The sequence below is a fragment of the Loxodonta africana genome, chromosome 3 (assembly GCF_030014295.1).
Source record: "Loxodonta africana isolate mLoxAfr1 chromosome 3, mLoxAfr1.hap2, whole genome shotgun sequence".
NCBI classification, from domain to species: domain Eukaryota; kingdom Metazoa; phylum Chordata; class Mammalia; order Proboscidea; family Elephantidae; genus Loxodonta; species Loxodonta africana.
Window position 1 is genome coordinate 112643323 of NC_087344.1, and position 144179 is coordinate 112787501.

Below are 144179 nucleotides of genomic sequence, written 5' to 3' on the forward strand. Positions count from 1 at the left end.
ATTAAGACATTTCCAGATAAACACAAGTTTAGGGAATTTGTAAAAACCAAACCAAAACTACAGGAAATACTAAAGGGAATCCTTTGGTTAGAAAATCAATAATATAAGGTATCAACCAAAGGCTAGAACACTGGGCAGAGCAACCAGCAGTCAACCCAGACAGGAAAATCCAAAAAAACAAAGCAAGATTATTTAAAAAAAAAAAAAAGCTCAAAACAGGGTAACAGTGAAGTTATTATACAAAAGAAGACAACATTAAAATAATAAAGAGGGACTAAGAAATGTAATCATACACCTTCCATATGGAGAGAAAGATACAGTAATACAAGGAAATAAAGGGTTTAAGTTTAGAAAAATAGGGGTAAATAATAAGGTAACCAAAAAGGAGACAAACTATCCTACTCATTAAAATAAAATACAAGAAAAAAAATACAGACTCAGCAGAAACAAAATCAACAACAACAAATATGAGGAAAGGACAATATACAAAGATAATCTACCCAGCACATAAAATTAAGTGGGAAAAAGAAACTGTCAACAACACACAAAAAAAGACATCAAAATGATAGCAGTAAATTCGTACCTATCCATAATTACCCTGAATGGACTAAAGGTACCAATAAAGAGACGGAGAGTGGCAGAATGGATTAAAAAACAAGATCCATCTATATGCTACCAACAGAGACACACCTTAGACTTAGAGACACAAACAAACTCAAAGGATGGAAAAAATATATAAAGCAAACAACAATCAAAAAAGAGCAAGAGTGGCAATATTAATTTCCGACAAAACAGACTTTAAAGTTAAATCCATTATAAAGGATAAGGAAAGACACTATATAATGATTAGAGGGATAATATTCCAAGAAGATATAACCATATTAAATATTTATGCACCAAAGACAGGGCTGCAAGGTACAGAAAACAAACTTTATCAGCATTGAAAAGTGAGATAGACAGCTCCACGATAATACTAGGAGACTTCAACACACCGCTTTTGGTGAAGGACAGGACATCCAGAAAGAAACTCAATAAAGACACAGAAGATCTAAATGCCACAATCAAACAACTTGACCTCATAGACATATACAGAACACTGCACCCGAGAGGAACCAAGTATACTTTCTTTTCTAGTGCATATGGAACATTCTCTAGAATAGACCACATATTAGGTCATAAAGCAAGCCTTGGCAGAATCCAAAACATTGAAATATTACAAAGCATCTTCTCTGACCATAAGGCCATAAAAGTGGAGATCAATAACAGAAAAAGCAGGGGAAACAAATCAAACACTTGGAAACTGAACAATACCCTGCTCAAAAAAGACTGGATTATAGAAGACATTAAGGATGAAATAAAGAAACTCAGAGAATCCAATGAGAATGAAAACACTTCCCATCAGAACCTTTGGGACACAGCAAAAGCGGTGCTCAGAGGCCAATTTATATCAATAAATGCACACATCCAAAAAGAAGAAAGGGCCACAATCAAAGAATTACTGCTACAACTTGAGCAAACAGAAAGAGAGAAACAAAAGAAAGCCACAGGCACCGGAAGAAAACAATAAAAATTAGAGCTGAACTAAATGAAATACAAAACAGAAAAACATTGAAAGAATTAACAAGACCAAAAGCTGGTTTTTTGAAAAAATCAACAAAATTGATAAACCACAGGCCGAACTGACAAAAGAAAAGCAGGAGAGGAAGCAAATAGAAATGAGATGGGCAATATTACAACAGACACAACTGAAATGAAAAGAATCATATCAGATTACTATAAAACTGTACTCAAACAAATTTGAAAACCTAGAAGAAATGGATGAATTCCTAGAAACACAATACCTACCTAAACTAACACAAACAGAGGTAGAACAACTCAATAGACCAATAACAAAAGAAGAGATTGAAAAGGTAATCAAAAAACTCCCAACAAAAAAATCTCTGGTCTGGACAGCTTCACTGCAGAGTTTTACCAAGCTTTCAGAGAAGAGTTAACACCACCACCGCTGAAGGTATTTCAGAGCATAGAAAAGGATGGAATACTAGCAAACTCATTCTACGAAGCCACCATATCCCTGACACCAAAACCAGGTAAAGATGCCACAAGAGAAGAAAACTACAGACCTACATCCCTCATGAACATAGATGCAAAAATCAACAAAATTACAGCCAAAACAATTCAACAACATATCAAAAAAATAACTCACCATGGCCAAGTGGGACTCATACCAGGTATGCAGGGATGGTTTGACATTAGAAAAACAATTCATGTAATCCACCACATAAATAAAACAAAAGACAAGAATCATGTGATTTTATCAATTGATGCAGAAAAGGCATTTGACAAAGTTCAACACCCATTCTTGATAAAAACTCTCATCAAAATAGGAATAGAAGGAAAATTCTTCAACATAATAAGGGGCATTTATACAAAGCCAACAGCCAACATCACCCTAAATGGAGAGAGCCTGAAAGCTTTCCCACTGAGATCAAGAACCAGACAAGGATGCCCTTTATCACCGCTCTTACTCAGCATTGTGTTGGAGGTCCTAGCCAGAACAATTAGGCTACATAAAGAAATAAGGGGCATCCAGATTGGCAAGGAAGAAATAAAAGTATCTCTTTTTGCAGATGACATGATCTTACACACAGAAAACCCGAATGAATCCTCAAGAAAACTACTGAAACTAATAGAAGAGTTCAGCAGAGTATTGGGATACAAGATAAACATACAAAAATCAGTTAGATTCTTCTACACCAACAAAAACAGCATCAAAGAGGAAATCACCAAATCAATGCCATTTACAGTAGCCCCCAAGCAGATAAAATACTTAGGAATAAATCTTATCAGAGATGTAAAAGACTTGTACAAAGAAAACTACAGTACACTTCTGGAAGAAACCAAAAGAGACTTACATAAGTGGAAAAACATACCTAGCTCATGGATAGGAAGACTTAACATTATAAAAATGCCTATTCTACCAAAAGCGATCTATACATTTAATGCAGTTCTGATCCAAATCCCAAGGACATTCTTTAATGAGATGGAGAATCAAATCACCAGTTTCATATGGAAGGGAAAGAGGCCCTGGATAAATAAAGCATTACTGAAAAAGAAGAACAAATTGGGAGGACTTAACTTTACCTGATTTTAGAACCTATTATACTGCCACAGTAGTCAAAACAGGCTGGTACTGGTACAACAACAGATACATAGGCTAATGGAACAGAATTGAGAATCCAGACATAAATCCATCCACATTTGAGCAGCTGATATTTGGCAAACCCCCCAAAACAGTTAAATGGAGGAAAAGGCAGTCTTTTTAACAAATGGTGCTGGCATAACTGGATATCCATCTACAAAAAATGAAACAAGGCCCATACCTCACTCCATGCACAAAAATGAGCTCAAAATGGATCAAAGACCTAAATATAAAATCTAAAACGATAAAGATCATGGAGTAAAAAATAGGGACAATGTTAGCAGCCATAATACATGGCAAAAACAGTATACAAAACATTATTAAGAATGCAGAAGAAAAACTAGATAACTGGGAGCTCCTAAAAATCAAACACCTATGCTCATCCAAAAAAAAAAAAAATGACTTCACCAAAAGAGTAAAAAGACTGCCTACAGGCTGGGAAAAAGTTTTTAGCTATGACATTTCTGATCAGTGCCTGATCTCTAAAATCTACATGTTACTGCAAAAACTCAACTGTAAAGAGACAAATAACCCAATTAAAAAATGGGCAAAATATATGAACAGACACTTCACTAAAGAAGACATTCAGGTAGCTAACAGATACATGAGGAAATGTTCACAATCATTAGCCATTAGAAAAATGCAGATCAAAACTACAATGAGATTTCATCTCACTCCAACAAGGCTGGCATTAATCCAAAAAGCACAAAATAATAAATGTTGGAGAGGTTGTGGAGAGACTGGAACACTTCTACACTGCTGGTGGGAATGTCAAATGGTACAACTACTTTGGAAATCGATTTGGTATTTCCTTAAAAAGCTAGAAATAGAACTACCATACTTTCTAGCAATCCTACTCCTTGGAATATATCCTAGAGAAATAAGAGCCTTTACATGAACAGATACATGCACACCCATGTTTATTGCAGCACTGTTTACAATAGCAAAAAGATGGAAGCAACCAAGGTGCCCATCAACAGATGAATGGATAAAGAAATTATGGTATATTCACACAATGGAATACTATGCATCAATAATGAACAGTGAGGAATCTGTGAAACATTTCATAACATGGAGGGACCTGGAAGGCATTATGCTCAGTGAAATTAGTCAGTTGCCAAAGGACAAATATTGTATAAGACCACTATTATAAGAACTTGAGAAATAGTTTAAACTGAGAAGAAAACATTCTTTTGTGGTTATGAGAGGAGGGAAGGAGGGAGGGTGGGAGAGGGACATTCACTAATTAGATAGTAGATAAGAACTACTTTAGGTGAAGGGAAAGGCAGCACACAATACAGGGGAGGTCAGCACAACTGGTCTAAGCCAAAAGCAAAGAAGTTTCCTGAATAAACTGAATGCTTCAAAGGCTAGTGTAGCAGGGGCAGGGGTTTGGGGACCATGGTTTCAGGGGGCATCTAAGTCAATTGGCATAATAAAATCTATTAAGAAAACACTCTGCATCCCACTTTGAAGATTGGCATCTGGGGTCTTAAACGCTAGCAAGCAGTCATCTAAGATGCATCAATTGGTCTCAACCCACCTGGATCAAAGGAGAATGAAGAACACCAAGGACATAAGGCAATTACAAGCCCAAGAGACAGAAAGGGGCACATGAACCAGAGACTACATCATCCTGAGACCAGAAGAACTAGATAGTGCCTGGCTACGACCAATGACTGCCCTGACAGGGAACACAACAGAAAACCCCTGAGGGACCAGGAGAGCAGTGGGATGCAGACCCCAAATTCTCGTAAAAAGACTAGGCTTAATGTCTGACTAAGACTAGAAAGACCCCGGTGGTCATGGCCCCCAGGCCTTCTGTTGGCCCAGGGCAGGAACCATTCCCGAGGCCAACTCTTCAGACATGGATTAGACTATACAGTGGGTTGGATAGGGATGTTGGTGAGGAGTGAGCTTCTTGGATCAGGTGGACACTTGAGACTATGTTGGCATCTCCTGCCTGGAGGGGAGATGAGAGAGTGGAGGGGGTTAGAAGCTGGCGAAATGGACAGGAAAAGAGAGTGGAGGGAGAAAGTGGTCTGTCTCATTAGGGGGAGAGTAATTGGGAGTGTGTACGAAGGTGTATATAAGTTTCTGTGTGGGAGACTGACTTGATTTGTAAACTTTCACTTAAAGCTCAATAAAAATTATTAAAAGAAAACGATTTTCAGCCTTGGAAACCCTATGGGGCAGTTCTACTCAGTCCTATAGGGCCATTATGAGTTGGAATCGACTCAATGGCAATGGTTTTTGTTTGTTTGTTTGTTCAAATCTTTAAAAAAAATACAGTCTTTGGAGTTTTCTTTTCATAAATGCCCAACCCATCATTTTAATATTTAGTTATTTAGTTTTTGGAAACACCGAACGTAGCTTATGGGCCCCTAAGGATCTGTGAACTTAGGTTTGTTACTATTGCTTGCAGGTTATTTCCTGTAAAATTTGTGTCTCTGATTTGCTCTGGTTGGGACAAAGCCACTGTGTGGCTAGTAATTGCTACCTCTAAGGCTCTATCCTCTTATTTTGCTTTATAGCACATATTGCCACCTGGACTTATATATTATGTTTTTGTTTATTGTCTCTTTCCCCAACTGGAATCTAAGTTTCACAGCAATGGCTGTATTTTTCATACTGCTCTAGCCCTGTAACCTAGAACAGTGCCTGCTATACGGTAGGTACTGTATACCTGCTTATTGAATGAAGGGGCTGATGAACGATTGCCTCCTTTTAATACCTTCTTTCTCCTTTACAGGTGCAACAGCAGAAATAGGTCATTTCTATGAAAGTTTATCCGCAAGACAGGAGCAAGGTACAGGGAATGGATTCTTTCTTTTGGATAGAAATGCAGGTGTGAGCCCTAACCTTTTCATGTATTCCCTGGACACATATGCCAGTTAATTTCTCAGAGCCTTGGTTTTTGGGTCTGTGGAAAGGGGATAATAATGCTGCCCTCAGAGATTTCCAGTAAGGATCAGACATCATAATATCTATCTTATTGTTTTGTGGGCTGCAAATCTTAGTTGTTATTAGCATGGTATGACTGGAAAAGTGAAACACTTGGAATGTCATATAAATAGCTGTACTCAGCCTCTAAAAGCTATATGAGCTTGGGGAAAATCTCTTAACTTTTTTGGATCTCGATTTCTTCACCTGGAAAGGGCATTGTTATTAATGATCCTGAACATCCCATCCAAATAGAAAATTCCATGCCTCTATGGACTGTATTTTTCTTTTCAGGTCCCTTCCCAGGGTTAGGGATTATGTAAGTGCTCCTCTAATTTCTATGAACACACCATAAAAGAGATTTAATGTTAGGTGTTTTCTTCATTTTCTTTATCACCATTAGGCACTGTCCTAGTTAGAATGACAAATTCACTGTCTAACCATGCTTAAGTTTTTAGTATCTTTTACAAAGACAACCCAGAGTAGCTACAAAGAACACCTTTTCCCACACAATTACTACTGTTGACATGAGACTCAGCACATTTGACAGAGGTAGTTTGCTGTGGTGGCAGGAAGGGTGCTGAGTTATACTGAGTTCAGCCTTTCACCTTCACATTAATTCTGCCTTTGGAAGAATGTCCTCCATCCCCCAACTAAAGTGAGAAAGAAAATGTCGTTGCCTATACAGACACTCTGTTTGCACAGACTCTGAGAAAAGTATGATAGCCATGGGTTGGATTTATGGTGAGCTGTGCTGATCAGGTTACAAGGTCTTATCTTAGGCTCGAATCCACTGTTCGTGAAGCCCAGGCCTTCTCCTAGGAGACAGAAACAGAGGCCAGGGAGGCTGCTGTGGCCTTACGGGCAGCAGGACAAGGCAATGGTAGATAATGGCAGAGCTCGACTGGGAGTGATGGCATAGCAGCAGTGGGGTGGCTGCACAAGCAGCAAGAGTACAGCAGCAGAGGTAGTAACAGCAGCTATGGAAACAGCAGAGGTGATAACAGCAGCTATGGAAACAGCAGAGGCAGTGGAAGACAAAGTCCAGCTGAGATAGTGGATGGTGGTGGAGGGAGTGGTCCAAGGAAGGGAGGCTGGAGTCTCCACTTTTGCAGAATCAAGGCCTGATAGGCAACACCAAGGAATAACAAGTTGTTGGCCAGTAGGGAGTGGTCACCACGTTGATGAGATGAAGGAGAGAGTTGTCTAAGCACTAAGTAGGATTGTGGTGGGAAGCATGGTACATATTACTTTCTCTGTGTCAGTAGATGAGTAGCAAAATGAGAAACAGATATGGGGGGCTTGAATGCTACAGGACTTGTTTATTCTTCAAAGCAAAGATTTTAGTCCTGCTTAAGGAGGGACTATCATAGAATCACAATTTTTCTTTGCATTAGAGTCATAAGAGTATGGCAACTCTGAGTGTTTTTTTCTTTTTTTTTCCCCCCTCCCCCATTCTATTTTGTTACCCATGAATCAAAATTTAAATGTAAATTGAACAAACATGAAAATGAGCCCTGAAGGTCTTTAGGTTACATAGTTTATGTCCATTCCAAGTGAACTGCTGCCTTTCATTTCTGTACCAAGGTCGTTTTCTAGCTGGATGGGATGTTCGGGATCAGGAATAGGTGTGAATTCCAATTCCACTAATAATTAGCCAAGTACGTGACATCTTCTAAACTCCAGTTTCCTCAGCGCAAAATTGGAACGACCAAATTACTTATCTCATTTTGCTATTTCGAGGAGTAAATTGCATAATTCCATGTAAAGAGCCCAGCATAGAACATGATATATACTAGGTACTCAATAAATGTTGGCTTTATCAACATTACCTTCACTGGCTTTGCTTCCTGTGGCTCAGGCTGTCCTGTTAACACCTGCCAAGTAGATGTTTCACGCTTACTTCTCCTCAAACACTTCCCTTCCCCATCTTTCTTAAAGGCCTTCGGGAGGGAGGATAATCCTTATTAATTTCCGTTAGGGTCACTGTCTCATTTCTCTTTCCCCTCCATCCTAATGTCATTATCTTTCCTACTTCCTGTACTAGTCAGTATTCTTTCCAGCATTTTCTAAATTTATTTTACTCTTTAACCAATATGTTGACCTCTTTCCTCAGGAAATCTTACGTAATTTATATCCTAATTATGTTTAACCATAGCATTACAAATTCATTAATAAAAGAGCTACATTTCTTTACTGATGTCATGAATGATATAATTTGGGCATTTTTTTGTGTATTTCTTTCCCAAAAGTTGGCACAACCTTTCAGTGATGCTGTTTCACATGCTTCATATAAGTGCATTCAAAGTCATTTGCTTAGATATTTTTTTCTTGAAAGTTTCCTAATCATTCTTAATTTTAGATGTAAACAAAATAAGACATCATTTCTGTTTAAAGAAATATTATTTACCACAAAAGTAGAGCATGCAACAGCTGGTTGAAAAGAACTGAAAATGAAGAATGATAATATCACGAACAGAAAGATTAATTTTCTTAATAACTTGTTTTTGTTTTTGAAGCTAGTTTGCATTTCTTCCAAGAGTTGATTTTGGGAGAAAAAGGACGTAAGCTATATTAAGTGTGTCATTCTAGTATATTGGAATTATCTATATACATTTTGCATTCTGGTTCTACCACTCCCTAACAGGGTGATCTTTGGTGATTTATTTAACTTCCCTGGGTCTTAGCTTTCTCATCTATAGAATGGGTATAATATAATTGTATCTACCTTGTGAGTTTCTTGTGTTTTTTAAATATTTGAAAAAGACCATACAATGCTTGGCACACAGTAAGCACTTGTAACTCTGGAGTGGTTGTGTCAGCCGGGAGTAAATTTTGCTTATTTTATAATACACCAATAATTTCCCAACACACCAGTAGCCACCTTGGGCTGGCATTCTCTGTAGCTTTGAATTCATTGGAGCCAACCCAGCTATAGCCCTTTGTGAGCTGCGTAGCTGGGACTTCTCCAATTTAAGTGTTTTGCCAGTGCCTGCAGAGCTCCCTGTGAAAACTGGGGAATGTGAAGAGGCTTAGCCATAAACAAAATTATGAAGGAACAAATTCATAGTGTGCAGTGCCTTAGCATTTCCTTTTTCTATATGCATTGTTGAAATCTGTCATGTATCTAGATATGTGCAGCAGCAGCCGTAGTAGATGAAGAGGATGCTGGATCTGGCATGAGATCATTTCATAGACAGCTTTAAGCAGAATATGGTAATTAGAGACCATGGATAGGTGACTGGGGCAGTTCAGGCAAAGAGTTAAGAAGCTCTAACATGGAAACCCTGGTGGCGTAGTGGTTAGGTGCTACAGCTGCTAACCAAGAGGTCAGCAGTTCAAATCCACCAGGAGCTCCTTGGAAACTCTATGGGGCAGTTCTACTCTGTCCTATAGAGTCACTACGAGTTGGAATCGACTCGACGGCAGTGGATTTGGTTTTTTTTTTTTTTTTAACATGGAGCAGTCTTTACTCGTTTATTCATTCAGCGTTTATTGAGGACTGACCTTCTATGTTCTAGGCACTCCTCTAGGTGCTTGTGATATATAAGCTAAAAAAAAACAAAGGCAGAACATCTTGCTTCATAACCTGAAGTTCTGGATGAACAGGGACACAATCAAATAGAACAGATACATAATAAAATAATAAGAGAAGTATAGGGAGATAGAGTGTATAAAGAAGGACCTACCTGAGTCTATGGGTCATAGACAAAACCAGTTGCTGTTTCTGACTCACGTTTGTCTGACTCATGACCCTTATGTGTCAGAATAGAACTGTGCTCTACAGGATTTTCAATGGCTGATTTTTTTGAAAGTAGATCACAGGTATTTCTTCCAAGGTGCCTCTAGATGGACTTGAACCTCCAGTCTTTCTGTTAATAGCCCAGTGCTTTAAACTTTGCACCACTCAGGGACTCCGTGGTCATGGAAGACCCCCTTAAAGGAGTGTTTAAGTGAAATAGGCAATAGCATGAAGGCAGTGAAGCTTGTTGAAATGGGAGGAAACAGCATATGGAAAAGCACAGAGGTGATGGAGCATGGTGAGAATGAGGGCCCGTTGGGCAGGCTAATATTTTGTCACCTCTTAAAATGGATATCTTAAAAACTTTGTTCAACATTCATTTCCTGGAGGCAGGGAGAAATTGATTTTTCTATTAAGAAAAATTGTATGCAAAACACAGTCACTTGGTAATTCACTTCAGCTGGGTCAAAGCAGAGTCGATACTATGGAATTATTCAGGAAAATGTTCCCCATTTTCTTCTCTTTCTTTTGTTTGTGTGTATTTTGAACCAGCGAGCTTCTGGAAAGGTGTATCAAAAATGCAAAATTTAGATAGTAAAATAAAAGACGTATTCTTGATAAATAGCCCTTTGCCACATATTATTGTGTTTTAAAAACAGCTTACTGGCAACTTTCAGTTGTTACTCTAAATGTGTTTTCCCACAGAAATACTTAATAAGTCAGTATGCCTGGAGATGAGGAGAATATTTTTATTTACACTTGAGGTTGCTGACTTCTTTCCCAGGAGCAACACCAGTCTAAATTTTGCCAGTTAAACAACGGGTTGGAGACCCAAGTTAACAAGCCTGACATTTCTGACAAGCCTGGCTCCAATGACGTGAGCACCCCAGCTGGTCCAGCCCCTAATCAATCTCTTAGAGAAGTTCAGGGTAACTGGAGGAAAAAAAAAAAAAACTGCAAGGGGGAGAGTATGCAAGACAAGGCTGGAAAAGTAAGCAGGACCCAGACATACAGGGAGTTTGTGGTTTATCTGCAGAAAAAGGTGAGACAACTGAAGGTCTGTAAGCAGAGAAATGATATGGTCAAGTTTTTGTTTTAAAGAGATCTCTCTTGCCACAGTGTGGGCCCAGACATTGGAGAAGGGCAAGACTTGAAAAAGAGAGAGATCCATCAGCAGGTTGTTCGGATAATCCAGATAAGAATTGATAATAGCTATCACTTCTTGTCGGTGAGGATGGAAGCTAAAGTTTAGAGAGGGTCTTGATACTTGATGCATGGTAACCAGAAGTCTTGGGGCAGGCATTATCAGGTTAACCTCTTGGCAGGAAACAGAGCCCCCATCTCCTAGGCTGGGCTTTAGGGGTGGAACTCCAGTCTATGGAGATAGAATTTGAGTGGAAAATGTGAGATCAGGTTTAAGTATGAGGGGTGTTAACGATTAAAAACCTCCAGATGATTAAAGCAGGTATTTTGGCGATGGAATTGACATACAAGATAGAGACTTCATTTCAGGAGAAAGGTCACGAGAGTAGAAGAGGAGAGATGTACAGTTCAATGAGGATGTGAATATATGAGGGATCTTAGTCTGAGAACTTTAATAATCAAACTCTTGTATCAACAGCTAGCTGGAAAGAATTTGAGAGACTAGAATGCTAAGAGCTGATAATTGCATAATGTTTTACGTATTCAATCTTTGCCTCCCTCTAATTCATTCTCCACATAGGAGGCAGAATTCTTAGAGACCTGATCGTTCATTTCTCTGTTTAAAACACTTCAGATTTTTATGATAAAGACTAGAATCTTTGTTATGGTTTACATGGTCCTGCATATCCTGGCCTCATCTCACCTTCTGGCCTCCCCTTAAGGCACTCTCCCTTCAACCCAGGGTTCAGCCACCGGGGCTCCTTTTCGGTTATTATTATCATTACTTTTTTTTGGAAACAAGATTCTGCCTATTTCTAGGCCTTCAGACATGCTAGTTCCTCTGCTTTAAGACTCTCTTTCCATTCCTTTATCTTACTTTTTAAGTTTTAACCTAAATATTACTTTCTCAGAAAAATTTCCCTGTTACATACTGTCATAGCTACCTGCATTTTCATAGCCATTATAATTGTAATTATAGCTATGAGTCGGAATCGACTCGATGGCACTGGGTTTTTTTTTTTTTTTTAATAATTGTAATTAAATAATTATTTTAGAAATAAGTTTTGTCATGTCTCTGTTCATGACTACTCTGTAAACTTCATGACAGGGGACCATGTTCACTTACTTATTATGGTATATCTTGTGCCAAAGCACAGTACCCGCAACATATAAGGTCATCAAAAATATTTGTTCAATGAATTGTTGAATTTATGGAGTATTTTTATGTACCCTAGTGTATGCCCTAATCCGAAACAGAGGCTTTCTAGCACTAGTGTCAAAGTCATTAGTGACGAGAAACAAGCATATTTGAGTTGGCATTGAACCCTTCCAGTATCCCTTAAATTATATCACTTAGGCAGTTGCCTACTTTATTTAATCAGAATGTTATCTTAGTTGGGCAAAAAGAAAGTAGATAGAACAGAAATGTACCTAAACTAGCATGTTGAGAGTGGGGAGTGTAGGGTAAGGAATTTAGGCAATCTAATTTGAAACCATGAAATCCCTAATGACAGATATTTCTTTTCTTTTACAAATAATATTTTATTGCATTTTTGGTAAGAGTTTACATAGCATATTAAGTTCTCATTTAGCAATTTCTATACATATTGTTCAGTGACATTGGTTATATTTTTCACAATATGTCAACATTCTCGTTATCACCATCCTGGTTGTCTCATTTCCATTAATCTAGCTTTCCTGCCCTCCTTCACCTTCCTGTCTTTGCTTTAGGGTAACCGTTCACCCTTTGGTCTCATATAGATGATTATTTAAAGGAACATAGTACTCACAGGTGCTATAGTTTGTTTTCTGAGCCAATCTGTTATTTAGCTGAAAAGTGAACTCTGGGAGTGGTTTCAGTTAAAAGTTTAGAGTACCTCAGGGCAATAGTCTTGGGAGTTCCTCTAGTCTCTGCTGGTCCAGTAAGTCTGGCCTTGTTTAAGCATATGAGTTTTGTCATACATTTTTCTTTCATCCTGCCAGAGACCATCTGTTGTGACCCTAACCAGAATAGTTGGTAAAAGTAGCCAGGCACTGTCTAGTTCTTTCGGTCTTAGGATAGATGAGGCCATGGTTCATGTAGGCTATTAGTCCTATAGACTAGTTTCTTCTTTGAGTCTTTCGTTTCCTCCTTTCTCTTTTGTTTCAGATGAGTATAGACCAATGGTTGTATCTTACATGGTCACTTGCAAGCTTTTAAGACCCCAAACACTACTCACCAAACTAGGATGTAGAACATAAACTTTATGATCTATGTTATGCTAATTGACTGAGCTGTCACATTAGAGTATGGTCCTAAGCCTTCAAATACAGTAAACCAACCCCTCGAGGTATTTGGTTATATCTAAGAAGTATCTGTAATTTTGCCCCTTACATATTTTATTCCCTCACACGTCTGTCAGTTTGTTGTACTGTGGGGCTTGTGCGTTGCTGTGATGCTGGAACCTACGCCACCAGTATTCAAATACCAGCAGGGTCACCCATCGGGGACAGGTTTCAGCTGAGCTTCCAGACTAAGACAGAATAGGAAGAAGGACCCAACAGTCTACTTCTGAAAAGAATTATCTAGCGAAAACCTTATGAATAGAAGTGGAGCATTGTCTGATATAGTGCTGGAAGATGAGCCCCTCAGGTTGGAAGGTACTCAAAATATGACTGGGGAAGAACTGCCTCCTCAAAGTAGAGTCAACCTTAATGATGTGAATGGAGTCAAGCTTTTGAGACCTTCATTTGCTGAGGTAGCACAACTCAAAATGAGAAGAAACAGCTGCAAACATTCATTAATAATTGGAACCTGGGATGTATGAACTATTAAAGTTGGAAATTGTCAAAAATGAAATGGAATGCATAAACTTCAATATCCTAGGCATTAGTGAAGTCAAACGGACTGGTACTGGTCATTTTGAATTGGACAATCATGTGGTCTACTCTGCCAAGAATGACAACTTGAAGAGGAATGGCATTGCATTTATTGTCAAAAAGAATACTTCAAGATCTATCCTGAAGTACAGTGCTGTCAGTAATTGGATAATATCCATATGCCTACAAGGAAGACCAGTTAATATGACTATTATTCAAATTTATGCACCAACCACTAATGCCAAAGATGAAAAAATTGAAGATTTTTACCAACTTCTGCAGTCTGAAAGTGATCTAACATGCAATCAGCATGCATTGATAATCACTGGTGATTGGATGGACAAGTTGGAAACAAAGAAGAAGGATTGGTAGCTGGAAAACATGGCCTTGGTAACAGAAACAATGCTGGAGACTGCATGATTGAATTTTGCAAGACCAGTAACTTCTTCATTGAAATTATCTTTTTTCACCAACATAAACTGCGACTATACACATGGACCTCACCAGATGGAATACACAGGAATCAAATTGACTACATTTGTGGAAAAAGATGATGGAAAAGCTCAATATCATCAGTCAGAAAACGGCCAGGGGTGGACTGTGGATCAGGTCATCAATTACGTATACGCAGTTTCAAGCTGAAGCTGAGGAAAATTAGAACAAGCCCATGAGAGCCAAAATACGACCTTGAGTATATCTCACCTGAATTCAGAGACCACCTCAGGAATAGATTTGATATACTGAACAGATGAGTTGTGGGTTGACATCAAGGACATCACACATGAAGAAAGCAAGAGGTCATTAAAAAGACAGGAGTGAAAGAAAAGACCTAAATGGATGTCAGAAGAGACTCTGAAACTTGCTCTTGAAAGTCGAGTAACTAAAGCAAAATGAATGATGAAACAAAAGAGCTGAACAGAAGATTTCAAAGGGTGGCTCGAGAAGACAAAGTAAAGTAGTATGATGAAATGCACAAAGACCTGGAGATAGAAAACCAAAACAGAAGAACACACTCAGAATTTCTCAAGCTGAAAGAACTGAAGAAAAAATTCAAGCCTCGAGTTGTAATACTGAAGGATTCTATGAGGAAAATATTAAACGATGCAGGAAGCACCAAAAGAAGATGGAAGGAATACACAGAGTCACTGTACCAAAAAGAATTGGTCTATGTTTCATCATTTCAGGAGGTAACATATGATCAGGAACCTATGGTACTGAAGGAAGAAGTCTAAGCTGCATTGAAGGCATTGGCCAAAAACGAGGCTCCGGGAATTGACAGAATACCAACTGAGATGTTTCAACAAACGGATGCAGTGCTGGAAGTACTTATTTGTCTATGCCAGCTAAGACAGCTACCTGGCCAACCAACTGGAAGAGATCCATATTTATGCCTATTCCAAGAAAGGTGATCCAATTGAATGTGGAAATTATAGAACAATATCATTAATACCACATACAAGCAAAATTTTGCTGAAGATCATTCAAAAGTGGCTGGAGCAGTGTATTGACACAGAACTGCCTGAAATTCAAGATGGATTTACAGGTGACATGGAACCAGGGATATTGTTGCTAATGTCAGATGAACCCTGGCTGAAAGCAGAGAATACCAGAAAGATGCTTAAAAAATAATTTTTTTAAAGATGCTTACCTGTGTTTTATTGACTATACTAAAGTATTCGACTGTGTGGATCATAACAAATTATGGATAACACGGCTGAGAATGGGAATTCCGAAACACTTAACTGTGCTCATGAGGAATCTGTACATGGATCAAGAGGCGGTCATTCGAACAGAAGAAGGGGATACTGCCTGCCTTAAAGTCAGGAAAGGTGTGTGTGAGGGTTGTATCATTTTAGCATACCTATTCAATCTGTATGACCAGATAATCCAAGAAGCTGAATTTCTTGAAGAAGAACAGGGCATCAGGATTGGAGGAAGAATCATTGACAACCTGGGTTATGCAGGTGACCCTAATTGCTTGCTGAAAGTGAAGAGGACTTGAAGCACTTAAGTGATGAAGATCAAAGATCACAGCCTTCAGTATGGATTACGCCTCAACATAAAGAAAACAAAAATCATCACAACTACATCAGTAAGTAGCATCATGATAAACGGAGAAAAGTCTGAGGTTGTCAAGGATTTATTTTACGTGGATCCATGGTCAACACCATGGAGGCAGCAGTCAAGAAATCAAAAGACGCATTGCATTGGGCAAATCTGCTTCAAAAGACCTCTTTAAAGTGTTGAAAAGCAAAGCTGTCACCTTGAGGGCTAAGGTACACCTGACCCAAGCCATGGTGCTTTCTATTGCCTCATATGATTGCAAAAGCTGCACAATTAATAAGGAAGACTGAAGAAGAATTGACACCTTTGAATTGTGGTGTTGGCGAAGAATATTGAATGTACCATGGACAAAAGAATGAATAAATCTGCCCTGGAAGAAGTACAACCAGAATGCTCCTTAGTAGCAAGGATGGTGAGACTACATCTCACGTACTAGGACATGTTATCAGGAAGGATCAGTCCCAGGAGAAGGACATCATGCTTGGTTAAGTAGAGGGTCAGAGAAAAAGAGAAAGACCCTCAACAAGATGGATTGACACAGTGGCTGCAATGAGCTCAAGCATAACAACAATTGTAAGGATGGTGCAGAAGGCAGCAGTGTCTTGTTCTATTGTGCATAGGATCGCTTTGAGTCAGCACTGATGGCACCTAACAATGACAACAATGTGTCTTATTATATAGATGAATATATAAGCACCACATACGTATGTATATATACTTAATGCCTACAGATAGAGATATACATGCACATACGTAGACACAATATACCTTCCTATACATATGCCTGCATATATATCTACCTATGTAACCACTCGATGGCACATATTTTTTGTTGTTGTTGCTATTGTTGCAAAATTGTATATTTTATAGCATTAACAGCAGATATTTCTAAATAGAAGATGCTTGACAGATGTTTTGCTAATATGGAATTTTTTTTTTTTTGAGATACTATGTGAAATCCTGAGATGTGATTTTTTTCTCCTTGAATTTTCCCTTGTTTTATCCTTCATTCAAGCAGGTAACAGTTTCTGTGTTTCCTTGTCATAGGAAAGGTTTTTGGCAGGATTTCCTGGCTTTTGTTTATCCACTGAGGATAAAAGAATTTAAAGAGAGAGAATTGGCATCACTGTGCATAGCCAGGAGAGACAGAAGTTTCCCTAAGGAAAAAAAAAAAAGTTTTTCCCAGATCTGAGGTGGTGAGAGGTATTCTGGTCCTTGAACAGAGTAGGCTTACTTCCCCCATTGGAAGCTCTTCAAGGATGTGTCAGGACTTCAGGGGAAATATCCATGTGCTAAACTAGGTAGATAAGATTCCACGCTTGGTGTCTCAGCCTTGTTAAAGAGAATCATGCCCTAAGCAGGACATGACAATGGCACACTGGTGGACTTGATGGGATCTGGTGGACTGTATCAAAACTAATAGTTACCATAATGGGCAGATACCCAATGATTAATATTCTAATTGAGTAAAACCTCAGAACCTTAGCACAAACCTGGGGCTGAGGGAAAAACTGAGAATAACTGAGGCTGAATATGTTAGCAACCCAATGGTACTAGGTGCTCAGAATCAAAATCAGATTCATTATAGACCAGTGGTGTCAGCTCCATGGACCTCCTACTGTACCAGATCTACAGAATGCTTGTTTATTACAAATTTTATTCATAGAATAATATGTGATAAATATAGCATAAATTGCTTAAATGTAGTATTTGTTAGATTATATGAATACTAAACAAAATTGTTTTGTGAAATCATTCTACATTGAATTACAACATTATTAGTTACAATATTATTAGTAACTTAGTGGAAGCCTTTTTCAATTTTTCTTCTTTTCCTTTAATTATTACTTACTTCTCAAAAAAGGTATTGATATAGGTTTACAAACACTAATTACCACAATATTGTAGCAAAAACACCAGAAAATTTGACAAAATCAAACCAAAAAACCAAGCCCAGGGCTGTCAAGTCGATTCCGACTCATAGTGACCCTATAGGACTGAGTAGAACTGCCACATAGAGTTTCCAAGGAGTACCTGGCAAATCTGAACTGCTGACCCTTTGGTTAGCAGCCGTAGCACTTAGCCACTATGCCACCAGGGTTTCCTTGATAAAATCAGCAACTTTAAAAACACTGGCAGAAACGAAAACAACAGAACGTATTTGTAGTGGGTGAGATGAAACAACATGATTCAAAGCATGATTGTAATTGGGTAATAATTACCGCTTTGACCAGAATGGATTAGAAAGTTCAAAAAACAGATTAGCATAGAGTTTTAGCCTTGTAGGTATACTGATAACTGAAAGCTGGTTTACAAAAAATGTTTTTGTTGTTATAACTATAGGAATATTTTATAAAAATAATAAATTTCTGCTGAAACACTGCACAAAAATTTTTTAGACAGTCATTTTGGTATCACCTCTCTGACGGTGTTATCCAGTGTGGTCTATAACCCCCCACCCTTTAGTGATGTCATTGTTATAGACAATGATGGAATGTGACTTAGCTTGCTCACTTGATTAAGATTCATACATGCTGCACTAAGCAAGTGGATAGCAACAAAAAAGGTATACTAGTCTCTTCCCATTTTGAGGGTATACAAATAGATCATGTTTATTTAACAATTTCTAAAAACTTAGTTGCGTTAAATATTGCAAAATTTTGCAAAGAACACGTCACTAAACTATCTACACTGAACTGACTGATCTTATCATCAGTAGACGGCATTTCATAGCGTCTTGATAATAACAATAATAAATATAAAACATAATTCTAGTCCATTTTGAAAGTTACATCATGCTGAACATGTCTGCAGGGCTGTCCTCTTTATCTTGAAGAAAAAAAAAAAAACATTGAGCACCAGTCTCCTAATAAAGAGTTCATCTATTATCAGCAAAGTGTGATTATCTTTGAAGCACAAAAGTATTACCTTAAACAGAGTAAGACAGTTGAACGTGTGTTCCCCACCATACAAGGAAGAAGATGCAAACATGACAGGTCTACCGTAAGAGCATGTTTATGAAGGAGTAGCAATACTTCCTTAATTTTGGTGGATAATTGATGACAACCAAAGTGAAATTTGGAAATCAGAATGTTGACTACTTATTTATATGATTTAATATTGAATCAAGCTTTCTATATTTAATCATTTTTACTCAATTTATTTACTCATTCATTCAATTTGTTTTTCAGCAAGCATTTACTGAAGGCTTATTATGGGCTAGGCATTATGTTAGGTGCTGTTAGAAATATAGAAATAAATGAGACAAAGGATAAGTCTTCAAGGTAATTTTAACCTGGGAAAGTGATGATACATGACCACAAAGGGCTATAACACAAGGCAGCAAGTGATAAGTTTGCAAAAGAGAGGGAAGAATGATATTCTTTCCTTCCTTTCTTTTTTCCATTCTTCTCTCCTTTTCCCTTTTTCCTTTCCCTTATCTTTCATTTCCTTTCCGTCTACACTTGCATACATAATGTGAAAAATCTTTATAAAAAGGTAGGAAACACCAGGTTGACAACGAAAGCCTTAGCTACCAACACTGGGTATTGAGCTTAAGGAGTAGTAAATAGAGCGGAATCTGTGAATTTATAGGGAATTATGTATCCCAAGGCAAGCAGATGTGACTTTTTTTCAGGTAAAAAGCCATAGAGAAAGACCGAGACAAGGTAAAATGAAAAAATTAGGGCCAGTGGTGGGCTAGAGCCAGCTCACATTTATGAAAGATGTTGTCAATTATTTAGGAATTTTGTGAGCCAGTTTTTAAACTATAGGTAGCATGAAATTGGCCATGGTGGGAGTATTTATACCCCAGAAACAGAAACAGGCAAATTCTACAGGTTACGATTTATTTTTTTAAACAGAAAGTTGTTCTACCAGCTCACCAATAGAAATGACAGCTCCAAGCATTGTTTCCCCGCCTCCCCATCTTCTTAGTGGGCAAAGTTATGGGTATTCTGTGTGTAAGCTTCAAGAGCATTGAAGGGGCTTAATAACATAGTTGAATTTCAGGGTCTGCAAAACTGCCTGTGAGTCCGAAAGGAAAAAGAAGATTGTGAGACGAAAAGAATGGAAAAAGAGTGTAGAAGGACATGCTGATGATACCCAGAAAGCCTATTCTCCGCTTCTTTGATCATCAGGAGCAAGACAAAGGACAATTAAATAACTGGGGAAAGAGAATTTTTACTCTATCTGCCAGCCACTGACAATATTTGCCATGGCGTTTTGTTTTCTAAGTTTCTTCCTGTAGATTTGTGAGAAGGCACAGACAATGATTATTACTACATTATCATGTAATGTCAAGTGGACTTATATAATAAAGAACACTTATGTTTTGTTTTATTTACTTGTTACTACACACTTATACAGATACAGTAATAAACACCTAAACGGCACAGGAAGGTACAAAAACAAAAAATAAATTCTTGCTTTCTAACGTCAATAAGGTGATTCGAGCTCATCCTGAGTTCTGCTGCTCTTGTTAGAGAACCAGTCACACTTCTCAAGGGGCTCTAGTTTCTTTTGTTAAAACATAGTAATAAAGATCAAATCTGGAGGCTGGAAGTAGTGTTTTTATTATTTTATATGAGAATTGTGGATACAGCATGCTAATGAAGCCACTTGAGTAAGAGCAAAAAAATCTTGTTTTTAAGTAAAAGGTAACAATTTATGCTGTTATTTTCAATTTAAACAAGTTTCTGTTTTAACCTTAATATGAGACTATTTAATCTAATTATTCTTTCTTCAGTAGCTTTGATGTTACATACTGTCATACCAAACATTTTGTTTCTCTCATATTTAGAAGTAGTTTTTTTTTTTCTCTCTCTCTCTCTCTGTTTTGTCTTTTTGGCTCAAGCACCCTAGAATTGATTACCAAAAAAATCCCCCTTTCAGCATTTTAGAGGACAAACTGTCTTTCCTAAGGAATTTTAAGGCATGTACAGGCAAAAGACACCTAATATTTCACGTGGAATTCTATACAATTGGAAAACCAAACAAAAGGCCAAACCTGTTGCTGCCAGTTGATTCCTATGCATAGAGACCCTATAGCAGAGAGTAGTACTGCTCCATAGAGTTTCCAAGGCTGTCATCCTTTCAGAAGCAAACTCCACATCTTTCTCCCCTAGAGTGGCCGGTGGGTTCAAACCATTGACCTTTCAATTAGCAGCCGAGCTCTTATGCATTGTGCCACCAGGGCTTTTTACACAAGTAGAAAGCTTTATTGACTCAAGGGCAATGGGGTAGCAACAAAAGGGATGTGTTTTGAGATTTTGCCTAGAACTCATCTTCAACTTTTATTTCAATGAACGCTTTTGTCAGTATTTATCTTTTATCTCAGACAGCTTTGGTACTGAATTACAATGGATATATTTAAATATTTATTAGCTTCATATAATTGCATAAGTTCAATTTTTTGATTACACAATGTCAAAACCAAATCCATTGTTTTTGAGTCCATTCCTACTCATTGCAGCCCTATAGGACAGAGTAGAACTTCCCTATAGGGTTTCCAATGCTGTAATCTTTATGGAAGCAGATTTTCAGATCTTCTCCCTGGGAGCAACTGGTGGGTTTGAACCACTGACCTTTCAGTTAGCAGCCGAGGGCTTAGCCACTGTGCCACCAGGGTCCTAGAATGTCAGATAGTACATCTAAATTAATGTGAAGAACCAGCAGAACTTCTTAAAGGTCCAAGAATGTAAGTGGAACATTTTCTGCAGGTAACATTTCCTGGTTTCACAAGACAATTCAAAATAGACTATAGCTTTTGGATTATAACATATTTCATATTCAGTTTTATGTTTTAATTATATTTAAATATTTTGTAATCCCTTTACTAATAATTCCAGAAACTTTTGATCTATTCCTCATGATTTTCATTTTCACATAAGACAAAAACAGTTTTCCATGTTGATATATGGTTCCTAAAAATATTGGGCTCTAACATATTGTGAGGATGGCACAGGGCCCAGCAATGTTTCGTTCTGTTATACATAAGATTGCTATGAGTCAGAGCTGACTCAATGGCAACTAACAACACAACAACAATACTAAATTTAGTGTTGTCAACATATTTTATCTAAAGAGAATAAATTATTTTTACAGATATAATTTTAAGGAAGATGACCCTTTGGCTTGAAATAAATCCAATGGAGATAAGGGGGAGACTGGCAATACACTTATTTTTTCTAAGTTTACAAATCTTGGGAAAACAGATTTGCTTTTAATTTTTATTCATTTTTTTGAAGATGATTTAGAGTATCATTGGAAGGCTGCCTTTTTTTAATAGGAAGGGGATAGCTGCTTATCCTTTCAATAGAAAGTGAAAAAAAAATGTTATTAAACAGGGGTTGGCAAACTATAGCCCACAGACCAAGTTTGGCCTGTGGCTTGTTTTTATATAGTCTGAAAACTAAGAATGATTTTTACGTTTTTAGAGTTATAAACATACACACACAGAGACACACAGACACAACTAAGAATATGCAACAGAGACCTTTATTTGGCCCTTTACAGAAAAAAGTTTGCCGATCCCTGTTTTGAAATAGCTATAATAATACAATTAAAAAATTTTCTATGTGACAAGTACATAGAATCTCAAAAGAACCTTAAGTGTACTGAGAATTGAAGTATTGTCCCCATTTTGGAGATGAGGAAACAGGTGTGAGAGGTAAATCTGAGAGATAAGATTTATACCAACATACGTGGGGATTAGAGTCTGCCCCTAAAACCTCTATACTATCTATACTGCCTTTGAATATGATATCACTTTGGGGGGGTGCGGGTGGTGGTCATGATGGTAGTGGTGGTGGTGGTGTGCTAATCCCACTTGTGACACCAATCTGTAAGTTGTCCTGACACACAAGACAAAGGATACAAGTTCCTTTAAAGCATGTAAAGGGCACAACTACTACAAAGAAACAAGCTATACAGTGCAGCAATACAGTAACACTACCACTTAAATGAGTAAGGCCCTATTGCTCTCAATTCCCCATAAAATTGCCCAAGTTCTAAAATTATTGCTTGATCTGAGTGATGACACTTCAGGGCACTACCCTTGACATTCTTACAGAGGCTTATACTTTTTTGATCTTTTATGACTACTTCAGAGATTTGGGCTATATGCCTGTCTACCTAACATTTGAAATTACTACAATTGATATTACCCTCAAAATATTCCTGAGTGCTTATTGAAAGACTGGGTAGATTAAAAGTAAAGTAAAGCCTTGCTACACTGTTAGCAGGCTTAGGCTTCAGGTATGCCTAAGGTATATTCCTGCAATACCTCATTTGTTTTTTATTTCTTAAAGATTTCCTTCTTTTATTCCTGATCTCCATACTTATCACTTCAGGGAGACATTTTGGTCTGCCATGAGAATATTTCCTATCTCTACTGCAATTTTCTCTTGTGTGTATTCTGAGTTCCAGCTTCCTTTATTATAATTCATCTATTGATTTTATCTGCTTTTGGTTTTGCACATATCTGTTAAGACTTTTGACTTGCTGATGTACTATCATTGCCTTTATAAATGTATTTGCTTTATATTTTATGCTGTTATTTTCAGTGAGAATATGGGATAACAGGAAAGGTGAAAATATATACTAGTCCCACCATTCTGAACTGTTGTTGTTTTTGCTAGTTGCTGTCAAGTTGATTCCTACTCATGGCAATCCCACGTGTGCAGAGTAGAACGGTACTTCATATGGTTTTTAAGACTGTGAACTTTCACAGACCTAAAGCCTATGTAAATTTGTACGGCAAGAAAAAACATTTGGAGACATACTGATAGGTTTCCTCCCACTTCATGCCTTATTGTATTTCCTCTCCTACTTTCTTGGTGCTTTCCCATTAGTTCTGGAATGATGAAAATAAAAGAATCTAAGCATCAATTCTTACACTTAAGTACAAAAACCTCAGTCCAGGTGTGAAACAGAGATCTGGACAGGTGTATTATTTCTTGGTCCCTACTCTTTTTTACTCTAGATAAGGAGCCCTGTTGGCACAACAGTTAAGTCCTTGGCTGCTAACTGAAAGGTTAGTGGTTCAAACCCACCCATCAGCTCCCCTGGAGAAAGACCTGGCTATTTGCTCCCATAAAGATTACATCCTAGAAAACTCTATGGGGCACTTTACATGGGATTTCTATGAGTCAAAATTGACTTGACAACACTTCACAACAACAACACACTAGATAAGAATTCCGTGCCATGCAAAAGGGGGAGAGAAAAGGGCCCATGTGGATAGAAGTGATGTTACCACAAAGAGAACCAAGCCAGAATCCTCTGTGGCTATTTCCTGGGGGACACTATGAACTAAAGGTGTATCTGGACATCTAGTCTCTATTCAAATGAGTGGCATATAGTGCATAAATTGAATAGCTGTTAGGAGTGCTTTCTGTTCCCATCAGTGAGGATTAGCATTGGCAGCAGTCAACAGAATGCTTGTTGTGCTTCTAGAAGGGTCAGTGTCTTGAGATTTTCTTTAGCTTTAAATGATTCACCCAGCATTTGGTAGCCTGCTCTTCATGGCCTGAGATATTTTTAAGACTAAAATGTAAAGTGTGTGGCTCTGTACACCTAGTGAGGAAATAGTGGAGATATAAATGTCAGTCAGGGGCTGGCAGGAAACAGTTGATACATTTAAACTGGATAATTTTTTTTTAATAATTTTTATTGTGCTTTAAGTGAAAGTTTACAAATCAAGTCAGTCTGTCACACATAAGCCTATATACACCTTACTACACATTCCCATTTGCTCTCCCCCTCATGAGTCAGCCCGCTCCCTCCCTCCAGTCTCTCCTTTCATGACCATTTTGCCGGTTTCTAACCCTCTCTACCCTCCCATCTCCCCTCCAGACAGGAGATGCCAACACAGTCTCAAGTGTCCACCTGATACAAGTAGCTCACTCTTCATCAGCATCTCTCTCCAACCCATTGTCCAGTCCCTTCCATGTCTGATGAGTTGTCTTCGGGAAAGGTTCCTGTCCTGGGCCAACAGAAAGTTTGGAGACCATGACCGCTGGGATTCTTCTAGTCTCAGTCAGACCATTAAGTCTGGTCTTTTTATGAGAATTTGGGGTCTGCATCCCACTGTTCTCCTGCTCTCTCAGGGGTTCTCTGTTGTGCTCCCTGTCAGGGCAGTCATTGGTTGTGGCCAGGTACCATCTAGTTCTTCTGGTCTCAGGATGATGTAAGTCTCTAGTCCATGTGGCCCTTTCTGTCTGTTGGGCTCATAGTTATCGTGTGACCTTGGTGTTCTTCATTCTCCTTTGATCCAGGTGGGTTGAGACCAATTGATGCATCTTAGATGGCCACTTGTTAGCATTTAAGACCCCAGACACCACATTTCAAAGTGGGATGCAGAATGTTTTCATAATAGAATTTATTTTGCCAATTGACTTAGAAGTCACCTTAAGCCATAGTCCCCAAACCCCTGCCCTTGCTCCGCTGACCTTCGAAGCATTCATAAACTGGATAATTTTTGAAGAGTTTAATAAAATTTATAAAAGTTTGGGCAGGCTTAGGAAAATCAATAAGGGGTAGTATAGCATCTCATGGTTAGCAACAGTTGGTCTTTACCATCCTGAGGCTTGAAAGTGCAAGGGGAGAAAGTGGTTCCCAGAACCTAGAAAAGATGGTGGTATGAAAAGGACTTCCTGACAGGAGTTGTGGCTTCAGTAACCTGATCTCACTCTTCTACTCTCAGAATCTCCTAAAGTTGTCTCCCACTGGGATTACTGTCAAAATTTATACTAGTTTATATGCCTATTTGAGAAAATGAAATGTATTTGAGAAAAAGAAACGTCATACAACTCCATAAATTCTTCCTTATGGACTTGAACCTATAATACCCCTTCTCAGACTGTCTGTGGTGAGGGACCAGTTGTGGTTTTCATTTCTAATTCATTCAGAAGCAATATTTTTGTAAAATAAAATAATAACTAGAAAAAAATGAAATAAAATAAGCACATAAAAACAAGCCCAAATTTATATTATTAGATTCATAGACATAGTACTACCCTGTCAAAACATTACAAAACTTTGTACTTACCTCTTGCTGTTTGGAAATGAACAGATCACAGGCTAGCACTATATGCAAATCACATATTCAGTAACACTAACCTAGACAGCTCAACATATGATCTCGATTGTGATATGGAAAATAGTAGACAAAATAGACACAGAAGCAGCTTCACTGAAAATATAATTATAGATCCTTTTGAGAAGGGCTTAACAATGATACAGACCACTCTTGGTTTAATATGGTATAGAATAGCATTTCCCAAAGAGTGTCGGGTGGAATACTAATCCCCAAAGGTGCTCCATTATTTAAGAACTCCAAGCTCAAAAACAATTGGGATATAGTTCCAAGGTTCAAAGAAAATCTTCACATATTAAGCGTTCTGAGAAGTCCAACAAGAAACATTTTTTTTCTAAAACCTAGCATTTCCCAAATTTGATAATCCCTTTTTTTTTTTTTTTTTTATGTAGTACCTATTAACATTCTATGGAACTTTGGGAAATGCTGGTATAGATGTATTCCTGCCTAATGAGGTAAACTACATGATTCCTTTTGACAGTGTTCCTAAACTTATAGCTCTGTGAAAATTTCAGAATCCAATAAGACCAATTTAAAAAACAGCCTTGGCTAAACTTTCAGAGTTGTTAGTCTATGCTTTTGTAGCTGCTCTTTATTAGCAAGTAAGAAAATATATCAGTGATTCTTAATGAAGCTATTTTTTAATTTTATATTATCTTTTGATTTTAGTATTTACCTATGGTCCGCTGGAAATTTGTGGCTTAGGGGAAAACTTACTGTATATTACTAAATGCCTGACTGTTCTTCAGATATGTCAAAATCTTAATATTTATGTAAGCTTCATAAATATCCTTGAAAAACTGTATCATGTAGCACCAGTAAAGAAGGGTAATTCATTTTCATTTCACTGGACATACATCAGTACATAACTGATAGCCATGCAAAAGAAAGTATGTTAAATTCAAGTGGGAACTGAGGATCAAGGTTTTATCTCTTCTGACCTTTGTGATTAGATTCAAAATGAGCTACACAATCTATGGGGAAAAATTCAGAAGCTCTTTTGGTCAAAATTCTGTTAGTTACTTCTTAATATCCAAGTTTTCTATAGGCAGAGGCTAGATTTAGGATACCTCAATATGTCCCTTTTGCCATCTGTAGTCTCAACAAGTTCTATCTTTAGTATTTTCCATTTTGTTTTCTTAAATATTAAATTGCTGCCTTGCTTGGGAAGTCCATTTAAGAGGGATAACACTCTATCACTTCACTGATACTTATTTAGTAAGTGATACTTTTAATGTATTGGGCATCTGGCAGCCTGAGGAAAATGGATTTTGTTCTTTTGCTGTTGGAGTAGGTTAATTTAACTACCTTCTTGTTGTTGTTGTTAGGTGCTACCGAGTGTGTTCTGACTTATAGCTATCCTATGCATAACAGAAAGAAACACTGCCGGTCCTGCGCCATCGTCATAATACTTGCTATGCTTGAGCCCATTGTTGCAGCCACTGTGTCAACCCACCTTGTTGAAGGTCTTCTTTTATGCTAACTCTCCGCTTTGTTCATTCTTCTGGCAGTCTATGATACAGTCAATACTATTTGCCAACACCATAATTCTTCTTCAGTCTTCCTTATTCATTATCCAGCTTTCCCATACATGTGAGACAATTGAAAATATCATGCACTCATGCATACAGGCATTCGACTGTGTGAATCATAAGAAATTATGGATTACTAACTATTCTAGGCCACAACATGTGCTGTGTCTAAGAGGATGAGGAATCCTTAAATAAAGGGCCCTCAGTGATGAGACTGACACTCTGACACATGGATTCCTCTGCAACATTTTCGTAGAGAGAAGTGATCTCTGTTTAAAAGCAGGATGGTAGGGTGGTTAAGAGCAGTAGTTTACTGGTAAATGTTTAACCACCCAGAGAGTGGGGGATCCCTGATTTGAGTGCTGGCTGATTTCTGTGACGTAAATACTCCTGTCATGGTCAATGTCTAGTCAAGAATGCAATGTCACCAGACATGGAGTTAGATAGAGATGTACAGTAGCATGCCATTATATAGTGTTTCTATCATACAGACAAAATAGGCATAAATAACTCCTAGAAGAATGGTAATAGTACCCGTTGCCTTCGAGTTGATTCTGACTCGTGAAATAGTACAATGTAGTTAAATAATTAGGAAGTGATGCAAAGTTCTTAGTATAAGACGTATTTAGCTACAGATTTTTTTAGCTCAATTAGAGTAAAAAATAAACAAACCTAACCCATTGTTGAGTCCATTCCAACTCATAGCGACATTTGTAAGACAGAGTACAACTGCCCCCATAGGGTTTCCAAGGAGCAGCTGGTAGATTCGAACTGCCAACCTCCTCAATTAGAGTAGTCATCTAAAAAGACAATTCTAACGTAATGGAAGGGAAGCATCATGTTGTTGTTAGGTGCCATTGAGTCAGTTCAGCTTTCACATGCATAGGAAGCAACTGAAAACACCATGGCTTGGGTCAGGGGTACCTCAGTCTTCAAGGTGACATCTTTGCTTTTCAACACTTTAAAGAGGTCTTTTGCAGCAGATTTGCCCAGTGCAATGTGTCTTTTGATTTCTTGACTGCTGCTTCCATGGGTAGGGAAGCATCATAGTGGAAGTCAAAAGCAGAAACTGAGATGAAGCAAGCTGGCAGAAATATCAACATTTCAAAAACTCTCTTACTTTATTACAACAGAAACAAAAGTGCCAAGATCATAAAGATGGAAAAAAGAAACAAAATAGCAAGTATATAGATGGTGAAAGTGACATTTCATTAAGAAGACTATGAAAATCAGGACATATCCTCCTAAATATAAATTCAAAATGCAGAAGGAAAATAATACTAAAGAAACATTTAATTTTTATCATCACAAAGATCAGCAGCAGCTTTATCTTGATGAATTCATTGAGTTTAACAAGTATTATGATCTTTCATTATGGTCTACCTCACTGAGAAATAATTTCATTCAACACTGTTTAATGAAAAGAATTTTTTTTTTTGAAATTGTGATTCCAATACATTTAGAGAAAATCAAACCTAACATAAAGTAGGAAGAATGCCAGTAAAGCAGATTCTGTAAAAATAAAACAAAATAAAATGATCATGCATATGAGATCCTGGGTTGGCTATTCCAAGACTAAACATTGTAGCTATTATTTGCTTAAGCTGTTTTCAACAAGATAATCATTACTTACAAGAAACAAGCTTACAGACCGGATGTGTATAATGAGAACCCTTGAAAGTCATGAAGTCTCCACAGAACACAAGAAATCTATACTTACTTGGATTACAAGTAAATCAATTACAAATGCCCTTAGACAAATGTCTTGAATAACAGAAAAGAAAAAGCATTCACTATTATTTTGAAGAACTTAACTAAAGTATTTAGGATTAATTTTAAATGTAACACATTTGGCCTTTAAAGGTCACAATGAAGCTTGGCTTTCTATAAATTACTGAATTTGATACATTTTTACACAGTTGAGAAAATTTCATAAGGAAAAAAATTAACGTGATAGATCCAAATCATTTTTAAAAGAATTAATTGCAATAATGGGAAAATGTATACTACATTGTATGGTCAACTAAATTAAAAAACAAAAACAAATACCCCTCTGTTAATGTAACTTCTATACTGGGCACAAAATACTGATTAGTTAGCGATTACTATGTGCTACGCTTTTAACAAACAACATGATGAGTAATTTTTAACTTTTTTGTCTGTTGAAAACCATCTAGCTATCTGAGACTTTAAATTTTAGAAAATGAAACAAGATACGGAAAATGGTAATTAACTGTTGAAAAACAACAGAAGTAAGTTGTATGACAATGTGCCTGTTATGAAAAGAGAAGACAAAGGGCTGTAAACACTCCTTTAGCTGCCATGGAGTCGATTCCCACTCATAACAGCCTCAAAGGGTTTCCAAGGCTGTAAGTCTCTGTGGAAGCAGACTGCCATATCTTTCTCCCATGAAGCTGCTGCTGGTTTTGAACCATCAACCTTTCCATAAGCTGTTAATTGCTGTAACCACTGCATCACCAGGGCTCTTTACAAACTTTAATAAGTAAGCGGAATACGTGCCATGGCAGCTCATTTCCTTAATCTGTCAGAGAAAAAGCTGCCCTGACACTACCTGCAATTGCTGACTTCTTTAATACTTGCAACGGTTATGCCTTCTTTCCAGATGCATCTCATTGATGGTGCATTTTAAGCAATGGATTATTTTTAATATACATGCAACTTGGATTTTTACTAAAGAATCTAAATGTAACCAACCGGACAATCTGCCTATTAAAAAGTTGATTGAGCCTTGCATAATGGATATAAAGCTATTTTAAGGATCCAAAATAATTTTTCTAAGAGTTAGAATATGGATAAAGTTGATCTAAAAAGTTGACGAAGCTTGAGTATGCCATTTTAACTGCTCTTCTTAAGACATTTTGGAATGCTTCAATTAAACAAGTGAGAAATTCATGGCTCCTGATGTGGAAATATATAAAAAGTACCGTATTTTATCATCTTTAGTTTTTCTTAAGAATTGGGAAAAAATTCGAATGAAAGTGAATGGATTCTGACATAAAAGCAACAAAGTCGAGTAATGAAACTAACCAAAATTATTCTTACATTGAGAAGGAAATAGTAACAAACAATTTTCCAGATGATACCAGAATTCAGTAAGTGGAATAAATGAAGTTCAGGTAAAAATACTGAATAGATTGTTTGATAATACAATTAATGAGGACAAGTAAATTATGTAAGTATATCAGCCAATGATGATTGAAATGAATTATGAGTATAGATGAACACAGCACTCACAGATACCCTACTACACCTAGGACGTAGGCAGCAAGCTGGAAAGTGATGCTGGGATACAAAGAAAGATGGAAAAGCCTTGAAATTCTACAGCTCAAATAGAAAAGAAACGAAATAGAGTATCTACAAAATTTATGGTACTCCTAAAAATTTAGGAGTCTCGAGGTGGGACAAAGAGTTAAACACTCGACTACTAGCCGAAAGGTTGGTGGTTTGATGAGAGCAGAGGCACTTGGGAAGACAGGCATGGCAATTTGCTTCCAAAAGGTCGCAGCCTTGAAAACCCTGTGGAGCAGTTCTACTCTGCACATGTGGGGTTGCCATGAGTCGGAATCAACTTGATGGCAACTAACAACGACAACCTAAAAATTTACATCATGACTGATTTTACTGATAATTTAGAAAAGGTTATTTCAAAAATGACCCTGAAAGAAAATTTCTAACATTAAAATATTGTGATCATTCATGCTAGAAGAAATACCGAATAATCTCCCTATTTTCTCAAAAACTATAGTATTTCAAAAATTTTGTCATATGGAGAGTCAATCAAAAATTGTGCAGCCAACATATATAGGAAGTGGTGTACAGTATTATAAAGGTGTGTCAGGAAGTTAATCAATAAAATGATTATGGTAATTTTTGTAGTCTTTTTTTGCCAGCCTTGTAAAATCTTAATTTGTTGTGATTTCTTATTCTAAATACATGTAACCTTTCATATCTAGTACTGTACTTGTAATTTATATAAATGGAGCCCTGGTGGCACGGTGGTTAAGAGGTTGGTTGCTAACCAAAAGGCTGGCAGTTCAAATCTACCAGCTGCTCCTTGGAAACCCTATGGGGCAGTTCTACTTTGTCCTATAGGGTCGCTGAGCTGGAATCAGCTCGACGGCAATGGGTTTGGTTCATAGATACATTTTTTTTTTTCTTAAAAAGAACCACCCAAATCACTTAAGGTCCAAGGCTAGACCCAGCGAAGCTGTCTCTGCCCTGCTGTGGGCTGGAGCTGAGGACAGTGAAAGAATGGGCTGAGGGGAAAATGACCTGTTGCTCCTACACTTCTTTGCCGGTGCTAACGGAGAGAAGAACTCAGGTTCTGAAGCCAGGCCACTGGAGTTCACGGCTCTCCGCCTAAGGCCTGCGCAGATACGAGTAACCGGCTTTACCACTCCACCAGTGCCACTAGCTGTTGAGTTGATTCTGACTCATGGCAACCTCACTTGCGTCAGAGTAGACCTGTGCTGTGGGGTTTTCAATGGCTCATTTTTCAGAAGTCGATCGCCAAGCCTTTTTACTGACACACCTACGGGTGTATTCAAAGCTCCAACCTTTTGGTTAAGAGCTCAGCATGTAAACTCTTTGCATGTGTTTTTCTTCTGCAAAGGAGGATGATAGTAGTACCTACTTCAGTTATCATGAGGATTTTCTCCTATGGGTGCCAGGATGAGTGACAGTGATAAGTCTTCTCCACTCTCTGAGGAAAGACAGGCATTCCTTTACATCCTCTCAAGGGAAGGAGAAAGCATCGGCCATCAGCCAGAGCCCAGAGGATACCAGGTACCTGTTGGAAATAGAATATGTTGGCTCCAAAATCCCCCCCCCCAAAAAAAAAATACACTAGGAGGATACTAATGAGGGCATATGACTGGCCGCTGCCTTGGCCTGGGCCAATATTAGGCTTTTTGCAGCCCTGTTGCTAGAAAAGCATCCCTCACAATGAATGAACTCACCTCAAGCCACTCCCACCAATAATAATATAAAAAATAACAACCAGCACGTTTGAGCCATGATATTGTGCCAATTAAAGGGTTAACTGTTTAAATGCACTGTCAGCCTCTATACACATTGGGCTCTCCTTTTCTAGAGTATGCGTGAGAAAGTGGAATATTTTATCTGAAGCCTTCCTGAGCTTTTCAGGAGTATCTGCTCCTCTCCAAAACTCCCAATTCTCATGAACTGCAGACAACTAGTTTTGATGTTGCTAACCTTTTTGAAACTTACTGTGTGTCAGGCACTGTTCCAGGTGCTCGAAACACGTCAGTGAACATAACAAAGCTTTGCCAATGGAATTTTGATTTGGTGAACATTTTGGTGGGTGTTTTCTAAGTATACGTTTTAAATATTTGCCAAATTTTTGACTCTCCACATTCACATTCTTTCTACCTTTGGTATGGAACCATGCATTCATGTTAATTCTCATATTTCTTTTAAACTGAAACATTTCTAATCTGCATAGATGTAGTTATAAACAGAAGCAACTTCTGTGTCAGAGATCAGTTTTCAGGAATGGATATGCTTTAATTTTTTCTTAGATTTCATAATCATATCACACAGACTTGCCACACTACAGAATCACCGGAGACCTGTTCTACTTAAGAACCCACAAATGCTACTTGGAAGTATGCAGTGATTCTGGATCTATTATTTCATCCACTGCTCCACTCCTTATCAGCAACCATTATTTTTAGTTAGTGGACCATTGGCCTCCAGGCAAAACATCTTTAAAAATTGCTGGTCTATACATTGCTCTAGGCTCGTACCAGAGAAGCCTAGAAAACTGCTGAAAAAACATATATATAAGCAGAAGTAATACGACTGTAGCTAATTATAAAACTTATACTGCTATTTTTAAAGTCTCCTTTAGAGTTTTAGAAACCACAGCACACATCTGAGAAAAGGAAAAACAGAGGCTGCCATGAAATTAACAAAATAAATGTAATTCTGCAAGTAAGAGGGTCTTGCTAAGTTTCTTGTATTGTGACTGTACCTGAGTGTGAGAATTAATTAGGATCTCATATGTGAAAACTTCTGCAGACTCTTGGAATCCACATGGGAGACCGGCTGCAGAACTATGAGGAAATACCTACACATACCTTGTCTCTTGAATTCAGCAAAGGATTTGAAAAAATGCTTCTGTATTGTTGTCACTAACAGGGAGAAATGTAAGTGGAATGAGGTATAGTTAAGTGAATCTCTACAACTGTATTCATAGAATCTAGTTGACTTATCGATGCTCAATAAATGTTCAACTAAGTTGAAATGAACTGAATCTATGTTAATATGTATGGAGTGCCACAGTGGTGTACAAGGTACCATTGTACATCCTGTCCTATTCAGTATGCTGATCAAAGATCTGTGAAGATTTGCAGGACCTGCTTATCAACTGATGTGACTTCAGGCAAGTCATTTCACTAAATACCTTCTAAAGTTAAACCTAGCAAGACTTTTTCAATCCCGATCTTATTTGCTGTCTCTATGGCATGAAACACAGTAACTATTTGCTTTTAAAAGATTCATTTTCCTTTGGATCCCAAGGTACCTTTCTACTGGTTTTCCTATTATCTCTTTGAATGTTTCTCCCACTTCCCTGATTTCTGTTTAAACTTTAAATATTCATTATGCATCTTCTTCACAATTAAATACTCTCTGAGTGATTCTATTCATGCCGTTGGTGTTAGACACATTTATAATGTAATGACCCTCAAATCTGTATCTTCAGTCTAGATCTCTTTTCTGGTCACCAGAACTGTGTATACATTCCCTTCCTACTCTTGGCTTATTGAGTCTTCTATGAATTGTTGTTGGTGGTGGTGGTTGCCGTTGTGTTTATTCCAAATCATGTAGAATAGAACTGCTCCATAGAGTTTTCAAGGCTGTGACCTTTTGGAAACAGATCACCAGGCTTTACTTATTATTTATTATGATGTAGTCCCTGGGTAATGCAAATGGTTAACACATTTGGCTGCTAACAAAAAGATTGCAGTTTCAAGTTTACCCGGAGGAGCCTGGGAAGAAAGACTACTTCCAAAAAACAGCCATTGAAAAACCCTATGGACTGCAGTCGTGCTATGACACACATGGGGTTGCCACGAGTTGGAGTCAACTCAAGGGAAATTTTTTTTTTGTTTTTGATTCCTTATGATAATCAAAAACACCCCCATAAATTTTCATAATGCCATCTGTGAGAGATAGTGCCTTCTTGGGAGTCACTGGGTAAAGAGTTTAAAGTATCATTCCTAACAAACAAATACGAATTTTGTGGCAGAAATCAATAGAAACAATGTGTTACTCATTTACTCATTTGTTCCACAAATTCCTATTGAGTACCTCCATATGGCAGGCACTGTTCTATTCACAGCAGTGAGCAGGACAGTATCTCCCCTTCTGTCATAGAGCTAATATAAGACAACAGAAGAGATCTTGAGAATGGGTATTGATCATTTAATACTCTTCTTTGCGTCAAAGACAAACATTTTAAAAAGGTAGAATTTACCAGTTACCTGTGCCCTCTTCTGTAACTCCCTGGTCAAGGTTTGATTGAAGTTCATCAGGCGATTTACTATGAGGAATAGGCATGCCTACTAATCAAGCTCTCTCCAAAATACAGCCACAATCTTCCTTTCCAAAATTTTCTTTCTTTCTTTTCCCACGTGATTTTTGTGTTCCAAACAAACTGAAGTACTGGCTATTCTGTGAACCACTCTTAAACTTTTCCACCTCTATGCTCCATTCTCTGTCCTTAGCATAGTGAGTAGGACATACCAGGAGTCTAAAGAACATTTGCTGAAAAAAAGAAAAAAGTCTGCTTTATAATATGATTATCTATGAAGTTGTCTGATCCGTAATTCCTACTTCATCCTGATTTTTAAGCACCTTAAGAGTAGAGCCTCTATCATACTTGTTTTTAAACCCCCCTCAGAGCCAACTACAGTGTCGTGTACTTATTTATTCATTTCTGCTAGAAACTGTATAGACACTGAGGTCAAGGACCTTAGCTCTGAAATCAGAGACTGGATTTAAATGCTAGCCCTCCACTTACTGCCTATGACCTTGGGCACATTACTTAGAATCTAAGGTCTCAGTTTCCTCATTTGTAAATTAATGATGATAATGGTGATGATGATGGCTAATGTACTACGTACTAGGCACTCATTCAGGAATTGGGATCAAGAACTGTGTCTCTGGAGTCAGACTGACCAGGGTTCAAATCCCAGGTCCCTTACCTACTACCGAGGTGACTCTAAACAAATTAGTAATCATCACTAAGCCTCAATTTCAACTTTAAATTAGAGATTAATATCCCAGTGCTTTCTACCTGTTGCCCTCGAGTCAATTCCAACTCATAGTGACCCTGTAGGGCAGAGTACAACTGCCCCATAAGGTTTCCAAGGAGCGACTGGCGGATTCAAAATGCTGGCCTTTTGGTTAGCAGCCAAAAGCTTAACGATTGCACCATCAGGGCTCCACGTGCTTTCTACTGCTCATGAATAAAATTAGAAGAGCTTACAAGAATTCTTACAACTAACAATAATTGTTGCCTTGTAACAACTTACAAGAAAAAACTTACAAGTATTTTTGCCTTGTAACTACTTACTGTGACCTTAAGTCAGACTTCTTCCTACCTATCTAAACTCATTCCACCCTCTTTTTTTTTTTTTTTACTTCAGATACAGTGTTTTGTTTTTCCTTCCAACAAACCAAGTACTTTCCCACTTTAGAACTTGTCCTGTAACAGGATTATTTCCATGTTTACTCAAATGTCGTTTCTCCACAGGAACCTTTACCGACCACCCTATTTATCTCTCCCACGATCTAGTTATTCTCTTTGACCTTATTTATGAGCGCAGATATGTTATTTGTTATAGTTATTTAGTTATTTGGTTTCATTTTTAGTTTGTTTGTTTGCTTGTTTACAGCCTACTTTGTCCACTAGAAAGTAAGCTTCTTCAAGACTGGGCCAGATTATGTGTTTTTTGAGCTCCAGTGTCTGGTACAGTGCCCAACCCAATTAGGTGCTCCAAAAATAGAGCTGTAGGCATAAATGAAAGAATACATACTTCAGAGAATATTGGGAAGATTAATGTATGTTATCTGGCAGAAAATAAGTGATGAATTAGTGTTAGCTATTATTATTTATTATTATTACTAAAAACACTAATATAGAAACAGTTTATGCTTTCTTAAAGTTTACAATCTAGAGAAGAAGGCACAGGTGTGTAACAAGCCAATTATAATAATAATGAGTGCTGCACGACAGGGGCTTTGTTGATATGGGAGCAGGTAGATGTGCGCAGGAAATATCTGTTAAACTGTTGCTTTATTTGAACTTTTTTTAAGAGTGCTACCTGGGAATAAGCACAGCATTAGAATGGAGGGATAAGTCCATGCTACCGTGCTAACCCCATGATGGGTTTTGGATTGGACCTTTGTGATCCATAGGGTTTCCATTTGATGATTTTTCACAAGTCGATTGCCAAGCCTTTCTTCCTAATCTGTCTTAGTCTGGAAGTTCCACTGAAACTTGTTCAACATCTTTGCAATATACAAGCCTCCACTGACAGATGAGTGGTGGTTGTACATGAGGTATATTGGTTGGGAATCGCGCCCCGGCCTCCCTCACGGAGGACAAGAATTCTACCACTGAACTACCAGTACCCCAGGGTTTAGCCCTCTCATAATCTTTCTAAAGCCTCACCAAAACTTTCCCCACACTAACATTAAATCTAAGTAAAGGTCATTTGCTTGCTACGCAATTGCAGTTTCAAGACCCGGCCTTTAGCCTCCCACTTCCAACCTGTTTGGTTCCCTTGCCCATGCCCTGTAATTCCTCTCCCCAATTCTAAGAAGTATACATTTATCCTTATGGGACGTTCTATATCTGCACCCCTCCACCCAACTTTTAATAATTACAGTTTTATTCTTAGGAAATACATTCCCTCCAACTAAAAAAAATCTTCAGACCACAGTGGTGATGAGACTGATCTCTCAAATTTTATGATTAGAACCATAATGTTTCCATGTTGATAATTTACACATAAACTGTTGCCATTGAGTTGATTCTGACTCATAGCAACCCTATAGGACAGAGTAAACCTACTCTGTAGGGTTTCCAAGGAGCAGCTGGTGGATTTGAATTGCCAACCTTTTGATTAGCAGCTGAGCTCTTAATCACTGCACCACCAAAGCTCCAAATCATACATACAGCAAGGTGATTTCTTTTCCCATCAGGCTTCCTGTTTGGACATACTAAAGCTTCCAAACAGTAAAAGAAAGACAAAAGGATAATTTTTTCTTGTTGTTTTCCTACTAGCAGGGTTTGAAATAAGAGTGCTAATTTTATTTTACAATAAGGAAATAGATAAAGCAAGATTTTAGTGTCATATAAAAAATTATATTACTGATGAGGATGGCTCTGGTGAGTCATCTCTGAGTATTTTCAGTTTGTTGATTTTGTAGACACACAAGTTCAGAGATCAAATAATGCCCACCGAGTTTGATGAGACACTAATGACAGTCACCCTTCTGGCAGTACCATCACTGAACTTGTTAATAGTAGCAAAGAATCTGCCACTGAACCTCTCTGAGGGCATAACTAGCCTCTGGTAGGAAAATAGAGAGAGGAGGGGTTGTGTCTGGGCAAATAGATAATGATTACTATTGACTAACTTTTAAAAGGAGCAAGATCGACCACAACACTTGTCTCTTCAGGTTATCAGGCAATAGATTTCCTGTGAGTAACATTTCCAGAGAATCTTTCTGCCCCAGAACTGTAAAAGAAGCTTAAAAGAAAATTCCAGAAAAATAACTGCGTACTGCTAGAAGAAGAAGCCCCAGGGTGCTGGTGGTTGTTGGCTGTTAGTTGCCACCCAGTAGATCCTGACTCATGGCCACCCCATGTGTGCAGAATAGGGTTCTCAAGGCTGTGCGCTTTCAGAAACAGATCACCGGGCTTGACTTCTGAGGCATCTCTGGGTGGGTTTGAGTGGTAATTTTTGTAATAAGTAATAATAATAATAACAATAGTTATAATGGTACATGGGACAAATAACACATAAGTGGCAATATAAAAGCAGACAATAATAGAGAAAATGAAAAGCTAACGATTGTAGCTAAGAATTATTTAGCACCTAGCCCTGAAAACTTGTGGAGCAGTGTTCTATTCTGAAACACACGAGGTTGCCATGAATTGAAATCAACTCAGCAGCAAGTGTTTGGTTTGGTTTTGGTAATGAATATTTTTATGCCATTATTGGATTGATTCATACAATAAACTGAAAGCATAAAAAGCAAAGAGCAGAGTTGAGGTTTGAAAAAAGCCAGTCTTGCTCTGAGGCCCAAGCCCATAAGTACAATTTAATATTACCTTTCCTGCACATTGTATTGTAGCTGTATGTTGTTGGTCTATTCTTATGTGTCCATATTACTCACCTGTTTGCAAACTCCATGAGAGCAGGGACTGGGTTGTCTAGTTTAACACTGAGTCCCCAAAACCTTGCTCAGTGCCAGCCTCATAGGTGTTCAAAAAATATTGAATGGCCGGTGTTAATCAGCAAAATTAGAACAAGTTAAACTCTTTGGGACTTAAAATCAATACTAAAGGAGGGAAGGAGTATAATGCCATCGTATACCTTTGTGACATCTTTCCTTTGAAAAATTTAAATCTCTTTCATTTTTTACTGTTGTACACCGTAACTTGAGAAAGCAAGATCAGCAAGGGCATCGGCAATGACAAGCAGAAGGTGGTGGACTCAGATGAGGAGAAAGAGGGAAAGTTTTCTCAAAGACTTTTATTACATGCCCATTTTTTTTTTTTTTTAAAGCTACCTATGGCAGAAGTTAAAATTGAGAATCTCCCTGAGTTTCCTCAAGAATTCTAAAAATGTGTTCCATTTAATTATAATTTGGTTAATAGGAGTAAAAACAGAGTCAGCTAGACTGAGATATAAATTACAAATTCCTCTTGGACTTCAGTCTCCCATATTCTTCTCCAGTAGGAATGGAAGTTGTATGAACTGGACTGGAACAACAAACCCATGTATTCTACAGACTTCATGTCCCAGGAGAACCCTGTGGGAGGTGTAGGAGAGGTACATGAAAACCAAACATCCCAAATTCTCACCAGCCCAGGGATATGAATGAGGTTAATTAATATTAACACCCTAGATATTCAGTTCTAAGCTTAGGCAGGAGATTGTATACCTTTTAAAGCCCCACTGTCCCACAAATAGTTTTGGAAATCCCGAAAAATTTACTGAAAAAGTTCCTGAGTTAATATAAGTTGTGATTATGTCATTTCATTTGAATTTCTGTCACAGTCACGCAGGCCCCTGGTGATTTGCCCATTTCTGATGCTCCTCACCTTCATGGTGCTATAAAATTTGGCAATTCCACATGAAGACAAAGAAAAATATGTAATGCTCAGTTGAATGGTTCAACTCTCAGATTTTCTCTGCGTCCTGAAATGTTAAGCTATTTAGCAAGAGGGCGCTTTTTGTTCACATCTGTGGTCCTTTGGGGTGTATACTGCCACTAGGGTAGCTGGGGCTGGGAGGGTATTCTGGTATCCTCCGCCTCACTATGTTCTTGCTCCCATCCAACTCTCAAACCCTGTTGTGAAATTGCCATTCCAGATTCCGTTTTCCCTTGGGATGAATTCTTCTTCAGGGACTTTGCCATCTTCTCCTGCTTTCTTTCCCTCTCAATTCAGTCCCAAAAATACGTCTATATTTATAAATCTGAATTTCTCCCACCATGCTGTGAGCCAGCCTCCATGTAAGTCATTAGATACAAATAATGTGTAGGATTCTATCTAACTACACATGATAGCCATGTCTGACTCTGAGCCTTGGTCCAGCTGTGAGCTCATCTTTTAAAAAAAACTGTCATTGATTTGATTGTTACATCCCAAGCAACGTATATCAACAGCCAGGGCTTTCCTGGAGATTGGAAATCCTCACCCATTCGTTAAAATCTCCTCTCTTTTGGCTGCACTGTTTGTTGTCTTGACATCATGTAAAAGATTTCTGAAATCAGATTCTCAGCAGTGAGATGGAGGAAAGAACACACATGGTATTTCTTAAGTAAGATTCCTGAAAGCTTTCACACAACAATTTTCTTACAGTTCATTGGCAAGAGGTTGGTCACATGACAACAGTCAACTGCAAGGGAGGTCAGCTGTGAGTACAGCTTAAGATCAGGAGTTGTGTTACTACAGAAAAAGAGGATAGATATTGAAGAGAGGCTACCAGCAGTCCATAATACTGATTTTAAAGACAAATCTGAAGTCTGAGACTATCCCCCTGAGAAATAGCACATTTTCCTCAATTAGATGAATTTAGCTCTGGCGCAAGGGAATTAACACATTTCAGAAGTTAGAGCAGAACCCAGGTGTTATAAAAGAGACTTCCTATTACTTCATTTTTTCAGCTGAGAGTTCTTCATTCCCCAGCCTCTCACCATGCTCTCAGGTTACAGAAAAAAGGCATTGAACGTAAACATATCTAGCCCTCAAACTATAGAAAACAAACTGGTTTCCTTTATTAAAGGAAGGACTCAGAAAGTCACCTACACTATATAATAGGAAATAGAAAACTTGGGCAAAACTCTTCAAGCAAATAAAAGAAATGACTTGCCATAGCTATGTAAGCAATCTAGAAATTTTTAAAAAGGAATTTAGAATGCAAAAGACAAAGAACCTAACTTTGAAGAAATGAAAATCCCAAAGAAGAGAAGGAAATTCTTCATGAGTTATTCATGCCATGAAAGAACTTAATAAGCATATAATTAGATAAAACAAGTAATCAAAGAGAGATACTACCAGAACAACAGAATAGGTTAAAATGGAGGCTGAATACCACTAGAAACAAAGTGAGTCTCAAAATAGTATTATTTTGGAGCTACCAAAGATGGCAAAGATGCCAGACTAAAACTTAGAAAGTATTATTAATGATAATTAATAAATAATGCTTTCTAAGTTTATAATATTTGTATAACTGTAAAATGATGAATTGAATTCTGGGTTAGACCTTTGATCATATTTCCATTTCAAAACATGACAAGAAAACGTCCTGGGGCTTGTGCATCATATATGTCATTTGATTGAAGAGATTGTTTTTTGTATATTAAATTCTTTCTCTCTCTCTCTTTTTTTTAATCAGCAAAGACTGAAGAAACAAGTGTGGAGTAGGAAAAAAGCATGTAGCATTTGGCATTTTGAAATTTGTTTTTTACTAATTCCATACAAAGAATAGCCTGCTACAAAATGTTGGTCTTCGATTTGGAACACAAACAAAAGCTGAGCCTGGGGAGGTTAATGCCCAGTACAGACTAGACAGTTGGCAATTTACTCAGTTTTCTGGGTAACATTTGTTCCACCCACTCCCTTCCCTGTTGGCATCCTTGAGTTTGCTACAAAAGTCAGGGAAGGCTCACATGTACAGTTGTGAGAAATGGTTAGCTTACCTTTTTCTGCTTGTAGGAACTATTTTTATCCACACTAAAATTTGGCTTGAAAAGGTATTTGTATTATGGCTATGTCTGTTTGTCTACATTTCTTAAATTTATGCAGTATATATTAATTGCTTTTTTAAATGTGAAAATATTTTGACATTGTTTTCCTCCTTTCTTTGCCTTCTTGAATAATTTTATCATGAGGATGGCTCTCAAGCACGTCTACTCTCTGAGCTTCTAACCTTTTATTTAGTAGATACATTCTTTGGTATTGGCACTTAGTCCCTTGTCCCTGGAATCCTAAAAAAATTATAGTAAGTTGGAATATTATTATGGAGATGACTTTAGTCAGTCTGACTTTTGACGGTTAATTCTGGGTAATCACCCTGTGTGAATATTCAAAAAAGTAAAGATTTACATTTAGGCTAATCAAATTTAGACTTCTTCATGTTCCAAGAACAAAGCAAGATACTCAATTTTGAGCAGAGGCATGTCAATCAACAAAATTGGATCCCCCTGACCCGCTCAGAAGCTGTACAATATGTTTATCTGTTACCAAAGGATGATCAAAAAGATGCAATTTTTCTTCATATGAAGGGAAGCATCATGTGAATTTAGAGATAACACTTTTTACTTGCTCATTGCGCTTAAAAATCTACCTGAGAAACGTACACAGGCTGAAGACAGAATTCGTGAACTCAGAAATGGGTTTTTGGGAGGTTTCACCTCTTCCGTCTAATACATTTACAAGCTTTCTCAAATCAAATGCCACAACCTAGATAGTGCCCACCCGTGGAGCTGAGGCCCTTTCCTCACCACCGCCCAGTATACACATCATGTCTCTTATCACGTCTTTTTCTGACAAAGTATCACTCTAATGGGCTGTTTCTGTGAATGACAAAAGATGAACACGTAGTTCGGAAAGGGTCTTGTTGACTAATCACTTTTCCGCACAGTTGATAAATCTCTATGGCTTTTTGAGCTGTTATTCCTGAAACATCTTATTAACAGCATTAGAAAATGCTTACAGGTAAAATGCTGATATTATGCTTGGTTTGATATCTGGCCTATGAGAAATTTAGAAAAAAAATGGAATTGTAGTGCAGGTTTTTCTCAGGGTATGCTGAAGCAGGCTTTGCTATAGCTGTGAGATTTTAAAAAGTATTTTCCAAGACATCTATCTTATACAGACAAAACCATTTTAAATTGGACTCATTAAATCATCTGTTGTCACAGCCAACAGCCGTGTGGAGGCTAGTTAACAAATGAAAAATGAGCCTTTCTAACTTGTTTACTTTATGTGGATGCTTGTTTTATTTCAATTTTTTTTTTTCTTTTCTGGTAGCACATTGACTTGGGGGATCTTGCTATGGTACTGCCTGAGAAAAATTAAAAATGTGAAGGCTGAAAATACTATAGACGTGTTGCTCAAGTTCACCTCAAGTACTGGTGAAAAGGTTCCTACTGATAATGATACATGGGAGTATCTTCTACTTCACGGAAGAGAACTAATTAAAATCTCTTTACTTTGTTGAAAAGTTAATACAGAATCACTTAAGAAGGACCCTTCCCCCCCAAAATGATAATACTAAACTCATCTCTGAATTTTTCCTTCTAGCCCGTCAGCTCAAAATTATTTGCAACAATATAGACTAAAATATCTTTGTTCATTCATTTGTTAATCATTTATTTATTCATTCATCAATTTGCTTCTAAATGTCACAAAGGATGGAACTTGCCCTTTACAAGTTTGTTGACACGTAGTATTTTCTTTGCTAACTCACTGCCGCTGAATTGATTCCTACTCACAGTGACCCTGTAGGACTGAGTAGAACTGCCCCATACGGTTTCCAAGGTTGTATGTCTTTATGGAAGTCGACAGTCACACGTTTCTCCCACAGAGTGGCTGGTGAGTTTGAATTGCTAACCTGTCAGTTAGCAGTTGAGCCGTTAACCACTGCACCACCAAGGCTCCTTTTTTTCTTTGGTACTTGGTATAAATTAATCTTTGCATAATTTCAGTTTAAAAATATTCTCTTCTTGTTGTAGGTCGGTATTTTTGAATTTTTTTCTTATCACTGTTTTCTTAACTATAGCCTAGAAGAACATACATACTTACTTGATTTTTTGTTTTATTGTTCATTTTAGGAGTCCTTTATAAAGGTCCCTTACTTTTGTTTATCTCCTAATAGCTTTCGCTGTATCTGTTGCCAAGTCTTTAGGAAAAGTGGAACAGTTAGCACTGTGCAATTCTGTGCAGCTCCAAACCTGCAAAACGGAAATGTTGCTGATGAAAAAGAACTTTGGAAGTAGGTAGATCAACACTTGCATTGCACTTCCACCAATTTTCTCATTTGTAAAATGGAGATGATAAAACCTTTTAGGAATTAAACAAGATGAATGAAACATACATAAAGTTCCTTGCTCCAATCAGGCACTCAATAAACTGTCTAGGCAGACTTTTTTTTCAACTACTGTTTTGAGTTGTCAAGTGGTGTCTAATCTCCTGCTCATTATCTGCCATTTAGTCCCTTTAGTTCTTCAGCAGCATTCTCCTATTTGGTGAACGACTGTATTCAGCTGAACTTTGTGACAATATTGGTAATTTAAAAAAAGAGTTTAAATCAGTTCCCAAGTTTTTGTTGACTTAGGTTTTTGAGATAATTCATGTTACTTGAAAATTGGGTCCTTACTGATATTTGCAACAAAACTCAATTTAGGATTGTCTATACAGGCAGTCCCTGAGTTACGAACGAGATCCATTCCTAACCATGTCTTTACGTCTTTACGTGAAATTGGTAGGTGGGTCAGAACAGATGCATACAGTTCTTATTTAGCCTTACATGTACTTTAGTGCAAGGAAAGGCTCGAAGTCTTTTCAATGATTTAAAAGCTGCACATGCAGCAAGTGAAAGTGATTGTGATGAAGAATTTGTTGCCAGTAGGGGTTGATCCAAACATTTCTAAGTGAGGACAAATTAATAGGGTAAGTATGAGTTTTCCTTACATTTATAACCTGGGGACTGCCTGTATTTCCATGAATGCAATACACATTTTCTTTTTCAGGTTATTAATGACAGTGTTAAATAAGTACAAACCTCACAGCAACCCTCGAATTAGTACTTAGAACATTCCCTCAATTTAATTTATTCCTATTCATCATTGCTGCGCTGTATGGTCTGGTTGTTACTTTGCTCTGTAGGACGAGATTATAGAAAACAGACTTGAACCAGTTACTTGTTCAAGGTACCAGTTAATGTACTTTCTTCAAATTTCCCATTAATTTGTATAGCCTACATACTATTCATTTAGTAATTTCCCCATCCTTTCAAAATTTTATCATCCCCCAACTTCCTTCCCTGTTTCCCTGGCTTCCCAGTTTGAGCTAGATGTATCTCTAGTCTTGTATGCAGTCAGCCAATAAATATGTGCAAGATGCTTACCAGGTGCTGAGTATTCTTGGTACTGGGGAGAGAGCAATGAATAAAACATAGTCCCTGACCTCTTGGAAGTTACATCCTAGTGGAGAAAGGCTGATAATCATTGTGTAATCAAAGAAATAGAAAACCTCATTTGAGATAGCGATGACTGCTACGGAGAAAATAAAATGGGACGATGAGGTAGTGAATTGGTGGAGTGATGCTGCGAGGTAATTATTTCAACCAAGATGGTCAAGGAAGACTTGTCAGAGAGGTGCGACTTAAATGATGAAGAAAGTACATTACAAGCATAAGAACAGCAGCTTCAAAGGCCTTGAAATGGGAATGGTTTGGCATGTCTGAGGCATGGAATGAAGGTTATTGTGGCTGTGGTGAGTGGATGAGGAGAACATGGTAGGAACTGATGTTGGAGAACTAGGTAGGAATCAGGCATATAGGGCCTGGCAGGGTGTGGTAATGTGTGCAGATTTTTGTTCTATAGGCAATGAAAAGATACTGGAGAGTTTTAAGCAGCAGGGTGGGTTGATTTATAGTTTGAGAGGATTATTTTGGATGAGGGTTGTGAAGCAGGCAAGAGTTGAGGCAAGGAGACTAGTTAATAGACTATTGCAGTAAGTAAAAGTGAGAAATAATGGTGGCTTGGCCTGGAGTTTTAGGAAACCCTGGTGGTGTAGTGGTTAAGAGCTATAGCTGCTAACCAAAAGGTCGATCGTTTGAATCCACCAGGCGCTCTTTGGAAACTCTATGGGGCAGCTCTGCTCTGCCCTATGGGGTTGCTATGACTTGGAATCGACTCAGTGGCAACAGATTGGGTTTTATTTATTTATTTGGCTTTGGACTAGGGTTTTAAAAATGGATTTTTAAGAAATTATCAGTTCTGGGGAAAACTTGCAGGGCAGCACCAATAGGACCTGCTGTAGGTTGGTTGTGAGAGGTGATGGAAAGAGTGACACAGTGTTAGATTTAGCACATTAGATACAGCACCCTAGGTTGACACCCACACAGCAATTGTCATACAGTATTTACTCATTCCTTTCTATCACTTTGCATCCTACTAAAGAGCCTAGAAGCTCTTTGAGCATACTAACCTTTCTTATTTATATTTTCCATCAGTGATATTCTCAACACAATAACCATTTACATACTTATTGCTCCGTATTTATGGAATGAATGGAAGATATTGAGGTGAAACTAAAATTATTCAGTTTGACAGAATATCAGCCACTGTGTTAAAAACCATTTAGAGGGCATGAGGTGAGACATAAGATAAATGGATATGATTTATTGGCAACATACTTTATAGAGTGATACGATTTGCCAGATTCACAGAAGCCTATTTATAGTCTAGAAAGAAACCAGAATGTTTACATGTGAAAAGCAAGTATAAAACACATTTATGGATAAATTATAGATACCTTCCCACCTGAATTCTGAGAAGTTTGGGAAAAGAAAGATACAGATCCCTGAATCTTAATATTTAAAGAAATATCTAACTCCTTTACATCTTAAACTATTATGTGTGACATTGGCAAGTCACTCTCCATCAGTCAGAACACTTTTGGGTACAATTGACCTAAACCCCAACTCAATGCTTTAGGTAGAAAAAAATACTTAGCAGCTCACACAACAGAAAATCCAGGATGAGACCTAACTTGGGAAATAACCCGAACACTGCTTAAATATGTTACCAGGACTTGGTTCCTCTTATCTTTTTGCTTTGTTCTTTACTCTTGTTTTGGCTGTATTTTCAAACAGCTGCAAGATGTTAGCAGCAACTCACGAGACCTCATGTCTTCTGACTTTCGGTGAGGAAAGAGTTTTTCTCTCTACAAAAGTAGAACAAATGTTTTCAGCCTGGCTCTCACTGGCTCATATTGGGTCATTTGCCCAATCCTAAACCAATGGCTGTGGCAGAGAAGTGGTTTTTCACAAAGGAAATTGGGGTAAACTTCAGAAGAAAGAATAGGAAATGGACAAATGTTGATCACAAGAATATTTCCCTGTCAATTTTTGAGCTTGGGGGTGTGGCCTTAATACATCCTTTTTTTTGGAAAAGATTATATTTTGGGGTACATTAGACTTTCAATTCCAAGACCTCAGGAGGCCTCCATTTTACCTGTATTCTCAGAGCTTAACAAAGTGCCTGATATAAAGTAGGTGCTCAATTAATACTTTTTGAACGAATGAGTAAACATGAGATGTCCTTTAATCTTATAGAAATCTTTGTTGGGCTTCTGTATTGATATGTTTGGTAAAGCAAAATAAGAGTTTCTCTATATATGAATAGCTTAGAAGAATTATCCACAGACTACCAAAATAATATAAAGAAGAAATAGTTAGATTCAATTACAGTATCCTGAAAAGGTTTAACAAGTTGAGATTTTGGCCTGCATTTTAAAATTTGGATTATTTTGCTCTCTTTCACCTTTTGAGTATAATATAAACATCATATTTTCTATGGCATTTCAGAGAACTGAACTTGATAATTCTGGCAGTGCTATTTTGCTCTTTCAAGACGTTCAACAGCAAGCACATATGTATCTGACTAAATGTCACTGTGCTTAAGGTTTCTATAATTTGGATTTGGAAGCTGGCAAAGGGAGAAGGCAGAACTTTTTAGTTTCTTATTACTCTGTCCCACTATGTTTCTTTGTTCATTTGATTCTAATGATTCCAACAACAAGAGTTGAAACAAAAGCTGGAGAATTGGCCTACCACGGGTTAATTAGTTAGTGGAAGGGCTATTTCTTAAGTCTGATGGTGGGGAATGGGTCAGAAAAGACTAATTAGACAAGCTTCAAGTTTTAGGGAAATACTTGTAGAACAGGTGAAAATAAACTGGTGATAATTGAGGGGCTAATTATCCTCCACCTAGCAATTGGCCACCAGGTGTTCTGTAGCACATAAAAGAAGGGACTGGCAGAGTAACAGAGGCTGTTTTTGTTCAGAGGAATAAGGAAAGCTGGGGGAAAAAAAAAAAAAAAGGACTTTAAAGCCCACCAAATGGTCTTTCTTATATTTTTCACTTGTTCTTTCCTGCTCCATTGGGTAGGAAGCTGGACCAGGGATGTATGCTGGGGTTTTATTATATTTGTTTGCCTGTTTTTAAAGAACTTGTACCCCTTCTAGACTGGATACAATGAAGAATTTCAGTGTTGAGTATATAGTTATACATGTCTTTTTATAATTGAGTTTATGGTAACAATCTACATGGCATATTTATTAGCTAGAAAGTTTATTGGCATTTAGAGAGTTTAGGATTAATAATAGAACGGGGACCAACCAGTCTGAAATGCCATAAATAAGTTTCATAATTATCGACCTTTCTCTTATTCAGGCTATAGGGGAATCTTTAATAAGAGGGCTTGGAATACCTCTAAGGATTTGAGGGATATTACCAAGATTTCTCATATGGGATCTTTCAAATTTCTTTTAGTCTCCTAATTTGTCATTTTGTTAAAAACCAGCTTTCACAATTCAGTAACTAAACAGGAACATCTTTGAAGCTCTTCCTTCCCCCACTGAAAATCAGAGGATGTTAGGTGAAAAGTTGCTGCTGACATCTTGTAACCGTTTGGGGATAAAGCCAAAGCAAGAGTAAAGAACAAAGCTAAAAGAGGATCTAAGACCTGTGACATCATTTAACCACTTTCAAGCCGTTTCCCAAGCTAGGCCTTACCCTTGACTCTTCTGTCAGTATAATAGGCTTGTGAGGCTTGTTGCTGTCATCAACTCAAATCCAACTCATGGTGACCCCACATGTATCAGAGTAAGACTGCTCCACAGAGTTTTCAATGGCCTTCTTCCAAGGTGCCTTTGGGTGGACTTGAGCCTCCAACCTTTTGGTTGGCAGCTGAGCACTTGAACTGTTTGTACCACCCAGGGATGATGGGTAGCATAAATCATTTGAAAGGGTAAATACCTGGGGTTAATGATTACTGTTAATATAAAAAAATATATATAATAACACATTAATTAATGTCCACAAGCCAGAGAGAACATAACAAGATAGAAAATATACACATATATTTTTTAAATTGGCAAAAAATGAAAAGTAGGTTGCTGGAAGAGCTAACCTCAGGTATATGTGACTCTTAGCTTGTGTCCAGTAGCTCTGATTCTGCAGTCCTCACAATGAACAGGCCCATACTTTGGTGTACAGTGGTGGCAACATGCTCCTTGGGAGGGAGGTACTTTGCTCTGGAGCTAGGACACCTCTCTGAGTGTATTCTTGTTGCTCAGTGGAGGTAAAGTTTTCCTTACGGCACTCCTCCTGCCTAAGACAGCTATGCTGAAGGTTAAATGGGTACTTTCAGTCCTAGAGTTATTTTTTTTTGCTGCTGTTCCTCAGCTCTGCCATTTACCCTTGGTAGGCAGAGAAATTTAATGGTGACTTTGGAACGTGAAACGAATTCTAGTTCTACCACTTACCAGTGTGGTGCTTTTGAGCAAAAAACTTAAATTTGCTGAACCTCAGTTTTTCTCAACTGTAAAATGGAGGTAATGATTCCTTCATTGCAGGCAGCTTGTTAGGATTAAATAAGCTCCTGAAAAAACAAGAAATTTTATTTCTGACCGCTGACTGATACTTATCATAGAGTTCTTAACAGGCTTAGGTTTTTGGTTTCCCCACCTTCAACACACTGTCAAAACTGAGAACACAGAATGGGAGTGAGGAGAATGAGAACAATACAAACATACATGCATCCTTACAGGCAAGCCTAGTCTTGATGGAGAAACATCAAGGAATGGCGATGGAGAGTCAAAATGAGCTAAACTGTGTTCCCCTACTGGAAAGAACATTGTGAATTATTATAATGAATAAAGAAATTTTGAATTATTTTCATCATCTCTATTTGCTTCTTGTTGAGTCAATTCTGACTCATGGTGACCTCGTGTGTTTCAAATTAGAACTGTGCTCCATAGGGCTTTCAATGGCTATCGTCTTACAGGAGTAGATTGCCAGGCCTTTCTTCTACGATGCTGCTGGGTGAATCCAAACTGCCAAACTTTCGGATAGTTGTTGATGTTGTTGGTAGGTTCGAACTGCCGACATTTTGGTTAGCAGCTGAGCTCTTAACCACTGTGTCACCAGGGCAAACCATTTGTGGCACACAGGGACCTATCTTCTAGTAAAGGGGTCTGTATACCTCCTGAGAGATTTAGAACCAAAATATGGTTAAAATGTGACTTATGAAGGAGTATACCTCAGTTATGTGAATAATTAACTACCCAAGGTCACCTTAGCCTTCTTTTATACTATTCAGATGAGGTATTGCTGAGTAGTGATACCTCTTTTCTTTTCCCCCCAGTAAGTCTGCCTACATAGAAACATCAAAGATTCACCTCTTTCTAAAAGCTGAATGAAGGGCCAGATAACATTTGTATTATAAAATAGAGCACTTTTTCATTTTTCTGTGTTTAATATGTATGTAGAAATTAGACATTAGAGATCAGAGAAAGACTACAATCACCTTTTCCTCTTCTTGTTGTGCATGGCCCTGTCTAACCAGTCCCCAGACTTAGAACTACACATTAAGAGAAGCATCGGGGGAGTAGGGAGTCACAGGGATGAAAGGTTAAAGATAAGAGAACTCTGAGTGTGGATTTTAATCCACTGGGGAAGCTGTCAGCAGTATAATTAGAAGAATAAGCTGTGTAGTGATCATGCAGAACGCAGCTGCTAAACCACAGCCTACGACAACTTAGAAAAATCCATCTTTTTAGCCTTAAAAAAAAGCTTTCCTCACATCAAGGACTGTCTGGAGAATATGTCTTCTGTAAACTCTGCATGAAGACTGATTTAGGATTACTGAAAGAGGAATACAGCATATTTCATTGTAGATACATTTCCAAATTAGAATTGCCTCTTTTACAGTGTTCCATCTTGTTAACTCTTCAGTGGTTTGAAGTTCTTGATATTATATTGTTCACGTTTTCCTATTTTTCCAAAAGGTACTTAGCCAAAGTCTAAAATATCTGGGAAAAAGAGTCACCAATGGTTTGATTTAATCATCTCCAATAGCCACCAATTCCTAAGTGAAAAGATATGTAAATAAATCAGCTTAACGCTATATGAACCATTGAGACAGGCCAAATGATCTACCATCCAGAAAACCAGCACTATTGGGTTGGAGAGAATAGTGAGAAAGAGATAATAGATTCAAAGCCAAAGGAGTAAATTTTAGAAATACTATAAGCTTTTGAGGGAACACTTAATGTTTCCATTAGTTAATTTTATTATTGCTGTTTGCAAGTAATAAAAGCTAAGTTAGTGAGACAAAATAATTTATTGAGATCTTAATTTTTTGGTTGTTCTTTAGTTTTTCTGTTTCTTCAATTCAGATAAATAGCCAGGATCTTTATATTTCATATCTTCAGGGTCATTTTCCGGACCTGAAGCAAAAGCTGCTCAAAGGCAATACCTCACCTTTAACTTTTGTTAAAGCCTAAACTCCCTGAAGAGATTATCTATGGGAAGAGATAGATGGGAACACCTTTGAGAAATTTTAGAAGGGGCGGGGGGGTGTCTTGGTTACCTATTGCTGCCATAACAAAAAAAAGTACCACAAGTAGGTGTCTTTAAAGAACATATATTTATGTTCTTACAGTTCTAGATGTTAAAAGTCCAAATCAGGCTCTCAGCCTTGTCAATTCCTACCTTGTCATTAGCTCTGAGTCAGGTGCAGATTTACCAGTAAGCATGTGCTAGCTTGCACTGAGCAAAGTATGTATGGACTTAATTGTATTTACTTGCTGATCTGTGGTGAACAATTTCACATGGTTTTCATCACATCTTTGATGTGGTGGGAGACAGGTGAAACTGTGCACTTTGGATTGGTGGGAAGACACAATTGGGCCCATGAATATGTTGCTTATTGGGTAATCTGTCCCTTCCCTTGGTTCCTTGGCTTGTAGATCATCTCTGTGTGTGTACTTTCCTCTGTTTGTGTGTATGTGTGCATACGTATGTCCATTCTGCTCTTTTTATAACTCAGAAGTGATTAGGTTTAGCACCCTACTCTGTTGTGACTATATTAACATAACAAAAGAAAATCCTATATCCAAAAAACAGGGTCATATTTACAAGTACAGTAGTTAGGATTTCAGCATATATTTTTGTCGAACACAATTCAATCCATAATAGAGGATTGTTGTGGGCACCACTGAATTCTAGACCCAAGGCACAAGTCCCTCCAGCTTCACTAAAAATGTTTCACACACGTAACACTTGGCATTAAAGCAACTGAGCCTCTAAACCCCAAGAGACTCTGAGGACTGGGATAATGTGTGCCTCTGCAAAACCTCTGCTAATCAATGGCTAATTACTGAAGGAGTCTTCCTAAGCCTTAGGTGCTACCAAGACTCTGGGACATTTACTATTTAGGTACATGTGAGAATGGGAGAATTAACACAGGAGATAGAATTCCAGTCTGAGATAGAATCAAGGCTGGAAGATAGATTTAAGTGACTTAAGGAAATAATATGATGTTTTTCACAGTTTACTAATTAAGATTTAGACCCACTATACTTAGAAATCAGTGAGAATTTTTTCATAAGGATAAAATGATATTCTAGCCCTTCCTTTCGTTTTCAAACCGATATCATACCAACACCCCCCTTTCTCTCTGCACTCCTGCTGTGCTGGTTTCTTTCCCACCCTGCCACTCTCCCACATACCTGAGCATCTTTGTACTTTAACTCCCTACTCTCTGAAAAATGGTCCTTCTTTAAATATTTGCATGACTGACTTCTTCATTTTTTCAGGTTTTACCTTAAATGCATTTTCTAGGGCAGGTTATCCATGATCTCTTCTATAAAAGGAGCCCTCTCCCATACCCACTATATGGCAAGCTGGTTATTCTTGATTACCCTGCATTATATTCCTTTCTGGGAGTCATGTTAAACCACAGAAATAGATGATAGATAGATAAAAATATGTACTAATATTAAATAAATAAAAAAGTTGTTTACTCTGTCTTTCCCACCAAAGTGTACATTTTTTTGATAAAGGGTAGCCTGTACATCTCATAGTTATGCCCCAGAGCCTGTCAAATGTCTGACATATAAGGTACCTCCATAATTATTTGTCAAAATTGACACTTGAATCTCCCAGTCCCGACTCCAAATTCATAGAGGATGGTAATGTACCTATGTCTGCTTCCATTAACTATAGCCTGGAAGTTCAATTATATAACTCAAATATGGTATAGTGGGTCCCATAATTTTGTATACTGGGGCTGAGAGGTAAGGGAAATTCCTGTAACAGGAACGTTGGCTGACCACATAAACATTGCTCTTCTGGGTTGCAAGATGGACATGAAAGGTGATTGATAACTTGTTGGGAAAGGTGTTGACAACCAATGGAATCTTCCGTTTAAAGAAACCATTAGAAAAGCTTGTCTTTTAAAGGTATTAAAGATAGTAGTGGTCACAGGCTGAATGAAGGACATGGGACAAAAGGCAGCAAAGTATATTGGGAAGCAATGCAGAAAACTTAGAAGAAAGACAAATTAGGATTCACATATCCATGCCACCACTTGTAGATGTGTCACCCCTGGCAAAGAACTTAACCTCTCTGAGTCTCAATATCCTAATCAGGAAAAATGTGAATAATAATGTTTATCTATAGAGGTTCAGTGAAAAAGAAGACCCGCAATGGAATGGATTGACACACTGGCTGCAACAATGGGCTCAAACATAGCTAAGAGTCAGAACTGACTCTATGGCACCTAACAATAACAACAACATAGGTCCTTGGGAGCCTGGGTGGCACAAGGTTGGCGATTCAAACTCTCCCAGTGGCTCCATGGAAGAAAAGCCTGGTGAATTGCTTCTGTAAAGATTATAGCCACGAAAACCCTATGGAACAGTTCTACTTTGTAACACATGTGGTCACCATGAGTCAGAATTGGTTTGGTTTATAGGTCCCTGGGTGGTGCAAACGGTTTATACTGGACTACTAACTGAAAAGTTGGTGGTTCAAGCCCACCCAGATGTATTACAGAAGAAAGCCTTTAGAGAGAATGACATGTAAGGTGACAGCATGGTGTCTGACAAGTAGTTGTCCTCCGCTAAGTAAGATTTCTATTAATTTTAGTTACACTGGTCTAATTAAAATACCTCCTGCTATTTAACATCAATAATTATGTTTCATTGATTTCAGACATTAGGGTTTACCTTTTAAACTCTAAAGGCTCTGTGGGTAGAAAAACAGTTTGCGCTTGACTACTAACCTAAAGGTTGGCAGTTAGAACCTACCCAGTTGTTCTGCAGAAAAAAGGCCTGGTGATCTGCTTCTGTAAAGATTACAGCCAAGAAAGCTGTATGGAGCAATTCTACTCTGTAACATCTGGGGTTGCCTTGAGTGAAAATTGACTTGATGGCAACAGGTATGGGGCTTTTGGTTTCTTTTAAACTCTAAAACATAACTCTGTTTTGTCAATAGAGCAGTTGTCGATTAGTTCAAAAATTCAGTGACAAACTAATGACATGGGAGTAATAAGGGGAAACTGAATCCCTTGGGAAACAGAGGGTAGACTAATAACCAAACTCATTGCCATTGAGTTGATTTCGACTCATAGTGACCCCATATAGGGTTTCCAAGGCTGTAAATCTTTACAGAGTCACACTCCCACATATTTCTCCTGCAGAGTGGCTGGTGGGTTTGAACTGCTAACCTTTCAGTGAGCAGATGAGCACTTAACCACTGCACGACCAGGACTCCTAGACTACTAACAGATAGCTACATTTCTATATTTAACTTTTTATTTTATGTCATGGTTATGCATATTTGTAATTTAAGCAATCAAATATTAATATAAGGCTTATACCAAAAAATAGTAGTCTTTTACCTCTTTCCTCTCCACACACATTTCTATTTCCTCTTTTAAGTCATTTACCTATTTCTTGTGACATTTGCCTGCCTATTCACATGGTGATTTCAATCACTTCATATACATGTGAAAGCAGTACAATGAATAAGGAAAACCAAAGAAGAATTGACGCATTTGAATTATGGTGTTGGTGAAGAATATTGAATATACCATGGCCTGCCAGAAGAACAAACAAACCTGTCTTGGAAGAAGTATAGTCCGAACGCTTGTTAGAAGTGAGGATGGCAGGACTTCATCTCACATACTTTGGACATGTTATCGGGAGGGATCAGTCCCTGGAGAAGGGCATCATGCTTGGTAAAGGAGAGGGTCAGCAAAAAAAGAGGAAGACTGTTAACGAGATGGTTGACACAGTGGCTGCAACAATGGGCTCACACACAGCAATGATTGTGAAGATGGCTCAGGACTGGGCAATGTTTCGTTCTGTTATACATATGGTCGCTTTGAGTCGAAAACAACTGCACCTAACAACAACAAAATGATTCTTCCTCACTTGTCAAAATTCTTTCCACTTTTCATAGCCCACCTCAAAAACTACCTTTCCTGAGGTTCTTAATTAGATGCGCTGTCTCTCATTTGAACGTAGCACTTACACTGCTTGTATGGCCTTTCTTGACTCTAGTCAAGGGGTGAGTAAACTTGTTTTATCTTTCTTACTGGAGTATAAGCTTCTTAAACACAAAATTCTAGTCAATTTTTAATGACTACCTGACATGACTTCGCATTTAGTAAGAGCTCAGTAATAGCTGTTTATTTGAATTGCACTGCCAAGGCACAGTAACTTTCAGTGACAAATATAAACTCATTTAAATATTAATCTCCACAAAATAATTACGAACCTAAATCTGTTATTATTAGTACTGTTATGAATATCCCTCCCAAATTAAGACACATACCAAAACATTTAAGTCCAAATTCATACCTAATTTTCATATTTCATAGGTCATTGTTTTTTGGATATGAGTTTTTTTTTTTTTTTTTGGCACTTGTTTAATTAGGGCAGTGTCTTAAAAACTGACTACGTGGAATTGTCAGCAACATTTTAGAACAAATTTAACGTAGGTGTAAATACTTGTCAGTCTCCTAAGTGCAAAAGAACCAAGGAATGTCTGGTTATTATTAGAACAACAGAAGATGAAGAAGACATCTGTTTAAAAGATATTCCTTCCAAAGCAGAATTGGGAGCAGAAATCAGTAGCTTAAGAAGGGAACAGAGGAGAACTAAGCAGATGATACATCTAACGGTTTTTCCGAAAGAGCTTTTGAGCATAAAGAAGTGGATTACCAATGTACTAAAAGCCCTTCAGGGAATCAGGAAGCTTCAGTGCATTGATCTATGCCACAGAATAGGATATTCAGAGGAGTGAAGATAGGTCAGGCTTAATAATTTCAGAAGAGTTTGGCTTCCTAGAAACCAACACACATTGCAATGTAACAAACCGGACAATTTTCAAACCTTGCACAACTTCATTTAATGATAACCAGTGGTTTCTTCAACCTGTTTGTTCCATGACTGTGTCATCAGGGACAAAAATAAAGCAAACTTTCTTTTTCTACACACTTTATGCATGATTAAATAGTGGCATATCAAAAAGGAAAATGAGAATACCCACCAAAACCCCATTGCTACCGAGTCGGTTGCGACTCATAGCGACACTATAGGACAGAGTAGAATCGCCCCCATCAAGTTTCCAAGGAGCGCCTGGTGGATTTTAACTGCCGACCTTTTGGTTAACAGCTGTAACACTTAACCACTACGCCACCAGGGTTTTCAGTGAAAATACAGGAGGGCATAGACGCTTGTTTTTAATTAAGCAAAGGGAGTAGCAAAAAGGCCAGTATCTTGACACATTATGAGTAGATAGTAAATATTTGCTGAGCAAATGAGTAATGGGCTAATTAATGCCTCAAGCCTAGTCAGTGACCATTAAGTGGCTATGACACTTGATAATATTATTATTACCAATTATCAACAATAATATTGATAGTAATAAACTGATGTGGAAGAAACAACATGAACTAATCAAAATTCCTTGCTCTACATTGTGCAAGTTGACAAATAAAGCTCCCTGAATAGACCTACAGCATGTTAGAACAGGTTATATCAAATAACTCATAGCTCAACTCCCATTATGCAGAGGAGCCTAGTGCATGGATTATTGGAGTCTTTCATCCAGTTCTCAGAACTAATTAGTGGAAACAGCCAGGACTATTCTAGTATACTGGTTTTTTGGTTCACTTAACATGTTTTTTCTACTGATTCTATTTCCCAAAACAAGCAAAGGTTAGTGAGCAATAGACTCACCAACTATTCTGATAATTTATGAAAAATTACTTTGAAGCCTTAGTTTTTTTATCATGACAATTTTACATAAGTTCTTGGCTACCTTTGTGTATAGTCATGGGCGTTTACCCTCATCTAGAAGGAACGAGTCACAGCATATGCCTTCATTCATTTATTTAACCAACATTTACTACGCATACTGTGTATTAGGCTAGACGATATCTATTGTATCAGTTCATTGACAATCTCCTTAATAATGATGGATGTTTGATGCAAACAAGCAGATTAATGTAGTGTTAGTGAACCAAATAGGCTTTATAAAAGCACATGTCCCTGTCTAAAAATCATTTCATTTGGGAGCTAGCCTTCTTTCTTCTATGGCTACAACCAATTCTTTTAACTTCAGTCAGCCATTTGTAAACTAATGCCCTCAATAATAGAACTATTGAGAGTATGGATGAATCATTGTACAATTAGTCTCTCACGTAGTATGTAACAGACTCATATAATTATGCACAGGGCTACAGGGAAACAGGACCAGTCTATTATTACAAATAAGAGTCTCTGGTTTTTAAGGAATACTATACTAAATATAATCTTACACAAAAGTGAAATAATCTTAATAGCATTTAACTTTCTGGCAGGAATGTGGTCATTGGGTGGGAGTGTATAGTTTTTTGGGGGGACATTTCTGGTGGATTTCTTTTTATAGCTTTCACGATTATTAGACAAAAGCATGTCACAAGAATAGCAAAGCCAGGTCTTTTGCTTTCTGAACGAGTCTCTGTAAGCAATTTAATATGGTTCACCGAGAGAGGGTATGGTAGCTAGTCCATGTTAAGCCTAAACAAACTGCAGTAGAAATTGAAATGGTTGTTCCTGGCTCAATTCATGCCCCTGGATTAAACTGAAATATTACCCATGTCATGTAGGGATATTGAAGAGAGTTGTAATTCTGTTAGTTTCAACTAGGTACTGCCAGTAGTAACTGCCATATGAAAAACCGTGCAAATGCATTTCCTGAAGAATTATTAGCAAAACGTAAAACTCCAACATGGAGCGCAATCCGAAACAGCAATAAAATAAAGAATAAGGAAAATTATTTGCTATCTGTAAGAGTAAAATTATGAAAAGCTGTCATCGGTGAAATTACCGTCCTTGTAGAATAACAACGTTGTTAAGTTTCCTTTCCAGCTTCTGTTGAGTAAGCTGAGTTTACATTGTTTCCAGAGATACAGGTGCTATATTATTTATTTCTATAACTGGTAAAAATTTCTGCATCATAAATAACTTCTTTTCTCACAGCTTATGTGGTTTCATTAAGTGTGTACATATTAATGCCTTACTTTACATTTCTATAGCACATTCAATGAGCACAGCAATAAAACCACGGGCACTTCCGAGACCTTGAGCCTGAACTTCACTCCTTCACCTACAGAATTTTAAAAACACAGACGTGGAGGAAGCATAGGAAAGACGCGTAAGTAATTGTAGATTCAAAGCTTATATTTATCTCTGGGAGTGCTTGCTCCTCAAATGTTGTTAATATTTAAATATATATTTTCTGAAGGAGCCATACACTAATAATGAGAATTCTTGCCACCAACCTAAAATTTCACAGACTGCCGATCTTCTAGTTAGACCACTTGAATGTGCTGGTCTCTATAATAGTAATTACCAGTTTGACAACCTCTTTAATCTCTGAAGCACTTTGCAAACATCAACCAGGAAACCTCACATCACTCCTCTGAGATGTAGTTATCTCCCTTCTTACAGAAGAGGCAAGCAAGTTTAAATGATTCCCCCTAGACCTACAAAGGGAAGAGAGTGTCAAGACTGGGATTAAAATTCTGGAACCCACAACTGCTAAAATAAACAATCTGACATCAACAAAGTCATTTTTGGATTTTGATTCTTAATGAGGAATGGAGCATAGAGACATGAAGATATTAAACACTGCTTAGTTAAGTATATTCATACTTTGCTTCTGCCGTATTTATATTTCCCTGATTTGTAAGGGTGAGATTACAATAGAAACTAACCAGATTTACAAAAATTTTAAATCAATGGTAAGCTTTTGTTATACTGTTACAACGTGGAGTGATCCAAAGCTCGCTGTCACTCAACCCCCAGAAACTAGCGGGAAAGACTCTCTTCTCTAGGATATTAATAAGGCAACATTTCAGGGAAGGGCAATATAGGTTTTGTGGTTTATTTTTTGCTCTTTTATTATCAGATAAGTAGATGTGATATTTTAGTTTCTCCCCACGCTTTTTCTAGTTCTGCTATTACCATACTACTTTAACTAAAAAGTATTCTTTGGGTGGTTAGTTTTATGCCACCTGCTGTTTTAAGGAAAAATGAAATGAGCAATGTGCATTTTTGTAATTATTTATATTCTAAAGAAATAGTTTTTTTTTAATTAATAAAATTCAGTCCAATATTTTTCTATTGTAGATGTAATTTATATTTATAAGACAGTTGGAACTGATATTGCTTAATACTATAAAGGACTGAAAATTGAGGCGTGAGAAGAGGAGAAGGCAGAGGTATAAAAAGAAAAATTAAAAAGATTTACATATGAGGATGAGGATGGAGGGAGAAGAGAGATGAAAACGCAGAAAGCAATGACTAACATTCCGGGCAATTGTTAATGTACTGTTACCTAGAAAACGCTACACTGTAAGACCAGTGAATGTTTTAGACTTAGAAGGGCCGTAAAAAAGATTATCACCTAGTATAATGTCTCCATTTATTACCATACTTCCTTGATTCTAAGATCCACTTTTTTGTTTTTCATATTTTAACATTGGTAAAATTGGTATCTTAAAATCAAAAACATCTCATTATTGTTCTTAGCTCATATTTCCAAAGTTCTAATAGATCTTATTCTTTAGGATTCAGAAAAATTAGGGATTCCCTCAATCATGCTATTCTGTACTTTTCATGATACTTTATGTGTTTTAAATAATACTGAATGACTATAATAATAAAGAGTAAATCATTTTCCTGTGATAGTGTTATATGAAGCGTTTCAGAGGTTTTCTATAAGAAGTTAAGATAACATGCATAGTTTATTTTTTATTATGAACCAATTAATTTTAATAATACATAAAATGATCTCTACTTGATAGAGACATTTCATATAGAAAGCATTTAAGAAACCAAATGAAAATAATTTAAAATATTGAAGTATAATACTAATATTCAATATTTGAAAGTTATTGTTCTTACAATGAAAATCTAAAACACACATAGTTTTAATTGTGCTATCTGATAATCTTGACCTTTGTTTTGTGACAAATATTCTAGATGTCAAATTTTTTTTTTCATTTTGCATTGATCTTGATTGAGGTAAGAGTACTTTCAAAAGCAACTTCAAGTTTGTTGTTAGAGTACTCATTGCTTCATATAAGCTCTTTCTTTTTTTTAACAGTGAAAATGTTTTGTCTGCTTTCCCTGGTTTTTTGTTGTTATTGAATTTAATGTTGTTTTTGGGAATTCATTTTTTTTAGATCGGTTTCCAATTTCATGTCATAGTGTTCTACAATATATGCATCTTCTTTTTGTTGTATTTCTTCAGTTAAAATATTTACAAAGAGCTGTACCCATAGAACGAAACCCTGGTGGAGTAGTGGTTAAGAGCTACACCTGCTAATCAAAGATTGGCAGTTTGAATCCACCAAGTGCTCCTTAGAAATTCTATGGAGCAATTCTACTCTGTCCTACAGGGTTGCTATGAGTCGGAATTGACTCGGCGGCAACGGGTTTGGTACCCATAGAAAACATTCAAACACTACAAAATGCCAGCGAATATTATTGGGTAGTATTTAAATAACGTTTGGACCTCCGAAGTCAGCAGTAATACACAGAATCACATGTCGAAATTACTAATTTAAGGAATTATTTGGCTTCCAAATCTTGTTCATTCTTGGAACATTACTCATAATATTTGTATAAATATACCTTGCTTATAAACATCTTAATAATTATTTGATTTGCAAGAATGACTCCCCATTAGCAACAGAAAGGGCCACACACACACACACATACGACATGGCAAAAATTACAAGCAAGACTGACTCATAAGTAGTGTCTCTAGGTTGGTTGTTAAGCTTTAATTTTCACAAGGGAATTATAATACATTTACTGTTTTCTTTATGGATTTTTCTCAAGATTTTGGATTCATAGAAAGCTATAAATTTGCCAAAGAATTCTACATGGAAACACTACTGTCAGCCAGTCAGCAGTTATGATACAGTTATTCTTACCTGTACATTTGCAAACTTCAAATGCACCAGCATCCAAGTGTCAGCAATTTGGAAGAAATTTCCAGAGGTAATATTTAAAAAAAATAAAAAAATAAAAAAAAATTTTTGTTTAATAGTAGAAAAGCTTTCACCTTTAAACTAAACTAAATGGTTGTGAGGAAAGGGTAGAGGAAAGAATGTATCAAAACAACATTCCTGAAGTATGTGTCACAAGCAAGGTAGTTCTACATAATTGCAAAGCCAGCTTAAACAACCAGCACCAAAGGCTTTTAGTTCTCTTAGAATTTTTTTCTCTTGTACTTACAACAACAATTTTGATGTAAAAGAAATAGTTACAGTGTGGGAAAAAATAGGTATCAAATGGCTCTGAGTTTGAAAAGTGAATCATTCAAAGGGTTGGAGTCTGAATGCAAAGATCTTTTAGGAAGACTTCAACCAATTTATTTTGCTTAAATTATCCTTTTCATTTCGACATGCTATAATAATAAAAAACCATGTATAATTCAGCCTGAGAGAACTCATTTCCTAAGTGTTAAATAAATTTTAAAGTGATAAGAAAGTACTTTCTCATATTTAATTGACAGCATTTTTTTCTTGTTGGTACATAAAATAATAACACATCTTATAATTAATGATACGTTTTTAGAGTTTATAAAAAACAGTAGATTCAGCAACTGAAAGATTAGGTAACTTTCCAGTATATTTGATACTTTGACAAAAGTGCACACATGGTATGATACTATATATACATTTATTTATATTTTATATATGTATACCTATAGATACATAAAAGATATGTATTTAAATTGATTCTACTGATTTTGAGGTCTATTTGGGTGTTTTTTTTTTCTATAATGATACACGTAGATGAATTTCATTAATTTAAATCTTGATTAGTATTCCATCATTCCATCCTGTAAACATTCTTCAATTTACCAGACCTCCTACTAATGGGTATTTCCACTGTTCACTATTAACAATACTTCAATAAACATATATATACTAATTACGTTGTTGTTGTTAGGTGCCATCAAGTCAATTCCGACACATATTGACCCTATGTACAACACAACAGAACACTGCCCTGTCCTGCGCCATCCTCACAATCATTGCTATGTTAGAGGCTATGTTTGGATTGTTGTCAATCCAACTCCTTGAGGGTCTCCCTCTTTTTTTTACTGACCCTCTACTTTACCAACCATGATGTTTGTTGTTGACAGTACATGTTGCTTCATAAAAGCTTTTATTTTTTTCTTTGGTAGCGTTGAAAATGTTAAAATGTTAAATGTTTTGTCTGCTTGCTCTGGCTTTGTTTTGTTTTTGTTTTTGTTGTTGCTGAATTTAGTGCTGTTAAATTCATTAAACTGGTCCCTCCTAATAACATGTCCAAAGTATGTAAGATGAAGTCTCGCCATCCTTCCTTCTAATGAGCATTCTGGCTATCCTTCTTCCAAGATGGATTTGTTCATTCTTCTGGCAGTCCATGGTATATTCAATATTCTTTGCTAATACCATATTTCAAAAGCATCAATTTTTTTTTCAGTCTTCCTCATTCATTGTTCAGCTTTTGCATGTATGTGATGTGACTGAAAACACTATGGCTTGGTCAGGAGCACCTTAGTCCTTAAAGTGACATCTTCGCTTTTTAACACTTTAAAGAGATTTTTCTTCCAGTAAATTTTCCCAGTGCGATGCGTCGTTTGATTTCTTGACTGCAACTTCCATGGGTATTGATTGTGGATCCAAGTAAAATGAAACACTTGACAACATCAGTCTTTTCTCCATTTATCACAATGTTGCTTACTGGTCCAGTTGTTTTCTTTATGTTGAGGTGAAATCCATACTGAAGGTTGTGCTCTTTGATCTTCATCAGTAAGTGCTTCAAGGTAACATTTAAAAAAAAAAACAAAACAAAAACCAAACCCTTTGCCATCAAATCAATTCTGACTCATAGCAACCCTATAGCGACCCTACAACATCAGCTACCCTCAAATGTATATTCCTATTTCTCATACTGACCAAGGCATGTGTTCCTGATTGGTGGGAAGCTCTTCTGTAAGTAGTGATTCAAGGACCCAAGTCTCTTTGTTTTATGGCTCTACCTGTTTCATCATGTGGCTTCCAAAATCTCTGTAATGGTTAACTTCAAGCCAGTGGAAGTGGAAAAAGAGGATTACATGTGGGTGGTTTACATGGGGAAGGACTAGAAGTAGTACATATTACTTCCATTCACCTATAATTTGCTAAAATTCAGTTGGAGGGATGCATATAATGGTAGAGAACTGGGATGGGAAAATTAAGTCCAACTGTGTGCCCAGGAAAAAGAGGAAATAGATTTCATACAATGCTAGACTGTCTCTGTCATGATATCCTTGTGCATGTCTCTTTGTGCCCATGTGTAAGAGCCTATCTAGGGCATATATCTACATGAGGAATTGCTGGGCCTTAAGTAGACATCAGTCACCATGTAACTGTATCACTATCTCTAGATCTTTGCCAACTCTTGTGATGATTAACCTTCTTAATTTTTGTCAATCTGAGGGCTGTGAAATAATATCTGACTTGGCTTTAGTTTCCATTTTCTTGATTAATGGTAATATTGAGGTTCTTTTCATGATTAAGGAAGGGGCTTCTTCTATAAACTCCTTGCTTCTATCTTTTTCTTACCTTTTAAATTGGGTTTTATTCAATTTACACAATATGTAACATGAAAATTTGTTATATATTCTGGAATCTAATCGTTTGATTATATCCTTTGGACAAATCTACTGCAAAAGGCCTCTTTAAAGTGTTAAAAAGTGAAGATGTCACTTTAAGGACTAAGGTGCATCTGGCCCAAACCCCGGTGTTTTCAATTGCCTTATATGCATGTGAAAGCTGGGCAATGAATAAGGAAGACCAAAGAATAATTGATGCCTTTGAATTATGGTGTTGGTGAATAATACTGAATATACTATAGACTGCCAGAAGAACTAACAAATCTGTCTTGGAAAAAGTACAGCCAGAATGCTCTTTAGAAGCAAGGATGATGAGACTTCGTCTCACATACAATGCACATGAGGGACCAATCCTTGGAGAGAGACATCATGCTTGATAAAGTCATTGTTGTTAGGTGCCATCAGGTTGGTTCCAACTCATAGAGACCCTATACACAAGAGAACGAAATACTGCCCAGTCCTGCGCTATCCTCGCAATCATTGTTGTGCTTGTTGCAGTCACTGTGTTTTAATGCCTCCTGCATCACTCAATTTTTTGCCTACAAAATCATTCAATATTGCAACTCAAAGCTTTTTTTTTTCTTTTTTCAGTTCTTTTATCTTGAGAAATGCCAAGTGTGTTCTTCCCGTTTGGTTTTCTAACTCCAGGTGTCTGCACATTCCATTATAACACTTCCACTTGTGTCTTAGGCTGTGCTCTCTAGAGAAGCAAAATCAGTGAAGGGTCTATATATATATATAGGGAGAGAGATTTTATATCAAGGACATGGCTCACATTGTTGTAGAGGCTGGAAAGTCCCACATCTGTGGGTCAGGTTGGATCCTTCTCCTGACTCATATAGCTGCAGGGGCTGGCGAACCCAAGATCAGCAGACCAGATAACAGGCCTCTGGCTCACAGGCTGCAGAGGCTGACAAATCCCAAGATCGGCAGATAAGCTGTCAGGATGGTGGCTCAAAGACTATGGAGGCTGACTAATTCCAAGACCACCAGGTAAGGTGCTAGCTCAAGTTCCAAGAACTGCAGGTCAGTTGAACAGGAGCCAGCTGCAGGGCCTAGAGTGAGCAAAAGCCCATGAACCTTGCCAGAAAGTCCGCCTATGTTGGATGCAGGTCACACCCTCAAGGAAACTACTTTTCAACTGATTGGCTGTTCACAGTGGGTCCCATCATGGAGTGATCACATGATATCAAATCTCATCATGGAAGTGATTACATCATTATACAAAGGCCAAACTACATAGTAACTGCCAAACCACTGAGAATCATGGCCCAGCCAAGTCACATACAACCTTAATGATCACACCTTTTCTTCCCAAACTGCCCTTTGAGACCTTTTGTTCAGCTCTTTTACTTCAACTTTTCTTCCATTCACTTAGCTACTCTATGCTCAAGGACAAGCTTCAGTCTCTTCTGACATCCATTTTGGTCTTTTCTTTATTTTCCATTTTTTAATGACTTCTTTCTTTTTTCATGTATGATGTCCTTGATGTCATCCCACAACTATTTTGGTCTGGTCATCAGTGTTCAGTGCATCAAAGCTATTCTTGAGATGATCTGTAAATTCAGGTGGGATACATTAAAAGTCATGCTTTTACTTTTGTGGACTTGTTTTTTTTTTACAATTTCAACTTTAACTTGGCATATTGAGGTGCAGTGAATTACTTAGTATGGCCCTTCTAGCCATAATCTTTTTATCTTGCACGAAACCACTGAGTGGTACTATTAAAATGAGGTGCTTATGGGCCACTGGAAACCCTAGTTTGGTAGTGGTTAAGTGCTACAGCTGCTAACCAAAAGGTTGGCAGTTCACATCCACCTGGTGATCTTTGGAAACCCCGTGGGGCAGTTCTACTCTCTCCTATAGGGTTGCTATGAGTTGAAATCGGCTTAACGGCAACGGGTTTTGTTGTTGTTGTTGTTGTTATGGCCACTAAGGGGATTGAATAACTTGCTAATAATGTGCATAAGATGCATGGCACCCTTGGGGGGGGTGGGACCATGCAAATAAGGCATATGGAACCCTAACAAGGGGATTGGTCAGTTTTGCCATCCTCCTAGGCTTAAAGGGAGGCAGGGAGAGAGGAGCTATAACATGGAAGACAGTGAGCGGCAGCAGAACCAGGACAGAGAGGGAGAGCTGTAACACTGGAGATGGTGAGAAGCAGTGGAAGAGAAACCGTGGCAGCAGAGACAGCAGAACCAGGAGACTGGTGGGACATGGCGTGGCAGGTGTTCCAACCCATGGGGTGAGACAGTTGAGCGCCTTTGGGCAGGAGGCTTCCTAGAAGAATGGGGTGCCTACTAGCACTTGGTGGAGTTCAGTTCACTGACCCATATAGTGAAAGAGCTGAATGCTTTCAGGCCGAGTCTTACTGGTAGAGTGGGGTGCCTCAGGGCACTTATTGGCAGAGCTAAAAGAGCTTCATAACACTTGCTTGAGCAAGGCAGAGGCCAAGCTGAGGGGTTAAGGGTCATGGAGAGGCCTGCCTGAAGAATGGCTGAGAAGAGGCTGTCTGGATTAAAGAACTGTATCCTGAGCATTCCTAAACCTGAAATGTAACCTATTACTTCTGTAATAAACTCCATAACTGTAAGTATAGTGAGTTCTGTGTGGCTATTGCAATGAATTATCAAACCCAGCAGAGGAGTACAGATTGTGGTGGGAGGGATGGTTGGTGTGAGAATTGATAAAAAGGTTGGAAGATGGAGGCATGTCTGACTTCTGCCTCGTAGGAGTCAGCCTTGGGCTGTTGATCTTGATTCTCCTTTCCCCTTGTGAAGTTAGAGGAGGTCAGACATCTCCACCCCACCATTTTCACACATATGAGCAATTGATGTTCTGTTCCACAGTTGGTCCCTGGCCTTGTCCTAACTGATGATATTGAGCTTCCCTATCACTTCTTTCCACAGATACAGTCGATCTGATTACTGTATACTCCATATGGGGAGGTCCATATGTGTAGTTGTCATTTGTGTTCAAAAAAAGTATTCCAGTGAATAAGTCATTGGTCTTGCAGAATTCTATTGTGTGCTTTCCAGTGTCATTTCTATCACCAATGCTGTTTTCCAACTACTGATCATTCTTTGCTTCCAATTTTTGCATTACAATCACCAGTAATTATCAATGCATCTTGATTGCATATATAATCAATTTCAGACTGCAGCAGTTCGTAAAAATCTTTAATTTCTCCATCTTTGGCATTGGTAGTTGCATAAATTTAAATAATAGTCTAATTAACTTGTCTTCTTTGTAGGCATATGGGTATTATTCTATACTGACAGTGTTGTTCTTCAGGATACATCTTAAAAAGTTTCTTTTGACAATGAATACAATGCCATTCCTCTTCAATTTGTCATTACCAGCATAGTAGACCATATGATTTTCTCATTCAAAAAGTCCAATACCAGCACATTTCAGATCACCAATGCCTAGAATATTAATCTTGATCCATTCCATTTCATTTTTGAAGACTTCCAGTTTTCCTAGATTCATACTTTGTACATTCCACTTTCTGATTACTAATGGATGTTTGCGGCTGTTACCTCTCATTTTGAGTTGTGCTGCATCAGCAAATGAAGGTCCCCAAAATTTTATTCCACCCATATCATTAAGGTTGACTCTGCTTTGAGGAGGCACATCTTCCTCCCTCACATTTTGAGTGCCTTCCAACCTGATGTGTTCATCTTTCAGCACAATTAAAATTGTTAATTACAACTTATCAATTTTTAATTGTGTATTTTCTCATAATTTTTTAAATTATTCTTTACACTAGATTTGTTTTCTTCATGCTTCTCTTTCTCCATATTTCTCTTTATCCTCTTTCTTTAACTTGTCTCTTTTTTCTTCTTCTCCTCCATTACATAGTCTCCCCCTTCAGGTAACACAGATTAAGAACTTACTGTGTAGTCTTCCTTATTTTTCTATATGTTCATAGAATCATATACACATGTGCACATATCCTTAAAAGAAGTTTTTTGTTATTTTTAAATTAGGTTTAGATCATATTATGCAACTTTTCTTTGTCTCACCCTTCTCACTTTAAAATCCCAAGTGAAAATTTCTCTAAGTCAACCACTATAGCACTAATTCAATATCTTTGATGGCTGCATAATAGGTCCTGGTGTGAATGCAGTATATTTTATGAAACTATTTTTATGTTGATGAGAATTCCTTTTTTTTAAAAAATTATAATCTCAAAAAATAATGCTGAATATATGATTATACATATAATTGTACGTACTAACATTGTCCCCATCCCATTGAAGTGGCATTTCTGGATCATATGGTAAATAAAAAATGAATTAAAAAATTACTAGATTTTTGCAGACTTCTTCCCAGAAAAACTGTTACAGCTGGCATTTTTACCAGCTTTGTATGTCAATACTCTTCCCTCCCTCCTCCCCATTATACTCAGCAATTCATATCATTCTTTTCTGAATATTTGGCAGTCAGATGCATGTAAAGTGATATTATGCTTTGCATTCCCCTGACTGCTAATAAGTTTGGTTATCTTGTCATTTAAAAAAATATTTATAACTGCATATTCATTTTCTAATTGTTTTGTGGATTGTTGTCATTTTTTTTTGTCATTCTGAATCTTTTTTGCTGTACAATATTTTTAATTTGAATATAGTGCTTACCTTTTTTCTTGAGTAAAAAATCAACCTATCCAAAATTATATGTGCTGTTTCTTAGATTTCCTTATGTTTGTTTCTTTTCTTTTCTTTTTTTTTTTTAGTATTTAAGTCTTTCATACATCTGAACTTTCAGATATAAGACAGGAATCCAGTTTCATTTTTCCCTATATGGATATTAATGTTGACCACAGTTATTAAATTGTTCTTTGTTTTTCCACTCAGTGAAACTATTGTTGTTAATTGCTGTTGACTCAGCTCCAACTCATGAAAACCTTTTGTGTAATGGCACAAAGTGTTACCCAGTCCTGTACCATTTTCAAGATTAGTATGTTTGAGTCACTTGTTGGGGCTATTGTGTCAATCCATTTCACAGAAGATTTTCCTCACTTTTGCTGACCTTACACTTTACCAAACAAGATTTCTTTTCTAGCAATTGGTCTTTCCTGATGACATGTCCAAACTAAGCCAAAGTCTCACCATTTCACTTCTAGGGAGCATCCGGTTTTATTTCTTCCAAGACTGATTTGTTCATTCTTTTGGCAGTTCACATTATATTTCCTATTCTTCCCCAACACCACAATTTAAATGTGTCAATTCTTCTTCCTTTTTTATTGTCCAGCTTTTCCTCGCATATGAGAAATTTGAAAAGACCATGGTTTGGGTCAAGTTCACCTTAGTAATTAAAGTGACATATTTGCTTTTTAAAACTTTAAAGAGTCTTTTGCAGGAGATTTGTTCAATGCTACTCCCATGGACATAGGTTATTGATCTAAGTAGAATGAAATCATTGACAACCTCAATTTCTTATTAATTCATCATGATGTAGTTTATCATTCCAGTTGTGAGATTTTTTTTTTTTTTTAATGTTCAGGTGTAATCCATTACTGAAGGCTCATCTATGTCAAGAAATTAGAAAGAACTACCTGGTCAATTGATTGGAAGAGATCTGTATTCATGCCTATTCCAAAAAAAAAAAAAAAAAAAATCATGTGGGACATAGAAATTATTGGACAATATCATTAATATTACATGCTAGTAAAATTTTGCTTAAGATAAATTAAAAACAACTGCATCTGTACTTTGACAGGGAACTGCCAGAATTTAAAGATGGATTCAGAAGAGGATGTGAAACAAGAAATATCATTGCTAATGTCAGATGAATCTTGGGCGAATGCAGAGAATACCAGAAAGATGTTTACCAGTGTTTTATCAATTACTCAAAGGCATTCTACTGTATGGATCACAGCAAATTATATATAATATTATGAAGCATTCCAGAACACTCAGTCATGCTAATGCAGAAACTGTATGTGTCAAGAGGCAGTTGTTTGAACAGAACAATGGAATACTTCATGATTCCTAATTAGAAAAGTCATATGGCAGGATTGTATTTTTTCACTTTACTTATTCAATCTGTATGCCAAACAAAAAAATCCAAAAAACTGGCCTATATGAAGAGGAACATAGCATCAGGACTGGAGGAAGACCCATTAACAACCTGCAATATGCAGATGACACAAACTTGCTTGCTGAAAATGAAGACAACATGAAGCTTTATTGATGAAAGTCAAAGACTACAGACTAGAACTGTAATCTTTGTAATAAAATTTCTTACAGTCTGTGTAGAATTTTCTTATCTATTATATAATACTTATCTACTAATATATTTCTGTTCTTATACCATAATAATTTATATATAAAAATCCATTGCTGTTGTGTTGATTCCAGCTCACAGTGACTCAATCAGACAGAGTAGAACTACCCTGTAGGGTTTCCTAGGCTGTAATCTTTATGGACACACATTGCCACACCTTTCTTTTTCAGAGTGGCTGATGGGCCTGAAGTTGCCAAGCACTTAAGCACTGCTCCACCAGAACTCCTTCAATTTGTATATATCCATTGCCGTCAAGTTGATTCTGACCTGTAGCGAACCTATAGTACAGAGTAGAACTGCCCCATAGAGTTCCCAAGGAGTGCCTGGTGGATTTGAACTGCCGACCCTTTGGTTAGCAGCCATAGCACTTAAACACTATGCCACCAGGGTTTCCAATTTGTATATAGTTGTTTTAAAAATGTGCTGACAAATACAGAGCAAGTTTCCCCTCATTATTCTTCTTTTCCATAACCTTCTTGGCTATTTGTGACCATTTATGCTTTTAGGTAAAGTTTGAAAGATTTTATTCAATTTCTTCCAAAGTTTATTAAAATTCTATTTTAAATTGACTTAAGTTTATGTATTTTTTTAAGTTTATATATTAATTTTGTTAGATTGATTTTTTTTATATTAAAGTTTCTCAGTTAATAACATCGTGTAACTTTCCATTTGTTTAAACCTGGCTTTCTCTTGTAAAATTTGTTTCTAAGTATTTTAGAATATCTTTCATTATTGTAAATGAACTATTTTCCCATTTCCATTTCACATTGTTTATTGCCAGAATAGAGAATAGCTATTCATTTTTGTATATTTATCTTATATCTTTTCACTGCACCAAATTTCTTATTAATTTCTTTAAATGAAACTCTTTTAGGTTTTCTAGGTAGAAAATTATGACATAGAATATATAGTTTTAGCTTTTTATTTCTGTTATGTTAAATAGTCAGGTCTTCTCATTTGTTTTCTCCAGAATGTTCAAGCGTTAAGTGATAGAGGACATTCCTATATTTTCCTGATTTTAATTGGGCCAAGCAGTGTTTCATACTGTTGTATATAGGTTCGCTGTGAATCAGAACCTACCTGAAGGCACCTAACAACAATATTTTTAAAAGTTCCTGTTGAGTTGATTCTAACTCATGTCAACCTTACGTATGTGCGTCAGAGCAGAACCGTGCTCCACAGGGTTTTCAATAGCTGATTTCTCAGGAGTTGATCAGAACTTTCTCCTGAAGAACCTCTGGGTAGACTCAGATCTGTTGCCTTTCAGTTAGCAGCGGAGTGCTTAAGCATTGTACCTCCAGGGTACAATGCTTAAGAGTATGTTTAAGAGTAACATGTTTAAGAGTATGTGCCTGAACTTGGTTTATGCACCTTTGAGATACTGCATAAACCAAGCAAAAACCAAACTCATTGCCATGAAGTCAATTCCAACTCATCGTGACCCTATAGGACAGAGGAGAACTGCCCCATAGAGTTTCCAAGGAGCAACTGTTGGACTCAAGTTGCTAACCTTTTAGTTAGCAGCTGAGCTCTTAATCACTGGGCCACCAGGAATTCATACTACATTAAAAAAAAAAAAAACCTTGCCGTTGAGTGGATTCCAATTCATAGTGACCCTATAGAACAGAGTAGAACTGCCCCATAGAGTTTCCAAGGAGCATCTGGTGGTTTTGAACTGCTGATCTTTTGGTTAGCAGCCAAACCCTTAACCACTATACCACCAAGGGTTCCCCATACTACATAGGACTCCTTAAAAACATCGAGAATAATTTTGCTGAGAGAAGTTGGGTAAAAGAAATGACGAGTTTTTTTTTTTTTTGTCATAGAAAGTATATGGAAGGGTTCATCAGGTATGGAGAGTGGAATGTACAGAGTTACCAAATCAGGAAGCATGGAGTGCTTGGGGAATGGCAGGTAGTATAGTGTAATAAATTATGGAAGGAACAAAGCTCAGAGAAAGGATCAGGTGGGGAGGCAGAACATGAGACTAAAACATCTGGTTACTGCCATTTGGGGAAAGTATTTTTTGCCTTGCTCAGGAGTTTGGACTTTATCCAGTAGCCAATGTGAATCTTTGGAAGAACAGCACTTCTATTGAGTGTATGCGTGTGTGTGTGTGGTGAATGTCTTAGGCAGATATTAGGCTTTTCTGGTGTTGTTCTAGATTCTGATATTCTTTCAAATCCTTGAATCAGCCCACACCTATGTGGGACCCTTATTTCATGAAGAGAGTGAGCTTTCCAGGTGCTCATGATTTTGGAAAGTCAAGCCTCAAAACAATTGAAGAAGGAATTTCTGTTTTTCTCTGGGTCTCTCCTGGTCTTGAATCTGAATTTTAATTGAGGCTTGATATGCTTGAGCCTACTGCAGAGTCCTGGGTTGTTAGGCAGGGCAGGAAGAAGGCCTCTGACCTTTAGAAGCCGGCTGGAAGACAGGAGAGGGAACAATGATGAGTAAAAAATGAGTAAAAGATGACTAGGAAATCCGATTTTGAATCAATTTCTTTTATGTTATTGCTGAGCTTTAGGGAAATCATGTTTAAGAGTATGTGTCTGAACTGGACTAGAAGTATCTCCCTCGTGTGCCAGCGAGTGGAATTAGGAAACACCCTGCTGGGAGACCTCCAACTACTCTGGACAGGCTGTCTCTTTAACTGTAATAGGATGCTCAGGGACACAAACAAATGTCCAGCCATATTCCCTGATTTGCCTGGGTCTCAGGAGCCCCATAAGAAAGTCTATAAGCTCATCCACAATTAGAGTTCATTACAGACACAGCTGATAGACCCAGGGAGGAAATAGGAGTTCAGGGTGGTGAGAGAAAGAGGGGATAAGCTACTGAACTGCGGGAGGAGTACTCTCTCACAAAGCATGAATGCAGGAAGAATCAACGGGACCCTTGGCAGAAACAACTCACATGTGTAAGCATGAGGTAGACTTAGCAGTAAGGCTAGATGTAGCAGAGGAGCCATAGTTCTCCAGTGGTACAGCAAGAAGTTGTACTAGAACCTCTTCTCCCAACATTGCCCCCCTAGAGGCACATATGCTCCTTGGGAAGGAGAAGGCTAGGTGGTAAGACTGATAGGATCATCACACTAGGGGCCCCTGAAATTCTGTAATAAAACCTTATCAAAAAGAGCTGGACTAGAGAAGAGGTAAATATTGTTCCCAGTTAGAGAGACAAATGTGATCCAGAGATCTGGAGGCAGGGGATGATGGAACTCCACTGGTATGATCAGAGAGATGATCAAATTCTGATCTGTGTTAGAGACATGACAGTGGAGAGTGGGTAAATGTAGGTGGTGGAATTAGTAGGATATTGTGGCTTGAGTGTGGGGGACGAGAAAGAAAGAGGATTTAAATGAGTTTCTCTGGTTACTTACGTTGACAATGACATGACTATTAAGTGAGGGATGCAAGAAAGAGGACCAGAATGAAGGAAAATGCGAAAAATAATAAATTTGCTTTGAGTAAAGTTTTCATACATTAGACTATGGTGCTTGATTCTCTGGTATAGTATTTAGGTGGGGAAAAACACCCGGCAGTTGGGTAAAATGGATCTGGGACTCTTAAGGGAGGTGGTAGATGAAACACTAATATTGGAGAAGTTTTAGAATAAAAGCCTGGAAAACACTGTATTTTAGAGACGGTTACAGGCGGTAGGCTTAGAAAAGGATGCAGAGAGCGCACTGCAAAAAATATGGGGAAAAGGAGAAGATTTAAGAATGAGTATTTTGTGGAAGCTTGAAGGGGTACTGAAATCTCAGAGGTACACAACACATCATAAAGAAGATGTGGTCTAAAACTACTAACTTGTGGTTACACATAGCTGGGGAAAGTCCCTAAGGGCATCAGGGGTATCACAGTGAAGATATTGACCTTGTAGCCATAGCCATGTGGTCTAATGTGTTGTACCATAGATAAAGGATGCTAAAAGTCTGTTTTCAGGGATGTGGACCTAAAAGAAAGTCAAATCCTAAGAAGCAAATGCAATTATTAACAACAACAAAAAAAAATTATTAACAAAAAAAAAAAAAGGAGGGGTAAAATTAGTGCAACCAGTTGGTTATCCCATTCTCTTCCTTTGTCCTTTCTCTACATGAGGCTCATGATCATACCCAAGGGAGGTACATTAGAATCTTGAAGGAGTAGGTGTGACAAAGGGCAGGTATATGTAGTTTTATAAAATACTTATCAGGAGATTTTAACATGAATCCCTGTGATTGTTAAGGTTGTGTCAACTTGGCTGGGCTATGATTCTCAGTGGTTTGGCAGTTATGATGTAGTTTGGTAGTCATATGATAATGTGATTACTTCCACAATGAGATTTGATATAATGTGATCACCTCCATGATGGGATCTTCTATGAGTAGCCAATCTGTTGAAGGGGAGTTTCCTTGGGGGTGTGGCCTGGACTTTCTGGCAAGGCTGGTGGGCTTTCCAGCCTCTACAATCACTTGAGCTATTTTCTTGATATAAATCTCTCTCTGTCTCTCTACATTTTACTGGTTTTGCTTCTCTAAAGAACATAGCCTAAGACAACTCCCCAGTTGAGAAATCTCTGCTTTAGACTATGAATTTCATCCATTTCCTGAAGTTTCAAGTTTAAAAAATTTTATAGCACTTGAAGGACCCAAGTGACTATGCAGTGAAGATTTTAGTAGCTAAGCAGGAACTACATTTAAATAACTATCAATTTCCCACTGTTTAGCAATGCTGGTCAGGCTGCTTTTCCAAATTTTTTTCTTTGATTCAGATGTATTCCTAGTTGAAGAGGAGAATCAATTATCCCTTTTTTTTTTTTTGCCTTTTTCAAGCCATGCCTTGGATGTACCATGCTTTAAGGAAATACTTGGAAATTTCAAATTATGCCTTTGATCTTGCCACCACCAACACCATCCTCCACCCCATGCCTCCTTTTCTGTCTTCCAGAAACTTGAGGTGTTTCACAAAAATACCACCACTGGGTGTAGCACTGAAGAATCACATTTTGCCTCTTTCCAAAGAAGGGTGCATGTTTAATTTTTCTTTACCAACCCATGGCCATCAAGTCGATTCCGACTCATAACGACCCTATAGGAGCAGGTAGAACTGCCCCACAGAATTGGGGGGGAGTTAGCAACTGTAGCTGTCAACCATTATGCAACCAAAATTTCCTCATTTTTCCTTAGAATTTAGGAAATAAACCAATGTCATATTTTCTTGTTTTCTCATGCTCAGGACAATGAGGCAATCAACAATTTACTGAAGAAGAATATGCAAATATTTGCTGTTTCTGGTGCGGAAACTAAGTGAAAGCCGCATAGGCAATTTTGGCTCTTATGGTAGTAATCTCTGAATCAGAGACGTAGCTGCAGAAAATAGCACATATGGCAAGCACTGAAATTGCACCTCTGTGCAAATAACTGACACCCATCTTTTAGATAACTTTACCATGATATCAGCACGAAAATACAAGTCAAGCTCGTTAATCTATACTTAACACGTATGGCACCATATGAAAATTTCCTTATTATAACTGCACTTTCCTTGCTTTCACTGATGGAACTTGGTCCATGATATGCTTGAAATCATTTTTTTCAGTTTGTGGCGTAGTGGTTAAGAGTTCAGCTGCTGACCAATAGGTTGGCATTTTGAATCCACCAGCCCCTCCTTGGAAACGCTATGGGGCAGTTCTACTCCATCCTGTAGGGTCGCCGTGAGTCAGAATCCACTGGATGGAACGGGTTTGGTTTGGTTTTTCTCTTTCTACACTCAGCAGAGCAAGATCACTGTCTGCCTTGACCCATAGAGTCTCTCAAATACAGAAGTATTAGTTTTAACTTGCTGAATGATCTCTCATTGCTGGCGATGGAAACTGAGATGGTTAATGGAAACTATTCAGTGGCACCCCCCCAGGGCACATGCCATACCTACCATACCTCAGATGTGCCTCCGTTCTGAAGAGCATTCACTTTTCTTGTGAATGTTGTTTATATTCGGTTAGGTTTTCAAATTTCACAAAAGCAGAGTTTATTAATATTTCCTCTTTTTTTTTTATTAGGGCTTTGTTTTTAAACACGAATGAGACATCTGTAATATATTAATAACTAAAAATGTAAATACTATTAGCATAAACTTAGCAAAAGTGAAACTCTTTTTATAAAAGGTGTTACTTAAACATGCAAAAGAGCTGCCTGATAAAAACCAATCAAAACAAGTTCAGAAGTATTTCTTCTTCTTGGGAAAAAAATAATGTAATTGGTTATTACAAAGCCAAAATAGAACATAATAGCTACTTTTTAAATAGCCAATAAATTTTCAGTGAGTGTCTCTATTGTGTTTTGAAAAAAAAATGACTAGTAAGTAAAGAGAAGACCTTCTCCTTTAAACAAATTGAATTAGGTAAGATGTTCTCTCATTTATAATCAGGAAAAAAGAAAGAAAACAAACAAAAAAACTCATCCTAATATGAAAAGCCATTCATATTACAAAATAGTTTAAATTAAAAGATTAAACTAAATTCAGTATTTGCAAAGATTTCATGTTTCAGGTAAGTTTTTCTTTCCCAAAGATATTGTATTTTTTTGTATTCAATTAATTAACTTGAAAGCACAATGAAAAGAATTCTTGGAAATTCTCTGGTATGTTTTTTTTTATAATATTAAAAGGCACAACACTCAGTTCAAGTAGCTTTCCTACCACTTCTTTAAATTCATTTATTTTTTCTACAAATACACACTGAGAACCCACAGCGCTCTAGGCACTATGTTTTGAACTTTTAGGGGGAAAAAAATATATATATATAAAAAAAAACACATACACAGAATTTAATGTTGCTTTATGAAAAAAGTTAAAAGTGAAGACATTTTTCCTCTCACAATCAAGCAAGGATATAACTTCCTTTGATCTTTCATGTTAAAGAATTTTTTGGCATAAACATATTTTCACTTTTGACAAAATAAAATAGGTTTAATTCTCACCAATGACAACGAATCTAAAGGCAGCTTTTTAAGTTCTTGTCTTAAGTTTGATTATCATTCGCCTTGCCTTGCAGGGTGTTCAGCAGTAAAAGGGAATATACTTATCTTCATTACCTCTCACTGCCCCTTACACTGTTCCTACTGTTCTCTCTAGGACCTTTGCAAGAACTCTTGCCTGGTTAAATACAAGCAAACAATCTTAATGGCAAACACAAACCCAGAGTCTAATTAAATATGCTAATTTTTTAGGGTCTGTTTGTTAGAAATTGAAAACAGGGCAGAGATCATCTTAACCATGGCCTTCTTGAGCCACTGAAGGCCACCAAAGGTTTATTTCAATTTTGTTTAACTGAAAGAAAAATTAAATTTAATGAACACATTCAGAAGGAAAGTCAACCAACCAAACCAACAAATGAAAGAAACAATTTAAAGGAGGCTCCACCTGAAGAAGGCATCATAGTTGATGAGCACTATGGACCAACTGGACCAATGAGCAGCATCATGATAAACAGAGGAAATACTGAAGTTGTCAAGGATTTCATTTTACTTGGACCCACAGTCAACACCCATGGAAGCAGCAGTCAAGAAATGAAACAATGTATTGCATTGGGCAAATCTGCTGCAAAAGACCTCTTTAAAGTGTTGAAAAGCAAAGATGTCACTCTGAGGACTAAGGTGGGCCTGACCCAAGCCATTGTATTTGCAATCACCTCATATGCATGTGAAAGCTAGACAATTGAATAAGGAAGACTGAAGAAAATTTGATGCCTTGGAATTAAGGTGTTTGTGAAGAATACTGAATATACCAAGGACTGCCAGAAGAAGCACTGGTGGTACAGTGGTGAAGTGCTCAGCTGCTAACAAAACGGTGGGCAGTTCAAACCCAGCAGCTGCTCCTTGGAAAACCTGTGGGGCAGTTCTAGTACGTCCTACAGTGTCACTATGAACCAGAATCAACTCAACAGCAATGGGTTTGGTTTTGGCTAAAAGAATGAACAAATCTGTCTTGGAAGAAGTACAGCCAGAATTCTCCATAGAAGCAAGAATGACAAGACTCCATCTTATGTACTTTGGACATGTCATCAGGAGAAACCAGTCCCTGGAGAAGGACATCGTGCTTAGATGGCTGGCAGAAGAAAGGAAGGCCTTCAACGAGGTGGTTTGACACAGTGGCTGCAGTGATGGGTGGGGGCACAAGCCTAGCAACAATAGTGAGGATGGTGCACTGCTTCATTCTATTGTACACAGGGTTGCTATGAGTTGGAACCGATTTGACGGCACCTAACTACAACAATGGTCTTGCAGAGGGGGTTGGTTGGAGAAGATACCAATTTCTTTCTTGTGACCAGCTTTTCCAGATCAATAGTGAGAAAGAAGCCCTGGCAGCACAGTGGTTAAATGCTCGACTGCTAACCGAAAGGCTGGCGTTGGAACTCAACAGCTGCCCTACAGGAGAAAGATGCGACAGTCTGCTACCATAAAGATTATAGCCTTGGAAACCCTATGGGGCAGCTCTACCCCGTCTTATAGAGTTGTTGTGAGTCAGAATTGACTTGATGGCAACAGGTTTTTCTTTTTTTTATTTTGATTTAGTGAGAAAGTGTTGATAGTTCCTTAATAGATCTGCAAGTGAGTGAAACTGAAATTACATATGACTGGGTATATGTGGTGGTTTGTAGTTCCAGAGATCTTTGTGCTAAACTCATGACACTGATTTCCTCACATCTGTCTCCCTCTATCTACCCTCCTTTCCTTCCTTTCCTCCCATCCTCCTTCCTTTTCTTCCTTCCTTTCTTTCTTCCTTCTTTCCCTCTGTCGTTCTCCTTCTCATTTATTGATACAACAATGTATTCCTGTTTTATGACTATGAAAAACTTCCCTGCCCTGGTCTTTCCTGGGCTTAAACAGATGTTAATAAACTTGTCCTCAAAGGAGTCAAAGAGGTAAGTTTAATGGCTAATAGCACGAGGTTTTGAGTCAGATGGACCTAGGTTCAAGTCTTAATTCTAACACTTACTATTTTTTTCTTGTTGTCTCTAAATCCCTGTTCCCTCCACTGTAAAATAGGGATAATAATAGTATTCACCTTATAGGTTTGTTGTGAGGATTAAATGTTAAAAAGCAGCACTAAACATTTTATGACTTAGATAAATGTATTTTAAATATCTCAAATACAGAGTTATGATACAATGCACAACAGTACTTGAAAAAGTGCCCTAGAAATAAATACTGGGCATATTTAGGAGGGGTTCTTCTACCATTTACTATATGCAGATGTCAGGGTATATGACATATGCATCCTTGCATTCCCAATGCTGAACACTATTTCATTCAGTTGTTGCTCAGTGAATGAGTGAATGAATGAATGGTCTATAATGGCAAATAAATTTTACATTTTATGCCAAATGGTATTAATTGGTAGAATTCAGGGAGAATTATTAGGATACATGTGTTCCTAGTTGGGAAGAATTACCATTAATCCACCATGTCTGTGTAGCCAGAGCACAGAAACTGAGAGCGGCAGCATGAGCACTACTGATGCGTTATTGGAGGCCTAGGCTCTTGATCTAGGAAAAGGAAGAGTTCAGAAGTTGGAATCAAGGAAATGGTATTTCATTCTGGGTCCACATGTTTTTTAATTAGAAGAGAGAGGTAATCTCAGCACATTCACCTTGGAAAAAATGGCCTTAGGGAAAGCTCTGCTGGTCACATCATAAAATCCAGTTGTGTAAAGTATGCACACTACTACTGTTCTCTTCTCATTATTTCTTTTAGACTCAGAGAAACAGATGTTTCTTTCACTTTAATTTCACCTATTATTTATTAGTTCTCATTTCATTCAGATACTGGAAGGGTCTTACATCAGTTTATTTGACAAGTCATATGAAAAAGGGAGGAGTCCCTGGGTGGTACAAATGGTTAAGTGCTCAACTGCTAGTCTGAAGATTGGGGATTCGAACCCACCAGAGACACTTCAGAAGATAGGCCTAGCGATCTGCTTCCAAAAGATCACAGCCTTGAAAACCCTAGGAGCATTTCTACTCTGCAAACATCAGGTCACAATGAGTCAGAATTGACTCGATGGCAACTAACAATAACAACATGAAAAACGAATGCAGAAGAAGAATTGGTGCATTTAAACTACATTTTTGGTGAAGAATATTGACTATACCATGGACTGCCAGAAGAATAAATAGACCAACCTTAGAAGAAATGTAAACAGAATGCTCCTTAGAAGCATGGATAGCAAGATTTCAACTTGCTTACTTTGGACACATCACCAGAAAAGACTAATAGCTACAAAAGGACATCATGGTTGCTGAAGTAGAGGGTCAGCAAAAACTAGGGAAACCTTCAGTGAGATGGACTGACACAGCAGCCACAACAATAGACTCAAACATACCAACAATTTTTAAGATGGCACAGGATTAGGCAACATTTGGTTCTGTTATACCTAAGTTCACTGTGAGCTGGAACTGACTTGATGGCAACTAGCAATAACAACTCTATTAACCTAGATCAGAACTACCAGTGGAAATTCTAAAAAAGTAAAAATGCACAGACTCTGTCACAGGGGCTTTGATTCACAGTTCTGGTATGTTTGTATTTCTATAAAGACTGCAGGTGAATCCGAAGCATTGCTTTAGTGGAAAACGGTTAGTACAACCCGACCCAATGCCTTTGAGTCATTCCTACTCCTAGGGACCCTATATGGCAGAATAGATCTGTGGCTTGGTGGACTCCAGCTGCCGACCTTTTGGTTAGCAGCCTGAGCTCTTAACTACTGTGCCACAAGGGCTTCATTGTTGTTGTTGCTGGTTGCAATTGAGTCGGTTCTGACTCATAGCGACCCTATGTACAACAGAATGAAACACTGCTGGGTCCTGCACTATCCTCACAATCATTCTTATTAACGCCCTTAAAATTATAGTTTCAGATATTCTAACTCATTGATCCTTAGATTTATCATTTTTAAAATGATTATAACATTACGAATTTATCATGAGAATCAGAGAGAAAATATTTAATATCTGGCTGTTGGTAGGTGCTCAGTAAATAATAATTATTAATATTTGCACCACTAAAGAGATGTAAGAAAGATGCCATTCTAAGTCTGAACAGGTTTGATGCATTTGGAAAAATACAATATTATTATTCATATAAACAGTCTTTTAAATTTATAAAATGCTGTAAGTTTACCCAAAATGATCAGGGAATTAGATATTCTAATTAACTTACTTCCCTGGGCTAGCCAGCAAATAAATTTTAATTTAATTCTTATTCCTGAAAATATTCCCAAAATCTAATAGTCTTTTCTGCCTTAAAAAAATCTAGTATAGTGAACATAATTGAATCAATTTTGATAATTCCAGTGTTATCATCCAAAATGTTATCATTTAGAACCAAAAATTTTCATTATACAATAACACAAGCATACTTATTGAGAAAGACTGGGATGAGGTAGTCAGATACTCAGGACCTATCGGAGAAGTTGTTTTAATGCCTTTTGTTTATTGTCAATATAAAGCCATTATTAACTCTATCTCTGGTCTTCTTAGTCATCTTGAGGAGACGCTTTTGTACTTTTTGTTAAGAGGGAAGGGATTTGGAGGAATGGCTCACAGATTCTTCTATCCCAAATGCAAAACATTTGAGAAGCATTGTACTAGCCATGCTATTGTCCTGCTCTAATAGATTGTTTGGTGTCACCTTCTTGAATATTTGAGGTCTTTTAATAATCTTGAAAAATACTAATTTAAATGTTTGGGGTTTATCAATATCATTACAATTACATATTCTCATAATTATTCTTATAGTTCAAGGTGGTTTGGCTGATAATGAGTTCAATGAAACATATTTTCTCAAAACAAACTAGAGGCAGCATGTAAATATTATTCAAATATATTTTAATCTTTTTTCCTCCTGAATCCAACTATTTACAAATGATCCTGCCTTTCCTGTTAAACCAGAAAGAACAAGCGAGGCAGATACCAGATATTACTCCGCAGAAGACAGGGTTTGGGGAGTGTACTGCCCTATCGCTAAAGCCTGCAGTGTTGGGCCCTTTCGTACTGCTTTCAGGTATCTCTGTGCCTGGGTGCATGTCCTGAGAAAGCCAGCTTGTCTGTAGCCCTTTTCTAGTTTGTATTTCTTTTTCACTCCGGAATCCTTGATGAGGCTGCAAGCTGCCTTATCTATTGTCTAGGCTTCGTTTGCATTCCCTGTCCTCTCTCTGGGTGATTCCACCATGACCTGCCACTATGGCCCTGTCTTGCCTTTTCAAAATAACACACACATCTTACCTTCCCATGTCAGATATATCATAGTTCTGGATTTCTGGAGGAACTGAAGTGAAGCAACAACATTCTTCTGTGGACTCAGTTTCTCATTACTGGAAGTATTGAGTCATTTTACTCTTCTTTTTGCTTAATCCAGTCCTGTTAGCTTACCGCTAACTCACCATTCCCCTCTGCCTACTTTCCCTTTGCTTTTTATAATTTTTGTTGTGCTTTAAGTGAAAGTTTACAAATCAAGTCAGTCTCTCACACGAAAACCCATGTACACCTTGCTACATCTCCCAATTACTCTCCCCCTAATGAGACAGCCTGCTCTCTCCCTCCACTCTCTCTTTTTGTGTCCATTTCACCAGCTTCTAACCCCCTCCATCCTCTCATCTCCCCTCCAGGCAGGAGATGCCAACATAGCCTCAAGTGTCCACCTGATCCAAGAAGTTCACTTCTCACCAGCATCCCTCTCCAACCCACTGTTCAGTCCAATCCATGTCTGAAGAGTTGGGTTCAGGAGTGGTTACTCTCCTGGGCCAACAGAAGGTCTAGGGGCCATGACCACCGGGGTCCTTCTAGTCTTAATCAGACCATTAAATCTGGTCTTATGAGAATATGGGGTCTGCATCCCACTGCTCTCCTGTTCCCTCAGGGGTTCTCTGTTGTGTTCCCTGTCAGGGCAGTCATTAGTTGTAGCCGGGCACCATCTAGTTCTTCTGGTCTCAGGATGATATAGTCTCTGGTTAATGTGACCCTTTCTGTCCTTTTGCTTTTGACAACAATGCTCTACCACAATTGGTGTGTGATAAACCAAAAAACCAAAACCACTGCTGTCAAGTACAGTCCAATTTATGGCAACCCCATGCATTACAGAGTAAAACCGAGTTTCACGGGATTTTCTTGGCTGTAATCTTTTTTTTTTTTTTAATTAATTTTTATTAAGCTTCAAGTGAACATTTACCATTCCAGTCTGTCACATGTAGGTTTACATGCATCATACTCCCTTCTCCCACTTGCTCTCCCCCTATTGAGTCAGCCCCCACAGTCTCTCGTTTCGTGCCAATTTTGCCATCTTCCCTCTCTCTCTACCTTCCCATCCCCCCTCCAGTCAAGAGTTGCCAACACACTCTCCAGTGTCCACCTAATTTAATTGGCTCACTTTTCATCAGCATCTCTCTCCCCCTCCGCTGACCAGTCCTTTTCATGCCTGATGAGTTGTCTTCGGGGATGGTTCCTGTCCTGTGCCATCAGAAGTTCTGGGGAGCATTGTCTCTGGGATTCCTCTAGTCGCATTCATATCATTAGGTATGGTCTTTTTATGAGAATTTGGGGTCTGTATCCCATTGGCCTCCTGCTCCCTCAGGAGTTGTCTGTTGTGCTCCCTAGCAGGGCAGACATCGATTGTGGCCGGGCACCAACTAGTTCTTCTGGTCTCAGGATAATGTAGGTCTCTGGTTCATGTGGCCCTTTCTGTCTCTTGGGTTCTTAGTTGTCGTGTGGCCTTGGTGTTCTTCCTTTGCCTTTGCTCCAGGTGGGTTGAGACCAATTGATGTATCTTAGATGGCCGCTTGTTGGCATTTAGGACCCCAGGCGCCACAATTCAAAGTGGGATGCAGAATGTTTTCATAATAGAATTATTTTGCCCGTTGACTTAGAAGTCTCCTCAAACCATGTTCCCCAGACCCCAGCCCCTGCTCCGCTGACCTTTGAAGCTTTCATTTTATCCCTTAAACCTCTTTGCTTTTAGTCCAGTCCAATTAGACTGACCTTCCTTGTATTGTGTGTTGTCTTTCCCTTCACCCAAAGCAGTTCTTATCTACTGATTAATCAATAAAAAACCCTCTCTCTCCCTCCCTGCCTCCCCCTTTTGTAACCACAAAAGTATGTGTTCTTCTCCGTTTTTTCTACTTAACAAGATCTTATAATAGTGGTCTTATACAACATTTGTCCTTTTGCAACTGACTAATTTCGCTCAGCATAATGCCTTCCAGATTCCTCCATGTTATGAAATGTTTCAGAGATTCGTCACTGTTCTTTATCGATGCATAGTATTCCATTGTGTGAATATACCACAATTTATTTACCCATTCGTCCATTGACGGACATCTTGGTTGCTTCCAGCTTTTTGCTATTGTAAACAGAGCTGCAATAAACATGGGTGTGCATATGTCTGTTTGTGTGAAGGCTCTTGTATCTCTAGGGTATATTCCAAGGAGTGGGATTTCTGGGTTGTATGGTAGTTCTATTTCTAACTGTGTAAGGTAATGCCAGATGGATTTCCAAAGTGGTTGTACCATTTTACAATCCCACCAGCAGTGTATGAGAGGTCCAATCTCTCCGCAGCCTCTCCAACATTTATTATTTTGTGTTTTTTGGATTAATGCCAGTCTAGTTGGTGTGAGATGGAATCTCATCGTAGTTTTAATTTGCATTTCTCTAATGGCTAATGATCGGGAGCATTTTCTCATGTATCTGTTGGCTGCCTGAATATCTTCTTTAGTGAAATGTGTGTTCATATCCTTTGCCCACTTCTTGATTGGGTCGTTTGTCTTTTTGTGGTTGAGTTTTGACAGAATCACGTAGATTTTAGAGATCAGGCGCTGGTCTGAGATGTCATAGCTGAATATTCTTTCCCAGTCTGTAGGTGGTCTTTTTACTCTTTTGGTGAAGTCTTTAGATGAGCATAGGTGTTTGATTTTTAGGAGCTCCCAGTTATCTGGTTTCTCTTCATCATTTTTGGTAATGTTTTGTATTCTGTTTATGCCCTGTATTAGGGCTCCTAGGGTTGTCCCTATTTTTTCTTCCATGATCTTTATCGTTTTAGTCTTTATGTTTAGGTCTTTGATCCACTTGGAGTTAGTTTTTGTGCATGGTGTGAGGTATGGGTCCTGTTTCATTCTTTTGCAAATGGATATCCAGTTATGCCAGCACCATTTGTTAAAAAGACTATCATTTCCCCAGTTGACTGACACTGGTCCTTTGTCGAATATCAGCTGCTCATACATGGATGGATTTATATCTGGGTTCTCAATTCTGTTCCATTGGTCTATGTGCCTGTTGTTGTACCATTACCAGGCTGTTTTGACTACTGTAGCTGTATAATAGGTTCTGAAATCAGGTAGAGTGAGGCCTCCCACTTTCTTCTTCTTTTTCAGTAATGCTTTGCTTATCCGGAGGTTCTTTCCCTTCCATATGAAATTAGTGATTTGTTTCTCTATCCCCTTTAAAATATGACATTGGTATTTGGATTGGAAGTGCGTTATATGTATAGATGGCTTTTGGTAGAATAGACATTTTTACTATGTTAAGTCTTCCTATCCATGAGCAGGGTATGTTCTTCCACTTAAGTATGTACTTTTGAATTTCTTGTAGCAGAGTTTTATAGTTTTCTTTGTATAGGTCTTTTACATCCTTGGTAAGATTTATTCCTAAGTATTTTATCTTCTTGGGGGCTACTGTGAATGGTATTGATTTGGTTATTTCCTCTTCGGTGTTCTTTTTGTTGATGTAGAGGAATCCAGGTGATTTTTGTATGTTTATTTTATGACCTGAGACTCTTCCAAACTCTTCTATCAGTTTCAGTAGTTTTCTGGAGGATTCCTTAGGGTTTTCCATGTATACGATCATGTCATCTGCAGATAGTGATAGCTTTACTTCCTCCTTGCCAATCTGGATACCCTTTATTTCTTTGTCTAGCCTAATTGCCCTGGCTAGGACTTCAAGTACGATGTTGAATAAGAGTGGTGATAAAGGGCATACTTGTCTAGTTCCCGTTCTCAGGGGAAATGCTTTCAGGTTCTCTCCATTTAGAGTGATATTGGCTGTTGGCTTTGCATAGATGCCCTTTATTATGTTGAGGAATTTTCCTTCAATTCCTATTTTGGTAAGAGTTTTTATCATAAATGGATGTTGAACTTTGTCAAATGCCTTTTCTGCATCTATTGATAAGATCATGTGGTTTTTATCTTTTGTTTTATTTATGTGATGGATTACATTAATGGTTTTTCTGATATTAAACCAGCCTTGCATACCTGGTATAAATCCCACTTGATCAGGGTGAATTATTTTTTTGATGTGTTGTTGGATTCTATTGGCTAGAATTTTGTTGAGGATTTTTGCATCTATGTTCATGAGGGATATAGGTCTAAAATTTTCTTTTTTTTGTAATGTCTTTACCTGGTTTTGGTATCAGCGAGATGGTAGCTTCATAGAATGAGTTGGGTAGTATTCCGTCTTGTTCTATGCTTTGAAATACCTTCAGTAGTAGTGGTGTTAAGTCTTCTCTGAAGGTTTGGTAGAACTCTGCAGTGAAGCCGTCTGGGCCAGGACTTTTTTTTGTTGGAAGTTTTTTGATTACCGTTTCAATCTCTTTTTTTGTTATGGGTCTATTTAGTTGTTCTACTTCTGAATGTGTTAGTTTAGGTAGGTAGTATTTTTCTAAGAATTTATCCATTTCTTTTAGGTTTTCAAATTTGTTAGAGTACAATTTTTCGTAGTAATCTGAAATGATTCTTTTAATTTCATTTGGCTCTGTTGTGATGTGGTCCTTCTCGTTTCTTATTCAGGTTATTTGTTTCCTTTCCTGTTTTTCTTTAGTCAGTCTAGCCAATGGTTTATCAATTTTGTTAATTTTTTCAAAGAACCAGCTTTTGGCTTTGTTAATTCTTTCAATTGTTTTTCTGTTCTCTAATTCATTTAGTTCAGCTCTAATTTTTATTATTTGTTTTCTTCTGGTGCCTGATGGGTTCTTTTGTTACTCCCTATTTGTTCAAGTTGTCGGGACAGTTCTCTGATTTTGGCTCTTTCTTCTTTTTGTATGTGTGCATTTATCGATATAAATTGACCTCTGAGCACTGCTTTTGCTGTGTCCCAGAGGTTTTGATAGGAAGTATTTTCATTCTCGTTGCATTCTATGAATTTCCTTATTCCCTCCTTAATGTCTTCTATAACCCAGTCTTTTTTCAGGAGGGTATTGTTCATTTTCCAAGTATTTGATTTCTTTTCCCTAGTTTTTCTGTTATTGATTTCTAGCTTCATTGCCTTGTGGTCTGAGAAGATGCTTTGTAATATTTCGATGTTTTGGATTCTGGAAAGATTTGTTTTGTGACCTAATATGTGGTCTATTCTAGGGAATGTTCCATGTGCACTAGAAAAAAAAGTATATTTTGCAGCAGTTGGGTGGAGAGTTCTGTATAAGTCTATGAGGTCAAGTTGGTTGATTGTTGTAAGTAGGTCTTCCGTGTCTCTATTGAGCTTCTTCCTGGATGTCCTGTCCTTCTCCGAAAGTGGTGTGTTGAAGTCTCCTACTATAAATGTGGAGGTGTCTATCTCGCTTTTCAATTCTGTTAAAGTTTGATTTATGTATCTTGCAGCCCTGTCATTGGGTGCATAAATATTTAATATGGTTATGTCTTCCTGATCAATTGTCCCTTTTATCATTATATAGTGTCCTTCTTTATCCTTTGTGGCGGATTTAAGTCTAAAGTCTATTTTGTCAGAAATTAATATTGCTACTCCTCTTCTTTTTTGCTTATTGTTTGCTTGATATATTTTTTTCCATCCTTTGAGTTTTAGTTTGTTTGTGTCTCTAAGTCTAAGGTGTGTCTCTTGTAGGCAGCATATAGATGGATCATGTGTCTTTATCCAGTCCGTGACTCTCTGTCTCTTTATTGGTGCATTTAGTCCATTTACATTCAGCGTAATTATAGATAAGTAAGTTTTTAGTGCTGTCATTTTGATGCCTTTTCATGTGTGTTGTTGGCCTTTTCATTTTTCCACATGCTTTTTTGTGCTGAGACGTTTTTCTTAGTAGATTGTGAGATCTTCATTTTCATAATGTTTAACTTTATGTTTGTTGAGTCGTTACGTTTTTCTTGAGTTATGGAATTGATATTCCTTTTTGTGGTTACCTTATTATTTACCCCTATTTTTCTAAGTAAAAACCTAACTTGTATCGTTCTATATCGCCTTGTATCACTCTCCGTCTGGCAGTTCAATGCCTCCTATATTTAGTCCTTCTTTTTGATTATTGTGATTGTTTATCTATTGATTTCCATGATTTCCTGTTATGTGTATTATTTTGTTTATTTATTTATTTTTTAGAATTAATCTTACTTTGTTTGTTTTTGTGCTTTCCCTATTTGAGTTGCGTTGATATCAGGACGTTCTGTTTTGTGACCTTGTATTGTGCTGGTACCTGATATTATTGGTCATCAGGCCAAACAATCTCCTTAAGCATTTCTTGCAGTCTTGGTTTAGTTTTTGCAAATTCTCTAAACTTGTGTTTATCTGTAAATATCTTAATTTCTCCTTCATATTTCAGAGAGAGTTTTGCTGGATATATGATCCTTGCAGTTTTTCTCCTTCAGTGCTCTGTATACGTCGTCCCATTCCCTTCTTGCTTGCATGGTTTCTGCTGAGTAGTCTGAACTTATTCTTATTGATTCTCCCTTGAAGGAAACCTTTCTTTTCTCCCTGGCTGCTTTTAAAATTTTCTGTTTGCCTTTGGTTTTGGCAAGTTTGATGATAATATGTCTTGGTGTTTTTCTTTTTGGATCAATCTTAAATGGAGTTCGATGAGCATCTTGGATAGATATCCTTTCATCTTTCATGATGTCAGGGAAGTTTTGTGTCAGGAGTTCTTCAACTATTTTCTCTGTGTTTTCTGTCCCCCCTCCCTGTTCTGGGACTCCAATCACTCGCAAGTTATCCTTCTTGATAGAGTCCCACATGATTCTTAGGGTTTCTTCATTTTTTTTAATTCTTTTACCTGATTTTTTTTCTGCTATATTGGAGTTGATTCCCTGGTCCTCCAGAAGTCCCAGTCTACATTCTAATTGCTCGAGTCTGCTCCTCTGACTTTCTATTGCGTTGTCTAATTCTGTAATTTTATTGTTAATCTTTTGGATTTCTACATGCTGTCTCTCTATGGATTCTTGCAACTTATTAAGTTTTCCACTATATTCTTGAATAAACTTTTTGAGTTCTTCAACAGTTTTATCAGTGTGTTCCTTGGCTTTTTCTGCAGTTATCCTAATTTCATTTGTGATATCTTTAAGCATTCTGTAAATTAGTTTTTTATATTCTGTATCTGATAATTCCAGGATTGTATCTTCATTTGGGAAAGATTTTGATTCTTTTGTTTGGGGGGTTGGAGAAGCTGTCATGGTCTGTTTCTTTATGTGGTTTGATATGGACTGCTGTCTCCGAGCCATCACTGGGAAACTAGATTTTCCAGGTAATCAGCTGGTACGCTGGCTCTTAGTTCTGAAAACAGTCGCTGTCTGCCCGTATTTGTTCATTCTCTGTCTCTAAGTCTGTGTTTGTTGTTCAGAGTTCGTAGATTGTTATATATGTGATCGATTCACTTGTTTTTCCGAGTCTTTGTTGCAAGAGGGATCCGCGGTAGCGTCCACCTAGTCCGCCATCTTGGCCCCGCCTTGGCTGTAATCTTTATGGAAACAGATGACCAGGCTTTTCTTCTATGGTGCCACTGGGTGGGATGGAACTGCCAACCTTTCAGTTAGTACTCGTGAGCATATGGTTTGTGCCACCAAGAGACATTTTGCTCTGTGATAGGGGTCCAAAATCCTGTGCTAGAAACTAATGCTGATGGTTTTGATAAGCACATTTTTTTAAATACTTTAATAAATTTCTTTTTAGGATATTCACTTTGATATCTTTAATTCTTTCAGCCTGTTTAATTTCTAAAATATGCTCATTTTCCCATGACTCTAAATTTTCACTGAGGCTATTTCTAAGAATAACTTCATTTCTTCAGTCAACAATCTTCCCTCTCAACCACCTTCCTGCTCCAGATTTAAGTGTCTCATCAGTAAAACGGGAATTTTAATGTAGGGCTATGTGATGAGTTAAAAAAAAAGAAAAAATTCATGTCTTTCTCTGAAAATATTATTATTTAACTGTTGAAGTTTGCTGGGAAGGAGTGGAAAAATCTGTACGTATTAGTTTAGGAACCCATCGACCGCTCAAGCAGGAAACATACATGCATGCAAACTGGGTAATTTAGAATAGTTTAAGGAAGGGACTGTTTACAAGGTGTGTAGGGTTTAGGCAAACTCATAAGGAGTGGTTCAGTACCCAGGGAGATCCTTAAGGGAAGGGAGTAGTTACTGCTGAAGGTAGCCAGAAGGAGCTATGACTTTTGTAAGTTAAAATTTTTATTTTGATATAAATTCACATGCAGTTATAAGAAATAATTGAAAAAAATCCCGTGTATCCTTTACAGTTTCACTAATGATAGCATCTTCCAAAACTATAGTACAAACAGGGAATTGACGTTGATACAATCTGCCCATCTTATTTAGATTTCTCCAGTTTTACATATATTTGTTACATATAGTTCTCCATAATTTTATCACACATGTAGGTTTGTGTGTCTAACACCACAGTCAGGATTCAGAATATTTTCATCACCCCAAGAATCTCTCTTGTTTTCTTTTATAACCACACCCACCTCCCTTCAACTTTCCCTCTCACCCATCCCCACCCCATAGTTTTGCCATTGCAAGAATGTTATATATGTGGAATCACGTAAGGTGTAACCTCTTTTTTTCCCACTCAGCCTAAGTTGCTTGAGATTCACCCAAGTTTTTGATGTATGAATAATTTGTTCCTTTTTTTATTGCTGAATAGTTGGGCTATTATGAATAAAGCTGCTATGAACATTCATGTACAGGTATTTGAGTAAATGTAAGTTTTCAGTTGCTCTAGAGTAAATGCCCAAGAGTGCAATTGCTGGGTTGTAGGGTAGTTACATGCTTAGTTTTATTAAAAAAAAACTAACAGAACTGCCAAACTGTTTTCCAGAATGGCTATTCCATTTTACCTTCCTTCTAGCAATATATGAGTGATAAAATTTCTCTGCATCTATGCCAACATTTGATGTTATAACTATTTTTTTTCTTTAGTTATTCTGATAGGTGTGTAGTGATACCTTTTTCTGGTTTTAATTTGAATTTACCTGTTGGCTAAAGATGTTTAACATCTTTAAAACTTTACCTGTGCATGTTTGTGATCTGTATATCTTTTTCAGTGAAATTTCTTTTCATGTCTGTTGCCCATTTTCTAATTGGATGGTTTTTGTTTACTTGTTTTGTTTTACTGTTACTGTTTAGTTTTGAGCATTCTTTATATTTTACAAATAGTAGTCCTTCACTGGATAAGCGGTTTACAAATATTTTCTATAGTGAACCTTAATATCATATTAAGTAATTCCTCCCATGTTATTTTTCTTTATCAAGATTGTTTTAGCTATTCTATGACCTATGTCTTTCCATATAAATTTTGGAATAAACTTGTCTATGTCTAAAAAAACCATTGCTGAGATTTTCATAGGAATTACAGTAAGCTATACATCGATTTTATGGAGCCCTGGTGGCACAGTGGTTAAGAGCTTGGCTGCCAACCCAAAGGTCAGCAGTTTGAATCCACTAGCCACTCCTTGGAAACCCTATGGGGAAGTCCTACTCTGTCCTATAGGGTTGCTATGTGTTGGAATTGACTGGATGGGAATGGGGGTACACATCAGTTTGGGAAAATTGACATTTTTACTATGATGCATTTTCTAATCTATGAGCATGGCATTTCTCTCCATTTGTGTCGTTGATTTCTTTCAGAGCATTTTGCAACTTTCAGCACACAGATTCTGTATCTTTTAGATTTATGAAGTGGCAGACTAGAATATTGAAACAGTCTTGCATACCTGGAACTGTCCTACTTAGTTATAGTGTATACTTCTTTCTACACATGGCTGCATTTTATATTCTAATATTTTAATGAGTTTTTGCATTTAAATTATTGAGAGATATTGGACTGTAGTTTTCTTTCTTTGGAGTTTCTTTGTATAACATTTTATAGAGGGATGAGACTAATCCTTAGTAACCCTGCAGGGAGAGTCAGAGAAATATATCCTGGACTTCACTTTTTCCCCACCCTGTGACCTCCTGCTGTTACCTCCCAACAGCTGAACTTAGCTGGGAGACTTTGGTGAAGTAATGTTGGCCTCCTGGGGCCCAGAGCAGTGTGAGATTTGCAGAGCATTATTTGGAGGGGAAAATGGAAAATCTTAGCACAGGATGGTAAAAATAGAGACCCTAACCCTTTTGTTTTAAGATTGAAAGTTTTGAAATCTGTCAGTGTGGAATTGGATGGATTGAGAAGGGAAGGAGGCCCTGAGATAAAATGTTCAAAATGATACAAATGCTCTGAATTGTGTTGGTGGGGCTATGTGTAATAGACTGTAAAGGTTGTTCATTGTTCTAGGCTAAACAACTGGTGGCAGTCTTGTAGCGTAGGAAATTGGCTGTATGAATGCGATTTAGGAGACAGGACATTCAAATCCAAGGCTGATTCTGGAGTGAATATCTTTGGCTGAGTATATTGTTGAACAATGACTAATTGTCCTCTCTGGCACTTTGAGGAGTATTAGTTGTTTGGAAAAGTATCTGCTGGTGTCAGAAATGTGAATGGCAACCAGAGTAGAAGGATGACCTTCAGCTATATCTCCTTGGAATAACGAGGTCTTCAGTTGCCTTCAGGCAAAATTTCTGGCTTTACTCTCAGAAGTCCTAGCATTTCTTTATGCTGTCCAAGTTTTAAGCAGCCATGCCAGGCAGCTACCCCAGATCTCATGCGTTGGTGGCCATATCAGCAGTGTTACGCAGTAGTAGTGTGCAATAACATGTGATAAGTGTCAGAGAACTCCCTTCTCAGTTGGGAGCTTTAAAATTCTATTCTCAACCAAAACGTGCGAACAAATAATACTGATCTTTGATATATGTTAGCACTTTGTGCTATATTCTAGGGAAGGCAAAAATAGGGAGACTAAATTTCCTGCTATTCTTAGCTGTGTACTTTGATTACTACTGGGAGGCCATTATTATACTACAAAAAATACAAGTCACCCTTTTATAATAACACTTTTCTTAAAAATTTCTCATGAAGATAAGGATTTGTAAAACGACAGAAGGGCTGTGTCTTTGTCTATCTTATTTGCCAATCCAACTCCAGTGCCTGAAAGAGTCCCTGAGGAAATATTTGTTGAGTAAATGGATATCGCCATTTGGACCACCATAGCACTTTCACAATAGCTTCCTAATGGCATTTATCATTTTCTATATTGTAGCCTAGTTAGTTATATAATTGCTTGCATTATACATAAGTTCCTTTAGGTCTCTGGGTGTCAGAAATGTTTAAGCATTCAACTACTAGCCGAAAGGTTGGTGGTTTGGACCCACCGAGAGGCACCTCCACAGAAAGGCCTGGCGATCTGCTTCTGAAAGTCACAGTCTTGAAAATACTATGGAGTAGTTCTACTCTGCACACATGGGATCTACATGATGACAACTAACACGGATGAGGTACTCGGTTAGTGACATAAACCAAACCAAGCCAAACCTGTTGCCTTTGAGTCGATTCTGACTCATCGTGACCCTATAGGTCAGAGTAGAACTGTCCCATAGAGTTTCCAAGGAGCGCCTGGTGGATTTGAACTGCCAGCCTTGTGGTTAGCAGACATAGCACTTAACCACCGTGCCACCAGCGTTTCTAGTTAGTTACGTAATTGCTTACATTATACAATAAGCCCCTTTAGCAAAGAGCTCATGTCTCTCACAACTTTGCTCCCTCACAGAACATAGCATAGGTTCTGACATGTATATCATAGGAGCTCTGTAAACGTTTGCTGTAAGTAAATGTTTGTTGTAAGTAAACCTAACTGCATAAGCTGTACATATAATGAATGCTCATCATGTTTTTTTCATAACCAGCTGCTGACTTGTAATAGAAATACTCCAACACAAATCTTCCAAGTGTATTTAGCAAAAAAGAGAATTATTGGCAATACCTTGTGTTTTTCTTTCAACAGTGGTGGATAACACTGCTTGGTTTTAAAACTCTTAACACCTGCGGTGACTGTTTTAATGAAATTTGAAGTCACACAGATATGCATGACCTATTATAATAGCATTATTTGAGATTTGAAAGGCATTCTAAGTAGTACAGTTTTTTTCTTTTTGCAGAATGCCACTAGCATTAGACTCAATGGGAAAGAAGAGGAAATTGGGTTGATTCCTTATTTTTAGCCTCTGTTAGACCACTGTAATTCATTATTTGCTAGGTTACCTGAGGGTATACTTCATCAACTGTGATACATTTAGAGTGCAGCTGCTTTGTGTCTCCTGGGATGTAGGTTTTCGCAGCCTACCTCTCCTCCTGAACACTCCCCACAGGCTCCCATAACATGTCAATATGTCAATATTATGCTTTTATTGATAGTCATGCCATCCACGTTCCACTTCTTTCCCTAAACTGTTTTCATTGTGTGATTGTATTTGCTGGTTTAGCCCTTTCATGGTAGCCATTTATTTTGCCCCCAAGCATCTGGCCTTTAAAATATAATGCATCTTAACAGCCTATTGCATAAGAGATGTATGGCTGAAATTGTAGTCAACCATGATTATGCTCACACACTCTATGTCTTATTAAAGCACCTCGGCTTCCCCAGTACTCTGTTAATTCTCATAAACGACCTGCCAAGTTTCCTAGTTGTTGTGTGATTGTTAATCTTATATTGCATTTTTGAAGAAGTAAATTTGATTGTATTTCTATATTTGTTCTAAGATGAAAAACATCTTGTAAAAAAAATTAAAAATAGATGAGATATTTTGACCAAGAAATCTGACTTGGACACCTAAGAAAATACTGTCACATATTACTCAGGCCATCAATTTTCAGATGCAAAGTTATTTTCCACAGTGATGCAGTCAAAATCTTTGTAAAAAAAGAAGAAACAGTGGGTGTAAAATATACAGCTGTCAGGAAATTTTGATTCTATGTCATATTGCATTTTTATACACAGCATTTTCTTCCGGCTGTGTCTGGGACCCTCTATAGTGAGCCCTGTCAGAGCAGTCGGTAGGGGTAGCCGGGCACCATCTAGTTGTACTGGGCTAAGTCTGGTGGAGGCCGTGATAGATATGGTCTATTAGTCCTTTGGACTAATATTCCCCTTGTGTGCTTAATTTTCTTCATTTTCCCTTGCCCCCGAAGGGGTGAGACCAGTGTCATATCTTAGATGGCCGCTCACAGGCTTTTAAGACCTCAGATATTACTCACCAAAGTGAAATGTAGAACATTTTCTGTATGAACTATGTTATGCCAATTGAGCTAGATGTTTCCCAAGACCACTGTCCCCACAGCCCTTAGCCGAGCAATTCAGTCCCTCAGGGAGCTTGGATGTGTCTATGCACCTTCCATGACCTTGCCTTGTACAAGTTGTGCTGGCTTCCCCGTTACTGTGTACTGTCTTACTCTTCACCAAAGTTACCACTTAGCTATTGTCTATTTAGTGTTTTTCCACCCCCACCCCTCCCCTCCCTTGTAACCATCAAAGGTTCTTTTTGCTTGTAAACCTTTTCATGAGTTTTTAGAGTAGTGATCTCATACAATATTTGCTTTTTCATCTATTTGTCTATTTCACTCAGTATAATGCCCTTCAGATTCATCCATGTTATGAGATGCTTTACAGATTTGTCATTGTTCTTTATTGGTGAATAATACTACATTGTATGTATGTACTATAGTTTGTTTATCCACTCATCTGTTGATGGGCATCTAGGTTGTTTCCATCTTTTTCCTATTGTGACTAATGAGCAGCTAAACTCTTTATACCACCAGGGCTCTTTCATACACAAGCTAAAGTTTAATGTCTTAGAAAGCATTCTTCTCTCAGGTGGGTTCATAATTTACCAGACAATTATAAATAAAGAGAAAGAATTTTTTTCTCCAATATATTGGACTTGCTTTAAATGGAATCAATGAGTAAAAAAATAAGTAATGATTGATACTTATCAAACTGCATTTAAAAATATAATTCTACCTCAGATATGTATGCATATATGTGTATAAGAAGGCACATGTGAGTACACGGGTGTGCATGTATAGGTGTATCTGTAGGCATATATATATATATATACATGTTTGTATGTGCTGCTCATGTATTCATATACAGAATAAAGCACATAGGGGTCACAGCTTCAGATTCTTCCTAGACATAAACACTTCGAAGGTTTGGTTTGGTTTACTGAGTTTAAAGGCTTAGGACAATAGTCTCAGGGGACAACTTGGTCAACTGGCATAACATAGTTCATAAAGATATTGTTCTACATCCTAGTTTGGTGAATAGCGTCGGGGGTCTTAAAAGCTTTCGAGTGATGAGATATCTAATATAAAACCATTCATCTGTACTCATCTGGAACAAAAGAGAATGAAGGAAACCAAAGATTTAAAGAATAAACTAGTCTATAGGACTAACAGTTCACACAAACAATGGCTTTATCTATCCTGAGACCAAAAGAACGAGATGGTGCCCGTCTACTACTAACAATTGTTCTGACCAGGGACACAATAGATGGACATGGATACAATGGGAGAAAAATGTAGAAAAAACCTCAGATTCCTAAAAATCACCTGACTTACTGGACTAGTAGAGACTAGAGGTTCTCCCAAGACTATTACCCTGAGATACCATTTAAACTTGGAACTTAATTCACTCCTGGAGATCATCTTTCAACCAAATAACAGATTGGTTATCGATAAAATAACCAATATAATACATGAGTACTGTGCTTCTTTTTTTATGAGACCAAACGGTCAATATTTACCTTAAAGCAAAAATGAGACTCTAAGCAGTGGGGTGTTGGCAGGGAAGCTAAATTAATGGAAACAGAACAACCAGAATGAAAATAATGAGAATACTGACACATTGTAAAAAATGTAACCAATGTCACTGAATAATATGAATAGAAATTGTTAAATGGGAAGCGAATTTGCTGTGTAAACATTCACCAAAAACATAAGAAAATAATAAAAAATATATACATATATGGGATGCAGACCTCAAATCCTCATAAAAAGACCAGACTAAATGGTCTTACTGAGACTAGAAGGACTCTAGAGATCATGGTCCCCAGACCTTCTTTTAGCCCAAGACTGGAACCATCTCCAAAGGCAACTCTTCAGACGGAGATTGGACTGGACTATAAGATAGCAAATGACACTGGTGAGGACTGAGCTTCGTGGCTCAAGTAGACACATGAGGTTATGTGGGCAGCTCCTGTCTGGAGGGGAGATGAGAAGACATTGGGAGATAGAGGCTGGCTGATTGCACATGGGAATACAGGGTGGAAAGAAGGATTGTGCTGTCTCATTAGGGTGAGAGCAACTAGAAGTACGTAGCAAGGTGTGTATAAATTTTTGTAGGAGAGACTGACTTGATTTGTAAACTTTCACTTACAGCACAATTAAAAAAAGAAAAAATATATATACATACACAATTCCACCGTGATATTAAAGTTAATTTTTCAGATCATCAAAAATCTAGGAAGAATTTGCTACACTTAGAAGGTAGAAATAGAATTCATAACTTTGATAATTAAAAACAAAAATTGTTGTGGCACATAGACCAATGGAACAGAATTGAGAACCCAGACATAGATCCATCCACGTATGAGCAGCTGATATTTGACAAAGGACCAGTGTCAATTAACTGGGGAAAAGATAGCCTTTTTAACAAATGGTGCTGGCATAACTGGATATCCATTTGCAAAAGAATGAAACAGGACCCATACCTCACACCATGCACAAAAACTAACTCCAAGTGGATCAAAGACCTAAACATAAAGACTAAAACGATAAAGATCATGGAAGAAAAAATTGGGACAACCCTAGGAGCCCTAATACAAGGTATAAACAGAATATAAAACATTACCAAAAATGATGAAGAGAAACCCGATAACTGGGAGCTCCTAAAAATCAAACACCTATGCTCATCTAAAGACTTCTCCAAAAGAATAAAAAGACCACCTACAGACTGGGAAAGAATATTCAGCTATGACATCTCAGACCAGCGCCTGATCTCTAAAATCTACATGATTCTGTCAAAACTCAACCACGAAAAGACAAACAACCCAATCAAGAAGTGGGCAAAGGATATGAACACCCATTTCACTAAAGAAGATATTCAGGCAGCCAACAGATACATGAGAAAATGCTCTCGATCATTAGCCATTAGAGGAATGCAAATTAAAACTACGATGAGATTCCATCTCACACCAGCAAGGCTGGCATTAATCCAAAAAACACAAAATAATAAATGTTGGAGAGGCTGTGGAGAGATTGGAACTCTCATATACTGCTGGTGGGATTGTAAAATGGTACAACCACTTTGGAAATCTATCTGGCGTTATCTTAAACAGTTAGAAATAGAACTACCATACAACCCAGAAATCCCACTCCTGGGAATATACCCTAAAGATACAAGAGCCTTCACACAAACAGATATATGCACATCCATGTTTATTGCAGCTCTGTTTACAATAGCAAAAAGCTGGAAGCAACCAAGGTGTCCATCAGTGGATGAATGGGTAAATAAATTGTGGTATATTCACACAATGGAATACTATGCATCGATAAAGAACAGTGACGAATCTCTGAAACATTTCATAACATGGAGGAACCTGGAAGGCATTATGCTGAGCGAAATTAGTCAGAGGCAAAAGGACAAATATTGTATAAGACCACTATTATAAAATCTTGAGAAATAGTAAACCTGAGAAGAACACATACTTTTGTGGTTACGAGGGGGGGAGGGAGGGTGGGTGGGAGAGGGTTTTTTATTGATTAATCAGTAGATAAGAACTGCTTTAGGTGAAGGGAAAGACAACACTCAATACATGGAAGGTCAGCTCAATTGGACTGGACCAAAAGCAAAGAAGTTTCCGGGATAAAATGAATGCTTCAAAGGTCAGCGGAGCAAGCGCGGGGGTCTGGGGAACATGGTTTGCGGGGACTTCTAAGTCAATTGGCAAAATAATTCTATTATGAAATCATTCTGCATCCCACTTTGAAATGTGGCGTCTGGGGTCTTAAATGCTAACAAGCGGCCATCTAAGATGCAGCAATTGGTCTCAACCCACCTGGAGCAAAGGAAAATGAAGAACACCAAGGCCACACGACAACTAAGAGCCCAAGAGACAGAAAGGGCCACATGAACCAGAGACCTACATCATCCTGAGACCAGAAGAACTAGTTGGTGCCCGGCCACAATTGATCACTGCCCTGACAGGGAGCACAGCAGAGGACCCCTGAGGGAGCAGGAGATCAGTGGGATACAGACCCCAAATTCTCATAAAAAGACCAAACTTAATGGTCTGACTGAGACTAGAGGAATCCCGGTGGCAATGCTCCCCAGAACTTCTGTTGTCCCAGGACAGGAACCATCCCCGAAGACAACTCATCAGACATGAAAGGGACTGGTCAGCGGGTGGGAGAGAGACGCTGATGAAGAGTGAGCTAATTATATCAGGTGGACACTTGAGATTGTGTTGGCAACTCTTGTCTGGAGGGGGGATGGGAGGATAGAGAGAGAGGGAAGCCGGCAAAATTGTCAAGAAAGGAGAGACTGAAAGGGCTGACTCAAGAGGGGGAAAGCAAGTGGGAGTAGGGAGTGAGATGTATGTAAACTTATATGTGACAGACTGATTGGATTTGTAAACGTTCACTTGAAGCTTAATAAAAGTTATAAAAAAAAAATTGTTGTTAAAATTGATCATTCAAAATGATAGCATATTTAGGGATCAGTATCAGATGTTATAATTATTAGGTGGAAATGGATAGGCGCAACTTTAAGAAAATTTTTGAAAAAGACCTGTGAGTTAGAGCATTAAAAAAGAATCAGTAGTATGTAAGCCCAAATCAGCACTTCAAAAAAAAAAAAAAAAAAAAAACTTGTTGCCATCGAGTCGATTCCGACTCATAGCAACCCTATAGCACAGAGTAGAACTGCCCCACAGAATTTTCAAGGAGCACCCGGTGGATTCGAACTGCTGACTTTTTGGTTAACAATGGTTAACACTTAATCACTATGCCACCAGGGTTTCCAATCAGCACTTTACTGCCTTAGTATTAGGACACTGTACCATTTATCATGATGTGTGGTAAAGCTTGTATGCCCATTTTCCCTATTAGGCTCTGAGCTCATCCAGTGAGTACAACAGTAACACTCATCCTTATATCTGTAGCACCTAACCCAGTGTCTAGCACATGAGAGATTTGTACAAATAAAAAAAAAAATAACTTACAGATATATTAAGAAGGAAATCAAATGAAAAAACAGAAATAATCTGTGCACCAGAGTTAGCATTTGACATGATCTTTTAAATTATATATTCAGTTTTAAAGTAGAATTTATAAAAATAATACTGAAAAATTTGATGGGTTAGAAAGAAGAGAACATAACTAGAGAAAAGGGAAGCTTGATTTCTGATTAACTCTCTCCAAAGATTAGGCAAATTCCCATGGAATTTCACTACAGGGATTTATATAAGGACAAGACTTAGTCGCAAGGTATCAAATATTTGACCACATAGTTGTCCTTAAACTTTTGTTTTAAGTAGATTTAACAAAGAAGAAACAAAACATGTAAAATATCTGGTTTCTACTTGCTATCTCAGTAAGGAATAGGTTAGGCTGCCAGCAACAACAACAAACCCCTAAAAGTGGCTTAAAAACAAACCCCTCAAAGTGGCTTAAACAAGATGGACATTTATTTCTCTCTCATGTAAAAGGTATCTATAGTTAGTTGGAGCCCTGATGGCTCAGTGGTTAAGAACTTAAGTGCTAATCAAAAGGCTGGCAATTCGATTTAGCAGCTCCAGTCATTGGCCAGCTCTGTGGAGTGGGTGTGGGAGTTTTTTAAGGATAGTTAGCCCAAGGGTTCACTCTTCAGCTTCTCAAGAGAATCTTTCAGTTTAAGAAATTAAGAATTACTGATAAAGAGTTGAAAGCTCCAAGTGCAGCCCTCTGTGATCAGAGTCTTCTCTATCCTCTCTGCAACTCACTCCTTCCCCTCACCAAGATAATTGCTATCCTGAATCTGGTGTTTATCATTTCCATGCATAAACATTTTTTAAACTAGTTAATATTTAACAACTTTATTTTACTCTTTTTATGGAAATGCTAAACAATAATATCCAAAGGAAGAATGTTTCTAAATCATTCAAAGTAACTGTAGTTGCTTTAATTTTCTATTAGATGTTCCAGGTCTGACTTGGTATGTTTACTAAACTTACCAGTAGTCATGATTTTAAAATCCTACTCTTATTCTATTTGCGCAATAGCTTAAGGTGAAAAAAAAAAAAAAAATTAAACCAACACAACTGTAATTTTTTGTGTGAAAGACAATTTTAAAAAAAAATTGTAGATATTTTTACTTTGAACAGTTGCCATTTTTTGCAGTTATATTTACATCTTCTAAAATATATTTTCCCTCATAGTAAATATACTGCTTTCTTTTGATGTTTTATTTATCTAGTGCTGCTATAACAGAAATACCACAGGTGGGTGGCTTCAACAAACACAAGTTTATTCTTTCAAGGTCTAGTAGGCTAGAAGCCCAAATTCAGGGTGCCAGCTCCAGGCAAAGTCTTTTTCTCTCTGTCGGCTCTGGGGGAAGGTCCTTGTCATCAATCTTTCCCTGATAGAGGAGCTTCTTAGCACAGGGACCCCGGGTCCAAAGGATGTACTGTGCTCCCAGGGCTCCTTTCTTGGTGGTATGAGGTCCCCATGTTTCTCTGCTCGCTCCTCTCTTTTGTATTTCAAAAGAGATTGATTTAGGCACAACCTGATCTTGTAGATTGAGTCCTCCCTCATTATCATAACTGCCTCTAATCCTGCCTAATTAATATCATAGAGGTAGGACATAGGAACACATAGGAAAATCACATCAGATGACAAAATGCCAGACAATCGCACAGTACTGGAAATCCTGGACTAGCCAAGCTGACAGATATATTGCAGGGACACAGTTCAGTCTGTGACAATCATGCATCTCTCGTAGATAAGAAATTTTTTACAAACAATTCACAATGCACAATAGAAATCACCTTCACTACACCCATTGAAAATATTATATAGATGTGGAGATCAGTAATATTTTGCTGGTTTGCAAATGTAGTCTTTGCTGCTAAAAACAGTACGTTTCCTAAAAAGCTATACATTGCTTGAAGTTTGGACTTGTTAAATTGTTCATGCTTCCCACAGTAATTCCTTTTAAGTGTTAAACTTCACTTTGAAAATATGGCATGCTGACCCTCTTTGTATCCAGAGATGCAATTAAAAATAATGGCCTAAATATTCAAATAGTAGAAACTGTTGGCAATATGACACTGAGGCTATTCATTTGACCTTCTTTTGTGGCTTGCAGGCATGCAGTTTGTTTTTAAATGGATGGCATGTTAAAGATCTGCAGTCATGTCATTTTTTTCCCTGACAATTAGTAAAGATATAGAAGGAGAAAACTTTTCTGGAGAGAGATTCTAACTGGGCTACTACCCACAGATCAATAACATTGAGTGTTTCTGTCATGTAAATATGCTCTCAGTCCATTTCTGGGGATTGAGGAAGAGGTTAGCTTTGTATAAGCAAGTGTTTTATTTGATGAGAAGACAAAAGATGAATTAAAAAAAACAAGTGCTATGGTCCTTCGCAAAATGTCTCTGGGGTTGGGAATGATTACAGGTATAAACAAAAGGCAATCTACTTTTGTTAAGTAGTCCGTAATCTTGTAACCTGGAAAAAGATTCTAGCTTTAAACAGTTCTTCAGTCTCAACTTAAATGTCAGAGAAGTCTTCCCTGACCATTGAGGTGAAGTGGTCTATGTTATATTCTTATAATATCTTGTCTTTTGCAGAGTTTACCAGGTTTTTAATTTTTAAAAAGGTATGAGTATTCTTTTTTGTTATTTGTTAAAATCCGATCCTATGGATAATTGTATGCTCCATGAAGGCAGAAACATGCCTTTCTTTTACACTAATGTAACCTCAGAAACGTGCAATGGTTGCTTAATAAATATAACAAGTTAATAAATAAATTACCATTGTTATTGCTGAAAAACAGACATTATCTGTCTCTGCTTGTAACAAGGCAAACTTTGGGTCTAAAATAGAAACAAAAGGAATTTCTGGGATGAATATGGGGCAGCTGATATAACCAAAGGAAATACCGAAGCAACAATCAGAGCACTTTTAGGAGCCCAAAAACCAATTGAAAATCTCCAAAAGGCACTGTGTCAAAATGGATTAACCATTTTTAGTTATCATGTCACTCAGAACAAGATTAAAATTCCTGGAGAATAGAAAAAAAAAAAACTGTATTTAAAAAAAATCCAGAAAATCAACCCCTATCTCTAAATCTCTGTCTTCTCACCCTTACCCTTTCTGTCTCTCTCCCTCCCTTTAGGCTTTTATAGTTACTCACCTATTTAGCATTTCCCATACTTATCATTTCTTCTTTTATACTTGAGTTATGGTCTGTTTTATTTTCTTTCAGCCTGAAGGACTTTCATTTTTCTTGTAGGTCAGGTTTGACAGCAACTTTTTTTTGTTTTTTGTTTTAATTTATCTGGGACTGTCCTTACTTTAGTATCATTTTTGAACAATAGTTTCACTAAACATAGAACTCTTGTTCCTTCCTCCCTTTCTTTTTTTCTGCACTTTGAATACATCATCCCACCACCCTCCAGTTTTCATTGTTTTTGAGGATGAGTGAGCCTTTAATTGTGTTATTATTCTCATGCACACGATTACTTGTTTTTCTCTTTCTGCTTTCAAAAACTTTTTTTTTGTCCTTGATGTCTTTGTGTTTATCCTACTTGAGGTTCATTGAGCTTCTTTGTTCTGTAGATTAATGTTTTTTTGTCAAAATTGGGAAGTTTTCTTCCATTATCATTCAAACACATATTCTTCATTTTCAATGTTTATTTTTGTGCCTTTCTATGTCTCTCCTTTATTTTGGGGACTATCATTACATGTGTGTTTGTATGCTTGAAGTCCCATTGACCTCTGAGGTTCTGTTCATTTTTCTTCCATAATTTTTCTCTTTGTTCATCATATTGGGTAATTTCTATTGATCCTTTTTCTAGTTCATTGATTCTTCCTTCTGCCATCTCAAAAAGCCTCATTGAATTACTACATCATCTTGAAGTCCAGAATTACATCATCTCAATCATGTACAGATGTGGATAAATTTTCTTGGGTAGTTTCTTAAGTGAAGCTCCTTTAGAACAATTCTTCTGAATCTGAAGGCTTATGAGTTATCTCCACTGACCACCCTAAAATACTCAATATACCCAGTAATGGGACAGGCATTAGATAATTGCTATAAACATTTTTGTTCAAATTGAGAGAAAAATGGAGGCATGCGGAAATTCTGAATTCCTGCTTGGCAAATATTGGAAGATCCTTGACTAGTTCTTGGTCCTACTACTGCCCAGGATTGATTCTCTATGTTTCTTGGCTCAGCACTCTCGAGTTTTGGCTCTCCCTTCTATGTAATAATTGATAGCTATGTTTGAAGCTTCATCATTTCTCAGCCTGCTTACTGACAGTAGAATTTGTGGGGTCAAAAGACCTCTTTAAATTTTGTACTATATCTTTCCCTTTTGGGTCAGTTGATAGTGTTTCTGCAAATATAATTCTTTAAGAAGCTTAATAGATTTTTTTATATTATGGTTCACATCATTATACAAAAGACACTCCCAAGAATCTATTTGAAATTAGTTTTTCTCTACCTTGAGATTCTACCGAGACTACTAACAGCAATACCCTTAAGTTTATTTTTTTTAACTACATGATTCTTTTGTCCCCATTTTAGATCTTTCTGAGGACTTAAAGTATTCTGCAGTAATATTCTCCACTTTATCTTAAAACACTTTTCTCAGGAGAATGTCCTGGATTTGATCACTGCTTAGAAGTTATTTTCTTAATTTTAGCATTGTTTGTCATCTGGACTCGTAGAAACCCTATATAGGAATTGACTCAATGGCAATGGGTTTTTGTCATCTGAAGAGGCTAGAAACTTTCAAAAATACTAAATCCTGTATCCTTTTTGTTCAATAGTTCTTATCTCTTTCTTTTCACGTTTCACTATTAGCAGTATGAAGAAACCAGGTAGCTCTTTAAAATTCTTCCTCAAAACCTTTTTAGCTAGATCATCTAGTTAATTAGATTTATTTTATAATTTCTACATTAGTGTAGGCAACAACTCTGCTAAACTTTCTGCTTACATACAGGGAATGCCTATCCTCTCATTCCCGATAAGCTTTCTTACTGCCCTTTAAGCCTGTTCAAAGTCATTGTCTTGGTCATCTAGTCCTGCTATAACAGAAATACCCCAAGTGGATGGCTTTAACAAAAAGAAGGTTATTTTCTCACAGTCCAGCAGGCCAGAAGTCCGAATTCAGAGCGCCAGCTCCAGGGGAAAGCTTTCTCTGTCAGCTCTGCAGGAGGGTCCTTGTCATCAATCTTCCCTTGGTTTGGGATCATCTCAGTGCAGGAACCTCAGGCCCAAAGGATGTGCATGCTCTGTTCCTGGTGCTGGTTTCTTAAAGTGGTATGATATCCCCCTGTCTCTCTGCTCACTTCTCTCTTTTATATCTCAAAGAAGTTTGGCCTAAGACACTATCTAATCTTGCATATCTCATCAATGTAACTGCTACTAATCTACCTCATTACATCATAATAATAGGATTTACAACCCATAGGGAAATCACGTCAGGTGACAAAATGGTAGACAATCATACAATACTGGGAATCATGACCTAGGCAAATGGACAGATATTTTGGGGGGACACAAGTCAATCCATGACAGTCATCATGCTTCCACAGTTTCTACAAGGGTCTTCACACTTTCACTAACGCTCTCGTCAAAGTCCTCCATTTTTTTCCTTTGGTGAGCAGCAAGATTAGTATTAGTTATCTAGTGCAAAGTAACAAATGTTCCATAATTTAGAAGCTAAAAACAACAGAAAAATTTACTGTCCTTGCTGGATTTTCAGCCAGCATACACATAGAGATCCACATTGGATCTTGGGATTCTGTTATTGAAAGATAATATTTAAGTATCTCCTAAGGCAGCTGGATTACCTTTAGTTGTGAATTACAATGGACTTTTTTTTAGGTCTGTTTTTCCCGATGGTCTTCATAGAACACAAGCAAGAAAATACGCAAAGTATAGACTTTTTTGGCATAGAAGCTGTAGAGTACAGAGGGATTGCACCTAATTCATAACTACCAATTAACTTTTTAAAAAGTAGCTTAGCCAAGCCTATTGTTGTCGAGTTGATTCTGACTCATAGAGACCCTACAGGGCAGAGTAGCACTGCCCTCTAGGGATTCCAAGGAGAGCCTGGTGGATTTGAACTGCTGACCTTTCAGTTAGCAGCTGTAGCTCTTAACCACTATGCTACCAGGGTTTCCTTTTTTTAAACTAGTGAGCTGTATATTTTGTTAACATGAATATTAATTTGTTGATTAAGCCTGATTTATATTTACTGGATAGCTGAAAGAAAAGTAATAAAGTCTATTTTATAAGAAATATTCTATCATTTACTAAAAGGAATAATAAAAATTCAACATAGATTTTGTAATTTTGAACTTGGGAGTGGTGGGTGAGAGTACAGATGGGACAGCAGGGGAAGGAAATCTCTTAGAAATTTCTTGGGGTTTTCAGTAAGGTAAATGATGTGCAACTAATCTAATTTAATTAAATTTAGAATCATAACACACCATTTGAAGAGTTAGTAAAATGCTTTTCTTTTGTATGTCTCCTTACTGCTGAAATGCGGTACGTTAAAATGAATAGGAACAATAGATCGTTTCAACTAATCTCATCTGTAACTCCATCTGATCGAATGAGATTTTAATTAAAGCTGGACTTCCCTCAAAAAGAAAAACTATTGTAACAAACCATAATTAAGTTGATTTTATCATAGCGTATGGGTCGTGCATTCATTTTGATTCTCTGAGTGATATGTTTTTACCTTTAATACTCCCATTTGTGTATTCATAACGAACCATGATTTTTTTCTGTAGCACACATTATTCACTGACCTCAATGATTATCTCTTTAGTGATAGATATCCCATCTTTAGAAACTCTCGGGAACATTTCTTCTGTAACCACTCTGATTTTAGTCATACCAGTAAATACAAAAATATTTCTTGCATGAAGCCTCTGTTAAAAATTTTCATAAATATATGTAATACTAATATCAATGCACTGTTTACATTTTTTTCTTTGATCAAAATTTAAGATAATAAACTATGACTGTAACCTATTAGGCTTGATTTACTTGAGAATGTACAGTCCAAAAAAAAAAAAATCCTCATAATATATGTTGCAATTGGAGTATTTGAGAGTCTGATTTATAAATACTGAAGAAAGTATCTGATATGTATGTATTTGTTGTATGCATTTATGCCTAATGTGTACTGGCAAATTCTTGTAGAATAACAATGTAATTGGTCCAATTAATGATGAGCTAATTAGAGGAGTTTTGTCCAATAGATGCATATGTATGAAATAATAATGTTTCCTAGTGATTGAAATCACAGTGTTCTCCATAGTTACTGGGGTATGTAGAGGGTCAGTACTCCATAGTCTCCCAAAGGAAGTTGCGATTTCTTACCCGTTTCCTCCTTCTATTCCTAAAACCCAAAACTGATCAAACCTACTGCTGTGGAGTGGATTCCAACTCATAGTAACCCTATAGAACAGAGTAGAGCTGCCCCACAGAGTTTCCAAGGACTGCCTGTCGGATTTGAACTGCTGATCATTATGGTTAGCAGCCATAGCACTTAACCACTATGCCACCAGCGTTTCCCCTTCTATTCCTATGCTCTTTTAATAAGCCTCAAACAAGAACTCTCTTTAGACAATTGTTCTTATTTCAAGAATTTTGTATTTTTAATTATATATATTAAATTTCTATAAAAATAATATTCATAAAATATATAGAGGGAAGTCAATATGTTTGTACCCATCATACAGTTCCCAAATTCTAGCTCTGGCAACTCCACCACCACCCTGAATTTTGTATTTATAACTCCCTTTCCTTTAGTTTTGCTATATATCTCTGCACAATACATAGTAATCTTTGTTTTTGCATGACTTTTATATTATAATAATTTAATCATTCTGATCAGCCTTATGTTCCTAAGATGTATGCATGTTTTTTTAATAAAGCAATAATTTCTTCATTTTAACTGCTGTATATAGTCTTTAAGCATATGACTATACCAACATTAGTTTACTGACTGCTAAATTTCAAATGGTATTTATAAGTGTGTTTATGAGGGACACTGACATCTTATTTTCTCTCGTACTTCTTTTGTTAATTTTTGATAGCATGTGTTTTTCTAACCCCATATACTGAATAAAGTATATTTAGTCTTTTTCTATACTGGGAAATGGTTTGCATAAGAAATATTTTTTGGGGGGAGAGTGCTGATACATTGTGGGAATTTCAACTAATGTCACGAAATAATATGTGCATAAAATTTTTAATTGAAAAACTAATTTGCACTGTAAATTTCACCTAAAACAAATAAAATTAAAATAATAATAATAAAGAAATATTATTTGGTTTTGAATGTTTGATAGACTTGTCCATCAAACCATGTAGGCATAAAATTTTCTTTATAAGAATGTTTTAAACTACTGATTCAGTTTCTGTAATGATTACAGAATTGTTTAATCTTGGATCCATTTCAGTTACATTATTCAAAAATTTTTTCAGTTTCATATAAAGTAATTATTGATATTAATTAAAAATCTATTGTTTATGTTTGTGCCATATGTATGCCTAATATTGTTATTTGTTTCTTACCTATTACCTTCTTTTATAAATTTTACTAGTCTGAAAATTATCTATTTTGTTGAAAAAGAAACTTCATATTTTGATAAACTTTAGACTTTATCAAAATAAGAAGTTTCTTTTCCGACAAAATAGATAATTTGCAGATATTGCATAAAGAAAAAAAATTCTGTATTCTTCGTCACCACAATTTCCTGATTGTCAACATTTCACCACACCTGTTTTACCATATATTCTCTCTGTGTATGTATGTATATATTTACATATTGTTTTGCCATTTATTCTCTCTATATATGTAGTGTATATTTACATATGTATATATTTCTGTGATAAACACACATACAAATATATTAAATGTTTTTTCTAAGCTTTTTTAAGGTAGTTTGCAGACTTGAAGTCCCTTTATATCTAAATACATTATGTATATTTTACTAGCATTATATATACATCATATGGTGGTTAAGATTGTGTGTCAACTTGGTTGGGCCATGATTTTCAGTGTTTTGGCAGACATATAACGTTCTGATCACTTCGCTGTTGAGATTTGTTATGTGATCACCCTGTGATGGAATCTGCTATGACTGCCCAATCAGTTGGAAGGGAATTTTTGGGCCTGAGGCCTGTATCTGCATATAAGCAGATGTTCTGGCAAGGCTTGAGGTCTTTTGCTTGTTCTGGATCTTGCAGCTGGCTCCTGTTTGTTTGACCTCCAGTTCTTGGCACTTGGGCTAGCAGCTTACCTTCTGTCTTGCCTGCCAATCTTGGGATTTATAAATCTTCACAGGCCATGAGCAAGAGCCCTGCTCTCTGACATTCCAATCTTAGGTTCACCAGCCCTGGTAGCTACATGAATCAGGAGAAACCTGTGTCCTAATCCACGGACTTGTGATGTACCAGCCTCTACAACTGTGTGAGCCGTTTCCTTGATATAAATCTCTCTCAATATATATTATAGGCTTTACTGGTTTTTCTTCTCTAGATAACCCAGGTTAACATACATCATATACATTATCTGAGAATATATATACGAATGTATTAGTGTGTATATACATATACGTTCAGTAGCATATGTATTGTGTATAAACAGTCATCAGTTTTGTATAACCACAATAAAAAAAATTTTTTTTTTTTTTTTACAGCCATCAAAATCACGATTAAGGTAACAGTGTTTGGCAATCACACAAGGCCTGGAATAGTGTCTCTTCCCACCATCAAAACTGGAAAACTTCATGATTAATGGCTCGCTGAGTAAAGTACACAGAAGAATTTTGCCTTATAGTGAGGAAAAGCTGGCCCAAGATTGAGCAATGTTCCATTTCCACCTAAACAAATTGCAAAAACAAGTCATAAAATAACCAAACTGTTAGTAAGTTAATCACATCACAGAACAAAGCTTAAGTATATTTAAAGGACTAAGAAAATATACAGCAACCAACAAGGTAAAATTCACAATAACTGGCATTAGATTGAAGATTGTTGTTGTTAGGTGCAATCAAGTTGATTCTGACTCATAGCAACCCTGTGTACAACAGAACGAAATACTGCTCAGTCTTGCACCATTCTCACAATTGTTGCTATGCCTGAGCCCATTGGTGCAGCCACTGTGTCAATCCATCTCACTGAGTGTCTTTCTCTTTTTCTCTGACTTTTTACTTTATCAAGCATGATGTCGCTTTCCAGGGAATGATCCCTCCTGACAACATGTCCAAAGTATGTAAGACACAGCCTCATCATCCTTGATTCCAAGAAGCATTCTGTTTGTACTTCTTCCAAGACAGATTTGTTCATTCTTTTGGTAGTCCATAGTGTATTCAATATCCTTCGGCAACACCACAATTCAAAGGAATCAATTCTTCCTTATTCATTGTCCAGCTTTCATATGCATATGAGGCAATTGAAAACACCATGGCTTGGGTCAGGTGCACCTTAGTCCTCAAATAACATCTTTGCTTTTTAACACTTTATAGAGATTTCTTGCTGCTGATTTGCCCAATGCAACTTGTCTTAATTTCTTGACTGCTGCTTCCATGGGTGTTGATTATGGACCCAAGTAAAATGGATTTACAAGTGTAGTGGAAGAAAACCAATCAGCACCCTTTTATCTTTTTGTTGTATAAATTCTGGTAGTAGTAAATTTTGGGTTTTCAATCAGGTTAAATTGGTCGCCTCTGCTTTCAACTTTTGTTTGCTCCCCCAATATTCAAGTTTTCAGTTTGTAGTTACTGGATATATTTCAGCAGTCGGGAAGGGGGTCTGCTCATTTTTATAAGTTTCTGTATCTAGAAAGCCTCAAATTAGTATCATCAGAGTTACAGGCCTTTCCCCAGGGCTAAGTCTAGGGCAGTTCTACAGAGGTGCCATGAGGATCAGGATGAGGTATGAATAGGGGCAGCCACAATGGCATTTTGTTGGATCCTAGTGAACCATTTGTTTTTAGGATTGTGACTTCAGCATGCTGTCTCGTAACTTCTCTGCCTTCACATGAGCCATCATCCCGTAGGCCCTATTAGCACAGGGTATTGATTTTTGCCCTCAGCACTCTACAGAAAGATAACAGTTCTCGATTTAGACACACACCCAGTGGTCACAGGTTAAGAGTCTTTCACCTCACCCTACTGTCAGTTATGGCTTATGTTGGAATACCCATTGCCCCCTAGTCTGTTTTGACTCATGGTGACTCCATGTGGTAGAGTAGAACTGCTCCACTGGGTTTTCTTGGTTGTAATATTTATAGAAGCAGATTGCCAGGTCTTTCTTTCACAGTGTCACTGGGTGGGTTGGAACTGCCAACCTTTAGGCTAGTAAAAAAAAACCTAGTGAATTAGGCTAGTAGTCGAGTGCAAATGGTTTGCGCCACCTAGGGGTCTTTTGCTAGAGTGGAGACACACAACTGAATCTGATACATACAGATAGGTTCAGGTTGAGACATACTACCTAGGACCAATTTAAGGAGGGCACCAACTGTCCTAATTATCAGAACTTTCAACTTAGGTCAATTAAAACCAAACAGAGGCTTAGTAGGACTACGTAAATGCAGCACAAAGCAGCCCAGCTCAAAGTGCAAGCTTACAAACAGGCAGCAACACAACTCAACAAGCTTGCTAACTAGCAAGCCAAAGCAAGAGAAGAAAGGCCCCCAGTGATGGTAGTATTGTCTAGCCATGCTGCTCACAGTGCCAATTGTTGGCGTTATTCTGTACAGGCAGTATGAACCTTCACCCAATATTTAATTCAGATGTTCAGACTGATGATGTCACACTTGCACTAAGAAGATGTGAAAAAGTTTATTGCCCACAAAATGAGGCTTTGGGGAGAGCAAGGCAGGCTCTCAAGCTGGTCCAAAAATGGTTTGAGAGAGTAAGGAAAGGAAATTGGCTAGGATTTTATTGTGACCGGGGATAAGGCTTGGATAATGGCTTGTGAAAAAGTCACACAGCAGAACTCCTGATGGGAACTTACATGGCTTGAACTTCTCACTGGTAACCAAGAAGGAAAAATCCAGGCTTTCTAATCAGTTTCCGCAGATGGGGGCAGTTAGGGAAGATGGAGTTGTGAGGCCTGAAAGTTATCTGCAGTGACAGAAAAATCAAGCGTAGCCATGTATTTCTAAGCCCTGGTTCTAACTAAGGAGCCCTGGTAGCACAGTGGTTAAGAGCTCAGCTGCTAACCAAAAGGTTGGCAGTTCAAATCCACCAGTTCCTTCTGGGAAACCCTATGTGGCAGCTCTACTCTGTCCCATAGGGTCACTACTTTGAGTGGGAATTGACTCAAAGACAATGAGTTTGGTTTTTTGGTAACTCTAAAAAGGAAAATGCAATGACGCAATGAACCAATGATAATGTGATATTGATATCTTTCTGCAACTCACAATCTCATTTTTACTAATTTTCTGAATAATGACAAAATAATGGCAGTTCTGACAATTTCAAGGATGCTTAATTAGAAACTTTGCTTAACATAAATATGTCAGGCGTAATTACTTGCCTTTCTAGTACTTATTTGTCTGGAAATTAACTAAATGAAACCATTCTGGATGGAAAAATTGATACTTCCTTTGGGTGGGAAAAAAAAAAAAACCTAAATTACTTACATTCAAGTAACAGTTAAATTTATTTTAATCTTCTCAATTGATTATTTGTTGAAATTGGGAGATTTTAATTTTTAATTTAGGTTGAAAGATCTTTTAAGATTCTCTTGTAAGATTGTATATTTATAAAATAGTTCCTTCTGCAATGAAAGCTAATGATAATTTCAAAATGTACTATAAATTCTTATCAGCACCAAATTTTTATTTATGATAATTCTCTTTTATTTTTACCATTTAAAATACATTTTTATTGCAGTAATACCCATTTAACTGAAAACTGTCACCATCGATTCTGACTCATAGCGACCCTACAGGACAGAGTAGAACTGCCCAATAGAGTTTCCAAGGAGCACCTGGGGATTTGAACTGCCGACCTTTTCGTTAGCAGCTGTAGCTTTTAACTACTACTCCATCAGGGTTTCCTGCAGTGATCAGAGATCTAAACAAACAAACAAACAAATCATAAGCTCACAGCTCAATAAATTGTTTCAAAGTGAATATACTTGTGGAAGCAAAGTCAGGTCAATAAACAGAATATTACGGGCACCCTGGAAGCCATTTGCAAACCACTCCTCCTCCTCATCATTATCCCTCCATCCTTCCCAAAGGTAAGCGTTAGTTATGCTAATGTTTAAACTTCATATATGTGGAAGCATATAGTATGATAATTGATACTAATGAAAATGTGGCATATCACAACTTGTGGTATGCAGCTAAAGCTGTACATAGAGAAAAATCTATAACCTTAGAATATTTAAATAAGTATATATTTAAAAAGGCTGAAAATTAATGATTTAAGTCTCTAGTTTAAAAAGCTTCAGAAATAATAACAACTAAACAAAAATTTTTGTGAATGACAGAAATTAATACAATATAAAATTAAACAATGACAAATGTTTGTTTGCTGAAAAGACTAATAAAAATTTATAAGACCCTGTGATCATTAGGGTTGTGTGTCAGCTTGGCTTGGCCACGGTTCTCAGTGGTTTGGCAGTTATGATGTAGTTCAATGATGTGATCACCATGATGAGATTTGGTATAATGTGATCACCTCCATCATGGGATCTATTGTGAGTAGTCAATCAGTTGAAAGGGAATTTTCTTGGGAGTGTGACCCGCATCAGATATAAGTGGTCATTCTGGCAAGGTTGGTGGGCTTCTGCTGGCTCTGGATCCTGCAGCTGGCTCCTCTTCCTTTGACCTCTGGTTCTCGGGACTTAAGCTAGCACCTTACCTGAGGTCTTGCCTGCCGATCTTGGGATTAGTAGGTCTTCCCAGCCGGTGAGCAAGAGCCCTGCTGTCTGACTTGCTGATTGGTTCACCAGCCCCTGTGTCTACCTGAATCAGGAGAAGTCTCCAGCCTGACCCATGGTTTTGGGAAGTTCCAGCCTCTACGGCCTCGTGAGCCATTTCCGTTGTATAAATCAATCTCTCTATAGATATTTATAGGCTTTACTGTTCTTTTTCTCTAAAGAACCCAGCCTAAGACAGACCCCAAGACAATGATTTATATAAAAAGAGAAGTTACAAGTAATCAATATTAGAAACAAACAAACAAACAAAAAGCATCACTGCAGGGCTATAATAAACATCTTTATGCCACTCTGCTCTTACCACTTTTAAAATATGAAAAACAAAATTAACTAAGAAGTACAAGTGGGGAGAATAATGAGAATAGCTATCTTCAATTATTTGAAGGATTGAAATATTAAAATAGAATGTAGTTCATTCTCATTGACACTAAAGGATAGAACTAAGAACAGTGAAAGGAAACTATATTGAACTATATTTAAGCTCATTCTAACAATTTAGAAGAAATCACATGTTCTTCTTTGGTGAAAGCATTCACATCCTGGCTGGAAAATCTAAAACAGATGATCAAGTTCATAATACTTTTGCAGTTCTAAATCTCTGAGAATCTGAAAAAAGGTTTAAACATTCTTCCCAAATGAATACACATATGGATATATACAAAGACTTTTACATCAGGAAACCTCTCCATGGACTCACTAGGCTTATTGTAAAAGATTTCAAGCATTAGGTAAGAAAACGGAACTTCAAGATACATATTGTTGTTGTTAGCTGCCATCAAGTTGCCCCCTACTTATGGTGACCTCGTGCACAGTGGAACAAAGAGCTGCTCGGTCTGTGCCGACCCACAATCGATTGGGGACCGGGCCATTGTGATACATAGAGTTTTCACGGGCTGATTTTTGGAGGAAGATCACCAGACCTTTCTTCTTAGTCCATCTTAGTCTGGAAGCTCCATTGAAATGTGTTCAGCATACAAGCCTCCAATGGCAGACAGGTGGTGGCTGCTCATGACATGCATTAGCCAAAAATCAAACCTGGGTCTCCCGCATGGACGGCAGGAAATCTTCCACTGAGCCACCAATGTCTCACTTAAGATATATACCCACTGTAAAAATAATTCTCATGTTGTAAATAAAGAAGTGAATAACAGTTAAATGCTCTTCTAACTTGTTGAAACTTAGCGTGGTAGGGATGGTATGATTATACTATCATATTAGCACTTGGTCCATTTCAGTTTAATTCAGAATATTCTTAAAGGATAACTGGAATATTTTCCACTAAGAACCATTTATGTTCATATCCTGGTGACCCATCCAATAAAGGTACTGCCCAAGCTTGGGTACACCTTGATTTTTCTGGAATTTCCATGTACTAGAAAACCAAACCAAACCTGTTGCCATTGAGTTAATAGAGGAGATGAAATAAATATAGCCAGTATAAAAAAAAAAAAAATTTTTTTTAGTATATGCACATATGTTCCCTTGAGCTATAAAGAAGCACATTTAGAAAGAAATAGTTTGAAACTAATGCATCCATTTAAAAAACTAGAAGACAAAGAATTGGTTAACTACGATCTTCCAAATTTCTTGTCTTCTGGAAGAAAGGCATAGCATATTTCTACTATGAAAGCAACCACAGAGCAAAAATCAAGGTATATTTACAGGAAAAATTGTTTGGAAGGAAAAAACAGTCACCAATGAGAGTCATCAGTCTTATTCATGACTAGTTTCAAAATATCTAAAAAGCGTATTTTTCTTCCATGGGTATTCTAAGAAAATGGAAGAATATTTTTAAATAAATTCTGTAGGATTCCTTTACAACAGCAGAATCCTGTTAAACCTGCTTTCAAACACTAGAAATTTCAATTGTACTTAAGACCTTCATACCTTCCTTGTGCTGATTTCAGTATTCAACGAGTACAACACTAGATTCACAGAGCATTTGCTTTTGTACATTTAAAGTTTCTCAGCTTTACATGAGTTTACAATTTAATTGTATAATGTTACTAGAAAGACTACAAAATGAAATCGCTCAGTAAAACTTGTATGCAGTATAATGTTGCACACTGTGAGGTATCTCCGATAATACACAGTATGACTCCTCAAACCTTTGAGAAATCATTGAACAGAATTACAGCTCTTGAGGGCAGAGATTTTTTTTAAGAGCGTACAAGGTCAAAATTTCATTAAGGAGGATGAGACATGGTCTGGCATTATTCATCAGCGCAGACTATCAAGCATTAAGTGAAAGCTCTTTAAGTGGTAAAGCAAGAATTTGTGTAACATTTCGCTTAATATAGATCAAATTAGTAATAGAGTAAATTATTTGGGTTTTGTTAAAAGATTTCCTTGGTGAAAGGAAGACGGTGTGATAAAAGGTCTCGAATTTGTACTTTGATCAGATTTCCAAGTTCTTTGGAAATGAAGAAAATACTGTACAATACAAGGAATGCATAGTGTTGCTTCTAGTGTAATACCGATCTTATGTGAGAAAGCAAAATTTCCCAGTATCCAGGTCTGAAATAAGCATATTACATGTTTCTGTTATCTGTTGGTACATAACAAACCATTCCAAAACTTGTTGTTGTTGTCATTGTAGTTTGCTGTCCAGTTGATTCTGACTCATAGCAACCCTATAAGACAGAATAGAACTGTCCCATAGAGTTTCCAAGGAGCAGCTGGTGGATTCCAACTGCCGACCTTTCGGTTAGCAGCCCGAGCTCTTAACCACTTCGCCACCAGGGCTCCATTCCAAAACTTAGTGGCTTAAAACAAAGATTTATTATTTGTTACCTGTAGGTTCTTAATATTATTTATTATATTCTATCTGCTCCATGTGTTGTTCATTGGGGCCACTCTGGGGCTGCATTTAACTGGGTGGGCTGGGCTGAAAGGTTCAAGAAGGCCTCTCTCACTACCTGAATTTATGTGCTAACTGTTGCCTCAGCTATCCTCATCCTTGCTAGCTCTTCCTGTGGTGTCACATCTCTAGTGCCTCTCTCTCTCTAGCAGGATAGCATGGCTGCTGACTTCCCGTAGGGAGCACTACGAGAGGGCAGGCCTCAGTGTGCAAGCACGAGTCAAACCTCTGCCTGCATCGCTTTTGCCAGTATCTCATAAGCCAAAACTTTGATCTGACCAGACCCAGTGTCCCTGGGGAAGGGGGCTACAACGGGCGTAAAGACTGGAGGATGGCTCCCCTTACTGCAACAGCCTGCTACACATGGGATAGTTTTTACATGGAAATTAGAGTCTGTGAGATTGAATCTCCATTTTCCGCATCACTCTGTGATAAGGAGAAAAGAATTCTATTATCAGGTTTTTTTTTTTTATACCTCAAACAAAAATAATTCCATAAATAAGAAATAGTGCAGGAGAAGAATCCTTCATTTTTTTTTAAGAAACTCTTGTCACTTTTTAATAAAGCCAGGGAGAAGATGTCTAAAATCAACTGTTAAAGTGGGTTACAAAATTACAAAACCAATTACCATACGTACTTTAACGTAAGAATCATCTTTCCAGACACTTAGAATGGCAGTATCTTTTCTTTTCTCAGAAATAGTTTCCACACAAAAGGAAAAACCAAATGTGCACAGCCAGTATTTAAAAAAAAAAAAAAGAAGTATTCACTCAGAAGGGCTTCTTGATGTTGTTTATGAGATCTACAAATGATGATGATGGTGCTGATGTATATAAAAATAAAAACTTTGCTTTATCTTCATACTACAAGTTGTGATATGCTACATTTTCATTAGTATCAATTATGTATTGTATGTATCCAAGTATATGAAGTTCAAACATTAGCATAACTAATCTATGTTATGAAAGTCAGGATAGTCACTTATCTTTGGGAAGGATGGAGTGATAATGACGAGGGGGGGATAGTTTGAAAAGGGCCCCCAGGGTGCTGGTAATATTCTATTTCTTGACCTGGTTTTGCTTCCACAAGTATATTCACTTTGAAACAATTTATTGAGTTGTGAGCTTATGTGTTTTTTTTTTTTTAAGATTTCTGTATAACTTCAGGAAACCCTGGTGGGATAGTGGTCAAAAAAAAGCTAGGGCTGCTATCCAAAAGGTCAGCAGTTCAAGTCTACCAGGCACTCCTTGGAAACCCTATTGGACAGTTCTCCTCTGTCTTATAGGGTCGCTATGTGTCTGAATAGACTGGACCGGAATGGGTTTCAGTTAAACGAGTTATTACTGCAATAAAAATGTATTTTAAATGGTAAAAATAAGAAAAAGAATTACCGTAAATAAAAACTTTGTGCTGATAAGAATTTATAGTACATTTTGAAAGTATCATTAGCTTTCATTGCAGAAGGAACTATTTTATAAATATACAATCTTACAAGAGAATCTTAAAAGATCTTTCAACCTAAATTAAAAATTAAAATTCCCCAATTTCAACAAATAATCAATTGAGAAGATTAAAATAAATTTAACTTTTAGTTGAATGCAAGTAATTTAGGTTCTTTTTTCCCATCCAAAGGAAGTATCAATTTTTCCATCTAAAACGGTTTCGTTTAGTTAATTTCCAGACAAGTAAGTACTAGAAAGTCAAGTAATTAAGCTTGACATATTTATGTTAAGCAAAGTTTCTAATTAAGCATCCTTGAAATTGTCAGAATTGCCATTATTTTGTCATTATTCAGAAAATTAGTAAAAATGAGATTGTGAGTTGCAGAAAGAGATCAATACCACATTATCATTGGTTCATTGCATTTCCCCTTTTAGCATTACCAAAGTCAGAGTTACCAAAAAAAACCAAACCTGTTGTCATTGAGTCGATTCTGACTCATAGCGACCCTGTAAGACAGAGTAGAACTACCCCATGGGGTTTCCAAGAAGTGGCTGGTGAATTTGAGCTTCCAACCTTTTAGTTGGCAGCCGAGTTTTTAAACCACAGTGCCACCAAGGCTCCTTAGAGTTAGGGCTTAGAAATACATGGCTATACTTGATTTTTCTAGATGTTATGTTTTGCTGAAAACATGATTTTATGGACAATTTTATAACTCAGTGAAAAAGGTTTTGTTTGTTTTATAAATGACAAAGATATTTTAACTTCAACTTTGTTTCTCAACATATATTCTGTTCTAATATTAATCATGCCCTTAAGATATATATACGCTCTCCACCATTCCCCGCGATGTTGTACTCAGTTTTCTAGCCTTATCCTTGAAGTCTCACTTCTTCAGAGAACCTCCACCCCCACATGCTACCAGCTGCCAGAGTCAGCTTTAACTCACAGCAACCCAGTGAGTGTCAGACAACTGTCATCTATAGGGTTTTCTGATTCTTCAGGAGGCCATTAGACCTTTCTTCTGTGGCACATCTGGGTGAACTTAACCTCCCAACCTCTTGGGTAGCAGTCTAGTGTTTTAACCATTGCACTATCCAGGTGCAAATTTTACTTTCATCTTGTAGTATGAATCTCACTTGTACTTGTTTGCTCGGTGTGAATGTTCTCCCTTGAAAACTTCCCAAGAAAAGAGACCATGGCTATATTACTCAACTGTGCATATTTTAATGCCTAGAAGAGTGTGTGGCTCATACTAAAGTTCAATAAATATTTGTGGAATAGTTAGATTAAATATTATGGGAGTTTTAAGCAAACAGGGTTATCATAGATGCTTTGCCTTCCGATTCCTGAAGGCCAAATTTTTATTCTTTTGGAAAATTTGAATTTGGGATGGACTTTAATGGTTTGTTTGATCCTGAGAAGCCTTTGTGCACCTGCTGTAAATTCAGCCCTTTTGGGAGCCATGAGTTACCCAAGGCTTCTCACCTAATTTTTAATTCCTCTAAGATATCCAAAACCTGAAAGAAAGAAAAAAAAAAACCCTACTTTTTACAACCTTTCTCCTACAGAGGTATGGATGGGAAAGCAAAATGAAGAATAGACTGAGAGCAAAGGTCTCTGTTTGTGTGAGTGAAAACTCTTGGAGGGGAAAAATCCCAAGCCCTTCCATAGAGCCCAAAGCCTTCTTCTCTTAAGGCTAAAACCAAACCAAGCCCATTGCCTTCAAGGAGATTCCAACTCCTAGTGACCTTATAGGACAGAGTAGAACTGCCCCATAGGGTTTACAAGGAGTGCCTGGTAGATTCAAACTGCTGACCTTTTGGTTATCAGCTGTTGTACTTAACCACTGCACCACCAGGGTTTCCTGTAAGGCTAAGGTCATCATTTAATTGGAGACATTTGGAACTCACAGGGCACTCTTATTCCCTCCCTACAATTTACTTTGAGTTCCAAGAATAAATTTGAAGGCTACTTTAATACATAAAGCAAGGAGAATGCAGACGGATTCTAAGTATTATTCAGAAAATTCAAACCTATATTATTTTAAAACTGTATTTAAAGATTAAACTAACATTTGGATTGTGTATGTACTCATTATTCTTTTCATTTCAAGAAATGTGAAACTAGAATTATTCTTGTTTTGATGTCTCTCTTGGACATAAGCCTCCAATTAGAATTACTAATGGAAATGTATTTGTGGACTGAGAACCAGATGGCTCAAGATGAACGCTTTTTTCAGTGTAGAATTGTTTATGTCAAAATGCAAACCACACCATTTTAACATTTGATGACTGAGGAATATTCTACAAAATACTTTAAATTATCTAAACGATTATTTTGGATAAAATTTTATTCATTAAATTGAGAAATTTTGGGTCAGAGGCAGTACAAGGAGGTGTTTTAGAGTTAACCCATTAATAATTTAGTATCAGCAGAACCTGGTTTATATGCAATATTGCATGTAAATTTTCACAGAGATAATACAAAACAGAAGCTATAAAAATTAGAAGATGTTTGTTCTTGGGACGCAGTACTTACTTTTGAATATAGATATTTATTATTTCAGAAAAGAACAATTAATCTAGACTGTATCTTAGGAAATAACTAAGTAATTACCAGTATAATGAACAAAATATTGATCTAATTGAATTTAGAAAATTGTCTGGAAATGTTAGAAGTGTAGAGACATAATCTGCAGAAAGTAGTTTTGTATGTTCCAATTTTTTACATCTTTCTAATTAGGAGTCTTTTTTATTGATTTTTGTTTTGTTTTTATAGACAAATATTTGAAATGGCTCTTGTATCTGAACTGAGTGTACAGAGAACACAAAGTCCTTTCATTTGTGGTTATTGTTCGAACTACATGTCAGAAACAGTAAGGAGAAGATGAACATATCAACTGAAGAGTCTAGGAGGTGGATACAAAGGTTTGACAGACAATTTTGACTTATATGCTGTATTTTTTGAAATTGCTTAAAATCAAGACCTGTATATAGAAGTAATTCGTCTAAAATTCTTTGTCCCAAATTTTATAATTTAGCACCTAATTAAAAGAAAGATACTCTGTTTCTACACTACAAAAAATTAAAAAAAAGAAGGATTTTTGAAGGACAGGCAAAATCTTTCTCTTTGCATATTTTTGTGGAAATCTGTGAAACATATTTTCATTCTAATCTGGCTAAATGTGAAAAGCTTTGTTATATTGTGCACATTAATTTTTATAGAGAGAAAAATAACTTTCATAATTTGCGACGATAATGTGGCAAAGCTGAACATGCTGAATTTGAAATCAGAAAGGGTACATTTATACCTTTCTAGGTATAAAAATAGTGAGTACAATGAAGTCCATCCTGTGATAAAAATCCTGATTCAGTCACCTAACATCCACCTAGAACTAGACAGAACTCTACAGAAGTGTGGTTTTCTCATTTTTTAAAATGGGACAGATGCTAAATATTATTCAGAAAATTCAAGCCTATATTATTTTAAAACTGTATTAGAAGATTTAACATTTGGATAGTATAAAAAACCTAAACCTAGTGCCATATATGTATTCATTATTCTTGTCATTCTAAGAAATGTGAAAACTGAGAGATTTTCAGCATCCTTCTTTATTCTGCCTGTGATGCTGGAAGACTGTCAGAATTTTCTTGGAGGTAATCTTTAAACAAATTTCTAAAAAATGCCAGAAAATAGGTTATTTTACTTACCTGCCAATATATGAATCTAAATATATATATAAAGTAGCCAAAACTGCTTTAGAAGCTAAAGTTAAAAATAATAAACTTGGTGGAATATTATTCCAATGAGCCAGTTAGAATATTGACCTCCACATACCCATGACTCAGCTTCAACTATTTTTGGTAATGTTGTTATATTCTCTCACTTTCTTTTTTAAACTGAAGCATTTCCAAGAAATCTCAGACATGTTATTTTATCCATAAACAATTCAATATGCATCTCTAACTGATAAAGACTTTTTATTTTTAAAATAACTACCTTACAGCTATCAGACTCTCTACAAATAAAAATAATTGTTTTCCTACCTTTTATATGTTGAAAAATACCGAACCTTTAGAAAAATTGCAAAAGAGGGCAATGGGTAGGGCAACAACTACCTTTGCCTTGTAAAATCGTATTTCCCCTATCTACATGGCATCTGAGAGATGGAGAGGGCCTTAAGAGCAAGGCAAGAGGAATTTTCTAGCTGAGCAGCTAAGCAACAACTACTATTGTGCTACTTTCATGTACAAACCTGGAAACCGTGGTGGTGAAGTGGTTAAGAGTTTGGCTGCTAACCAAAAAGGTCAACAGCTCATATCCACCAGGTGCTTCCTGGAAACCCTGTGGGGCAGTTCTATTCTGTCATATAGGGTCACTATGAGTTGGAATCGGCTCTGTGGGAATGGGTTTGTTTTTTTGACTTTGGTTCATATACAGAGACACAATTAAATTTTTTTTTTTTTAAAATAAAGTCACTAATTTCCAGGTCTAAAGACACAAATAGTTTATTTTTTTCTGCCTTCACCTAGATTTAGCAAACGTTAAAATTTGGCTATTTTTGCACTCTGTTTTTTTTGTGCAAGTGTGCATGCACATGCTTTTTAAAAATGTTTTGGCAAGAATATTACATAGGCACAATATATCAGGTGATACATGATGTAAGTTTATCCCTTTTTCTGGTGATGTTATGTTTGGTCATTTGGTTCAGGTGGTGTCTGCCAGATTTCTCCTCTGTAAAGCTATCTTTTCCCCTTTGTGATTAATAAGTAAAATGTGGGTGAAACTTCAGATATATGTGAATATTCTTTTCTCCAACAAACTTTCACCCAACGGTAACTACAGTTTTTGTTTTTTTACACACTGTTATTTTGTTGTTAGTTGCCATTAAGTCAGCTCTGACTCACGGCAATCTTATGTATAACAAAACAAAACATTGCCCAGTCCTGCACCATTTTCATAATCATTGGGACGTTTGAGTCCATGTTGTGGCTATTACGTCAATCCATCTCATTGAAAATTTGTTTTTGCTGACCCTCTACTTTTCCAAATATGATGTTCTTTTCTAGCAATTGGTCTTTCCTGTTAATAAATACAAAGTAAGCAAGCTGAAGTCTTGCCATCCTCTGCTTCTAAGGAGCATTACTGCTTATATTCCTTCTAAGACCGATCTGTTTGTCCCTCTGGCAGTCAAGGTATATTCATTATTCACCAACACCACAATTCAAACGTATCAATTCTTCTGTCTTCCTTTGTCCAGGTTTTGCATGCATATGAGGTGGTTGAAAAGACCATACCTTGGATCAGATACACCTTAGATATTAAAGTGACATCTTTGCTTTTTAAAACTTTACAAGGTTGTTTGCCAAAGATTTACCGAATGCAAAATGTCTTTTGAATTCTTGACTGCTGCTTCCGTGGATGTTTATCGCTGATGCAAGTAGGATGAAATCATTGACAACTTCATTTTTTTCTTCATTTATCATATTATTTATTGGTCTAGTTGTGAGAATTTTTGTTTTCTTTAAGCTCAGACGTAATCCATATTGAAGGCTGTAGTCTTTGACCTTCACCAGTAAGTGCTTCAAGTTGTCTTCATTTTCAGTAAGCAAGGTTGTGTCATCTGCACATTGCAGGTTGTTAATGAGTCTTCCTCCAATCCTGATGTCTTGTTTTTCTTCATATAGTCCAGCTGCTTGGATTATTTGCTCAGCATACAGATGGATAAGTAAGGTGAAGGGATATACCCTGCGGCATCCCTTTTCCCATTTGAACCACGCAGTATCCCATTATACAGTATAACATTACCTTACACCCAATCTATATTTGAAATTTCAATTGCCTGAAAAAATCTTTAGAGTTGTTTTTGCTTAAATCATGATGCAAACAAGGTTTACAAGTTTTATTTCATTTTGCTGTCTCTTCTCTTTTATTCTTTGCCAGTCCCTTTCCCTACTCCTCACTTTGCCTCTCTTTTCTCGTTGCTTACTGCTTTGTTAGAGAAGCTAGGTATAGTGCCTCTTAGAGTGATCATTTCCTTGTGGTATGTTTGACTTGGCTTCTGTTTTCCATATTTCCTGTAAGCTGGTAGTGAGGTTTAGAGGCTTGATTAAATTCTATTTCAGATGTTTAAAGACACGTACTTCATAAGTGGTTCTGAGGATCTTCAGTCTCTAAAAGGAAGTATCTTAATTGGTTTTATTCTGCAATTGCCTTTGACCAAAAGCAACACAATCCTACCCGGTGACTAGGGGTTTAGTGCTTGAATAGAACACGTCATCACTTTCAGGTTTTATCCTTCACAAGGTCATTATGAGTCAGAATCAACTTGACAGCAGTGACTTGTTTGTTTTAATCTAAGTAATGGGGCAAATTTTCAATTCAACATTTTTTTGGTCATGAGCATCTTACTATTATTGCTTATGACCATAAAATAAAGAGGAGGTTAATGGAAAATGTACCCATATATGTAAGTTTAGGATTAAAAGTGGAAAATTCTGAGGATCAAATACCTTTGCCCTGCAAAAGTTGTTATTTCCCCTATCCACATGATATCTGAGAGACAAAGAGGACTTTAAAAGCAGGACAAGAGGAATTTTCCAGTTGAGCTACTACATAACAACTAAAATTGTACTTTTCTTATAAAAAAAAATTATATATGTAGATATAATTAAACAGTTTGTTTTCTTTTTTAGAGTCACTAACTTTCAGGGCTAAGAAGACAGTTATCCAGCTTTTGCCTGAATATCTTCAATAAAAGGGTGCACCTTCCCTTCTTAAAAAGACACCCATGTGGTTAAATAGCTTTAACTCAAAAGATAGTTTTTTTTTATTATGTCCTCTTAAAACCCTTCTCCTATAAATTCTTCATTTGGGTCCAACTTGTGTTTTCTGTGAAAGCTTAGATTAAGCACATTTCTCTTCTATGTGACGATCCTTAAATAACTGAACAAGACATTCGTAGCTCCTCTTGTCTTTTAAGACCACGCATTATACCCTATAGAGGCCAGTGACATGACATGAATGTGTGAAGTTGGTTAGGGTGAGAAGCAATGGACAGAGGTGGGGCTGTGGCAAGATGAGGAATGTATAACCTATCTAAAGGGGGTATGCAGAAGCTCCCCACAACTCCCCAGCTTCAATCACTTGTCACCAAACTGAATATGAGCCTTGTGCTGTGAGATCATTTGATTCCTAAGATAAGCTAGAAATATGGTTTGCATGTAAAATCTGATTTTCAAATATTTGTATCCATTCTAAACTTTAAAACACTGTGAAGTTCAACACTGTGCAAGCCCAAAACATACTTGAATGGTCACGTTCTGCTTGTGAGCCACCAGTTATGACTTCTGCTTTAATCATTCTAAAGCTGACAGTTTTCCAGACTCCAGGACTTCTTCCTTTGGAAGTATTGAAACTCTTCCACCCTCCTCTTAAAATATGGCCTGAGGAGTTAAAATCAGTTATGTTATGGTACTAACATCATAAGACTGTCACTTCCACGAACCCAGCCTGGATTCGACTATTTTCTGTCACTTCATTTTATTATCTCATTTCAGTATGGTCAACTAGAATATTCAGATCTTTTTCACAAAACTTGCTATCAAGCCATGCATTGCTTCTGCAATCAATTGTCTTTCCTTTAGTGCAATACTACATCTGTGTTTAATTTTTACTTATTCTATGTTATCGTTTTTCCATAAGTAAATATGTTTACATTTGAAAATATAAGAGTTTGCACTGGGCAAAATCTAAACCATTTAATTTTTCTTCATGCAACTTAAAGAAAAAGGTTGAGTGGATCCCAGCAATATGAGAAGATATTTGGTACATAAACATATCATTGAGAGGAAGCAATACTTTTCTTTTTCAGCTCTTTAAAGGGATGGAATAAACATTTCTGTAAGATAGAAGCATTTTGTTTAGTCTTGTATTTGGCATGATAGACTGAATCTCAGTCTGATTATCTGACATAAGCTATTGCAATATCCATTAAAAAGTCATTCTGCTAATGACAACAAACGTTCAAATGCTGCTTCTTTTACAAAAGATGAAATACTACCATAATAGTTGTTATTATCTCATTAGCTAGGGTACCAAGCAGTTTTTTGTTTTGTGTGTGTGTGTGTGTGTGTATGTTTTTTAAAATCTGTTCCTAATTTAAGATCATTTACCTCTGGATGCCAAGGAAATTCTGAAAAATAAGTACTTTTATTTTCCATATGGTCACAATTAGTCCATTTAAGGTCTTCAATACCAGTTTGATTTTTAAGATGGATTTAATGAAAAATTACATTATACATTTAAATATCAAAACCCAATTGGCATCAACACCAATTTTTAGTAGATTTTTCAATAGTGATTGCTCTTAGGTAACAGGCGCACAGACAAAAAGTTAGAGCCCTTCATTTTTATTTCTTATTTCCAAGTTTAATTATAATTTTTCTTATTGCATATTTGGTCATGTATATTACTGCAAAGTGAAACAGTAATATCATTTCACACTGTTTCCCTTCCCCTGCCTACTCATAGAATTCACTGATGTTGTCTGGTATTGGGCCTTTATGGGATGAAAAGGGAGTCCCTGGGTGGCACGAATGGGTACGATACGCTAACTTTTCCTTCCTCTTGTTGACATTTTCCAAAATGGAAAGCACGTTACTTTGAAAGCAGTATAATTGTCAAAGTTAACAAAATTGAGTTGAGGAAGAAAAAATGACATACGATTTGACTGCTATTTTACTTTTCTCCTTCCAAGTACTCTACGTTGTGTGTGTGTGTAAAAATAATACAATGATTATAGAGGCATTTTCACGCAAATCTAAATTTTATGTCAATTAAGAGGTTCATATTTTTTTTTTTAAAAGAAAACTGTGGATCTTAAAATTAAGTATATAATGTTATAATTGATGTGGCATTTATTCAAATCACTTTTTCATTATGTTAAGTTTTTTAAGTGCTCCCAGAATGGACTTTCCTAGCCTTTGAGCAGAATGGAGTCCATGTGTATACATTGACAAGGAAGTAAGTATATATTACCTTCCTACGTAGTACTTCCTGTCAGTATTTTTACCCAAATACATTATATAAAAGTACTTTGTTAATGATACAAGTGAAGACTGTTAAAGGCAAAATTAGGTCAAACACAAACTCCAAAGTAGCAAGAGTATCTTTATTTCTAGAGGTTACTTTTAAAACAAAGAATTATTTAACGATTTCATTAAAAATTGAAAACAGAGAGAGCAGATTGCCCTTTGCTCAAATCAATATACTTTTTTTTTTTTTTTTTTTCCCTCAAGAATAGTTTAATGACTTCCTGAGGTGTCCAGGTGGGGGACATAAAATAAGTGTGTTGGCTCTTCCAAACAATTTCTTCTTTTTAGGCTGTGTCATTCTAAAATGACTAAAAATTTCGGAATTTCGCAGTTCATTATCAGACAGTAGCACTTATGCAAATTGGTGTTTTTTTCAGAAGTTTCCAAGCATAATAACCCAGAACTTGGGAAGCTCCGAATTTATACGCTGCTTGACAGTACATCGAGATAGAGGAGAAAAAAGTGATATCGCCTCAACCGAGATCTCTGTGCTCCTCAAGGCGTGATCTACGGATTTCAGCGGGTCTGAGAACTGCTCGGCACCGGTTCTTCATGGGTAAGCACAGAATAGACATTGAGAGTGGGTGTTTGAAAACTTTTACAGAAGTTTGGCCTGGCTTCTGCATCTAAGCATCTGATCAATGAGCTCGTTTTTAAAATCTAGTTCTAAAACAACTTAGCTTGTCTTTGTCTATCTCGCTTTATATTTTCATTTACTTTTAAAATAATCGTTACTGCATTTTACAAAGTAGTGGTCTGCAATGGACTGAAAATCAAAACAACAAAGAGATCATTCGCCACTGATAGTTTGAGAAGCGTTGATGTAAATGCACACTGCCCTGGGACCTTGAGTCGCCTGTTTCCCTCAGTTCAGAATCCTCCATGGGGGTGTCAGGAGCGCCCCGCAATGAACTACTGGATGCCTGGCTTCACAAATCCTAACGCTATGGTAAAAATGCTAGTTATTAAAAGTTTTTTTTTCTTTTTTGTGAAGACTACCACTTTTTAATTTATTGTTTCTTTCCAATTTAATTCAGGTGGAGTATTTTCAGGGTGATGATGGCAAGTGCCAGATGGAATCAGGTTGGTCTGGGTTTATGGCTGTTTCTGTAACTCACTGTTACTCACGTTACCTATGTAACGTCTATAGTGTTCACGTTGCAGGGCTGCTGTGATAATCAAGGGAGGTAAGTTATGTAGTGCACCTGGCACATACCAGGTACCTAACAAGGGAAGAGCCCTTTTCTTTTTTACCTTCCTTTCTCCTCTGAACATGAGATTTAAAGGTCAAGGTTTTTTAAAGGCAAGGCTGAAACCAGCTCAAACTGGTTTTTACAAATGTGTTTTGATACCTCAATAATGTCTATTGGGGAGAGTCCTCTGTTTTCTTGCTTTTGTAAAACTTTTCATGAGCGCAGATTGCTGCAAACATATAACCCAAGGAAAGACATAAATCTATTAGATTTTTTCCTCTACCTGCTGAGCCCCACTGGAAAGCTGTGACAATGGACAAGGAGATAATATCATAAGCCATTATTATTATCTCCATCAATGAAATGATTTGTAATGATCATGGGGCAAGCTGTGTGCTAATAATGAAGTCATTCTGAACAATTTGTAAAAGCCACATATGGTGATATAACACTTCCTACTGTTTTACATCTATTTATAACTCAATTATCTGGTATTATTGTTAAAAGGGTTATTTTCAGAGAGAACAGCAACTGAGCTAAGCTGATGGAAAAAAAAAATCTGTAAAAATGTGTTTAACCTATTCTGTTAAGTCTTGGGAGCCTAGAGCCCAAATCTCTGTAATTTGAACTAGTAGTTTGTGTTTCATTTATAGATTAAATACAGTATTTACTTTCATTCTCTAGTTGCACGTAGAACGGTTTTTAAATCTGGTGCCATTAGTAACATGATTGCATTCCTTTAGATCCAGTCAAGGAATAAATTAGGCTCGTTTGAAGAGAACATTTCTTATTTGCTGCTAAGATACTGTTTCTGAAATTATCATTATGGTAGGTAATGACCACAAAAGTGTTAATGCTCTCAGCAATGTACCTCACTTCATTCCTCAATGACTCATTGAAAATCTAGGTGACTGTATTTCTATCTTCTTCTCCTCGCATTTCCTTTAGTTTGAGTACTACTATAGATAGTTTCTTTTTTTTTAAGTTTGTGTGCATATGTGTGAAATGCAATTAAATGGCAAAATATTTTAGCAATAGTTTAGTGATATTTACTTTGTCAGTTATTGTTCTTTGCAGTCAAGTTAATTCTGACTCATGGCGACCCCATGTATACAGGGTAGAACAGTTCCATACCATTTTCAAGGCTGTGACCCTTTGAAAATGGATCATAAGGCCTGTCTTCCAAGGTACCTCTGGGTGCGTTCAGACCACCAAACTTTCTGGTAGTAGTCAAGCACTTAACTGTTTGTGCCACCCAGGGTTAGGGAACTAATTTTGTTTTCTAATTCATCTCTGTTTACAGATATTTTGTATCTGATTAAATTATCTGGTTATGATGCCAGACAATTAACAGTACAGTGTATGAGTGATAGGAGAATGCACTGGATAGAGATTTCTCTAAGAACATTGTGGCAGGGCCAAAAATGAATTAAAGGAATCATTGGTGTCCTATATTCATAATGCTGTTAGGAAATTACCCCTCATAGTAATACGCTGTATTTCTTTGGCTTCCGTAAAAGTTGACTTGAAGAAATACGACCAACTTTGTTATAAAAGGACATATCATTGATGATATTGTAGTTTTAGCAGAAGAGAAAAATGTCCTAGTGAAGTATTATGGTATCAGCCATACCAGCTAAATAACGATGAAGTCATCATCCTTTAAACTGTCGTTGTTATTAGGTGCCATCAGGTCGGTTCCAACTCTTAACTTGAGTGGATCTAATAATTTTGTGTTATGGGAGTGTTTAATTAAATAATCTCTAAAATCTTCAAAGTTTATGGCAATTCCTTCCAGGAAATAGGGGTGTTTAACAAGTGACTATGTCAGGATCTGTACCCATTATCAAAATGAGTAAGTAAACAAATGAGTTGACTAAAAGTTTTTAAGACATTTTTAAGGTTCACAACCCAGAGTAGGAAGAAAGGCCTGTTGATCTACTTCTGAAAATCAGCCTGTGAAAACTCTTTGGTATACAACAGTTCCATCCACAACCACTCACGGGGATAGTATAGGACTGGGCAGTATTTCATTCCATTGTGCATGGGGTGACCGTGAGTCTGGGCCCACTCAACGGCAGCTGACAAGAACAACAACAACCTTCTCACAAGTTAAGAATCCTGTAAGAGAATGAACATCTGCAAAAAAATCTCCGTGTTTAGACAAGAAAGTCTTTTATTAGAGCAAAATTTATTTTGGAAGAAACCATTGTAGCTACAGAATGACTGGAAAAATCACTGGGACGAGAAAACAGGACTGAAAATTCTGAAGACTTTTGTTATTATCAACCTAACTCCTTTTTATATGTTCAGTCCTGGTAAAGAAGGGACATTTTTGGCTTGCGTTTATCTGATTGTAGCCACTGGTTACCTAAATACGTTTGCTAATGGGGGTGCCATAGACAAAGAGAATACAGAGAGGAAACACACTGAATGTGTAAGGTTAAGCTTTATGGTAATACTTCTAGTTTCTATTGAGCTGTATGTCATTTTTTCTTAAGTTAATTGCAATCTTATCTAAATGATCTTCCATTCAGTTCTTTTACTTCATCAATTCTTCCTTTTGCTTTAGCTGCTCGACGCTCAAGAGCAACTTTCAGAGTCTCCTCTGACATTCATCTTGGTCTCTTCTTTCTTTCCTGTCTTTTCAGTGACCTCTTGATTTCTTCACGGATGATATCCTTGATGTCATTCCACAACTCATCTGGTCTTCGGTCACTAGTGTTCAATGCGTCAAATCTATTCTTCAGATGGTCTCTAAATTCAGGCGGGATATACTTAAGGTCATATTTTGGCTCCTGTGGACTTGCTCTGATTTTCTTCAGTTTCGGCTTGAACTTGCATATGAGCAATTGATGGTCTGTTCTACAGTCGGCCCCTGGCCTTGTTCTGACTGATGATATTGAGCTTTTTCATCGTCTCTTTCCACAGATGTAGTCAATTTGATTTCTGTGTGTTCCATCTGGCGAGGTCCATGTGTATAGTCGCTGTTTATGTTGGTGAAAGAAGGTAGTTGCAATGAAGAAGTCGTTGGTCTGGCAAAATTCTATCATTCGATCTCTGGCATTGTTTCTATCACCAAGGCCATATTTTCCAACTACTGATCCTTCTTTGTTTCCAACTTTTGCATTCCAATTGTCAGTAATTATCAATGCATCTTGATTGCATGTTCAATCAATTTCAGACTGTAGCAGCTGATAAAAATCTTCCATTTCTTCATCTTTGGCCCTAGTGGTTGGTGCGTGAATTTGAATAATAGTTGTATTAACTGGTCTTCCTTGTAGGCGTATGGATGTTATCCCATCACTGACAGCGTTGTACTTCAGGATAGACCTTGAAACGTTCTTTTTGATGATGAATGCAACACCATTTCTCTTCCAGTTGTCATTCCCAGCATAGCAGACTATATGATTGTCTGATTCAAAATGGCCAATATCAGTCCATTTCAGCTCACTAATGCCTAGGATATCTATGTTTATGTGTTCCATTTCATTTTTTATGATTTCCAATTTTCCTAGATTCATACTTCGTACATTCCAAGTTCCAGTTATTAATGGATGTTTGCAGCTGTTTCTTCTCATTTTGAGTCATGCCATATAAGCAAATGAAGGTCCTGAAAGCTTTACTCCATCCACGTCATTAAGTTTGACTCTACTTTGAGGAGGCAGCTCTTTCCCAGTCATCTTTTGAGTGCCTTCCAACCTGGGGAGCTCATCTTCCAGCACTATATCAGACAATGTTCCTCTGCTATTCATAAGGTTTTCACTGGCTAATGCTTTTCAGAAGTAGACTGCCAGGTCTTTTTTCCTAATCTGTCTTAGTCTGGAAGCTCAGCTGAAACCTGTCCTCCACGGGTGACCCTGCTGGTATCTGAATACTGGTGGCATACCTTCCAGCATCACAGCAACACACAAGCCCCCACAGTACGACAAACTGACAGACACGTGCAAAAAGCTGGAGATGGAAAACCGAAAGGGAAGAACACACTCGGCGTTTCTCAAGCTGAAAGAACTGAAGAAAAAATTCAAGCCTCGAGTTGCAATAGTGAAGTATTCCATGGGGAAAAATATTAAACGATGCAGGAAGCAGCAAAAGAAGATGGAAGGAATACACAGAGTCATTATACCAAAAAGAATTAGTCGATACTCAACCATTTCAAAAGGTGGCATATAATCAGAAACCGATGGTACTGAAGGAAGAAGTCCAAGCTGCTCTGAAGGCATTGGCAAAAAACAAGGCTCCAGAAATTGATGGAATATCAACTGAGATGTTTCAACAAACAGATGCAGCACTGGAGGTGCTCACTTATCTATGCCAAGAAATATGGAAGACAGCTTCCTGGCCAAATGACTGGAAGAGATCCATATTTATGCCTATTCCCAAGAAAGGTGATCCCACCAAATATGGAAATTATAGAACAATATCATTAATATCACATGCAAGCAAAAGTTTGCTGACGATCATTCAAAACCGGCTGCAGCAGTATGTTGACAGGGAACTTCCAGAAATTCAGGCTGGTTTCAGAAGAGGACGTGGAACCAGGGATATCATTGCTGATGTCAGATGGATCCTGGCTGAAAGCTGAGAATACCAGAAGGATGTTTACCTGTGTTTTATTGACTATGCAAAGGCATTGGATTGCGTGGATCATAACAAACTATGGATAACACTGCGAAGAATAGGAATTCCAGAACACTTAATTGTGCTCATGAGGAACCTTTACATACATAGATCAAGAGGCAGTTGTTCGGACAGAACAAGGGGATACTGATTGGTTTATATTCAGGAAAGGTGTGCGTCAGGGTCGTATTCTTTCACCATACCTATTTAATCTGTATGCTGAGCAAATAATACGAGAAACTGGACTGTATGAAGAAGAACGGGGTATCAGGATTGGAGGAAGACTCATTAACAACCTGCGTTATGCAGATAACACAACCTTGCTTGCTGGAAGTGAAGAGGACTTAAAGCACTTACTAATGAAGATCAAAGACCACAGCCTTCAGTATGGATTACACCTCAACATAAAGAAAGCAAAAATCCTCACAGCTGGACCTATGAGAACATCATGATAAATGGAGAAAAGATTGAAGTTGTCAGGGATTTCATTTTACCAGGATCCACAGTCAACAGCCACGGATGGAGGCAGCAGTCAAGAAATCAAAAGATGCATCGCATTGGGCAAATCTGCTGCAAAGGACCTCTTCAAAGTGTTGAAGAGCAAAGATATCACCCTGAAGACTGAGGTGCGCCTGACCCAAACCATGGTATTTTCAATCACATCATATGCATGTGAAAGCTGGACAATGACTAAGGAATATCAAAGAAGAGTTGACGTCTTTGAATTGTGGTGTTGGCGAAGAATATTGAATATACTGTGGACTGCCAAAAGAACGAACAAATCTGTCTTGGAAGAAGTGCAGCCAGAGTGGTCCTTAGAGGCAAGGATGGTGAGATTGCGTCTTACATACTTTGGATGTGTTGTCAGGAGGGTTGATTCCCTGGAGAAGGACATCATGCTTGGCAGAGTACAGGGTCAGCAGAAAAGAGGAAGACCCTCAACGAGGTGGATTGACACAGTGGCTGCAACAATGAGCTCAAGCATAACAACGATTGTTAGGATGGCGCAGGACCGGGCAGTGTTTCATTCTGTTGTGCATAGGGTCGCTATAAGTTGGAACCAACTCGACAGCACCTAACAGCAACAACAACATCTAAATGATAACTGAGCAATGAAATTAAAAAAATGCTACTGTCTTAACCGAATTCTGGATATGGCTTGCACAAAAGTTGCTATAAAATTGCTATAGGTCCAATTTCAAAAGAACTGCACAAGAAGACTTAACTATGCAAATTTTACTAACATTACTTTTATTTTATATTCCTATTAACAAACTGCCATGTAGATGCAAATTACCATTACTGTTTTAGAGCATCGCATATAAACTGAAATTTTGTACAGAAAAAAAAAAAAAGATGACTTCTTAATTGGGTACCACATAATCCTTTGGCTAGAAGCAAAACAAGGAAATCATAACATTCTGAAGTTATTTTTTCATTCGTGGAGAAGGTTCTTATTGGGTTAACAAAATGCAATTACATTTTATACCTATACAATTATTTCAACAGGACCATTAATTGCCCTCACAATATAACAGCTAAAGTTTACTGCTAGCAACAGCTTGCTTTGTAATTATCACATGGGAGCATTTTTCCTAAACTCTAATTTCAATAGATATTGGTTTAATTTATCAGAATTTCCCATTACTGTGTTTTCAGGTAAGGCATTAAGTTATTACTCAAACACAATGGTGTCTGAGTGCTTATGTATTAGAAACTGAGTGAGTCGACTGAAACAAAATTATATCTCATTCCAGTGAAAATGACAGCAACATTTTTTTCTCTAATGGCATCCTATGGGAGGACCAAAGGGATTTGCACTCTGCTATTTGTATTTGTATTGTTAATTAATCCAAAAGAAGCATTTATTAACTTCAATTTTTAAAGTCTGTTTATTATTTTTAAAGTTCCCTTTTAAGACTATGTGCTATTTAGCAACAAGAGCAAAAGAAGTTGATCTAAAGTATATTTAATAAAGACAAGTATTAACGTATTCCCACCTATGGAAGCACAGTCTCTCTCTCTCTCCTTCTCCCTCATCCCCCTCCCTCTGTCTGACTCTCTGTCTTTGTCTCTCTTTCCTTTCTCTTTACGTGCAGATATACTTAGATATACTTAGGAAGCAGGCAGTAGAGAGAGGGAAATTGGATGTTCTATTAGTTTCCTATTACTGTTATAGCAAATTACCACAAATTTAGTGCCTTAAACCAACACAAATTTTTTATCTTACAGTTCTGGAGTCAGAGTCCAAAATGAATCTCACTGGACTAAAATCAAGGTGTTGACAGGGCTGTATTCCTTTCTAGAGTCTCTAGGAGGGAATTCATTTCCCAGGCTTTTTCAGCTTCTTGGAGCTGTCACATTCTTTGGCTCAGAGTCTCTCTTTCCTCCATTCTTAAATCCAGCTCTGGCGAGTGGAGGTTTTCTCACATTGTATCACTTTCTTCCATAGTCACATCTGTCTCTGCTTTTCTGTCTCTCTTCCACTTTTAAGAACCCTCGTGTGCTGATGCAGCTGGTTGAGATCAGCCGTTAACAAAAAAGTAGACAGAATCCGCCAGGTACTCCTTGGAAACCCTATGGGGCAGTTCTACTCTGTCCTATAGGGTAGGTATGAGTCAGAACTAACTCTACAGCAATGGGTTTGTGTGTGTATGTGTGTGTGTGTGTGTGTGTGATTATATTGGACTTAGCCAGGTAATGCAGAATCATCTTCCTATTTTAAGGTCAGCTGATTAGCTATCTTAATTCCATACGCAACTTCAGTTCTCCTTTGCCATGTAACCTAGCATATTAAGAGGTTCTGGGGATTGGAATGTAGACATCTTTGGGGTGGCATATTATTCTGCTGATCACAGCTATTTATATCCAAGTGTTGTCATTGTTCCTTGAGTCACTTATTTTTGATATCTTCTCAAAAATATAATTTGAACTCTTGTGTAATTTATGAGCAGAAATCAGATGAGCATTTCTTTAGTTCCCTTTCATACTCCTTTACCCCCATACACATACATTAAGCTCCATTCAGGTTTTTGAAGCAAAGAAATATGTAATTCCATAATATAATTTTAGCTTTGAAAATTATCGATGCCTGATTTTAAATTATTTCTAATGGCTCATTGGAAATAACAAAATCTTATTCTTTGCCCTCCTCCTCATTCCCAAACAAAAAGCAATAACTTCTCTGCATCTTTAATAAAAGAAGACAAAATCTATCTCTTTCAGCTAATAGGTTCTTTAAAGCAAAAAAAATAGGCAAACTCTAGATTAATGATTTCTGCCCTGCTATTATTGTTCTGCTCTCAATTGGTATTCCATTAATTCCTGGTTGGTGTTGGTTTTTTGCCAATGCCTTCAGCGCAACTTGGGCACCTTCCTTCAGTAAGGTTATGCTAACTCCTGAAATGTTTGAACATTGACCATTTCTTTTTGGTACAGTGTATGTTTGGTACAGTGATTCTGTACCTTCCATCGTCTTTTGATGATTCCTATGTCATTCAGTATTTTGCCCATAGAATCCTTCAGTACCACAACTCGAGGCTTTAATTTTTTCTTCAGTTCTTTTAGCTTGGGAAATGCCAAACATGTTCTTCACTTATGGTTTTCTAACTCCAGATCTTTGCATGTGTTATTATAATACTTTCCTTTATCTCCTTAAAGTGCCCTTTGAAATCTTCTGTTCAGCTTTTTTACTTCATCATTTGTTCCTATTGCTTTAGCTATTCTACATTCAAGAGCAAGTTTAAGAGTCTCTTCCAACATCCATTTTGGTCTTTTCTTTCTTTCCTGTCTTTTTTTATGACCTTTTGCTTTCTTCGTGTATGATGTCCTTGATGTCATCCCACAGCTCATCTGGTCTTTGGTCATTAGTCTTCAATGTGTCAAATCTATTTTTGAGATGGTTGTTAAACTCAGGTGTGATATACTCAAAGTCGTACTTTGGATCTTGCAGACTTGCTTTAATTTTGTTCAGCTTCAACTTGCGCTTGCATATGAACAGTTGATGGTCTGTTCTGCAGTTGAGCCCTGGCCTTGAGATGTTTCAACAAACACATGCAACACTGGAAGCGCTCACTCGTCTATGCCAGGAAACTTGAAAGAGAGCTACTTGACTAGAAGAGATCCATATCCCTGACCATTCCAAAGAAAGGTGATTCAACAGGATGTGAAATAATCAATCTCATTAATATCACATTCAAGTAAAATTATTCTGAAGATAATTAAAAAATGTTTGCAGCAGTGCATTGACAAGGGACTGCCAGAAATTGAAGTCAGATTCAGAAGAGGCCCTGGAATGAAGGATATCATTGCTCATGTCAGACAGATCTTGGCTGAAAGCAGAGAATAACAGAAAGATGTTTACCTGTGTTTTATTGACTATGCAAAGACATTTGACTGTGTGGGTCATAACAATTATAAATAACATTGCGAAGAATGGGAATTCCAGAACACTTAATTGTGCTCATGAGGAACCTGTACATAGACCAAGAGGCAGTCGTTCGAATAGAAGAAGGGGATACTGCATGGTTTAAAATCAGGAAAGGTGTGCTTCAGGGTTGTATACTTTTACCATAGTTTTTCAATCTGTATGTTTAGTAAATAATTAGAGAAGCTGGACTGTATGAAGAAGGTGGAATCAGAATTGAAGGAAGATGCATTAACAACCTTTGATATGCAGATGACATAACCTTGCTTCCTGAAAGTGAAGAGGACTTGAAACACTTATGTTGAAGATCAAAGACTGTAGCTTTTACTATGGATTATACATTAACATAAAGAAAACAAAAATCCTTACAACTGGACTTACAAGCAACATCATAATAAACGGAGGAAAGATTGAAGTTGTCAACAATTTCATTTCACTTGGATCCACAATCAACTCCATTGGAAGCAGCAGTCAAGAGATCAACCAGTGTATTGCATTGGGCAAATCTACTGCAAAAGACCTCTTTAAAGTGTTAAAAAGCAAATACGTCCTCTTCAGAATTAAGTGCACCTGACCCATGCCATGGTGTTTTCCAATCAACTCATACATACGCAAAAGCTGGACAATGAATAAGGAAGACTGGAGAAGAATTGATGCCTTTGAACTATGGTGTTAGCAAAGAATATTTAATATACCATGGACTGCCTGAAGAATGAGAAGATCTGTCTTGGAAGATCTTAGAAGTGAGCATGGTGAGACTTTGTCTCACATACTTTGGACATGTTATCAGGATGGACCAGTTTGTGGAGAAGGACATCACGCTTGATAAAATAGAGGGTCAGCAAAAAAGAGGAAGACCCCCTAGGTGATGAATTGACACAATGGCTGCAACAATGGGCTCAAACATAGCAATGATTGTGAGGATGGTGCAGGCTGGGCAGTGTTTCATTCTGTTGTATATAGGGTCTCTATGAGTTGGAACTGACTCGACGGCACCTAACAACAAGAACTACTGATATGTTATAACATATACCTCCTCTTATGGGAAAATGTTATATATGTACACATATGTATATATATATATACATAACATTGCTTTCTGTAAAATACCAAAATGCTATGTATGGTTAATGTTCTCTTCTCCTAGCAACCATGACTCTATGGTCCTGCTGTGTCAGGGAGGAACATACAGGTTTGGTCTGAGGTCAAATTTAAACCTGCTAAATGTATACCATTGCATAAATAAGGTAGAAATGGGATACAAAGATACTCGAGTGATATTTTAGTAGAAAAAGAAAGTAGCCTCATTTAAGAAGAGAATACAAATATTAACATTGTACTTTCTACTTTAAACATTGATTTGCATTAATTAAATGGAGTTATTCCTATAAAACATCATTCTTGAAAAAGTAAACAAATACCCATTTATATTCAGCACCTTTTTCTTCTTACCGATTGTGGAAATCCTTAATTCTATCGGTTTTGAAAAACTGAGTCAATTCTGACTCATAGCGACCCTGTAGGACAGAATAGAACTGCCCCATCATGTTTTGAAGAAGCAGTTGGTAGATTGGAACAGCTGACCTTTTGGTTAGCAGCCAAACATTTAACCACTCTACCACCAGGGACCCAAAGATTGATTAAAATGTCTAAATTCATAAAATAAGGACTGTAAAGAATTGAACTCAGATACTGCATGATTGTTTGGACCACTGAGGTTAATGCCCATAATAATAATGCTAACTCTATTAAAACATTCTATAACAAAAAGTAGTCAGTTCAATTTAACTAATATGAATGTAATGATGAATAACTCTGGAGCCCACTGTTGAAGAAGATAAAAACATGGAGATGGAATAGAAAACTCTTTTTTAAAAATTTTTATTGTGCTTTAAGTGAAAGTTTACAAATCAAGTCAGTCTCGTAAAAAATTTACATACACCTTGCTATATACTCCTAATTGCTCTCCACCTGAGACAGCCGCTCTTCCCCTTCACTCTCTCTTTTCATGTCCATTCCACCAGTTTCTGACCCCCTCTGCCCTCTCATCTCCCCACCAGACAGGAGATACCAACATAGTCTCAAGTGTCTACTTGATACAGCAAGCTCATTCTTCGCCAGCATCTTTTTCTATCCCATTGTCCAGTCCAATCCCTGCCTGAAGAGTTGGCTTTGGGAATGGTTCCTGTCTTGAGCTAACAGAAGGTCTGGGGGCCGTGACCACCAGGGTCCTTCTAGTCTCAGTCAGACCATTAAGTCTGGTCCTTTTATGAGAATTTGGGGTCTGCGTCCCACTGTTCTCCTGCTCCCTCAGGGGTTCTCTGTCGTGTTCCCTGTCAGGGCAGTCATCAGTTATAGCTGGGCACTATCTAGTCCTTCTGGTCTCAGGGTGATGTAGTTTCTGGTTTATGGGGCCCTTTCTGTTGCTTGAGCTCATAATTACCTTGTGTCCTTGGTGTTCTTCATTCTCCCTTGCTCCAGGTGGGTTGAGGCCAATTGATGCATCTTAGATGTCCACTTGCTAGTGTTTAAGACCCCAGATGCCACTCTCTAAAGTGGGATCCAAAATGTTTTCTTAATAGATTTTATTATTCCAATTGACTTAAATGTCCCCTGAAAACATGGCTCCCAAACCCCCACCCATGCTACACAGGCCTTCAAAGCATTCAGTTTATTCAGGAAACTTCTTTGCTTTTGGTTTAGTCCAGTTGTACTGACCTCACCTGTATTGTGTGTTGTCTTTCCTGTCACCTAAAGTAGTTCTTATCTACTATCTATTCAGTGAATACCCATTTCCTTCCCACCCACCCTCCCTCCACCCTCTCCTAATCATCAAAGAATATTTTCTTCTCTGTTTAAACTATTTCTTGAGTTCTTATAATAGTGGTCTTGTACAATATTTGTCCTTTTGCAACTGACTAATTACACTCAGCATAATGCCTTCCAGGTTCCTCCATGTTTTGAAGTGTTTCACAGATTCATCACTGTTCTTTATCGATGCGTAGTATTCCATTGTGTGAATATACCATAATTTATTTATCCATTCATCTGTTGATGGGCACCTTGGTTGCTTCCATCTTTTTGCTATTGTAAACAGTGCTGCAATGAACATGGGTGTGCATATATCCGTTTGTGTAAAGGCTCTTATTTCTCTGGGATATATTCCCAGGAGTGGGATTGCTGAATTTTATGGTAATTTATTTCTAGCTTTTTAAGGAAGCGCCAAATCAATTTCCAAAGTGGTTGTACCATTTTACATTCCCACCAGCAGTGTAGAAGTGTTCCAGTCTCTCCACAATCTCTCCAACATTTATTGTTTTCTGTTTTTTGGATTAATGCCAGCCTTGTTGGAGTGAGATGGAATCTCAATGTAGTTTTGATTTGCATTTCTTTAACGGCTAATGATCGTGAGCATTTCCTCACGTATCTGTTAGCTACCTGAATGTCTTCTTTAGTGAAGTGTCTGTTCATATCTTTTGCCCATTTTTTAATTGGGTTATTTGTCTTTTTGTAGTTGAGTTTTTGCAGTCTCATGTAGATTTTAGAGATCAGGCACTGATCAGAAATATCATAGCTAAAACCTTTTTCCCAGTCTGTAGGTAATCTTTTTGCTCTTTTTTGGTGAAATCTTTGGATGAGCATAGGTGTTTGATATTTAGGAGCTCCCAGTTATCTAGTTCTTCTTCAGCATTATTAGTAATGTTTTGTATACTGTTTATTCCATGTATTAGGGCTCTTAACATTGTCCCTATTTTTTCTTCCATGATCATTATCGTTTTAGACTTTATATTTAGGTTTTTGATCTATTTTGAGCTCGTTTTTGTGCATGGAGTGAGGCATGGGTCTTGTTTCATTTTTTTGCAGATGGATATCCAGTTATGCCAGCACCATTTGTTAAAAAGACTGTCTTTTCCTCATTTATCTGATTTGGGGCCTTTGTCAAATATCAACTGCTCAAATGTGGATGGATTTATGTATGGATTCTTAATTCTGTTCCATTGGTCTATGTATCTGTTGTTGTACCAGTACCAGGCTGTTTTGACTACTCTGGTAGTATAACAGGTTCTAAAATCAGGTAGAGTGAGGACTTCCACTTTGTTTTTCTTTTTCAGTGATGCTTTACTTCTCCAGGGCCTCTTTCCCTTCTATATGAAGTTGGTGATTTGTTTCTCCATGTCATTAAAGAATGGTGTTGGAATTTGGATCAGAATTGCATTAAATCTATAGATCGCTTTTGGTAGAATAGACATTTTTACAATGTTAAGTCTTCCTGTCCATGAGCAAGGTGTGTCTTTCCACTTATGTAGGTTCCTTTTGGCTTCTTGCAGAAGCGTCCTGCAGTTTTCTTTGTGTAAGTATTTTACATCTCTGGTAAGATTTACTCCTAAGTATTTTATCTTATGGGGGCTACTGTGAATGGTATTGATTTGGTGATTTCCTCTTTGATGTTCTTTTTGTTGGTGTAGAGGAATCCAACTGATTTTTCTATGTTTATCTTGTATCCCGATACTCTGCTGAACTCCTCTAATAGTTTCAGTAGTTTTCTTGAGGATTTCTTATGTTTTTCTGTATATAAGATCATGTCATCTGCAAATAGAGATACTTTGACTTCTTCCTTGCCAATCTGGATGCTCTTTATTTCTTTATCTAGCCTAATTGTTCTGGCTAGGACCTCCAGCACACTGTTGGATAAGAGTGGTGATAAAGTGCATCCTTGACTGGTTCCCGATCTCAAGGGGAATGCTTTCAAACTCTCCATTTAGGATAATCTTGGCTATTGGCTTTGTATAAATGCCCTTTATTATGTTGAGGAATTTTCCTTCTATTCCTATTTTGCTGAGAGTTTTTATCATGAATGGGTGTTGAACTTTGTTAAATGCCTTTTCTGCAACAATTGATAAAATCATGTGATTCTTGTCTTGTTTTATTTATATGATGGATTTCATTAATCGTTTTTCTAATGTTTAACCATCCCTGCATACCTGGTATGAATCCCACTTGGTCATGGTGAATTTTTTTTTTGATATGTTGTTGAATTCTATTGGCTAGAATTTTATTGAGAATTTTTCAATCTAAGTTCATGAGGGATATATGTCTGTAATTTTCTTTTCTTGTGGTGTCTTTACCTGGTTTTGGTATCAGGGATATGGTGGCTTCACAGAATGAGTTTGGTAGTATTCCATCCTTTTCTATTCTCT